This window comes from Actinia tenebrosa, unplaced genomic scaffold (assembly GCF_029948245.1).
Source record: "Actinia tenebrosa isolate PJP-AT-01 unplaced genomic scaffold, QUT_ActTen_1.0 PGA_scaffold11__36_contigs__length_13525064, whole genome shotgun sequence".
In the NCBI taxonomy this organism is placed as follows: domain Eukaryota; kingdom Metazoa; phylum Cnidaria; class Anthozoa; order Actiniaria; family Actiniidae; genus Actinia; species Actinia tenebrosa.
In genome coordinates this window covers 4,572,957-4,717,135 of record NW_028292571.1, presented here as the reverse complement: position 1 = coordinate 4,717,135, position 144,179 = coordinate 4,572,957, and the positions used below count along the sequence as shown (strand labels likewise).

The 144,179-nt window shown below is 38.1% G+C and overlaps 6 protein-coding genes across 7 annotated transcripts in view; 3 read left to right on the top strand and 3 right to left on the bottom strand.

The window, feature by feature from the left end:
* LOC116292932 (uncharacterized) overlaps positions 1–28,340 on the top strand; it is a 29,168-nt gene extending 828 nt beyond the window's left edge. Inside the window, exons 3-30 of the mRNA XM_089027268.1 lie at positions 566–922; positions 2,201–2,297; positions 3,641–3,789; positions 4,376–4,747; positions 5,647–5,808; positions 7,239–7,486; positions 8,538–8,634; positions 8,959–9,057; positions 9,596–9,958; positions 10,135–10,455; positions 11,257–11,375; positions 11,808–11,875; positions 12,252–12,394; positions 12,805–13,104; positions 13,471–13,773; positions 14,097–14,387; positions 15,040–15,336; positions 15,802–16,122; positions 17,244–17,546; positions 19,823–20,119; positions 20,493–20,795; positions 21,864–22,336; positions 22,998–23,092; positions 23,408–23,573; positions 24,131–24,197; positions 25,897–26,168; positions 27,230–27,386; positions 27,691–28,340. Of these exons, the coding sequence (XP_088883394.1) occupies positions 566–922; positions 2,201–2,297; positions 3,641–3,789; positions 4,376–4,747; positions 5,647–5,808; positions 7,239–7,486; positions 8,538–8,634; positions 8,959–9,057; positions 9,596–9,958; positions 10,135–10,455; positions 11,257–11,375; positions 11,808–11,875; positions 12,252–12,394; positions 12,805–13,104; positions 13,471–13,773; positions 14,097–14,387; positions 15,040–15,336; positions 15,802–16,122; positions 17,244–17,546; positions 19,823–20,119; positions 20,493–20,795; positions 21,864–22,336; positions 22,998–23,092; positions 23,408–23,573; positions 24,131–24,197; positions 25,897–26,168; positions 27,230–27,386; positions 27,691–27,851 (6,401 nt within the window). The 3' untranslated portion in view covers positions 27,852–28,340. The remainder of the gene's footprint in view (positions 1–565; positions 923–2,200; positions 2,298–3,640; positions 3,790–4,375; positions 4,748–5,646; positions 5,809–7,238; positions 7,487–8,537; positions 8,635–8,958; positions 9,058–9,595; positions 9,959–10,134; positions 10,456–11,256; positions 11,376–11,807; positions 11,876–12,251; positions 12,395–12,804; positions 13,105–13,470; positions 13,774–14,096; positions 14,388–15,039; positions 15,337–15,801; positions 16,123–17,243; positions 17,547–19,822; positions 20,120–20,492; positions 20,796–21,863; positions 22,337–22,997; positions 23,093–23,407; positions 23,574–24,130; positions 24,198–25,896; positions 26,169–27,229; positions 27,387–27,690) is intronic.
* Positions 28,341–45,844: 17,504 nt separating this feature from the next.
* On the bottom strand, positions 45,845–64,030 carry LOC116292929 (gamma-aminobutyric acid receptor subunit beta-4). Of its 2 annotated transcripts, XM_031700276.2 has the most exons (10): positions 63,606–64,030; positions 54,921–55,036; positions 52,197–52,279; positions 51,864–51,931; positions 50,937–51,154; positions 50,327–50,409; positions 49,956–50,102; positions 49,116–49,330; positions 48,415–48,612; positions 45,845–47,870 (listed from the first exon to the last, which is right to left on the bottom strand). In XM_031700276.2, exons 2-10 carry the CDS (start codon positions 54,974–54,976, stop codon positions 47,580–47,582), a joined length of 1,359 nt encoding a protein of 452 aa, XP_031556136.1. In that variant the 5' UTR covers positions 54,977–55,036; positions 63,606–64,030; the 3' UTR covers positions 45,845–47,579. The 2 variants fall into 2 exon arrangements, with proteins under 2 accessions (XP_031556136.1, XP_031556137.1); XM_031700277.2 differs by lacking the exon at positions 49,956–50,102.
* A 148-nt stretch (positions 64,031–64,178) lies between these two features.
* Positions 64,179–76,089, bottom strand: LOC116292930 (tRNA (adenine(58)-N(1))-methyltransferase catalytic subunit TRMT61A). The gene is made up of 10 exons (XM_031700278.2): positions 75,952–76,089; positions 75,675–75,782; positions 75,106–75,268; positions 73,670–73,772; positions 72,869–72,966; positions 72,240–72,298; positions 71,594–71,681; positions 70,696–70,784; positions 70,139–70,210; positions 64,179–66,827 (listed from the first exon to the last, which is right to left on the bottom strand). The coding sequence occupies exons 1-10, from the start codon at positions 76,009–76,011 to the stop codon at positions 66,657–66,659; spliced, it is 1,011 nt and encodes a 336-aa protein (XP_031556138.2). The 5' UTR covers positions 76,012–76,089; the 3' UTR covers positions 64,179–66,656.
* Positions 76,090–77,726: 1,637 nt separating this feature from the next.
* Positions 77,727–126,829, top strand: LOC116292924 (dynein heavy chain domain-containing protein 1). Its single transcript, XM_031700267.2, has 64 exons — positions 77,727–80,296; positions 81,119–81,293; positions 81,790–82,008; positions 82,285–82,407; positions 82,491–82,547; positions 83,070–83,174; positions 83,800–83,901; positions 84,266–84,463; positions 84,544–84,714; positions 85,469–85,777; positions 86,788–86,880; positions 87,392–87,526; positions 88,044–88,139; positions 88,517–88,648; positions 89,053–89,284; positions 89,500–89,718; positions 90,946–91,105; positions 91,588–91,736; positions 92,531–92,662; positions 92,826–93,046; positions 93,638–93,889; positions 94,086–94,175; positions 94,445–94,759; positions 95,024–95,161; positions 95,842–95,977; positions 96,787–97,046; positions 97,675–97,938; positions 98,518–98,800; positions 99,010–99,175; positions 100,016–100,381; positions 101,303–101,492; positions 101,820–101,918; positions 102,307–102,583; positions 103,037–103,302; positions 103,701–103,990; positions 105,512–105,759; positions 106,222–106,587; positions 106,938–107,071; positions 107,862–108,185; positions 108,503–108,595; positions 108,788–108,953; positions 109,410–109,939; positions 110,274–110,540; positions 110,963–111,108; positions 111,393–111,663; positions 112,334–112,456; positions 112,739–113,327; positions 113,675–113,878; positions 114,487–114,617; positions 115,040–115,139; positions 115,365–115,768; positions 115,998–116,123; positions 116,478–116,751; positions 117,132–117,295; positions 117,815–117,913; positions 118,322–118,417; positions 119,157–119,328; positions 121,676–121,875; positions 122,485–122,799; positions 122,892–122,995; positions 123,835–124,054; positions 124,554–124,681; positions 125,058–125,589; positions 126,082–126,829. Exons 1-64 carry the CDS (start codon positions 77,916–77,918, stop codon positions 126,436–126,438), a joined length of 15,684 nt encoding a protein of 5,227 aa, XP_031556127.2. The 5' UTR covers positions 77,727–77,915; the 3' UTR covers positions 126,439–126,829.
* A 1,633-nt stretch (positions 126,830–128,462) lies between these two features.
* On the top strand, positions 128,463–132,236 carry LOC116292934 (uncharacterized). The gene is made up of 2 exons (XM_031700282.2): positions 128,463–128,902; positions 129,800–132,236. Exons 1-2 carry the CDS (start codon positions 128,629–128,631, stop codon positions 130,231–130,233), a joined length of 708 nt encoding a protein of 235 aa, XP_031556142.2. The 5' UTR covers positions 128,463–128,628; the 3' UTR covers positions 130,234–132,236.
* Positions 132,237–141,891: 9,655 nt separating this feature from the next.
* On the bottom strand, positions 141,892–143,869 carry LOC116292935 (homeobox protein Dlx1a). Its single transcript, XM_031700283.2, has 2 exons — positions 143,471–143,869; positions 141,892–143,085 (listed from the first exon to the last, which is right to left on the bottom strand). Exons 1-2 carry the CDS (start codon positions 143,775–143,777, stop codon positions 142,616–142,618), a joined length of 777 nt encoding a protein of 258 aa, XP_031556143.1. The 5' UTR covers positions 143,778–143,869; the 3' UTR covers positions 141,892–142,615.
* Between the last annotated feature and the right edge of the window lie 310 nt (positions 143,870–144,179).

The window sequence follows — 144,179 nt, the reverse complement described above, 5'->3', positions numbered from 1 at the left end:
TTAGATTGGAGAAATATAGAAAATGCGCGCGTAAAGATTGGTTAAGAAGTAATATTTCAAAGACGAGAATGAGGACTGGACGGGATTTCAAGTCCAAGTAATTAGTTCGCCAGTCTGAGGCGCAGCTTTAAAAATCTTTTACTTGCGACAAGTGCTACCGTAGATACCTAATTTAGCCATAGACCAATAAGAAGGGAATTCAAAAACCGTTCTCACTAGCCGTGATATGCTGTATACATGTATACATGAGCATTTTTGTGCTTGCACAGGCGACAGGACGTTTGAAAATTTGTCGCGTCGCGATTGCGACGAAAAAATTACGCTCGCGACCTTTTTCAGCTATCGTGTCGAATGTGCAGGGGTGGTACGTTTGATTTTAAAAAAATCGCGGCGCCTGGACAAGCAAAAAATCGCTCGTATCGCAGCGGCTATATTCTAGGGTAAGATCTCTGATTGACTAAAACTGAGACGGTAAAAAAGTTTTGGTTTCCACATTAGCAAGCTTCGCAGTATAAGATTGAATGTCTTTATGAGTAACTTCTAACTATTCTCTTGTTGGATATAGCTGTCACTTCCACAACGATCTGCGCAGGGCTCTTGGGATATGGTGTCACGGAAAATGGCATTTACGGCAATTATTATTGTGACCAAGAAAATGATGGCGGAGGTTGGATTGTTATCCAAAGAAGAAAGGACGCATTGGCAGACTTCAACCGCACGTTTTTGGAATACGAAAACGGATTTGGAAATAAAATGGAAAACTTTTGGCTGGGTAACAAAATTATTAGTTCGTTAGCAGGTAGCAAGATGAGCCTGTTAGTTAATCTTGTTTTGACCAATGGTTCAAAATATTATGCATTTTACGAAACATTTTCTGTCGTTAAAAGTGCTGGTTATCGCCTTCAAGTATCAGGCTACAAAGGTGAGTAAAAATATTTCACACGATGTGTGAATGTGGTTTAAAATAAACCTTCGAAGTAACTGACACCAATGTTGAATGTGGTTCAACATATATAATACGTTACGCCACGTCACGTCACACAACAGGCCATTTTTGAGTTCCAAATTACCACTGTGTTCCTTGATTAGAGTCTCATTTACTCAGGGTTAGCCTAGAGTGAAGTCATTAAACCCGTGAAATAGATACTAGATTAATACACTTTAGTAGACCCTAATTCCATTGTTTTCTTTTGTGTCTGTTTGACTATTAAATGTTAACATTTTGTATTTCACGGGTTAAATGCCTTCACTCTAATATCAGTGTCTGAATATTCACAAATACCAATGGTAAAATAATAAATGCACAACTTCAACAATGCAAACACTTTGAACCTCCACGGAATACATATAATGATGATAATGACTTTATTTCAAGAGGATAATTACGTAGCAATGATGGTTGCTCTTCGAAATATCTCTTCCACATCATTTTTTAAATTTTAAATTTTTTAAGTTGCTTGTTTTTAAGATCAGCCGATAAACTATTCCATAATTGGATAGAAATAACTTGACTGAAATAACTTTCCACCTTCCAATACTCTATACAGGCTTTACACCATCTTTTGATGGCAGCCATGACAGAAGGCACAACAATAGCATAGTCGTTCTCCCCAGGGAAACTGAATTCTTTCTTATTTAAATCAGATTAGACGAGATTCAATTGTTCCTGCCTCCTGTCATGGCTGCCATCACATGATGGTGCAAAGCCTCTATTGTTGTACCTCCTGTTATGGCTGCCATCACATGATGGTGCAAAGCCTCTATTGTTATACCTCCTGTCATGGCTGCCATCACATGATGGTGCAAAGCCTCTATTGTTGTACCTCCTGTTATGGCTGCCATCACATGATGGTGCAAAGCCTCTATTGTTGTACCTCCTGTTATGGCTGCCATCACATGATGGTGCAAAGCCTCTATTGTTGTACCTCCTGTTATGGCTGCCATCACATGATGGTGCAAAGCCTCTATTGTTATACCTCCTGTCATGGCTGCCATCACATGATGGTCCAAAGCCTCTATTGTACTTAGGAATTATGAAATTAAGATAACTAAACCTAGTAATTCTCCCATTAACAGAAATATTTAACTTACAATTGTTCGGCACCATTCGATGAGGCTAACCCGGAGTAAAAGAGAACTCGATACTGGAGTATAATATATATAGATAACTGCATTTCATTCTATTACATCTGCCTTTCAGGAACAGCTGGAGATTATCTAAGCTACAACAAGAATATGAGATTCAGTGCATACGATAAAGATAAAGACGGATCATTAACTGACAACTGCGCAAACAAGTAAGCCATGAGTAAATTTCGTATGACTACGAAACGTCACGGCACGTACCATATAGTAACAGTACGTAATTTGAGACACTCGCTCAGCCAATCGCAGCGCTCGACATCACTGTTAATCCAATCAGAGAAATGCTAAGACACATCACAACGACACGTCGATACTATTATTTTTCAGTCATACGAAATAAACTACTTTAAAGAAGTGCGTGCGTGCGTGGTGCCTTGGTAGTACTTCAGTCTTTAAATACGTTTCGAAGCATTTAACGTAAAGCATAGCGTTTAGTAGGGTTTTCAAATAACGTAGAGAGATCTTCACAACAATTAAGTGCACCTAACCCCTGATACAATACTTTCAATATTGATTCTACATAAAGAAAATAGTTGAATGGTGAAATATTTCTTCCTTTGAATGAAGTTTTATACTTCCATTATGTTACTGACTGTGAAATCATCCCAGACTTTAATAAATATACAAATTTTGACTGGTGCCCACAAATAGTTTTTATAAAGCATCATCATTATACTCAAGGATTCCACAAATGTTGATTGTAAATTTGATGTCTCATTATGGCTAGCATGACCAGTATGCTAATTGCTGTGATTGCGATTGGAGCCACTTGATTCCCATACCCCATTACCCCAAAAACTATCGTGTTGTGATTGTTTTTACTCTAATGGGTTGGGACCATTAATGGCTAGCGTTTAGTATCAAAATTCAAAACCAAAACACTCAAAAGCCTGGGGTGACGTAACAGTCAGTAACTAAACGGAAGTATAAACCTTCATAACTTAAAGACGCAGCATTCAAATGAAGAAATATTACACTTTTTTCACCCCTAAAGCAGCCACGAAACGAGTACGCGCGGAATGTTATCATGGCTTTCTGGGTGTGATTCCTAGGTGAGAAGCCCCCGGGTCGGCAGCGAAAAAATCCAAGGTTTCGACCTCATTTGCTCAGGTTTGCTGTACCAGTCAGTGCTAGACGGATTTTTGACCCCACCCACCTCCCCTTCGGCGACGTTTCTCCATTATAACAGTTCAGTTCGTTAGCTTAATCTCAGCCTCGGTAAATCTCGTGTTCCCAAAATTTGACCGCGTGTATGAGGTGAATGGCTGCTTTGGCGGTAAAAATGATATACTATTCAACTATTCACTTTATGTAGAATCAACACTGAAAGTATTGTATTTTTAGTGCACAAAAATGTTTGGTCCCACCTCATTTCCACCAGCCCCCCTCCCTGTAAATAATGACCGGTCCCTTATGCAACCCCCCACCCCACCCCCCTCAATTATTTTTAATAGTCCATTCCTAAGATCTGTTGGAATGGATGTTGTTTTATTAGGTATGGCAGCGGCTGGTGGTTTCATAACTGTAGCCTTGCGAATCTTAATGCAGAATACGGCCCAGATATAGGGGATGCACTCCACATCCACTGGGGACCTCTAAGGTCTATCGCGTACGTCGAGATGAAAATCAAGTCATTTGCGTCAAGTGAGTATGATACGTAGTCTGGGGATGAGGAACATTACGCTCAAACTAAAAGATTCTATAAGCCGTGAAATACACTTTAGCTTGTTATTTAGTACTACTTCACTCAATTCTTTTTAATTAGTGCACTTTGTTTCACGTGTTTATGAAAAGCACTCTAACAAAGGAAAATAATAGAAAAATATTTAGATGAATTCCACCAACATGGTTGTTATTATGTGACGTGCCTTGAACCGAAAAGTATTTGTTAACATTTCGATTTCAGTGCACAGTGCGGCGCAAGGGACTACTTCAAAGATACGGCAGGCATCTTGCCAAGAAGACGGAAAATATATAGAACTTCGTGTGTTGTTCTTTCTCTTATGGGTAAAGGTGACTAATTTGGCGCCTTACTGAATTAATCTTTCGTTGTATTCTCTTATGGAAGCTTTATTTGCCCCCCGGACGTCTCATAATGCCTTGTGATCCAAGATGGCCGCCGTATCGTCGAAGTTCTACATTGCAAGGAATTTTTAATTTTTTTATATTTGACAATATGATGTAGTATACTGCAAGAAAAATTATCAATCTGTTACTGTCTCTGTTACAGTTTCAAAGACATTCTTGAAAACCGAAGACTCAAATCAAAAAGGTTTCTCCATTGTTGATTTTGGTAATGCAAAAAAAGTCGTTGTCAAGACGACTGATAAGAACTGGGAACTTATATTCACTCCGCCACCAAGAACATGGGTGCATGTATGCATCACGTGGAGTCCTGCAAATGGTTTGCGATATTACGAGAACGGAAGGCTGACTGCTTCCAATGATAAGTACAAACACGCAGCCAATACTTTGGTCGGTACGTCTTTGCACTTAGGCTACATTACAGGAGATTCTCAAAATATTGACGACCGAATAAAAAGGCTTGGGCTTTGGTTCAGTGAACTACAGCCATACGCCATCCAAGATGTTTATAACTACGGTAAGGCAATCGTAGAATTGTACTATGGAATTTTATCGAACCCTGAAACAACCTCTGGGCGCCTGCATGATCTAAGACAGGGCACGGCTAACTCACAGATTGAACCCTGAAACAACCTAAGGGCTGATCAAAGTCAGGGCACGGCTAACTCACAGATCGAACCCTGAAATAACGTCTATGTCACAAACAGAATCAGAATTTAGCGTGTCTTAGGGAGGGAGAAAAACTGGACAAAAACCCTTGAGTCATGGAAGAGACCAATCAAACAAATTAAATACTATCATGAATTACTGAGTCCAGGAATCCAGTAGAACCATATTCTCTTAAATTCCAGTACTCTTTAAGAGCCTGTCAATTTTTGATTTCTTTCCGATGATCTTCCGAACCATGATTTCCATATCATTTTTTAGTACAGAAACTTTCGGCTTACACTCTGATAGTGTACGTCTCTGGAGTGATAGTAACATGGCTACATCAGATAACTAGAGAATCACTATCTTAATCAGCGTGCCAAAGGCTTCCCTGGTTATTCTCTCAAGTGTCTTCTCGGCATCCCAAATGTTTAGATTAGAGTATCTATAAAAAGTTAACTATTTTATATCTGGCTTTTACTAATAATAAGTGCACACGCTTACGAAAGTATGAAAGGGTATTCAATAAGCCTTTTCATAGTTTAAGAATCGATTCCACTGCGCATGCGATTTTATCCCGAATTTCTCACCTTCTTTTGTTTAATTAAGGACAAAAGAAGTTTTAGACAAAAGAAGGCGCAGTGGAATCGATTCTTAAACTATGAAAAGGCTTATTGAGAGCATCATTCTTAGATATTCTAATCTAAACTAGTATTCGGCCAATCAGAGTGCGCGTTATAACTCGATTTAAAAAATTATATTCGATAGATAATTTCACCTTTGACGATGATATTCAATGTTGGAGCAAGCCGACAGATCGACACGTGAAAAGCGTACCGGATCCTTATTATAGTTGGAAACGCAAGTCCGGATGCACGCCTAGCGTTGGTACCGGACCCTGTGCTGACCACACATCAATGAATCCTCTGGGTAAGTCACAGGCGTTTTTTATCACGTGAACCTTAAAGTGCAAATGAAACCTTTGACAATACTTTCAGTACTGGTTCTGCATAAAGTAAATAGTTGATTGGTAAAATATTTCTTGGTTTGAGAGATACGTCTCTAAGTCATGAAGGTTTATACTTCCAATATGTTAATGATGATGACGTCAAGTAAGGTATTTGAGTGTTTTTGTTGTAACTATTGATACTAAATGCTGGCCATTTTGAAAATAAAAATTTTAAATAGCTTTCATGTAAACCATGAGTATGAAATAATGATGCTTTTTAAATACTTTTTCTATGAACCAGTTCGATTTTGTATATTTAATTAAGCCTTAATAGACTATTGTATTTGACTATTTTCACGACATCAAATCAGAAAAAAAGAGCTCAAAACAACCTCCAGGATTCTACAATCCATCAAAAAAGAGCTATTACCGGAAATGACGTCTATTGATAGCAAACTATTGTCGAAGGGTTCAATAGCGCAGCGCAGCCGTGACGTCATAAAAACGAAGACAAAGGCGAAATTCGGACAAACAAACTTACAAGTTTACTTTCAGCAGATAATTTTCACAGCCGATCGCAGTTGATCTTAGTTTACATGGGTTATTATTGTAACTTTAAGTAAAAATAATAAAATCGGTTCGAATAATCCTCGTAGCGGTTAAACAGAATGCAATGTTTGTACGAATCTTTAAGCTATTTTTAGAATGAGCGCGCTGCGCTATTCATTTGCACTTTAAAACTACATGGTACCAGGTTTATTCCTAAGAGAATAAAAACCTTTGTTAAAACTCGCGTGACCACATTTTGAAGCTCTTGTATGCGGGGAAAAAATCTATTGTTTCAGGCAACATGGCTACCGCGCGAGAAAGGTCCATACTCCAGTTTCGAGTTCTCAATTGCTCATGTATAGCTTGGATTTTGTGTAAAATATCATGCGTTTTTGATTCAGCCGTTAATCTATATTCGAGAATGAAATGTTTATTGTTGTTGTTCTTTTTATTTTTTTATTGCTCTTACTTATTATAATAACATAAATAAAAAAATCACTCAATTCTGAATGGCTTAGAGCAGTGCAAATTAATCCCGAATTGAACTCGAAACCGGGTTATTACCTGTACTTATTATCATCATCATCATCATCATCATTATTATTATTAGTATTATAATTATTGTTATTAATGTTATTAATGTTATTATCATCATCATTATTATTATTATCATCATCATAAACGTCATCATCATCATTATTATTATTATTATCATTATTTCTTTTCTTTTCTTTTCTTTTTGTCATTTGTCACATTTTGTATTCGATTCAAGTAGCAAATTGTAAATTACCTATACGTAGCGAGATTTACGATTGTATTTCGGGGAAAAACTCAATAAAGTTTTCATTATTATTACCTGCAGGTTCATACATCTACATGGAAGCATCGTCACCACACAGCAGTGGCAGATATAGTGTCATCAAATCGCCACATATTCTTTCAGTGTATAGATGTTTGCGTTTTATGTATCACATGCGTGGGACTGGCAAAGGTCTATTATATGTGTCTAAAGCATCAAATACCCCTAGAGCAGCGAAATATTGGTCTGCGAAACAAAATAACAGAAATGATTGGCAAAAAGCACAAGTTTCCCTTGGCAGTCCTTCATCCGTAAGTGTTTGAATGTTGAAAAGTTGGCCTGCGGAAGTGTTGGTTGCGCATGCGTGGATAGACAGTGTTTTAGAACTTCCTGCATACTGAATAATATGTATATAGCAGCAGAAATACTCTGACATAGATGAGTAGAGATAGACATGCACACACGCGGTACAATATCAAGAAACTAGCATGATTTAGAGTGTATATCAAGGAAAAACTATTTTCAAAATCACTTTTGGTATGGTTGCAGTATTTTTGTATGTGGTCTTCTCTTTTCGGATATATAAACATTTGAAACATCAATATGCAAATGAGATGACGTAAATTCAATAATGCGTTACATTTTGCAGTGTAATTTACGACAAGTGTTCTGAAGGGAAATAACTTAAAAGTGTACAAAACCATTCTCGACTTTCACATCCCCATAATCCTTTGCGTCTTTGGGGGTAACCAGAGGGTAAAAACCCACTTATTTTGCTGAAGACTGATCAGACAATGTTGACAATACCTTGTTTGGTATCCTAATATAAAATGAAGAAGTAAAAAACAGAAAAAGATAGAAGCTTGAAGACGTTTAAGGTAAATTGTAAAAACTTTTTCGTAAGTCAATACATTTTCTGTAAGACCAAAACTCTTCATGATCTGTACACCCAAAAATAACTTGGAATAAACTGATAATCAGTATTGTACAGATAAAAGCAGGTAAAGTATAAATTCAATTAAGAAACCTTTCAATTTGGGACAGTTTTTTGATTGGTTACTCCCCCCCCCCCCCCCCCCAAACGCAAGGCATTATGGGGATGTGAAAGTCGAGAATATATTTAATTTATAAGGATGATTTACAAATGAAAAAACAGCAGTACTTTATTTTCCACAACCGCATTTGTTTATATAAAAATACTGCAACCATACTACTATGCTGTTCACTTATAAGTGATTTTGAAAATAATTTTTCCCCTTCATATACACTTTAAAGTACAAAACAGTAAAATAATATTACTAGTATAGTTCATGAATCTCCTTTAACCATTTAACTATACATTTTTCTTTGATTTTGTTCTAGTACGTTACCTTCTTCGGTATGGTTAATAAGAACTTTGAGAGTGACTTCGCCATTGACGACATCAGCTTCGACACAAAGCCATGCACAACGATTAACGGTAATACACGACAAACCCACAAGTTATAAATAGACCCTTTGAAAGCACTAGGAAATCTAGAACAGAGACATCAGACCGGAAGTAAAAAAAAAATTTTTGATGAGGAGTTGGGTTTGCTAACGAGTGTTACATCTCAGCGTTCTCGACGCGAAACACGCAACTGATATTCTACCCGTACTATACTCTTAAATGTCCAAAGCTAAGTTTATTTAACGCTTGAGCACGAAAAGTGACATGAGTATGGATACAAGTCAAACAAAAAGTATTATCTCAAGAGAATAAGAATGAGATCTATAACTCACCGTAATCTTTCTTGTTCTGCAGACTGTATTCCATCTTGTATGAAAGGCACATCTTGTAACGTGGCCACCAGAACTTGTGATTGTGGGAAACGGAAACATGTTGATGAAAGCTGTAGAAACAGTAAGTAAACAACTCGTTACAATATTTATAGGCATTTTCATCGTGATATTTATAAAAGTAGTGATGAATGAGGGGTCCCAAGTTAAAGCCTTGAGGAACACCTGACCGAATACTTTAGATCATTAAGTATAGATCTTTCAGAAACAGTAAGCAACTCGTTATGTTTATAGACACTGTCATTGTGATGTTAACAAAATTAATGATGAATGAGGGGTCCAAAGTTAAAGCCTGAGGAACACCTGACCGAATACTTTAGATCATTAGGTGTATATCTTTCAGAAACAGTAAGCACCTCGTTATAATCTTTATAGACATTGTCATTGTGATGTTAATAAAATTAATGATGAATGAGGGGTCCCAAGTCAAAGCCTTGAGGAACATCTGGCCGAACACTTCAGAACATTAGGTGTAGATCTTTTACACATTCTCTTAATATTCCAACCATTTTAACAATATGAAAATGTTTTTTTCTCTGATAACTTAAAATTTCTTTTCTAAACTAAACTGAACTGAACTAAAACTTTCATTGCCTCCGTAGTATTGCACAAGACAGTGTTTGTGGATGCCGTACATTATTGGGCCTTTGAAGACCACACTTTCATTGAAGACTCACGCGGAAACAAAAGCGGCATAGTTAATGGAAGTGTTGATAGTATCGCCCAAGGAGGTCATAACTATGCTGTGCAAATAACTGGACAACCTAGCTGGATCAGCTTTGGAGACTTCAGTCAAGAATGTTTGGGCGACTTCAGCTCTTGTCAAAATGGACTAACTTTATCGTTTTGGTTGAAGCATTTTGTCAAAGTTGGAAAAGCTTTGAAACAAAATTTTTTGACTTTAGGAAACGTCGCAGAAGGTGAAAGAGGATTTGAGTTTGGATTCGATCCGGCCGTTCAAGAAGGTATGGTGGCGTGAATGATGTGTTGTGTCAACGTGGAATGAAAAATAAATATGAACGAACGAAAGAAAGGAGGGGAGGGGGAGCGGAGGAGAAGATTGATTGTTGAATTATGCCAAAGAAGCCAAATGTTACGGATCTCTATTGATAATTCTTCTTTTTTACTCTTCTCAATGAAGGTGAATTTCCACTAATATCAGTCCGTGTCAACCTTCCTGAAAAACACTGTCAGTACCAGATACCCGTGCAGAGCTCGGTGTGGTGCCACATCGGATTCTCCTTTGAAGATACGACTGCACTGAGCGTATATCGCAATGGAAAATTGGTTGACACAGGCGGAACTCCATCCTGCATCAATTACACCAGTAAAAAACCTCTCAGTAATGAACTCAAAGCTGGTTTACCAACACAGGCAGCAACCTTCCAATTAGACGAACTTGTGATTTGGAATAAATGGCTGGAAGAGAGAGATTACATCTATAGATATCGATATGTTACCGGTAAGAGTAAAGATAAAACAGTCCCTATCACAGTTCCTTGAGAGGTAGCCGTGCACTGCATCGAAGCGAGACGAACGGTGAGCTTTCAATGATAGAGGCCCTATTTAACACCTTGGACAATTATTCACGTCTCTATTATTGCGAGCTCACTCGCTTTGATGCAAAGGCACGGTTACCTTTTAAGATGGCGCAGGAAACTGTGAAAGGGACTATTCCTTTGTAGGAGAGGCTATTGTTTAGATGAGATGTCGTTAGAAATCGGAAACTTTTCGAATCTACCGCGGTTGGCTAGTTCTATTTAAAGTTAATCAACCCATTTACTTAGAATGAGGTCTTCATTTTCAAAGTGTGTTCCTGATTCTTTCATTCGATATTGGTAATTTGTGATTGCCGGTGTTCTCTAAATCATAGTGGCACTTTAAACACTAAGTAAAAGGTTTTCTTCCAATCGATACATAGATGGCAGAGTGGTTTGAAAAGTGGGGATGGGGTATCAGATCACGATATTCTTGAATCCACCTGAAATCATTCTCGTTTCCTTTAGTGTATTTATTAAATTCCCATTAAAAGGTGCTAAGAAATCCCCAGCCCCACCACCTAGGCAGTATAATCCAGTTTTCCTGCAATTTTCCCCACAAAAAAATATGCAAATTATTAGCTTAGAAAGAAACTTTTCGCATATATCATTTGTATCAGATGTTTCAAAAATAGCTATGATACCGATACCTATGAACACAACAAACGCTGGTTTTTCCATTCAATAATGAATACGACTGAAACACTGTTTCCCTTGCTCTTCAGATGGTTTGGAACAGAACATTAATCTATTACTGAAGCTAAAAAATGAAGTCTGGGATGACCAACTTAGTAATCTCGAAAGTAAGAAGGCTGTGAATCTTGCAGAAAAGATAATAGAAAGTGTAAGTTGATGCTGACCTATAACAACCTTTAGGGGGCATCATCCAACATGACTGCCACTGTTATTTCCTTAGGAATGATTACAAACGACCTATAGTGAACATCATCCAACATGGCTGCCACTTTTATTTCCTTAGGAATGATTACAAACCACCTATAGTGAACATCATCCAACATGGCTGCCACTTTTATTTCCTTAGGAATGATTACAAACCACCTATAGTGAACATCATCCAACATGGCTGTCACTGTTATTCCCTTAGGAATGATTACAAACCACCTATAGTGAACATCATCCAACATAGCGGCCACTTTTATTTCCTTAGGAATGATTACAAACCACCTATAGTGAACATCATCCAACATGGCTGCCATTTATTCCCTTAGGGTCAGCATGCAAGATTAAAAACAGCGTTTGTTTTTTTACTTCTCAGTTTCAAGCTATGTTTGGCAACAGTTCTTACAATGGGAAACCAGTCAAGGTCATCATTCACGGATTTAGGTAAACGTAGTGATATGTGGTTTTGTCAGCCTTCATATTTCAGTAACACACTAAAATAACTTTTGGACTGATGAAAGTTAGCAGAGCAGGAGACTCAGATCGAATTGGAGTTTAACTTGTTAGGTTTAGCGGAGGGATGAAAACTGGTCGGAGAACCGGTCGGAGAACCCTCGAATCCAGAGAGAGACCCTAAACTCCATTCATATGAAATTCCGAGTCCAGGAATCAAACTGACCTAAGACCTGGGAGGTAAAGGGGCAAGTGCATTACTGCTACGCGCTACTCTTGATTCCCAGGACAACTTCCAATACTGAATGCGCTAATCATCCTATATTATCATATTAGCTTACCTAACATTTGTTTTATTGATCTCTAGTCCTGGAAGCGTCAACGTCAACACAACACTACTGTTTGAATCGCTAACCTACAATGATACACTGTTGTTAGAAAGGTGGTTATTCGAACAAAACGCTCTAAACACTATTCCTGTCAATGTGTTGGGGATCTCATCAAACACTGGTACGTTACAAAATATTCAGGATATTCTTTTCTCGATGTCAAAATTATATTTTAAATGTTGTGATGTTTTTAAAGCTGCGTCTGGCAAAAAACTATTTGGTGGTGTTGGTAATGAAGATGAGGGTGTTTTTGATGATAATAATGACGAGGATGAGGATGTTGCTCGTGTTGATAATGACGATGGTGATAGCCTACTAGTAGCTCATCCAATCAAAACCGCTAGTTGGATTTCACTAATTGCTAATTAGTATAACCTAATTTCATTATTTTGATTTGTTTCTATTTGACTATTACACTTCCATTGACTAGTATTTTTTTTATTTCACGGGTTAAATGCCTTCATTCTAACTACTGAAGAATCTTTTCAAGAGTTTTATCAAGTAAAATAAACCAAATAATAAATGTTTCAGTTCCAGACATATATCCAAAGATAACAACCATCGGCAAGAATACCTCAGCGGTATACGTCAATTGGACCATTGGTGACTACACCAGTACATACCAGTTATTTCAAGGATGCCGTATCCTTTACAGGCTAACAGATGAACCGAACGCTACTTTCATGGTCCATAACGCCATTGGTGTAGATAACTACACAGTGGTGCCCAACATGAAATTCACTGTCAATTACACTATGAGACTCCTGTTGTTCACGTTGTCGGGCGATGGGCTGATTTCTCCTATTTTTTATGCTACGACTTTGGAAGATTGTAAGCATTTCAATTGATGTTATCTCTGATTGCGTGCATATGACGTTATAGCCTAGCCGCCATGTTTATTGACTCGAACAAAAAAATTGATCTTGACGGCCACGTCTTTTTCTTGGGAAGCACGGGTGGCGGAGCGGTAAGACCCCTCGCCTCTCGACCCTCCAATGCGACCCGTGTTCGAGTCGTACCCAGCTTTTCCTTGGCAAGCACCTTACGTATGGTCACCGAGTAGGAAATAACAGATCCTTATGAAGAAAATCATCTGTCTTAGTGGTACATACTCCCATGGCATTATTATTAGACTCTTCCTCAAGTTTGAACTGGACAACTATACTGTACTTAAAACTTTTTTTTTCTGTTTCATAGTGCCGAATGAGATTCCTGGCAACACCTCTGCAATGAACACAAGTTCATCATCGCTCAACTTTACATGGTCGCACATTCCTACTAAAAGTTGGCGAGGTAAACCACTGGGTTACCGGGTCAGGTACTGGCTTCCAGAGGTTCCCACGGACGGTGTGCTGAATATAACGGTAGCACCGGAAAAAAACATCACTGAAATGAAATCCCTGAGGAAGTATATGGTCTATTGCCTGACAGTTGCGGGCTTTAATTCTGCTGGTGATGGTAATTACTCCTCTCCTGTGTGTATAAGGACTGATGAAAGTGGTGAGTATATCTATATACCCAACATATAAAGCGTGCCCTGATTGGTTCTATGTCTTGTTTTGTACGTTGTACTGGAAAAAATACCCAAGATGTAACACGTGTTCTGATTGGCTCCATGTCATGTTTAGTACATTGTACAAAGAAAAAAACCAAGTAGCAAGTTTTCTTATTGGCTCCATATCAAGTTTAGTACATTCTACTGAGAAGAATGTCAAAACTTTAAAAAGAATTGCAACTCAATTCAATGATTCTTGTTGCTTTTTATATGAACAGGACAAATTAACTGGGAGTTTAATGATGTATAATATTTCCTATTGCTTTAGTTCCCGACGCACCCCTTGACGACATTCAACTCAAAAACATATCAGGCTTTGAAATTCAAATAACGTCCAATGGCGTCCCATTTCTAAATCGCAATGGCATAATTACCAAGTACGTACTTTACTGGACCTCGAGTGATTCAAAAGGCACAGTGCTTTGTTTCAACGCTACCCTCATAACTTGTGAACTCAAAGGACTAAAGCCTTACACTGCTTATAACATATCGGTGACTTCGTACACACGGATCGGTGTTGGTGTGATCAGTAACTTCTCGGTATTCAGCGATGAACACGGTAAGGTTAATTTTTTCGGTTTTACTGAGCTAATTTAAACGGGTATATGAGCGATGGTCTGTTATCAATGCGACTAGGATTGGGTTTACTGCTATAGAGGACTGGCTCCATCACATGCTTATCCCATATTACTGCTTGGGCTTCCTGTGGTTAGATGGCAGAACAATTAAATCTTTTCTCTCGGGAATTGAATTCGTTCTCATCTAAAATGACTGTATTGTTCCTGCCATCTAACATAGCTCTCGTCACGTGGTGGTGCAAAACCTCTATTGACTTTAGATTTTCTCTCTTAGAATAAGGAAGCCAAGACCGAAATTGTACATGGAAAGTACGCATAAGAATTAGATATATCTAGTGATAGAACTCCTTGAATGTTCATATATTGTTCACTGACAGAATGCATGCTTTTAACACACGTTTTAACTGACGGTGCATTTCAAATTAATTGTCATTTCCCAGAATAAATTTCGGTTTCAGCTTTTAAAAGTTCTTTATTTACCCAACAATTATTTTGCAATTAAGGGTATTAATCAATGTTTTACTTTTGTATTTTTTTAAATAAATAAGTTTTTTCATAATCTCTGGTGCTAACAAACCTGATCCTCGATCCATGCTCGACTTGGCATTAATTTTCTTGGTATTACTATTACAGTACCATCCTTGCCACCACGGATCTTGTCTGCTTACAACACTAGCTCTAGCAGTATACACATCTCATGGACAGCGATACCAAGGGCGAACCATCATGGTGTTCTTAGAGGGTATTACATCGAATATGCCATCAAGGGATCCAATCTTTGGGAAGGAAGTTTCGTCTGTCACAGCCAGCTGTCTGCCAATCTTACCAACTTGACTGCATATAGAGAATACGAGATTAGGATTGCTGGGTTTACGTACAAAGGAAATGGGAATATGAGTGACAGTGCGTTTATTTGGACGGAGCAAGACAGTAAGTGATCACCACCCGATGGATGAATGGGTGGAAAGATGGGTGAATGAATGAATGGGTGGATAGATTGGCGAATTAATGGTGGATAGATTGGTGAATGAATGGATGGATAGATGGGTGTATGAATGGATGGATTAATGGATGGATGAAAAAATGGTTAAATAGAAGGGCGGGAATAAATGAATATATGCACGTATAAAGAAGTGAGTGGATGGATGGAAGGGTGGAAGGAAGGAAAGAAAGAAGAAGGGAAAGAAGAAAGACGCTGATAAAGGAAAGAAGAAAATAAGGAAAGGAGAAAGCAGGGACGTAAGAAAGGAGAAAAAGAACAACAGCAGAAGCGGAGTTGGTTTTTAAATTGGATCTCTCCTGTTTCTTTTAAAGCATCTGCACATACGGTTGAGGTATCCAGGAAATATAGCATGATTTTTTAAAAAACCTAATTGGTTCTGTTATTCTTTCTAGCTCCCTTTTCGCCACCTGTGAACATCACTGGGAAAAACCTCAGCTCAACGAGTCTTCAACTGCAATGGAAACCCGTTCCTTACGAATACGCGCGCGGCATCATTTTATATTACAAGATTATTGTACTCGGATACCGTTTGGCGTACAGGAACATTTCCAATGACACTTCGTGGAATGTCACAATAAATGATGAAAATATATTGCAGCACCAGTTTAAGTCATTAGAAAAGTACACCGATTACACCTTTCAAATGCTGGCCTCTACTATCAAGGGCGAGGGTAATATCTCTGAACCGTTGACAGTGCGGACTGATGAAGACTGTGAGTATATATATTTGCTATAGATAGAAAAATGAATGAAAACTGAATAGGAACACTGACGAGACCCTTTTCTATCCCCTCATGTTACACGAGTACTTTTTCTCCTATGAATTTGTGAAAGAGTATTTTCTAAATCCTTAATAAAAGTATCAATAGATCAATAGATAAGGAAGTTAAGGAAGCAAAATTGGAGGAAGACAGGTAGGAGTGATGGAAAGGGTAGAAAGGATGAAAGGAAGGAAGCCGAAGGAAGGAACACACGGATGCCAAGAAAACATATAACGAATACATTAATATTAGCAATACTCCCGTTTCGAGTTCTCTTTGCTCAGTAAATTAATATTCAGCTATTCGACCAAAACCCGTGACATTTTAACTCAATTTTCTCGAATAGTTCCGCAGTACATACATTTCTTATTATACAATGGAAGAAAAGAATGAAAGAAAAGAACACATTTCTACGCAAAACGAGGCTAAAACTGAGCAAAGGCGAACTCGAAATGGGAGTATTGCTAGGTTTCAATCGGCTGATAAAAGTCTTTGAATCTCATTATCTGCTTCAAGTGATGGTCAAACACTGACCACCATGTGCTGTCAACTAGAAAAAATTATATTGAAAACCAGTGATTCAGCTGACGAACAATCCGCACGAGACAGGAAATTACGTCACGTGAAACCCAGCAATTTCGAGGCTGAAGAAAAAAAAATGGGTGGAGTTGACATTGCAGTGTATAAGCCTTTTCATAGTTTAAGAATCGATTCCACTGCGCATGCGATTTTATCCCGAATTTCTCACCTTCCTTTTTCTAAACCTTCTTTTGTTCTTAATTAAACAAAAGAAGGTGAGAAATTTGGGATAAAATCGCATGCGCAGTGGAATAGATTCTTAAACTATGAAAAGGCTTATTGTGGGACTGTTTGAGAAAATATTTTCAACATAGTGGTTATTTTATTTCGTCTCCTAAAACAGTCCCACATTAAACTGTAATGTCAACTCCACCCACATTTTCTTTACCTCGGAGTGCACGGCTTATAGAAATGGACGGGTAAAAGAACAAGTGCATCAGATTGCTTGAACAAATGAATGTATATGAAAAGTAGCCATATTGTTTGTTCTGCAGCACCTTTTAAAGCACCAACAAACGTGACTCTAAAAAGTGACGTCTGGCATTCCATCCAAATCGACTGGACACTAGTGCCGCCCGAAGAGATACCTGGAATATGCAGGGGATACAAAGTTTACTATATTCGCAAAGAAGGATCAGTCGACGTGCTGAAGAATATGATAATACCACCTACCGCTGTAACCGTTACAATTCCTTACCTGTCTGGTTTTATAATATACGGCATATGGGTCTCTGCTTTCACGTATCCGGCTAAGATCGGCCCAAGTGCTAACCTAACCATCAAGACAGAAGATTGGTGTAAGTAATCATTTTATACATTCTTACAGTAAATGTTGTAAACCGAATCGAACAAGACGCTCTAAGAGCGTATACTGGGTCATAAAAATTAACGGCTGTAATCTCCGTGCATGTATAAGCGATGTCGTCCGTCCATCCTCCTTTTTCATTTCATTTTTTGAAAATACTTCGTAATACCTAATTTTATAGAGGAAATATTTTTAAAATCTGACTATGTGATCAAATCGAAACAAGACAAAATTGACTCAGAACCTAGCTTGTCACGACCCGACAATATGAAATTGCCCAAACTTGTCCGCGGTAAATGAACCCGATGGAAGAAGTTATGTCAGTATTTCACTCATAAAACATTCATTTGCTCACTTAAATAAGCCAGCTTTTTCTCCGAATTTCCTTAGAAATATCAATCAGCTTGTCTTTATTCGGGTTTGTAAGTCACTGTTTTTTTAGAGCAAATCTTCGAGTCGTTGACCGAGACGGCCTCGATCAAAGCAGCCTCAAAGCCTAGTTAAGAGTTCATTGAGAAACACTTGATTTATATGGTAAGTTAGGCTGATTTTTCCTCAAGATTCCATATCGGAATTGGTATTCTTTTTGTTCTTTAGTATTTTTTCAAGTTCTTCTTTTGTCGTTTATTATTTTAGTGAAGAAATCATTGCGTAAAGTTGACTATTATCAAAAGTGTTTGCCGTGGCATTGAAGCTTGTTGATTGCCCTTACAAAATTATTTTAGTCTTCGTTCAAAGCAAAATTAAAACACGAACAAACCTTTTTATGCTTTCTATATTCGTTTATAGCATTTAATCTCACTGAATCAGTGTACACAAATGAGAATAAATGACTTACTAGTAAAACTCCGCGATGAACTTCTACCGCGTGAAATTGAAGGTCGCCAACTTTATTTAAAGATGGACTTCGCTCATGTCCCGATAAAAAGCTAAAGATATAAATTTTTGGCCACATATATCCTCAAAGAACATGCAAGATTCGATTCAATAATAGCCTGTATGTGAACTCGCACATGAAGTTATCGACACGTCATCCAATTCATATATGGGTAATATTGCGCAACTTTAAAAAAAAAACCAGAAGTATTTTAAGACTGGTTTGCCACAGGCAACCCAGTAGTTTCACCATTTTTCATACATCGGCTCACTGGTCAAATGCAAAGCATTCATTAAGTACCTTGGCGCCTCGCTTGAGCATTTTGTGTTTGATCATGACCAGTAAACCAATGTTTGGAAAATGGTGAATATGGCGACCAATTCGAATAAATATTGTTCTGGGACAGACTAGCCTCCTGTTCACGTGAATACACAAAAGCGTTTTTACATGTATGCAGAGAGAATAGTCAGTCCGACCAGAACAATAGTTATTCAAATCTGTGTATACATTTTGCAAGGCGTGGTTCATACATACATACGTGTATACATTTTGCAAGACGTATTTTAAGACTGGTTTGCCACCGGCAACCCAGTAATATCACCATTTTTCATACATCGGTCTACTGGTCAAACGCAAAGCATTCATTCGAGGTTGCAAGGTTTAAATTCAAGTACCTTGGCGCCTCGCTTGAGCACTTTGTGACCAGTAAACCAATGTATGGAAAATGGTGAATATGGCGACCAATTCGAATAAATATTGTTCTGGGACAGACTAGCCTCCTGTTCACGTGGATACACAAAAGCGCTTTTACATGTAAAGAGAATAGTCAGTTCAACCAGAACAATAGTTATTCAAATCGGTGTATACATTTTGCAAGGCGTGGTTCAGTAAAAGTCCTTGCTTAGTCCTTGTACCTAGAAATCCTCCAGTGTTCCAGTCTCGTCCTCAGGGATGGATGTCAAGTGAAAAGGGGGTTAACACATCTACCCTTCCCTGCTAACAGAGTCTTCTTTTTGTTTTCTTTTGCTGGATCGGCATTCACAAGGAAAAGGAGACTCTTCCCCCAACCGTCACCTTTTCTGTTACGCATGTGTGAGCGTAAACAAAAGAGCCAGCAGGGAACATCTATCCTAGAAACCAGTGAATACGCCCCTGAAGAAGGCTTACGAGTTGCAACGGATGGCTCAGCAAGTCTTTGCTTATTTATTAGTACCTAGCAATCCTCCTCATGATTTTTCCAGTGTTCCAGTCTTGTCCTCAGGGTTGGTTGGTTATCAATGAGATACGGGGTTTTCACATCTACCATAGAAATCATTAGATACGCCCTAAGTTAGGAAAAATGTACAAGGTTGCAACGTCTGGATCAGTAACATTTCTTGATATTCAATTAGTACCTAGGATTCCTCCTCCCCACTTCACTGGTGTCCCAGTCTCTTCTACAAGTCTTGGTCTGACCTGGAAGCAACTCCCACTTGAACTAACCAATGGCGTAATGGTTGGCTATGTTGTCGAGTACACTAACACCAACAAGTCAATCGCGCAAAACGCTACTTTTCCAACAGAGCAAACGAATACTTTGTTAACCGGCCTGAGAAAGTTTAATTACTACAAGATAAGAATTATTGCACAGAACGTCAACGGCTTCGGTAACTGGAGTGACTACATAACTCTGAGGACCGATGAGGATAGTAAGTGACTCAGTTTCATTTTAACCGTGAATTTGTTACAGCGCTTCTCAATCACCTGTCATCCACTCCGCTATCTACGACTGCTGCAGGGAGTGTCCTCATTCAACTGGGAGGATCAGAGTTAACTACACACATGACGGATAAGGCAACCCAGCTAACAAGCCCTGGGATATCCTCAGTTTAACCGTGAATTAGTTACAGCGCTTCTCAATCACACGCGTGAAATCGTATAATTCCCTGTTGCGACAAAATAGAATTTTGATAGACGTCAATCAAAGGGTTTTCATAACATTGTCGGAAAACACGAAGCCTAGAGGGCACGTGTGATTGAGAAAGGCTGTTTAGATTAATATTCTCACTATCTTTGATCCAGCTCCAGAGAAGCCACCGACAAACGCCACAGGATCTACAGCCAGCCCAACCTCCCTGATTGTCAAATGGAACCCAGTCCCCTGGGACTATCGGCACGGTTTCATATTGGGCTACACAATTTATTATCGACCTATTTCCGAAGCTGAAGAACCTTTGCCTTATTCTACGCCCAAGCAAATCAATGTTGCACCAGATGTCTTGGAGTTGAGTATTGATGGTCTGTCATCTTTTACTGAGTACTCAATTGAAGTTGTAGCGCAGACAGTGAAAGGAGAAGGAATAAAAGCCTCTTCCATTATTGCAAGTACGAATAGAGCATGTGCATGCTACGTCACAGACGCCATGTTGGTTGACGAGAACAAAGCATTCATCATTAGCTTCTCTTGTTAGGTCAAACAACATGGTGGCTGTTTCATTGTTATTCATATCTCAAGGGATTTTGAGTCACATGGTTGCACACACTGTATAGTTTTAACACTTGATTCGAAATAGAGGGATGTCGGGCAATAGGCTTTCGTCTACGAGGAACGAGGAAACCGTAAGAAGGTACATGGGGAATTACTTTAACGATATACTTTCGATTGGCAGTATATTTTCTATTGATTTCAATGTTGAGTCTGTGGTCTCGATCAGCGCGTAGCCATGAACACAGCCCTAAAGAATTATGGCTAAGACTAGAATAACATAATTCAAAAGAGTAAACGGTTTGAACCCAGGTGTTGAAATTTGTTGTGAAGTGCAATGGTGAGTGTAGTCTTGAGTCGGAAAGACTGTTGTTGGTGTCGAAACGTCAGTCACCACCACCAACAGTCTTTCTCAAGACTACACTCACCCGGACTATCACATTTCACCACTAACATTATCCAGCTGCTTATCACCCCTTGTTTGTCAGGTGTACAGCAAATCTGCATATATTTTACACCCAATAAAAGTGACAGAACGAATCAGGCTAATCCTTTAAAAGGTTTCAGATACGGAGGCGTTAAACCACTTGTCTCTCTCTCCCGCCCTTTTCTTTTAATTCCTCTCCTGATGACATAATTTCCTGACAAATTTACCGAGTATAAATAAATTTTTCTTATTCTCTTCTCTCCCCCTTCTAGTCCCACCCTACCGCTGACCCCATGCTCAGGAAGGTCGGCGGCTATGGCTAACTACATGACTGGAGACATATTTTTTTGCTCAAAAGACGATGTTGATGGTTTTCACGGCGGCCATGTTGGAGGAACTTAACAAAAGAATTGTAAATGAATTCTTTTGTTATATCCTCCAACATGGCCGCCGTGTCTTTTGTTATTCAATTCTCTTGGAAATGGTTGAAAACCATCAATAGAAACATACACATTAATGTTTTCTTGAAATTTTGTACCAGGTACTTGTCGATGCTTCGAGGAGATTTTGACAAACTGGAGGGACTTACCTCCATATGTTAGGTCCAACTTAACAGACGAACCACTAGGAATGATGCCTTACGTCATCCACACCGCTATCTACGAATGCTGTAGGGAGTGTCCTTCTCATTCAACTGGGAGGATCAGAGTTAACTACACACACGACGGATACGGCAACCCAGCCAACAAGTCCTCGGATATCCTCGTTAAGAGCTACATTGATGACCAAACCGATGTCCATTTTCCAATATTTGGGTTCCAAGATCAGACTCATTTCTCGAAGTATTATGCCTATATACCTATCGTGCCTTCAGCTGGGGTAGCCTTTTTTGTTAACAAGGAAGGAGGTGCAGCTAGTCCGCAGAATGTTGCCGGAGCAGTCTTCAGTTGTTGGCCTTTGATCATGTTTAATTTGATAATGGCATTCCTTGTTGGCCTAATCGTTTGGTTGTTGGTAAGTGCTTTAAGTAGGACAGTTACTTTCTCTTGTTGGAAGTTTGAGGAAAACTAATGAGGCCAAGATGGCGCACTCATATGGGAATGAATTTAGAGTTAAGATCAGAATGATCCGCCATGACACGTACTTAGGTTCATCCCCTCAAATTTATGAACCAGAACGTCTCGAGTTCATCTTGCCTTGGAAGGAGCTGCACGTTGATGAGCAGCGTGATGAAAGCGGGAAAGACGGTTATATCTCTGTGTACAGGACACAATAGAAGATAGAAGTAATTCGATACCTATTGGATTCTTTGTTAGCTTCGTTCTATTTTATAACTTGGAGTCCTAGACTGCGTTCATAATGTATGGCTAGAGCTAGGGAGGAGGGAGGGGGGGGGGGGGGGGTGGGCAGGTGAAAATTTGAAATGTCCAGAATAATTCTTAACACCCCCCTTAAAGTCATGCAAAAAAAATACGTTCCCTCCTAAGCAAGACTTGTAGCTTCTTCCAAAAATTGTGAATTACGTAGACTGTGTCATCTGCATGAAGTAAGAACCATAGCTCAAGAAACATAGCTACCTTCTAAGTTGATGCAGCGATCACCACAACAAAGGTGACAGGATATCAGATAAGTTCTTCCGCTAACAAAAAGTTCGATTGCTCTTTTCTTTTCCTAGGATTCCAAAGATAATCCAGATCACTTCCATGGGTCATTTATACGAGGAGTTGCGAGTGGGTTTTGGTTTGCTTTTATTACATACACTACTGTTGGGTAAGATAATAAGTTTGGAATATATATACAAGTAACAAACGACAAGACATGACACTACAATATAGAATACAGCTACTTCAAAAAAGGTTGAAGGGACGAACGGCGATAGGTTATAAGCGATAGGAGATAGGTCATTCCAAGATCTAGAATAAATGGTGTTTATTTATTAATATTCTTGTCAATAACACCGATGATATTGTTGAGATATTTAGTGTAGTTTGTAGTCAACGAAACCATTTAAGAAAGCTCGTATATTCGAGTTTAGAACATTGAACAGTCCCTTATTCACTTACTTTCCACTTTTTCTGTCTGTAGCTATGGTGATAAAACCGTGGTGAGTATTCCAGCTCGCATCTTCACGGTGTTCTGGACGTTGTTTGGTCTTGTGTCGTTTGGAATCATGATGGGTGCCTTCAGCGCAGCTCTTGAGACGATGACGTACGAAGAGACCCAATCACCAATGATGCTGTATGGAACAAAGGTATTACGTAGTCTTAACTCTTCCTTTATTCACATGAATTTAGAGCTTGCGGTAAACAAAAAAAATCAGTTCCTTAATGCTGAGACACATGATGCGACGTTAATTTGGGTCTGTCGGGTTTAGGGGTGATGTCACACTTTGCAAATTTCCTTGCGACATCACATAAAATTTGTCACCATCGACGTCACAAAAGTAGAACTCGTTTTTACTTCTTCAACGTCCCCACCGACGTCGCGCGCACAGATGGACACACGGTGCGATTTTCCGTTGCAGGAAACTTCGCATCGTGTGTCTGAACCTTTACCGTTTTTTAAGGCGAAAACCTCGATTTATTTTTGTAAATTTTCTTTCCTTTTTTTCCCGCCGAAACGTCAAATTTTTGATACTTTTAAAATGAGATTGAGCGTGTCGGGATTTGCAGAGGCGCAAAAACTGGATAACTCGAAGAAAGATTCTCAAGAGCACTAATCGCAAGGATTTAAATTATTTCGTAGTCATGTAGTTATAGGTCTACATGATTATGTTGATTGTGTTTGTATGAACGTTATAATTCTTAGGTGGCTGTAATTGACAATTCATCGGAGCATAGACTAGGGCTACAGAAGAATTCCAAGGTTAACACAGGTAACCCACTGCTACTAAAGAACGAATATCATGTGAAAACCTCGTGGTATGGATGTAAAGTGCTCGGATTCAAACAATAGAAGTTTTGCATTATCACGTGCCCATGCTCATAATACAGCTTGGGCTACATGGGGTTAGATGGCAGAAGAATAAAATTCCTTTGCTCTCGGGATTTGAATTCATTCTCATGTAAGACGATCGTATTTTCCTGCCATCTAACATGGCTGCCGTCACGTGATGGCGCAAAACCTCTATACTCCAGTTTCTAGTTCTGTTGCTCAGGATCATCCTCGGTTTCGTGCAGAATATTCATATGTTCCAGTGAAGCTTCGTGGAGGTTCAAAGAGTTTGTATTATTGAAGTTGTGCATTCTTTACTTTCCCGTTACGTTGTTATTTGTGAATATTTAGACACTGATTCAAGGCTAAGGCTGAGTAAATAAGTCTGTAAACAAGTAACGCAGCGGTATTTTGGAACTCAAAAATGGTCTATCTGAAATGATACCATTTTATCTCGCGCGTTCTGCTTAGACCTTTTTCTTTAACACTTTTATTTTTGAAGTTCGTGCAAGCTAAAACAATAGATGACAACAAAGATTATACGGAATGTGAATTCAACATTCAACATTATTCTTTAGTCAAGCAATCATACCGTGTTTCATTTGAACCTACTCTGGCTTGCGTTAGGTCCGCTGGGATGCTTTGATTATATTAGAAAACAAAAGAATTTCACGCAACATTTCTCTATAGTGTAACTTATGCATCAATGCTTGCGACAAAATCTGTAAAACTGCCAGTGTCACTTTTTCTTTTGAAATCATGGACTTCATCCCAGGCTACCAAATTTTTTAAAAAAATGTTCCTTAAAAGTCCTTGAAAGTAACACAATTATCAAAGAGTTACAGCTATTTCAAAAAAGATTGAATACTGAATACTGCATACTGAATAGTGCATTCCAAGACCGAAGTGCATTGTGGGTCACCTACATTGCCTAATGTAGGATTAATAATATAATAATCTATTCTATCTTTAGTGTATTCCATCTTAAACAATATACTAACTACATGTAGAGAGTTAATTGCTGTATATTTACTTTTTATGTCAAATTAACAAGACCCACAATGCCCTGAATGCACTATTCAGTATACACTATTCAGTATACACTATTCAGTATACACTATTCAGTATACACTATTCAGTATGCAGTATTCAGTATACACTATTCAGTATGCAGTATTCAGTATGCAGTATGCAGTATTCAGTATGCAGTATGCAGTATGCAGTATGCAGTATGCAGTATGCAGTATGCAGTATGCAGTATGCAGTATGCAGTATGCAGTATGCAGTATGCAGTATGCAGTATTCAGTATGCACTATTCAGTATGCAGTATTCAGTATTCAGTATGCAGTATTCAGTATGCAGTATGCAGTATTCAGTATGCAGTATTCAGGTATGCACTATTCAGTATGCACTATTCAGTATGCACTATTCAGTATTAAACTTTGTTTGAAATAGCTGTGTATGATATTTATTTCAATGGCGCACATAAATTTATTTTGCGCCGGTCAATTTTGACGGGCTTCATGATACCTCAGTTCTTTAGTGCCATCATTTCTACGTTTCTACATCAGCTTGTAGCGCTCGCATTCTTATTCAATGCTTATTCAAAGGATATGAATACTTATTTCACTATTTACAGAACAACGATACGAAACACTGGAGGATTTAAAATCTGCCATGTTGCGATCTGAAGTAAAAGGAGCCCTTATAGATGCCTATATTGCAAGTTACCGTAAAGAGTTATTTGATCACCCTTCGCTACGTTTAAACAAAATATATGACTCTAACAAAGCATACGGTGTGGTACTGGCTGGAACAACCAAGAAAATTCAAAAGTGCGTGGTCCACTATTTAAGCGAGAACCGTGCCTGGGTGTACGAACACGTCAAGGCTAATTCGAGACCATATAAGGTAAGAATAGCATTGTTCACATTTATTAGAAATATATATCGCTAAGTTTTTTGCGATCGAAATGAGGACAAATAAAGGCTTCGAATACACGGGGGGGGGGGGGGGGGGGGGAAGAAAAATTTCAGTTGAAAAGCCATCGAGAGAGATATCCAGTATTATAAAATAACTGTTATGAATGTCGCGTTCTGATTGGTTTGGAGCTCGTGATTTATGAGAGCACATTGCACATTGCGCGAGCACTTTCCATTGCATCATTCCTATCTAAAATAAAGGTTGTATTTTGTAAAAGAAATAAAAAACTTGCTTGCTGTGCTGTGTGCAGTCATAAAGCACTTGGGGATTAACAGAACACTCGAGAAGTGTCGAGAAGCACTCCGCTCCGCTCCGCGCGCGTTTTCTATTTCTTCAGTGTTGTTCGTAGTTGACAAAAGCATTTAAAGCACCTTGGTTATCCGTGTTTAGATGTGTGTCCATAATTCCTGTCTGTCTTGGAATGACCTATCGCCTATCACTATCTACTTTTTACATACAGCAATTTCAAAAAAGGTTGAATACTGAATACTATTTTCAGTGTATTCCATCTGAAAAAAAAAAACTAAAATCGGATGAAACACTTTTTCATGCGTTTGATATATTACTTGAAATAGGTGTATATGATAATGAAATGTTTTAAGCTGTCCGATATAGGCTAATCCTTGTTTGAAGTGTTCCTCAATAAGTATAAATTAAAACTCATCCTACAAAAAACAAAAACAACAAAAACAACGAACGAAAGAACGAACGAAAGAACAAACAAACAAACGAAAGAACGAACGAACAAGCAAACAAACAAACAAGACCATATATAACTCATCATACCTTATTGTGTGGTGTAAATCATGAATGATTCTTACGAATCTCATTGCCAGCCTTGACTGAGGACCAAGCTCTGCCCCATGGGCAATTATCCATATTCATTCCAGTGGGAAAATTGCCATTCAGTTGGTAAAAAATCCACACGAGACCGAAAATGAAGTCTATTGATAACATGTTCATGCAAGGCCGTTTGTTGTTGTTTTTAGAGCTCAAAAATATCCCCAGCGATGCAAGTGGCAGATGATATGATTGACGAATCATCCAACGTTTTCTTGGAATCACTGAATACTATGATTGTTATGCTCGTTATTGCTATAGTATGCGGACTTGTATATGAAGCCTACCGAAGGAAGAAAACCAAAGGTAAGGTTGACAAATGAATAAACACGAATGAATGTATGAGATAAAATGAAAGGATGCATGGGAAGAAAGAAGGGGAAGGGGAAGGAATCAAAATAAAGGTTGAAATGAATGAACGAATAGATGAATGGATGGATGGATGAATAGAGTGTGAGTGGGAGGCTTTGTGATTGGACGAAGGATGGACGGACGGACGGACGGACAGACGGACGGACGGACGGACGGACGGACGGACGGACGGACGGATGGATGGATGGATGGATGGATGGATGGATGGATGGATGCAAATTATTGTTTTTCATTTCAGTCTCAAAAGATCCCGACAAATACAAAGTACAGCCTGTCATCGATGATGAGTTTCGAGCAGAACTCAACAAACTTCTATTGGACCTGAAAGAGAATTTAGCAAGAGAAAAGAAAAAAATGCTCAAAATTTTAAAAGAGAAAGACTTGCATGAAAAAATCTAGTAACCTTTATTTCCTGCGCAACAACACAAATGTATTTACATACACTGAGCATGAGGTTCCAAGCTGTTTGATCATTCATAGCTAGACATGACTACGTACGTCTATATGAACTCGACTAAAGCAATTCTAAATCAGTTTGTACTAATAGCTTCTTTGCTTGAGTATAGGGGTATTTTTTCATTTCTTTTTGTTTTTCCAATGACACAACGTGTATCTAGACGACTGCATAAAGGTGCAGTAATACGAGCAAAATATCGTGTATCTTGTCGCGCAATATCGTTGCGCTGCAAGCTGCAGAGTGAATTTGACTCGTATTACCACCACGCGAACAACAAATTAACTTGTTCCAGAAAGTTGGGAGAGCTTCTACTTTTGCAGAAGTCGCACAACACGTGGTTTGAAATGGCAAAGCATTACGCCCGAGCTAATGAGGTCGAACGTGCTGGATCAAGCTTTTAATGGGCCGTTCGCTATTTATGGAGGGGGGGGGGGGGGTATGACTGGAGAGAAATTGGCTGAGCGGAGGAGTAGGGGAGAACCACAATTTTTTTCCTTTTTATTTCAAGCGGACCTGAATAAACTCAATTTGTCTTGGTACACTGTTTATCCATTTCAAACCACGTATCATTCCCTAGAGAATAAAGTTCTTTTTGGAATTGTATTAGAGCCTAATAGTAACGCATGTGCATGCTCATATATATATCTGATAAACGCAAAGTCTGCTTGGTAACAGATAAAAGCTAAAGGCTTTTGGAAGGACTAAATTAGAAGTTAAACGTAAAGAAAGTGCAAGACTGAAATTATTTGAATTATTTACTATATATAATGATCTTAGGACTTTTCTTTTTTATATCTATCAGCAGTACCATTCATTCGTTGGCATCCAGTGCTAGGTTCTTGAATCTAACTACGAGAGAACTAACACTGGAAGCAGTACTCAGCACCATTAAGGCATGGCTCTTTTGAGGAAGTGATGGAAAATCAGTTATTTATTCATATCTTTGACAGTTTACTATGAATCTTTCCCCAATTTGGCTCGTAGTAGTAATTCTTCAAGGCAAGCAATTACCGCATATCTGTTACCATGGAAACCAGGTCACGTGACCACAAGGCCGCCATCTTGGATTTTTTAAACAAATCGTTTGTAGTCGTATTGAAACTACTTCAAAAGTCCTGAAAATCCATATTCTTTTTTATATTTGCAATACCTATATGGATCTAATTGGATATCTTGGAAATTATATTAAGTTTAATTTTTAGAATATTTTTAATTTTTTGGAAAATACAGAAAATATTCTAAAAATTAAACTTAATATAATTTCCAAGATATCCAATTAGATCCATATAGGTATTGCAAATATAAAAAGGAATATGGATTTTCAGGACTTTTGAAGTAGTTTCAATACGACTACGAACGATTTGTTTAAAAATCCAAGATGGCGGCCTTGTGGTCACGTGACTTAGTTTCCATGGTAACCAAGGCTCTAAGGTTCCTTCTTTTCACAAAAGACATTAACTTGCCAAGTTTGGGGAAGATTCGTAGAAAACTGGCTATGATATAGCCAAACAGTTTTTCATCTGAGAGCCATGCCTTAATGATGCTGAGTATCTCGAAGGAGTCGCTTTAGAAAAGGAACTACAAAGCAGGGGCGGATCCAGGAATTTTAGAAGGGGAGGGGGGGGGGGAAATATTACAAAGATCCCTCCAGGAACTCGAGAAAAAGGGGGTGACTGTTAATAACGATATACTGAGACTGCTCACCCTTGGATCCGCCCCTGACAAATACTCGAAGGAGTTGCTTTAGAAAAGAAACTACAAAGCAGGGGCGGATCCAGGAATTTTAGAAGGGGGGGGGGGGGGGGTGACTATTACAAAGGTTTTTCCAGGAACTCGAGAAAAGGGGGTGACTGTTGATAACGATATACTGAGACTGCTCACCCTTGGATCCGCCCCTGACAAAGATCGATTACCCCTGGATGCCAGAAAGAAATGGTATCTTTAAATTTGCTACAACCTTCTGAGACTTAAGATGTTACTAATATTTATTAAAATAACATTAAAGTTCTTATATAAAGACAAATAAAATGTATAAATAATGATAAGAGGAAAGATATTAGAAATTCATAATAATCACAATAAGGTTAGGATACGATTGAAATCCACGTTATATGATGACATCATTGACCGTAAAGTATACTGTGGTGTTCGGGCAAAAATAGTGACATCTGCAGTACTCAGTCTGGACGTCGTAAGCTTAGTTTTCAAGGCATTATTGCGGTCAGACTGAAAGTAAAATGGTATTTTAGCACTGAAAATCTATAGACCCTTAGTATAAGTCTTACTGGTTAATCAAGAAATAACTCGTTCACCATTTTCCATACATCGGTTAAGTTCACTGGTCAAATACAAATGATTCCTTCGACGATGCGGCAGCCATCTTGAATCACAAGGCATTATGGGTCTTCCAGGGGCAAATATAAAAAGCTTTGTTACAATAATAGCGTAGATTGACATTTACGGTTCACGACAAGACAATTTGACAAAAGATGAATTAAAATAAATAAACAATTCCAAAACTGAGGAAATTTCTCAAATATCGTGTGGTCGTCTTTTCAACATCTTTGTTTTGTTTTGCCCCCTAGGCGACCCATAATGCCTTACGATTCAAGATGGCCGCCGCATCGTGGAAGTAGTCCATTGAGACTCCAAGGTTAAGAATTGAATATTCTTTTGAAACTACCTTGAAAGAAGTCTCAGCTGAATGGGTCTTTTCTTATTTCGGATATGTTGCATTGTGTCCTAGATTCGGTACAAACAACGGCTCATAAACCCCTTGCCGAAAGCATGCACGCCGTTTTTTTCCAATTCTCATAGGATTGAAATTCTCTGGTTTTGTCCTCTAAATTGAGCTGCTTTGACGTCACATGCAAGGGGTCTAATTCCATATCTGGGGGCTAAAACAATTAAGTTCTCGAATTCTTTTCTTGAGATTTTGAAAACATTTCTCATGTAAATTGTTTTATTGTTTTGTCCCCCAGATTGACGTCATACGCAAGGAGTCGTGGTGAATAAAAGGTGTTTGAACTCAAACTAGACCACATTGCACCATGTTCGCTATCTCAGAAAAGTCCTATGCTTTGTGTTTGAACGTGAAAAGACAGTAAATGGCGAATTCCTCTTACACTGGGGTCATCATACTTATCTTACACATATTTTATTTTAACATAGCTGCATCTTTTGAACTTGACTGGAGAATTTGAATTTTATCAATGGAAACATGAATATATTTACCAAATAAGAGACCACATTCCTGTTATAACCACACCAAAAGAACCTGGCTTTGACCCTTAAAGAAAGAACAAAAACAACAAGAATCATTCAGATGGTAATACTCCAGTTTCGAGTTCTCTGTTGTACAGTATTAGCCTCGATTTCGCATGGAATTACTTTGAATATTCAGGTTTCCAGTCAATGTCAGTGGAATTTCAAAGTGTTTTTATTGCTGAAGTTGTGCATTCTATACATTACTCGGCGTTTGATGTTTCTGAATACTGACCCCCCCCCCCCCCCCCCATGTGTAATTCGAAAATGGTCTATAGACCCCTTGCATGTGACGTCAAAAAAGCTCAATTTGGAGGACAAACCAAAATAATTTCAATTTCCTGAGAACTGGAAACCTTTGTTATGTCCTCCAAAATTAGTTGCATTCCGATGCGCTGCAAGGGGGCTATAAGTCCTTCCCAACTGAGATACAGTGGAAGGCAAACGTGCTATTCAGTTCCTCGGTTTGGATACATAGCATCATGTACCGAGTCTAAAAGATTGCTCCGAGTGAAGGGTGGACAAATGTATGAACATGATCAAGTCCAAACTTCAACTTGGAGACAATTATTTTTTGGTCACTAAAGCGAAGGGAAAGGCCATGGTCTTTCTATTCTCACGAAGAAATACAAATTCAAATAAGAAAGAAGCACCAAAAGCATTCTCTGGTATAGTGGTTTTAAAGAATGGCATATTGCGAAGGGATTATTCCTAACCCTTTATCGTGCAATAATGAAGCAATAGAAACGCTCGCGCGTGCTGTGTGCAGTCATAATGCACGCGGGGGTTGGCAGAGCACAAGAGAAGTGTTAGGAGAAGCACGACGCGTAGCGGATTGCTTCTCGACACTTCTCGAGTGTTCTGTTAATCCCCAAGTGCTTTATAACGGTACACAGCACAGCAAGCAAGTTTTTTATTTCTTTTATTTAATACGAATTACAATAACCTTTATTTTAAATAGGAATAACGCAATGGAAAGTGCGCGCGCAATATGCAATGTGCTCTCATAAAGGACGAGGTCCAAACCAATCAGAACGCGAAATTCATAACAGTTATTTCATAATAAAATTTATCATAAACTTACCCGAACTACACGACGGGCAAGCAAACTCACACGTGACCTGCCTGGATGTTCTCCCATAATGACTACAAGGGTGCGAAGAGGATACGTCGAGTGTGATAACAGTGCAACTCCTTATCTGAGTCACCAGACCTCCTATACCGCAACAAACCAGCTCACAGTGACCCAGGTTATGCCATGATCCCCAGTGTACTACTTCTAAAAATAAACACACAAATCTTGACAAAGCCTAAGTAAATTCTCTTTACGTGCCATCTTATTCAAACTGACCAATGGGCGCGCGCGATAGACATCTCTTTTAAGATATTTTTTCTTGCTGTTTGTTGATTGACGGCCATTGAATTATTATAGTATGATATATGCTATCGTAGAACAAAGACTACTAGCTGAATGAATTTTCATATTGGAATTTGAATTTGAATAGAATCCCCCAGAACAATTCCTGTACACCATGACACTACCCAGTTCTTAGATCGACTCTTCGTATTACGACGCTATTAAGGCACAATCACGATTGCATTTGCACTACAATAGCTTAGGTTGTCTATGTGTATTGCTTTATTGTAATCTATTGCTTGAAGGGAAAAGGTTCTTGACTTACCATGGTGTTGACTTGCCATGCTATATGAAACGGGATCATGAATTGAACTGGTGCTACTAACGATGTGGTGTGTCCTCTGTGAACTATCAGTCAAGTGCATTTTAGACGTATGATGGGCTTGGGGATACAAGTTCCTCTCCATCACCATCAGACTGACAGTGTGCGTGGGCTGTGCGTGATGACTCTGAGTATAGTGCTGCATCATGAAATCATGTAATGTGTCATGGCTGAAGGTGTGCAATGTTGTCAAACTAACTCCATGCATTGTATGTGATACTGAATGATCCAACATGTGTGAGTTATCTTCACTGTGATGGACTGATGATGATGTAGGTGTGTGATGCTGAGACAGCGGATAAGAATGGTATACGGTATGTGATGCTGAATGATCCATCATGTGTGAGTTATCTTCACTGTGATGGACTGATGATGATGATGTAGGTGTGTGATACTGAGACAGCGGATAAGAATGGTATACGGTATGTGATGCTGAATGATCCATCATGTGTGAGCTATCTTCACTGTGATGGACTGGTGATGATGATGAAGGTGTGTGATGCTGAGACAGCGGATAAGAATGGTATGCGGTATGTGATGCTGAATGATCCATCATGTGTGAGCTATCTTCACTGTGATGGACTGATGATGATGTAGGTGTGTGATGCTGAGACAGCGGATAAGAATGGTATACGGTATGTGATGCTGAATGATCCATCATGTGTGAGCTATCTTCACTGTGATGGACTGATGATGATGTAGGTGTGTGATGCCTAGACAGTGGATAAGAATGGTATACGGTATGTGATGCTGAATGATCCATCATGTGTGAGCTATCTTCACTGTGATGGACTGATGATGATGTAGGTGTGTGATACTGAGACAGCGGATAAGAATGGTATACGGTATGTGATGCTGAATGATCCATCATGTGTGAGCTATCTTCACTGTGATGGACCGATTATGATGAAGGTGTGTGATGCCTAGACAGCGAATGCGAATGGTATACGGTATGGAATGGTGAATGATCCATCATGTGTGGGTTGTCTTCACTGTGATGGACTGATGATGATGATGAAAGTGTGTGATGCTGAAACAGCGGATAAGAATGGTATACGGTATGTGATGCTGAATGATCCATCATGTGTGAGCTATCTTCACTGTGATGGACTGATGATGATGTAGGTGTGTGATACTGAGACAGCGGATAAGAATGGTATACGGTATGTGATGCTGAATGATCCATCATGTGTGAGCTATCTTCACTGTGATGGACTGGTGATGATGATGAAGGTGTGTGATACTGAGACAGCGGATAAGAATGGTATGCGGTATGTGATGCTGAATGATCCATCATGTGTGAGCTATCTTCACTGTGATGGACTGATGATGATGTAGGTGTGTGATGCAGAGACAGCGGATAAGAATGGTATACGGTATGTGATGCTGAATGATCCATCATGTGTGAGCTATCTTCACTGTGATGGACTGATGATGATGTAGGTGTGTGATGCCTAGACAGCGAATGCGAATGGTATACGGTATGGAATGGTGAATGATCCATCATGTGTGGGTTGTCTTCACTGTGATGGACTGATGATGATGTAGAAGGTGTGTGATGCTGAAACAACGGATAAGAATGGTATACGGTATGTGATGCTGAATGATCCATCATGTGTGAGCTATCTTCACTGTGATGGACCGATGATGATGAAGGTGTGTGATGCCTAGACAGTGGATAAGAATGGTATACGGTATGTGATGCTGAATGATCCATCATGTGTGAGCTATCTTCACTGTGATGGACCGATGATGATGAAGGTGTGTGATGCCTAGACAGCGGATAAGAATGGTATACGGTATGTGATGGTGAAGTGTGCAATTGTTGGACAGCAGGAGATGGAGGCGTTTGAGGGGACATCGAAGGAGAATGTTCAAGTAAATGTGATGGCGACTGATTAACTTGTGATGATGACACTGATTCATGATGCGATGGTGACATCATCTGGCTAACGTGAAAAGACATATGGGACGACACTGCCGAATGAATCGAAGATTGCTGTATGCTGTTGATTGGCATGCTCCAGGACGATTCTATTGACTCTAATGAAGACTGGCCCATCGTCCACTGAGAAGATGCAAGCAAATGATATTCATATGTTGAAGTAGACAAGGATGGATGAGGAAGATGGTCGCTGTCCGAGAGGCTACTTGGATACCAGTGCATGTTAGACGCATGGGACATGGTCATTGAGTGTGACCAATTCACAGCCAATGAGCTATAATGAGTCGTCATCTCCACAGCGCTGCCCATCGAGTTCGATTGACTTACAATGAGTGTATCGGAGGTATAACTAACAGTATAAATACTCATGTGGCCAACCATTTGAGAAGCGGTTGATGGCATCTTGGTCGTGGTCATATCATGGTTGCTCGAAAACATGGACGAGGTAAACGGAGTGATAATGTCTCCGTTAAGTGTATATACTTGCATCAACAGCAACACCAAGGCGATCGACTTGACGAAGGGTAATGAGGCACTCATAATATTCTGTCAAATTATTAGATACATAAATTTTCCGAAGGTAGTCAAAGAAGTGGTTATGGTATCAACATCAGATATAATGCAACTCGATTAAAAAAAAAAAAAAAAAATGGTCCATATTATTTCTATCGAAGTTAGAAGAAAGATTTATCACCTTGCTGAATTTATAGTTGTGATTTTTTCATTTTGTCATTTTCGAGGGACGATATATTTAATTTTGTCACGATCTTATTTTTTTGAGTGGCATTAAAGCATTTTGAAAGAGCATATGTAGTGATTTTGAATGTTCAATAAAGAATAGAAGAAATACTTACAAATCTGACTCCTCCCAACGGTATGCAAACCAAACAACAGATTTAATTTCAATGATCGTGAAAATTCTGTCGAAATTTCAAAAGAGCAATGCTAACAGCATAAATGTACTTTTTGTTCAAAGACAAAATGCCGACTATTCGGCCGGTATACCGTTGCCATGACAATGAATGACGTCCGACGTCACGTGTTTAGTGGTTGAAGGAAGCTTTCTAGGAATATTTGTAATACATACTTCTGGTATAGGAATATATATAATATATATCTTTTACATATATATTTATAGCAACTTCGAATAAAACTAAAATCATTAAATATGAAATAAATAATAATAAATTAGATTAAAATTAGTGTTAAAATTAGTATGTTACATATATTTTTTATTTAATTATTTATTTTTTGTATATCAATTTTATGACTTATCTTCAATAAAATTAGTAATATTTATGATTTCATGTTTCTTCCAGAAGGACGAAGATCCCAAGATTAACAAAGTTGAAAAGATCGTTCCCGAAAGATCGAATCAGGACTTTTAAAAAAGTTTTCTTCTCAAAGGAGAGAAACAAATAGACAGTTTGATTATTTTTTACCTCAGGTTATTGACCATTCATTAACTATTAGACAGGGCATGGCTATCTCACAAATCAAATTTGAATTTAGCGTGTCTTAATGCTGAATAATAACAAATAAAGACGATCGGATTAAAGCCTTTGACCCCAAACCACTAATGTATACAGCCGGATGCTTTTAAAATTAATTGGCGCCCAAAAACAATGGGCCAAGCAAGTTATCTTCCTAATACGAATTGGCTTAATGGAACGAATAAGGTCGCATCAGAACTTCATTCTTGTCCAACATATCTTTACCACAAAAAAACATCCCAAAATAGCCTCCATGAGTAAACAGGAAGAGTAGAAGCTCAATTGAACTGCGCATGCGCAAGATATTTACATGCTATCAAATATTTTACTCACTGTCTCAACATTTACTGTAACGATACATTCTTTATTTGTAAATTTTTGGCACTCTCCAAAGCTTGTAAATCTAGTTCTTTTCAAGACATTTGCCTGACTTACTAATCTTGATATACTTCATCTCAAATAAACAATCATTTCTTTTGCTAATTAGATAAAAAAATCAAAATTTGTCTCCTCTTTCTTGTTTCTCAAGTGGCTAATACAGTTTCAGCGCACATCTCTTTCTCTTCCAAGTCCAAAAAATAATAATCACGACAACGGATTTATTTATAGTTTACTGGGTTGGCACTAATACGATTCTGATGTCAGGTAGCTATTTTAAGTAGTAGGACTTGGCAAAGACACGAGTACGTGAAGTACCAACTTCTAGCGCGGGAAAAATATCTAAAAAGTTATTTTTAGACATTTGTATCAAAGATATTTTTGATATTAAGGAACTATTTCATCTACTGAATGCCTTTCCTGCTAATTTTTTTTCACATACACGATATCTTAATTTTAAATATCACAGTCGTAGGCGCAAAAAATCACCTAAAAATAGAGCTCCTGTAAATTCCTTGAATTTCCAGACATCTCAATCTAAATATAACGTACAATGGCAAGGATTTTCTCCGGAAAAGCTGGTTCGACAAACAAACAAATTTTGCAGTTAAATAATACAAAAAGCTTAAAAAGCCATGTACTTAAGGCTTTTAATACTATTGATATTATCATTAGATTATTTGGTGTTATTTTTTGGACAAGGAAAAAGGTCAGCTTGTAAATCAGTTAAGAACACTGTTTGCTTCATATATTGTTAATATGAATATCGGGGGAAATTCATCGAGGATTCGATGTCGATGCCAGGGTTGTAGTTCGGTTCCAGGTAGCGATGCTTGAACGAATCTTACTGCAACTTGGAACAACTAAACTTATTCCCCAGACCCATTGCATCTGTTTAGATATAGCAAACGTATAAAAGGAAAATTTCTCACCAAAGGGGCATAAAACGTTGGCAGCCTCCAACACAGAACATCTCTTGACTATACACTGCATTTCGAGACCTTGGTGGTCTTTCGTCTAACAACTACTGAGTGCTAAGGTAAGCACGTGTTGAGTGAACATGAATATATACATATAGTAGTGATCTTGACTTGTTTAAGCAGGGGCGGCGGAACCAGGGGGACCCCACAAAATATTGGTTCGCGTGAAATACAAATGCATAGATTCGAGAGTTTTACGGTGCATGCGTCTGCAATCAAACAAAACGGCGGTCATTATCACAGAGCATTAAATATAATATTTCAGTGCCCCCCCCAAAGATTTTCAGCTTCCGCCGCCTCTGGTAAGGCTTCATGACCAAGATCGTCATGCACTAATATAGCATGTGGTTCGTTGACGTGGCTGTTACGTCATTAATTGTAAAAAACCGTGTTGAAGAGATTGAAACTGGGTTTCGGCAAATGAATTTCTGCATGAAAGATCAAGATTACTTACATATGTTCGGTCATAACTATCATTATTTATATAGAAATAATTTATTTGTCACTAGCTGAAAGGAATTCAGAAAAAATCATATCTCCTGATAGATCGAACCCATGACCTTCCGGATACCTGTCGGATGTTCTAACAACTGAATTACGGGAAAGACTGAAATGAGGGATCATATCCGGAACACTGAGTTCCTTCTAGCATCAATATCATTATCGTCCTCGTTGCCATCATCTCCTACAAGCATTATTATCAACAACACAACAGCATCATCATCTTCACCAACACATGAGAATCATCTTCACCAACACATGAGAATCATCTTCACCAACACTGACGTCAGCATCTTCTTCGCCAACACATCAGCGTCAAAAACACACACACAAACATCCTCATTTTTTTATCTCTATCATAATCGGCCACAACAACACGGTTTATAATCATTATTATTTACCACCATTATACATTATCATCAGCACGTACCACCATCACTGATCGCCTCCTTCTTCATGCTGTCCACCAGCAAAACACTTTACTACCATCACAATCATCAATACTTCATTAGTTTTTTAAATCTTTCATGTGTTTGCAGGTCGTCATGTTTACTATGCGTGCATTCATCATTATCCTCTACCTCGTCAATGTCGTTGCTAAACCCTTAGAGAATCATGAATTACTGAAGACACCAGTTATTGGTAGGAACCACTCTTTTGCCCTCCCAGAGAATGTCACGACGCGGGGTCTCCTGAGTGCGCGCCACCGTATAAGGCGGGAGGTAATAATAGATGGAAGGCAACAGGTATTCATAGATGGTAAAAAATACCACAGACTCAAGGAACTGAATGGATTATGCAGTGTATCGAGAAGGACATATAAACCATACATAAACCTGAACCAGTGCACCAATGCAGTTTACACTTGTGCTGGCACCACCGAAATGGACTGTTCTCTTTCTTCCTTCGGCAAGTACAACCAGTGCCAGCCGGTTTATGCAACATTTCCTGTCACTACAGGAGGTGTTCAACGATGCGTCGTGCGGACAGTTGATTGTAAAGATGCTCCAGCGCCAACTTTGGATAAAATCTTTTGCAATTGAGAAAAGATTGAGTAAGATGCCTGTGTAGCTATCGTTTTAGAATGTTTCACCTTAGGCGCGAAATCCTTCTATTTTTCCTCTTTTTTTTTTTTCCATTTAATCTCCTTTCATTCGCAAACTACATTTTGCAGTGCAGCATTTCCCAACAAAAATATCTTTAAACGTATAATAATTATTTATATAAACTTTCTTCCATTATTTATCCTTGAATGTCAAAATAATCTGGATAAATAAATCAACAATTTAAAAAAAATATGACTACTATAATATCTTTAGACTAAAATGCTATATTTATACGTATTGCTGCCCGATTATATGATAAAATATATTCAGTTACATTTTGTTATCATTAATGGTTTTTTGTTAACATTATTTGCTTATGAAAGTGTACCAATAAACGACCGTCGTTTATGACAAATGAACAAACTGACGCGTGTGAGGTCTTTTCGTTTTTAAAACTATACAGTCAATTCAAAAAACGTTGTCGTCGACCGGCTCAAGCCTACGCGACTGGACCGAAAGGAATATGGGTAAAAATCACTGAAGCGGTTTAAATATTCGTTCTGAATAAATTGTTCCCGCTAGTAATAAGATAATAATGGCGAGAAACAATCCATCAAATGTATGTCTTTGGGTTTAAGGAAACAAAAACAAAGTACTTATTATTCAGTCCACAATTTCGAATATATGAAGGCATTTAAAAAACGTCTCCTTCAACACTTCCCGCTCGCCTACGAAGGTTCGTGCTGTAAACCAGGCATAACTAGTCAGATAAAATTATGGAGTCAAGTCGGCTTCAATGATTACTACCCATAGTTCCTTTCGGTCCAGTCGCGTAGGCTTGAGTTGGTCGACGACAACATTTTTTGAATTGACTGTATACGCAATGCCAACATGGAGTATAGACACTGAAAAACCAAACCCTATTATTTTGATGAATATACTGACAAAATTATAAAATTAATCATATCCAGGCATTTACTCGAATTGTGAACACTTCCAGTTTTTTTTAGGATATTATTCCTGATATTTCTGCTGTTTCGAACAATCTAAAATGAATTCGAAACACTGAGTTCAAATACACCGAGTGATCAAGTTAAATCTTATTTCAAATGGCATATAATTAGCTCATGATCAAATGATCATTTACAGTATTCTTCGTTTGCACGTTACGTCATCGCGGCAATGTTGGTACCATTTAACAAAAGATTTCTCATTAGCATCCATTGTTAACGGTACCACGATGGCCGCCATGTTTTTGTCTTTTAACTTTGTTGGGAATTTGTGCAACCCATCAACACAATTTAAGATGCATCACAAAAGAAACCATGCTATCTAGTATTAATGGGCATTCGTAGGATACGGGTGACTACAGCGTAATGTTTATCACGCAAAGAATGGTTTGAAATGGTTTTTTTGAACAACCAAATACGACTTCACCTTCGTCACCTGTGGATCAACTTTCAAGTTCCGGGTATAATGTGCTAGTACTAATCCCTCCCCCCCGGGGGGTACTAATGAACATTAGTATGTAGTCAGTTGAAAATGTGTGTAAGATGAATAAAGAGTATCTCCGTAAAACTAAAATGTTTGAAGTTCGAGCTCTGATGGTAATGTATTTACAGGAAACTGGATACTCGGAAATAAAATATTCATAGTCGAGTAAAAATATAGAGCCATCAGTTTGTGACTAGTCTCCCTCGCATCCGTTTTTAGTGTCGGTCGGGGAGGGAGCGTTGCGTGACGACCGACACTAAAAACGGATGCGAGGGAGACTAGTTTGTGACCCATTAACCTGTAAACCAGAGGAGGATACACTAGTATCCCAAGTTACTTTGCGAGTTTCGTTTTCCAATATGGCGTCGCTTTCTACTCGTGTGTAGCGGTGTGCGACTTGCACTTTCCGTAGCAGCTGTTACGTGACCTGTACGAGGCAAAAGCTCATGAACTTGTATTGTTTATTAATAATACTCTTAATCTACATACATATTTGTTTGGATTTGCGACAATTGTAAGAGTTATATCGCTCGAGTTCACTTTGTCACGCGGTGTCATACCTGATGTCATATTGGATTTTATATGGTACTTCAAGTAAATGCTGCTTTTCACATATTTGAGTATTTTAAGTTTAAGCAACAAATATGTGTAATTCAGATATTTAGGAAAAGCAAAACCTTGAAATGACCAAAAGTGACCCATGATTTACAGTCTTTTGGACAGTCACAATTGAGGTATATTTACGAGAATTTATCGCAAACGCGACTCGTAAAAGGTGTGATATTTTTTGTTCATACAAAACGAAAATATTTCATAAACCTTACTTACTCCTATACTAAATGTTAAAGTAAGGCGAATAAGAGCTGGGCTACGGACGTTATTGAACAAGTAATCCATCGAAGAGTTGTCACTCGTTGTTGTTGGAACAAGAGCGACACGTCTCTCTCTCAATTTCTCCAAAAAACTGACGTGAACGAGTCTAAAAACGACTTGTACTCCTTCAAGGCCGGGTATACAACAGAAAAATCATCTTTTGAAACACAATGAACATACAATAATGAAATATCTTGAAAAGCATTTGCCGAGTCTGAACACCGCCATCTTGTTGTGCACTCTAAGCCGGTCAAACCAAAGTGATGACGTCACGAAAAAGTGATAATATAGTATCAAACACAATGCATTCTGGGATACTAGTGGAACCTCCTCTGCCTGTAAACGCTAGGGATCAGGCCCAGAAACAGTCCCGCAAACACGGAGAAGCACTGACATCAATGGAATTCAATATAGTGACTCTTCCAGCAACAACTTTGTTATGACGCCTTGCTATAGTATAAATGATGAAAATTTGAAGGAAAAAGCCTGACGTCAAACCGCAGTTTGGCGTTAGCGGTACGGGCAAGAACATCGTGCTAAAGGTCTCTATTAGGACTTTTAGAATATTTAGCTCAAGTCGACAGAAAAACCCTGTTTAGTTAGAGAAATCAAAGTGAACAGAAAAGTGTTTAACGGTATGTTTTTTTTTTTTGTAAGTGTTCCGGAATTTTATAATGTTTTGTATTGTTGAAGTTGATGTGCATTTTCTACTTGACCGTTGGTTTTTGTGAATATTTTGAAGCTAAAATGAGGCGAAACCCGAGCAAATAAGTCTGTAATCAGTGAAAAAACACGAACGCATTTTAAGAATTTATAATTATGTTACTCACAACGATCGTTTACTCTATTTTTCAAATGTGAACAAAAGACTCACGTTTTGTTGAGTTTGACGTATCAAGTTTCTGTATGACTGTAGGCGTCGCTTTCTTGATTGATAGATAGTGCGCTTCTCCAAGCCAGCCTTGTCCTTGAATTGAGCTATTACTTTGATTTCTTGGTTGGCTCAGCTTCTGAAATCAAAATACATCCACGGTATATAATTAGATTGGAATGACAGACACTGACTAACGGATGGAGACAGACGGACAGACAAAAAGACTGACTAACAGATGTAGGCAGACGCAAGAACGTACAGACGCTAAGACAGCAAAATGGATATAACAACATTTTTTATTCGATGTTTCTAGCTTCACTTTGATTAGGTGTAAACTCTGCATATCGTTTAGTCAGTTGCGCTTTCTAGGGTGTAGGACGTGTAGCATTGTAAACCAAGGCAGTACAAGACAGTTAACGGTGAATTGGGACTTTCAACTGAACTTTCAAGGTCTATGATTCTGTTAAGGCACTCCAGTGGTGAGAGGAATTTACAATTCCGGATAGACTACTGATTGATGAGCAATTACCTTGAACCTCTTAACGCAACTCTCTGACTTGAGTTTCATTCATCCTCTGACACGGAATTTCCATCTTATCCAGCATAAAATCGTCCTTAAGTTATATGCACATGGTTTTTCTATTGAGAGATGATAAACCTCATGAGTCGTCCAGGGATTCCAGCAACCCTTTGTGCAAATAAACTAGGATATGACCTGACTGAGAAACGTGAGTTTCCTATATCAACTGCCAGCAGACCTGAACGAGCTTCGATGGCTAGCAGACAAATGATTATAGAGAGGATTAGATTGGTTTCTAGCAGTGCCAGAACCATCTCAAGAGTACTGCAAAAAAAGCACAAATATTTATTAATTAAAATAAGTGGAGAGAAGAGAGGAGGGAAGAGGAGAGGAAAGAAGAGAAGATGGGAGAGAAGATGCTATTGAGATGGGATGTGACTCACACGATGGGATGAACTTGGCTGGCTTAGTCAGGGACAGGACAGGAAAGGAATGCGAACAATTGATGAGAACATAAAAGAAAATAGAAGAGAACAGATGAAAGAGAATAATTTGAAATGAATGAAATAAAAGAAGATAAGATAAAGCAATGGAACGGAGAGGGGTGGAGTGGTTATTCAATGAAACAGCATACTAGCCTTTTCAAAGTCATTTGTAACAAAAAGAAATGCAGTGGAAATAGGAATAAAGTGGAGTGGAGGTTGATTTAAAGGGGACAACTGATACCCATAAATCCAGTATTTACCTTACCCTTCATTCTGGGTTTTAAAGCTACATATAGGATATTACTGTTCATCTGCACTTCTTGGATGCACCCTTGTTATATCACATTGAGATGCATTAGAACATCTAGGGGATCCTGGGTTGCCTGCGACACCCTAATAGAAAGGACCCTTGCATGTGACATCAAAGCAGCTCAATTTGAAGGACAATAACAAAAGAAGTTGTCTTCTTGGCCTAGCAAAAAGGACGTTTGCATGATGGTATCATTGACCTCTACTACCACACTCCCTTACACACTTTCTTTTGCTCAGTGGGAATTACTGTGACACTGTTTCTGGTATAAAAAAATATCATGGTATTCTGGTCTATGTTTGTACAGCTATTGAAAATGAAAGGCACAGCAAAGAGGGTGGCAAAAAGGAGTATCAGCAAAGAGGGAGTGTCATTGGAAGAGTACCAGAGTTGGAGAGGAAAGCACAAACGTTTTGGTGCAAAACGTTCCACCAAATCCACAGGTAGCCCAACAAAATAGGAAATATCAGTCAAACTTGGGGGCAGTCTTTCCTAATCCCTGGGAAAAGAGGCTTTAGGTGGGGCTGTACCTGTTTTATTGGTAATAATATTCACTATATTCCAAAGTATAGCCCTACTTCCACTTTTTTCCTCTTGTATATTTAGTCAATATTCAGGAATCTAAGAAAAGCGAGAGAAGCCAACCACAGGAAACCCACTTTACATAAAGATACTAAAAAGCCTAGGAAAATCAAAATGAATTATCTTCTTTAACTAAATTTTTGCATTTTGTGGCTAATAAAGTCTTGTAAATAAAAGGAATGAAGGGAAAAATAAAGTAAAAATAAAAACATACCGCAAATAAAAGGTCTTTGAAGACCTTTAAAAATGTTTAAAATTTTTATCAAAAGTTTAAAGATTAAACTACCTTTTAAATTATAATTTTCTTTAAATTCTGCTACAGGAATGAAATCTTTCATCTTGTATAAAGTTTTGCATCCTGTCCTCATAAGGTTTAAAGTTAGATTAAAATTTTTACAGCATTTTAAATAGGTGAAGTACAGAAATATTTGGATAGAGCTACAAATGCTAACGAGTTGATTGTGCTTGCTTTTCGCTCTTCAAAACGCATAAAGAAAGCTTTAAAACAGCTCTAAATATTCCCTTTAGGTAAAACAATATCTTCAAGACATGGAAAACACTATTTATTGGTTACCTACCTGGTTGCATGAAGCAGAAGGGTTAAAAACTTCCAAGAATGAGTAACATTTTAAAAACTATGACTTACAAAACCGAGGCACAAACACTCTAAGCATGTACCTCATGGTTTTACAAAATATAGCCTCATTATAGAGTGCAAACACTATAACCGTGAAACTTTAGTAATACTAAATAGCACAATTTCATGCATATTCCATTGTTTTCTATTGTTTAATTAGCACTATTTTGTACTATTTAGTAATTAGTGTTTCACGGATTAATTGTTTGCACTTTAACGATATCATTATCTGCGTTCGACCATCATTCGCTTTGCCTAACACTAGCACTAATTACTCAGCAGCTATAAGCGTCAATATATCTATCATTATAAGTTATTCAGATGCACTTGCAATAACTCTCCTAACAAATCTATAAGCTGTAATCTCTTTTATTGACACTCTGTTCTATATTTTCTTTCCTTCAAGTTGCTGTCCTTCAATATTCTCCTACATCATTCGGCGTCTTTCCTGTACAACGTGAATGCAAATGAATTGAATAACTCCAATTAAGATTTATGTGCTAAAAACATCGAGGATAAATCTAGAATTTTTGCGCTGTTCGAAATGTTGCAGCGCGTGGGAAAAATTTACAAAGTTTTACTACGGCTGGCCTTATAATGACGCCATTGCGCATGTAAATTTTAATTTACATTTTTTCTTGCATAGCCCTTTCTTGAGCGCGATAATCCGGATGCATTGTGGTCTAGGTTGGGTACAAGCAGCACCATATAAGGCATGATGTAAAATATGTTCTATACTCAAACTAGACCACAATGCACTAAGAAGCTATCCCAGAAACGGTTTATGAGCATGCGTCAGCGATGAGACACACAATTTAAGAAATTTGATTTTATTCAAACTAAACCTATAAGATTTTTCTTAAAAATTAAGCATATTAATGAAATGCTTAAGCATGACGTTCAACATACTAGCGATGCTGTAATATAAATATTGAAGTACAATAATTAATTTTAATTATAATAATAGTTAATAATTATTAACATTTTGTGTCAATTGATGGTTTTCACGTCGGCCATGTTGGAGGACTTTATCAAAAGAATTGTCATTGAATTCTTTTGTTATATCTTCCAACATGGCCGCCGTGTCTTTTGTTATTTAATTCTCTTGGGAATGGTTAAAACCATCAATATTGCGGAATAAATAATTCATCAACCAAAACTTGCTGGAATGATATTGTGCGTTCAGTTACTAATAATAAAAATACGTGTCATAAAGTGCACGCCATATATCCGTGCCAAATATCCGTGAAACAAAACCAAAATTGCAACTATTTTGCTGCTATTTCGTACGAAATAGTGGAAATTAGTGGAGCAGAACATTGGGTTCAAGTCTGTGTAAATCTTAGCAATTTTGCAACTAATATTTCTTTTAATTAAGCGTGACATGGCTAGTAATTGTTTCACGTATTTATGGTGCGTCCACTCCATCATGTGTTTTACAGTCATGTCCGAGTTTTGGTCTTTCTTGCTCTGACATAAATCCGACTGCCCATCCAACCGCGGCGAAACGAATCATGGTGCATCCTTTTTTCAAGGTCCAAAGAATTTACTGAGTTCTGCGATGGCCGTAGTAATGTAAACTAACGCCATATTGCAATAAATAAATAAGCACTTAAAGTAGGTAAGGGAATTGAGTTTTCTGACCCGTAAACTTTGTTTATTGCCTTCCCTGTGTCCACAACGCTCTTGCATATTTTATATGAGGATTGGAATTAAAAATGGCGGGAAATATCTTTCTCGACTACCGACACCCTTGCATTTTTTATAACAGAATTGAAAAATGGCAGGAAATATCAAGAAACTTGATGGTACGAGCAACTTCTATGACGTTGTCAATAGTCTCTTCTGGGTCCCCTTGCATTCTCTATGAGAGAATCAAAAAATGGCTGGAAATAATCGCGTAAGTTGATGATGCGTTTCGCGATACAGACCATAACATATTTGAGCTACGTATTACTCCAATATTTGTTACTGTGTATATATGTGTAGACAATGTCTCCCAGTGTTTTCATAACTACGGTTGAAATGCTTTGGTTTCAACTAGTGTTGGAACCTTTCTAAAACGTTATCACATGAGTGACGCAGTCTGTGTCAATGTCCATTTTTTGATGATTTCTTTTCAATTTTTCGATAAAATTAGGTTTAATATTAATGTAATATTCATATTTCGCGTTTCTTATCCTTACAAAGGCACCTCTTTGTATCGTTTCATTTATGTATTCATTTGTCCTCATGAACCATTCTTGTGGTTTGCAGTTCAGATAACATCTTTGATTTGAAGTGGAATAGCCATATTTTTCTCTCTTGATTTCTCAAAGTTCAAAGGGCGGATCCAAATGGACACACCCCATTTGCTGAATTTCTCAGTAATGTCCTTAGTAAATCTCCTTACATTCCTTGTAAAGCCTTTAATTTGTAATAGTCATCCCCCTTATGAGATAGCAACAGACGTATTACAAGTCTCGTGTTGATAAGAAAATGAAACACGAAAAGTGACCGCAAGGGAGATATGACGTCTTTTGGTTGGTAAATTTCGAAACAATTTTTGTTCATAGTCCAAAAATATCGGAAAACGAAAGAAAAGAAATCCAGTAAACTGCATTAAAAGTTATAAAACCAAAGGGGAAAAAAACAAGAGCGTATCCATCTATTGCCAACACAAATGTCTCACTGTACAAGAATTCTTTGATTTTGTTACAAGGAAAAGGTGCTGTTAACAATAGTGTAGATGTTCTCGTTCTGGTTTTGGCTGGTGAATCAAATCTTCTGCCAAGAAGTGCTTCATTCTGTTCTTGTTCCATGACAACAAGCTGAGAGCTACATAATTTACCATTGTTCATCTTGTAATAAAGAAAATTACAAAAAAGAGGTGAGATATAATCAATAGTTATGACAATTAATACTAACGTAAGAACAGCCCGAGTCACATTCAACCTTTTAAATTTTATCAGCCCTGGAAGGGCCTCTCGGCCAATCAAAGTTAAGTAATGGCTGACTCACATATTGAACCCTGAAACAACCTCTGGGCTGATCGATATAAGTCAGGGAGCGGTTCACGCACAGATCTAAGAATGTTAGGTTTTGCGGGAGGTAAACCAGAGAACCCGGAGAAAAATCCTCGAATTGAGGAGATACCAAACAAACTCTACTCACATGCTATTGATGGGTTACAAGCATTCCCAAGAGAGTTAAAAGACAAACACATGGCGGCCATTGTGGTACCATTAACAATGGATGCTAATGAAAAATCTTTTGTTAAATGGTACCAACATGGCTGCGATGACGTAACGTGCGAAGAATACCGGGTCCAGGAATCAAATCCAAAACCCTAGGCTGATGCGAGAGTACTACCGTCATGGACACTGACCAATTTCATATGCATACCTTTTGCTTGCAATTGATTTTCTCTTGTTCTTCTTTATCTGTATACAAATTGTATTTTTTTGTCCACTCTTCTTTTTCCTGTTTGTATTTCTTTGAGCGCTTGGAAAACCACAAAACCAAAGAATACTCTAATAGTGTTGCGAAAACGAACAGAAAACACCCAATCAAGTATTTGTCAATTGTCTTGACGTAGTTGACCTACAGAGTAAAATATAGGTGGGTGTAAGATGACAAAAAATTATTGGTTGATCGTCTTTTAAATATTGCCATTCAAAAAACTATCTAGTTGAGTTGACCTTCAGAACAAACTCAATGTCAACTAATCAGAATTGAGCTTTCGACATATTTGTGCGTTCTCATAGACCGTTCTCAAAAATGGCCGGCAAACGCGGTTGGGACATTAGTAAACAAAGTCTACTCAGTACGATCTTTTTTGTCAAAGTCATTCGTCTCACCAATGGACCTTTCCCGAATTCGCTTGACTGGTCACGAAACAATGGTTTCAAGTCGAGGTTGAACTTGACGAATAAAAGAATCAAGTTCAGTCTCGACTTCAAACCATTGTTTCGTGGTCAGTCAAGCGAATTCGCGATAGGTCTATTCGAGTTCTTTTAAGCGTCTCTTGAAGTAAGGGTGAATGACTTTGAGGGCTTGCTGAGGCACTGCATGCGATGACCGTGAAACAACAAAACAAACCATACCTTTGGCATCGTATTATTGAGCATGTTTAGCACAGTGACCACTGTCAGGACTGAAGTAACTCCTAGAGTAATTCTCGCCGGTGCTTGTTCACGTGGAAGTAGAAATGACACCCAAGAAATGATGACTATTAGAGAACATGGTCCATATACATGAATTATAAAATAGCTGTAGAGTCGTTCAAATGTAAAGGTAGCTTTGATTCCTGACCAGTTACCTTGAGACAAACCAAAGAAAGAAAGGTTAGATAATGAAGCGTTTTTAATACGGATGTTTTAATGGAGGTTCCCAGTAATAGAGACCTTTATAGCTTGGGCATCATGTTACCATTTCATACGTGTCATTCCCTAGAGCATTATTTCTTTGTTTAATGATTGCGCATAAGAAGACACATGAATATGGATACAAATCAACCAAATAATCTTATTCTCGAGAAAATGTCACGTAGTCTGCAATGCTGGAAAACATTACAAGCTAGAGGTCTGAAGGCCCTGAAAAACAGTCCCAACAATTGACCCAACATTTTGACCTACCCAACCCATGACAAACAGCTGTACCGCATTTTAACCAAATAGAACTAATCCACTGTTTTCCCGTTTCAGACCACGTGTCATTCCCTGGAGTTATATTTATTTTTTAACGGTTGCACATGAGAAGACACCTGAATGTTATTTAAATCAAACAAAGAATCTTATTCTCAAGGGAATGACGTGTGGTCTGAAATGTGGAAAAACATTACGCACAAGTATATTTGGTTCGATAAGTGTTGGCTATAAACATGGTGGTTAAAATAAAATGTTGGGACCACTTGTCAGGGCCTTAAGGATCTCTTTGTTATATACCAACGACATATTTGTTGTGTAAAGTGGTCAATTCTAATCGAGATAGCTTGTATTGCGGTAACATTTTCAGATTATCAGGTACAAAACCCATGCCATCATTGGATGATATCTCCCATTCAAACACAATGTGTTCAGTGCTGTAACCATCTAGGAGAGAATAAAAGAAACACAACAACAGCTTTATTATTCCTGTTAGGGCAAAAAGAACATCATAATCGATGTTGAGCTCCCAATTCCGAAAATTGACCCAATGGATTCCTGAGATTTCACATTTGTTTTGCATTCTGGATCATTCAAATATCAGGTTCCCTATTTCATGGTATATTCCCACAAAAAACATTTTTGCTACCTTCATAACGACAGTAACTTACAGCTTTCTATAGTCAGAGGGCAGCTTTGTGTATCCATTGGGAAAGCTCGTAGATCCATGGGACAAGATAGGCGAATAGTTACTCTAAAAGACAAAACAAAACAAAACAAAACAAAAAAAACCAGTCATATAAAAAAAGAATCAAAAAGTATGCCACCTAGTGTATAGGCTAAAAATGATATCCTAGTGCAAGATATAAATAAAGAGCAATAATGAAAGAATAGACTGCAGGTAGTATACTATTTAACAATTATTCGCCGAAGGCGAAGTGAATATATATATGTTATTTACCTGCCAGGAGGTCCGGATATGGAAAAACTGTGCCCGAGGTCTTGAATATACGGACCAAGGGCACTGTTTTTCCCTATCCGGACCGACTATAGTACGGTAAATAACTTATTTATTTTTTCCCCGTATTTTTTTTTTTTTACTTGTTTTTGTAATCGTTTTGTGTTGTTGTTTAGCGGCAAAGGATACCGGACCGCGCGCGCGGACAGATACTAACAAAATACCGCTCGCTCAAACAGCCAATCAGAACGCACGATTTTTTAGAATACCGGACTGGAAAAAAAAAAAAAAAAATGCTTATTTGTGAAATGATTTGCACGTACCTTGCATTATACTGCACCAGCCCTACTGGATCAATCATAATCATCATGTTATCTTTAGTGACTTTGTGGAAAGCTCCATGTTTTGCATTAACGAAATACGAGTCAGGCATCCAGATTCGGTCCATTACTGTGTTACTTAGAAACATTGTTTTATTGAGCTCGTGTGCCATGCGTTCGTCCTTCCACGACTGCCGCAAAAATATATCCAAAGAGTAATCCTACCAAAGGAATAAAAATGTTAAAAATAAATACGATAGACCTCTTTACCCTGGGCGTAACGTTTTCCAATAGTCCCCTTCACAGTTCCCTGCGCCATCTTGAAAGGTAGCCATGCCTTTGCATCGAAGCGAGACGAATGGCAATCTTGCCATGATAGAGACCTTTTTAACACCTTAGACAATTATTCGCATGTCTCTATCATTGCAAGCTCACCGTTCGTCTCGCTTCGATGCAAAGGCACGGCTACCTTTCAAAATGGCGCAGGGAACTGTGAAGGGAAATATTGCAGACCAGATGTAATTTCCAAAAGTTTTTTTTTTAAATGTTTGAGCATTAGGAGACACACGATATGGATACATATTATGACATTTGTTTTTTTTGTAACACCCCTGCACGCAATTTGTGTATGTGTTTGCTCGATATAGTCTTTACTGAAAGGAGAGGTTGCGCGATATTTTTCACTTTTAGGTCAAGTGCGTGCTCGATATTTTCTTCAATTACGTAATGGTCCCTCCATTAAGCGAAGTCTGCCAGGGCCCGATTGTACGAAGGGTGGATAGCATTATCCGACGAATAAAACTTCTAGTGGATAAATTTATTGGATAACAGCATCGACTTATCCACTGGATCGGATTTTTCCACTGAATAGCGCTATCCACCCTTCGTACAACCGGGCCCAGCACTACTGACAAATCTTTTGGGACTTACCATGTCTACGACATTGATCGAATCGATTGAGAGAACCCAAAAACCAACTTTAACAATGACAGGTCCGTCTGGTAATAAGGAGAAAATAAAATCATTATCAAATCAGGAAAATCATGAAAACAACATTGGCTGGAATGGAAATGATAGAAAGAGGAGAAATAGGAGATTTTTCCTCTCTTCTCAGTCCTCTTTCTCGATCTCTCCTCTTTCTCGTTTGAATTTCAAGTCTATTTTCTAGACGGTAATAATGATGATAATAACAACAACAACAACAACAATAATAATAATAATGATAATAATAATAATAATAATAATAATAATGATATCTTTTACCTTCATAGTTGGGTCTGAGTCGTTTGTCGTACTTCTCGTGTATCAAGATTCGGTCCAGGATAGAAGACACATGGTTCTTTTTACTTTAAATGAAACAAAGCAACGCGATTACTACACGAGTAAAAATGGAAGTAAGATCGACAATGAAAGGGAATGATGTTGGTTAGTGTCCTCTGTAGAAACTCCAAGAATACCAGGGACGGCGGAACAGTTTTTAAAGTGGGGGTAGGGGGAGGGGGGGTTGCACTCCTCCCCACCTCTGCCCATCCCACAAACCCAAAAATTTGACAAAATAAAAATGTGATTCTCGCAAAAATTGGCAAACACTCGACACTATTTTGAACTGACATCCTGCCTAGAAATTACTGCCTGCAGTGCAAATCGAGCCAATAAGAGATTTCATAAAACGAAACCCTGTTGGGATGTTTTAACGACCGGTGATTCACCGTTGAACGAGTTTTTATATCATTCAGCATTATCGATTGTTGATTCTGGCATTTTATCAAATCAAAGTCACTTTTCCAAGTTAGAACAAACTTCTCAACATCAAATAAGGACGAAAACATTCTGTTTTTTCCCGATAAAAATGTTAGATGAAACATTTGTTCATGATAAGTTTTTTCTCCTAATATATATTTTTAGCGATATCGATGATTTTAGTTTCCATATCCACATCTATTCATTTTTTCCAGAGCCAAACTCTTTGGTATCGTATTCAATGGAAGAAAGTACTTTATTTGGAGACCTCGAACTCTGTTACTACTACAACGGCAATTAAATCCAAAGATAAAAATTACAAAAAAAAGATGTTTCTGAATTCAGGATTATTTTTCTCTACCTTAAGACGTTTCCAAGGAGTTTACATTATCAACTTTAATTAATATTCACACCTTTCTTAAAGTTTTCAATATTCTCCAATATCTCTATTGTAATTCTTCGCACGTCTAATTAGTACTTGAAAAATACGAATTGTAAAGTAAAATCAGTGGCGGATCCAGGGGGGTCGAAGGGGTCCACGGAACCCCCCTTGAAGGTTTGATCTTTTAGGAAATAGAAATATGTCTTATATAAATTTTAATGAAAAAATATTAGTAGTTTTGCGTTGGGTCGTGTCATTATAGCTATATTAAATTAGAGCCAATTTTTGTGTCAAACATCTACTAAACAAAAGAGAATTATACACAGTTTAAGAAACGGAACCCCTCTTTGAAAAATCCTGGATCCGCCACTGAAAATTGCTTATTTTACAGCATGGTTATGATACATTAGTGTTGCAAAACTTTTTAGACAATCTGTAAAGACGAAACCGTTGCTCCCAAAAAGATACTTATCACTGCAGAAATTTAATAGAGTGCAAACAATATAATAGATCCGTGAAATATTAGTAATACTAACTTACACTATTTTATGCTAATTCTATTATTTTCTTTTGTTTAACTAGCACTATTTTGAACAATTTAGTAATTAGTATATCACGGATATATTGTTTGCACTCTAAAATAAATTTAAATAATAATAGGCATGAACCTTTACTAAATATTTTTTTCAGAGCCGTAGCAACCAATACGGTTGGTCTCGTTTCACGCACACCACTTTTTACCGACCAGAACCACTTTTTCCTATCTTAACAAATATTTAATATACAAATAAATGAAAAAAACCCGGGCCACTGTCCACCAGGCACTGCTTTTGGAATCGAATAAGAAAATATGAAGGATTTATGAGTTTTAATTACGATTTTTTATAAAGAGTGTTTTTCTTCCTTGGCGGTTTTTGTTCTCACTTGTTTATTCTTATTCTTTATTTTCGCAGAATTTTTAGATGAAGTGTTCAGAGTTAGAAAGAGCCGGAATTATCAAAAAATGCTAAAATAATAGCAAGAAATCATTCAGTAAATAATCGACTTGAACAACTTCTAGTTTCGAGTTTTACTTTAGTTTCCATTTCGTATGAATATGAGAAGTAGGGTTTACAAATTAAAAATTCTTAGAATGGACCGCCTCGGGTTTACAGTTCCGTTCAGTGACCAGGGGAATATTAGTTTCATGCTGAGGTTGGAGTTTCGTCGCATAACAAAACCATACTTTTAGTTTAGTTTAGTTAAGTTTATTTGTCACAATATAAACATATGCATTTTATAAAACTTGAGACATACAAATTTTGTGACTGGCGAAGAAAACAGAAATTTTGTCCCAATTGATGTTCCCTCTCCATACAATTTACATACAGTACAAACATGATTAACATTAAAATTGACGAGGAAAAAACAATAATGAAAAGAAAAATAGGATCCTAGGATGATCAAAATAGGTTGATAGTTCACGAGAGGCAACTCCAACCTCGGCTTGGAACTATTCTTCATGGTCATTGAACGGAAATGCAAAATGGAGTATTAGCACTAATTCCCAACCATCTTGGGGTAATATCAAAAAAACAAAAAAAAAAAAACAAAAAAAAAATTCCCTTCTCAGTAGGATTGAAGTCATTTAAAATGTTAATTTTTCCATTGTCTTGATCCACAGGTAATGATTTAGGGAATAGTCTTCGATTTTTTTGAATGATGACACTGTGTGAGATAAGTTATCTCAGAAAGTGCAAATATGGTTCCCCAAGATTGTCACATTGATAGTGTTACACTTGCTTATCGTTTCATGGCCATCCAAAAAAAAAGCTATGAAAATAGCTATTAAAGTTCGAAGAAAATCAAATTATTAAGTCACGTACCTCTGTGTACTTGAGCTGGCAACAGCAAGCAAGCTCAAGATGAAAAGAGAAATCATTTCCTCTCGAGGTTCAGTTTTGTCCACGAAGTACTACAGTGAATGTTGAGACTCTTGTATCTGCAAATGCAAACGCTATTAGTATATTCACACAGCTTTTTGAACTCTCTTAAATCAGGCAGGTTCTTCCTCTGGAAGTGGTGCTGAGGTTTGTGGTTAAAAATTTATAACGGGCTGACGTCCAATTGGATTCCAGTTCATTGTTTACAGGTTTTAAGGTGTGTTTTTAAGATGACACGTCTGTAAAGCTATTTTTATCGCAGTTCAAGAAAAACTGAGAAACACTGGAAAAGTAATGAAATTTTATTGAATGAAGACTGGCCTTCAAAACATTTTCTTGTTGAACAGTTTTTTGATCAGTCGTACTTAATAAATCGATGTTTTGATTTAAGATAAGAGGACAAGTGGAGCAAGATTTTAAGATTAGTGCCATGATTTGTTAATGTGTGTGTGTGTGCGATAATTCATCTTCGAGCCAATAACGTAACTAAGGAATTGTTTACTTTTGGGATGTTTACTTTTGAACACAGGGTAAAAACTAAGCTTTTTCTCTCTGTTTCTTTATTCCTAATTTTGATATATACTTTACTGATTTTGATTATGACTCGTTAAGAAAATGCTACGCAAAACAATCGGTAACGAAGACGTTAGTTCCCGCCCTCGCGTCATAATAATAATCTTTTTCACATTGGGTTTGTTTTTAGGCGCTTCTCCAATACTGTAATCGGTTGGCAGACACTTTAACCGCTAAAGCTTGGGAAAAACACCTATAAAAGAAACCGTATCAAAACCCATAATCTGATTTGGGAAACACTTTAAGGTTCTATCCATTCAAAAGTAAATGAAAAACGCAAAGAGATCGATTGTAACGATAAAACCGTACATGATTTGAAACTAGATAGCTTATACAAGAAGTTCTGTTCACGATTCTTAGGTGTCGAATAAAACTAAGATTGTGAAGTCGTTCAAACCTTTATCAACTTTGTTAAAACTCAACAATCATGAACAGGGTTTCAAATATTCACATTTCAAAGTGACCGAATTTGATTACAGACCGAATCTTAAATATTATGACTACAAGTTTCGAGTCAATAAGCCGATATGCAGCAGCAAAATATTGGAATAATCTTCCTGATAACATTAAAAATATCACAGACCTAAAGAATTCCAAGTCTGCAATTAAAATCTTTGAATTTTGAATAGTTTATATTAGTCATATGTAAACAATATTATAATAGATAACTATTTTTACATATTTAAATCGTTAGTTTGCTATTTTCTAATTTTATTCAGTCATTATCCCGTTCAAGACTCAGAACTTTTTCGTTCGTGCTTTACACAAACAACTCGTGAATATAATCCCGTACGTCGCACTTTCTATGAAGTAATCTCTATATATTTCATATATATTCTCATACTCAGTCATTATTGTTTTCTATCTATGTATATTATTTTCTTTTCTCTTTTATATTTCGAAGAGATTAGTTATTAGGGTTACCCTGTATACACTTATTTCAATAAAGTTAGTCACCTGAAAAGCTACAAAGCTGAGACCGGCAAGGATTATGGGTAGATACATTTTACATGTTTTAACCACTTGATAACTGTTGATGGAATTGAGATTTTCTACCAGTTACGAGTTCACCTCCTCTGAGCATCCTCAACTGCTGCAGTTTGTATCAAAAGCTTTACTTGTTGAATATGAAATATTTCCCATGATTCACAGCTTTCTAGGTTTTTGGTGACTAACTTTATTGAAATGAGTATATTCGAGTATGAATAAAGTTTATGTGTGTATATATGTATTATGACTACGTTGAGCGAATCAAAGTACACCTGAAGCCTGAGACAATACTTTTAATATTAATTTTACATGAATTAATGAAATGTTGAAATATTTGTATATGATTTGAGTGTGTTAGTATGTTAGTATGGTTGAATTTAATAACTTTGATTATGCTACGTGTTTTTTGTAAACTATACGGCGCTTTTTAAGGCCTACACAGTGATCATCATTGAACAAAATAATAAAGTAAAGCCAGGAAGCGTTTTAGCGGCACCGCACGGTGCGAAAGTGAGGTGGAGCCGACTTGAGGTAAGATATGACCAGTCACTGGACAAAATAATATAAGCTTAATCCAGAAGAAAGGTTTAGCGACACGGCACGACACGTAACAGCTAAGCTAAGTAGAAGAGGTGAGACCACGTTGTGGTAAAATGCTTAGAGCACCTTTCTAAGGCTTAGTTAGTGACCACCATCCAACAAAATAATAAACTAAATCCAGAAGGGTTTTGCGGCACGGCACGGTGCGGCAGCGAGTTGAGACCGACTTGAGGTAAAATGTGACCACTGATCATTGGACAAAATAAAAGCTAAATCAAGCAGAAGGGTATAGCGGCACGGCACGGTGCGGCAGTGAGGTGAGGCCGACTTGAGGTAAAATGTGACCAATTGTGGCACGGAACGGCACGTAACCTATTGACAAGTAAAAGACGCGAAGCTGAGACTGCGTTGCGGTGAAAATGTTTTCCGAGGCCCCCTTTCAAGGCTTAGTTAGTGATCATCACCTAAAAAAATGAACTAAATCCAGGAAGGATTTGCGGCACGCCAAGGCACGCCAGTGATAAGATGACGAGATGAGATCGCCCTGAGCTAAAGTTTGACCAATCACTGAATACAATAATAGAATTAAAATAAATTAATGAACATAAATCCTGAAGGGTTTTTGCGGCACGGTAAGGCAAGACAGCGATATCTTGTATGTCTTGTCGTCTCACGACCGTGTTCGTGCAGTGAGCTTTTTGCAGTCATACGAAAATTGCTATAAATAGACCAGGCGAGACCGCATTGGATTAAATTTTTAAAGTGATATCTGAGGTCTAAAATTATTCACCTAAAGAAATAAAAATAACAAAAGAAATGGACACTCTGATTGAAATAGAAACTAAGAGATGACGGCTTTGACGAAAACATAACAATGAAAATAACTGATCAGCTCACGTGACTTGCCTTCAAAAAATGAATCCCTGCGCGCGTTTGGACCTGCATGGTAACTAAACTAAAACCACATTGGGCCCAAAATTTGATTTCATAAATGGTTAAAAAATAGAAGAAATATATGTATATATAAAATTTTCTAAAAGACTTCCAGCATTTGATTTCATAAATGGTTAAAAAAATAGAAGAAATATATATTTAAAAAATATTTTCTAAAAATTTTCTAAAATTTTTCAAAATTTGATTTCATAAATCAAATCAAGAAATATATATGAAAAGATATTTTCTAAACTCTTGAAGAGTACTATGTAAAACCCTCTTGAGAGTGTAGATAAAGAAAGGGTTTATATTTCTTAGTTTATCTATCTCACAAGGCGGCAGAAATTCAGTGCAGGCAACACAACACCATGCAGCAGTCTGGGTCTTTAAACCGAAGTATAAATCCGCGAAATTTTTTTTCAAATTTATTCTTCCTCTGACGGTTTTTTTTTTCTTCAATTCGAGCTTTTCATCGATATTTCGTTGCAGGATAATTTTTCATCAACTTATCCACCTAGGCTTACTTTTTCAAGAACCTAATTTAATGATGCTCAGTGGTTAAAAAAACAAATTGATTAAATTCCTACTTCTTAAAGAAAGAGGGAGTTTTCTCTTCAGCGCAACTTTGCCTTCCAACGTCTCTCTTTTATGGCGCTGTTCCCTCCACGCCAAAATTGATGGTTTGCATTTGCAGTTCATCACTTGAATTTTGCATTCGAGTGCTTGAAATTTTTTTGTTACCATCTTGTATTTCATATCGGCTTCATCAAGGGTTTAACATACGTATTTTCTATTTGTCGTTCAAGTCTAACATTCTTACATTCTTTCGTATTCAAAAAAAAAAAAAAAGGTAAAAAAAATTCATTTTCACATCCACGTCTAGCTCCAATTATAACGTGAAAATGACAATTATTTAAAACTAATATGATTAGTCTGTTATCATTCTTTTTTATTCTTTTTTAATTATCAGGACAAATATTGACAATTATAATGGATCGACGGATCGAAATCACAAATATCACCCAATAAACTTGTAAATGAACTTTTTAACAGTTAGTTTTCCTTATTTTCCTCACACCTCAAATGGTTATGGAAAAGGCCAATAAGCAAAACTTCATGAATAAATGATCTTATTTACGCTTTTGCGCTTTCTTATTAGGTCAGTGTTACGGCTCAGGTCATAACTTAAAAAAATACGTTGCTAAAAATAAGGAAAAAAAACATAAAAATTTATGTCATAAAATATTTACTTAATTCAAAAATATTACATGTAATTTAAGTGTATTTTATTTTTATTTTAGATGGAAGCAATTTAATTTTTTATTGTGGTTTTAAATTGTAAAAAGCGTTGGAAACATTCTTCTTAATTAAGTTTAATTATAACGATCCTCGAAATTGGACCAAATTGATAATGGAAAAATCAACACGCTTTAATATATGCATTTAGTGGAATTTATGGCTCAGAATAAAGGTAGAAAGCTACAGGAGCTCACTAGGAGCTCACAGGAACCGAAAAAGAAGTTGGGATAGCTATGAGAAAATAATTCATATGGATACAGTCCCGCTTTTTATCTGTATTTTATCCATTTATTTCTTCTTTGTGTTCAAATATTCACCACCAAATAAATAGGACAATCTTATCTACAGACGATTAGATATAAGGTTAGGTAAAATCATTACCACCAAAATGATAAAACAGAGAATAGCCTACCATGTCAAGCTGTTTTATGCGTCGTTCTCCTTGTGGTCAAGATCAAGACATTGACTCTTATTTCAAAGCATGTATTTTCTTTTCTTGAAAAGACTGAAAATTTCACTTATCAAGCCTCGATAGATAATCAAAATCTTCCAAATTCGTTCCTACGCCTTTCGGTGACAATGCACCAGAACGCATACTTGATATAAATGCACTAATATGGGTAAATTACATGAGTGATAAGAACCCGACGAATATATTGCCCCATTTAAAGTAATTTATCGATAAGGCATCACGTTGCAGATGATTGACTCGTGGCAAATAAAAGTATACTATTCACATCGGTCTCACTGTACTCCAAGTGCACGAGTAAGAAAGCATGTCATTCTGCTACCCAGAACCTTCCAAGCCATTTTTCGTTGAAAAGCTGAGAAGGGTTTGGGTACTTAAATGCAAAACACTACATCACTGAAGACTATGAGGGGAAAAATCATGTGCCAAAATCCTTATGTAAAAACAAAATACAGAAAAATTTCTTTTGAGAACTGTCGCTATAAAACAAAACTTCAATTGCACGAATAACGAAGCAAACAAAAAATCCGTAACTCCAATCTCGTACCCAAAGCCCTTATTTCTTACTGCGCATGCTCGAAGAAATAATCGAGTATGCGCAGCAAGAAATAAAGACTATGAGGGGGAAAATTGCTTTTGGAAATTGCCTCTATACAAAAATACTGTGAATATACGTAACGCAAGTGGGGATAAAGTGAAAACACTAACACATGAAATAAACACTTTATTGATTGCGATTTTGAGCCTCCGATACGGGTTCATATTGGTGGATAGTTAATACAGTCCGTATTGGCCTTCGTCGCTTCCATACTAAGGCAAATACGGTATATATTTTCTTTCAACGCCGCCAATATACACTACCCGTACTCGGAGGCTCAAAATCGCAATACGTTTTGTATTGCGATTCTCCTATTTTTCAATTCAAAAAGAAAGGAAAGGTCAAGGAAATTGATCGTCTTCCTCGCAACGGTTTCTGGAAAAATTAAAAAAATGGACGCAAAAAAAAAATATAAATAAATAAATAAATAAACAAACAAACAAACAAACAAACAAATAAATAAATAAATAAAAAATATATGTATATAAAAAGAGAAAAACTGATTCTACATTTCTTTGTCATTCAAACAATTTATAAATCAAATTTTCTTCGAAGCGTAGCTTGAAAGAAAACAATTGTCACGCACGATATTTTTGACTCACCTATGCAGAAAGTGTAGATATAAGCTTATAATTTCCCTTATCCTTGTACCTCATCGTCAGGAAATAATTTGTGTCATAAAAGTGTTAAAAGAGAAGAAAATGAAATTTTCTGTCAGATCGAGATGTTGACATTCCATACCAATGTCGACCGTTGCTTTCAGAAGACAGACGTCGATAACAAAAATAAGGGCAGTTTTTACCGTCAATCAAATGCTATGAGCCAATGACGTGCATCAACATGTCGGGGCCTACAATACGGTTTAATACTGCCGGCTCTATTCTCAACAAAAGATTTCTTCAAGGGCGGATCCAGAAAAAATTTAGGGGGGTGGGCTAATTCAGTTTGGTGGGGGGGCTAATTGAGTTTCTTCCGTCAACACAACGGAAAACAATATAAAAAAGCATCGTTTTTTTCTGCTTTCCCCCTTTGCCCCCCTGGATCCGCCCTTGTTCTTATTAGCATCCATTGTTAACGGCACCACAATGGCCGCCATGCTTCTGTCTTTTATCTTTGTTGGGAATGTTTGCAACCCATCAATACACAATTCAAAATGCATCGCAAAAGAAACCATGCTATGAAGTAAAACGTCTATCATATAAGTACAGACAAGTAAATTGATAAATAACGACAATTAAAAACGTCTTGTGTATTTGATGTCACCTGTGCACTGACTGTTCCAGTTGAGTGATAGTGACCAATATTCACCAATAGTCACGAAATGAAGAAATATTAAAGCAGGCTAGTGGTCATTTAGCAGGAACATGTTCTCGAGGCACAGCATAGTTAATTAACTATGGGCACAGGCAGCCCAAACAAGGTTCCTGAGTATATGGTTTTATCGTCTCGGCGAATGTTAGAAAGGGCTTTCTCATTTCCTTTTCACATTTTCTCGCCAATTTTCAGTTTAGTTTGTAAATGTGTGACACAACGTTTGTCTTGCTTCTATGCTAATTATGATAATCTATTCCATATGGCAGAAAAACCATGAAGGGGGCTATAGACCGATTTCTCAAGGTTGCTTGCGCATCCAAATATAAGTTACTTGACGGGCCACGAAACCAGAACACGAGCTTTATGATGAGATTTATCGTACATTTTTTTTTCGATAAGAATTTATAAAATTGATTATTTTCCTCTGTAAATATAAAATTGGCTTCTCAATTTTACTGGATTTACGTTTTTCAATTATGTGGCCCGTCACTGACTCGTTCCCAGTCGTCTCTCTCTTACGTGCGCAAAAAGGGTCAAGATCTTTTACCCCCTTCCCTTGACCCTTTGCGCGCGCTCTTAAAATAAGAGACGACTGGGGACGAGTCAGGGCCCGTCAAGTTAGATGCGCACGCAACTTTGAGGAAACGGTCTATTGAGAAGACACTTGAAATAGGCTAGACGGTTCTAATTTTGAAAAAACATAGTCCTTTATATCCTATAGCATTATGAAGTCTGTATTTCAGTTCTTGATACTGTATCTTTATAAACAATTCATAAAAAACAAACGTGAGAAAGACATCTGAAAGAAGCTATAACAAGCCATTTCGAGGTTGAGGAAAAAACTGGGTCAACTTGGTATCGCATTGCATTGTGGGGCTGTTTTATGGGACGAAGTAGCCGCCATTTTGGAAATATGTCCCCTAAAACAGTCCCACAATGCATTGTAAATTATGTCTTAAAACTTATGTCTTGTAACTTAAAACCCAAATTACCGAATAATTCACGTTGAGATTGCTAAAAAACATAATTCAACATCTTACTTACGACATTCGTAACACAAGATGATAATCGTAGGTTTAATATTATTTAGATCATATATACCTAGTCTTGATAAGTAGTTGCTTGGAGATATATATACGTAGGAGTCTATATTGAGGACATTATATAACCAGTGGTTTGATTTGGTAAAAAAAGAATACTGCTGAGCAACAATGAAGATAAAAATACAAACCAAGGTTGTTAAACGAAACCTCAGAGATACTAACCGCCAAAAAATGTGTACGGAAACCTCAAAGACACTGTATAACCGTACTCGTGTAGATAAGAAACAAACTTGGGTTGTTAGCCTCTAAGATAAAAATCAGAAAAGAAAAGAGAGAGAGAGAGAGAGTAAAAAAAAAAAATTCACAAAAACCTAAATGAACCTTAAAGATGAGTCAGGACACCGGTTGTAGACTTTAATGCGAATTATCTGTATGATTGAAAACTCTTTTCTGCCTCTTCTTAATCAAAAAAAAAAGTCTTTTTTAAGGTTTAAAAACCTCCTAAAACATTTCGAGTACATATATGAATCTTAGTATATATTTATATATAAGAAAAGTCATTTATTTTCTTTGCTAGTTGCAAATACAACACAATTGATTTAATCATTACGCATTTATCAGCGATTTTTTTGCTCGAGTATGAAACGTGTTTTTACGGATTTGCAGAAAAAGCCTAAACTTTGCTAGGACATAACAAGCTAAACTAAACGATGTTATGGAAACAATGAATCTAGTCATGGTATTTTGGTAGACAACAAACGCTTAATACAATTATGTAATACAACCAAAATTAGTATTCCGACAATAAAATCATTACAAATTAAATTAGAAACAAATAAATAGGAAAATGTAATGAAATCATGACTTACATTTAACTTTCGACAGCAGAGAAATCCATTAAGAGTCCGTCGTTACTGTAGAGCGATTGTTGAAAATTCTGGGATTCTTTTCTTGAAGAAATAAAAAAATTATGAACTGCTGGTCGGCAGTATCTTGCAAAATAACCGTCCGTTTTAGGTTATCTAAACAGTTTAAGTAATTTGCAACTTACCTCAGAAATGAGATTGCAAAACCACAGCGAAACCCCCATCACAGCGGACGGTCTGTTTTTGAACGACGTAAAATTCTAAATTCTTTTATTAAATAATTCACTTCGTATTGGCTTTGTTTAGAGTTGACGGTGAATTGAGAGTGATTGGCAACGCCATTAGCACTTAACGTTTACTTTTACTTAAATCTTTCACTAAATACCAGGAATTAATTGCAAGAAAAAACTTGATTTTTACTATGAATTTTTTCCCCCTTTCCCTAATTTTGTATTTTCTTGTCGATGCGTACCTAAAAGTTGACATTTAGCGGTTATCTCTGGTGAGATAGGGATAAGTACATTGATTTTCTCAGTTCATTTGACATTTGAATTTATTATAAACAGTCAATGGAAATGGTTTATGCAGGTGTTTTATTGTTATAGAGTACAATGTGTATATAATAATCCAATGTTTTTAGTCATGATTCTAGATTTCCATTCTTGATAACTTTCGATGGTGGCCAGGTGAGATAAGAACATTACAACTAATATCTTTTGTTCGTAATGTTTTCTCATTTAAAACCATTTGGGGCATGTTGAAAGATTAAATAGTTTATTAGTGTTAAAAGTTATCAAGCAGTAAAAACGTTCTGGTACTCAAGGAAAGGAGTAATGGCCCACTTTGGGATGAAAATATTATGTATCAGTTCAGGTCTATCTATATACCCCTTGCATGTGACGTCAAAGCAGCTCCTGGGGGACAAAACAAAAGAATTCCAATCTCCTGAGACAATTGGAACTTATTGTTTTGTTCCCCAGATTGGGCTGCATTCCCGAGAGCAAAGGGATTTTACTGTTCTGGGCCGGGTTGTTCAAAGCTGGATTAGCGCTAATCCAGGATTAACTCTATAGGTCTTATTGAGAGTTAACCCAGGATTAGCAGTAATCGGGCTTTGAACAACTGGGCCCTGCCATCTAACCAAAGGCAGTGCAAGCTGTATTATGGGCGCCGGCACGTGATGGTGCAGAGCAAAGGAAGCTTTCCCTATCAGCGCCGTTCCTTTTCCCGCGTCATTCTCTACACGGACACCTGCCGATAAAACACCATTGTTTACATCTAGGAAAACGTAGTTACACCTAGCTTTTACATGCCACTGCAGAAGAAATGATGAATTTTTTTTACCAGGTTTTATTCAAAACATCTCGAAAAAAGTCGTGATAAAATTTCGAATTCCATCTTAATTCTGGCTATTTGTCTCTTTCTTTCTTTTAATTTTTCTTTTAAGGATTTTCGACACGCTTTTCCATTGTGAATTGAATTTCAATGATGTGGTTTTGTTTGTTTGCTTTAAGAATGTCTTTGGTTCGATTTCGGAAACTTCGGTCAAAATGTTTACAGATATCATGTTGGTTTTGTAAATCCAATATCAGCATGCAGCATCAACTATTTTTACTATCAAAGGCACGTACACAAATTATTTTTATTTACTCTGCATTTACGGTTCTTATATTAAACTCCTGGTGCATCAAGGATAAAAAAACAACACTAATTAATTATCGTCTTTATCTCGGATTGATTAAATTTAATCATTCGACTTTTAATGTATTCTTATTAAAAACATTAAAGAAATATGTGATTTTAACGTTATATATCTCATGTCGATGGAACTGGGAATCAGAATTCGAAGTTTGTATTCATGGCATTCAACGTTCAGATTGTGAATAAGCATTACAAGTATAAAAGCACTGCTACATGTTGAAACTTTAAGCTGAAACTTTATTGCAATGACGTTGTGAGACAAGGGGGATGTTAGGCGGCGCAATTTCGTCCTGACTTGTTCGCGACACAAGTTCCCGTTGCACGAGTAGAGACTCAGTTCTACTAGTCCTATCTAGTTTCTCGCGACGAAAGTTTCTCAAAGCCCAAGGCCCTGGCTAAACGAGGAAACATGTTTCCAGAAATATGTTTTCTTAAATGTTTCCAAAGGTGGCAAAACTGTCAGGAAACATCGGGAAACATGTTTGCTCAACATCGGTTAGCGCATGCGCACTTTCAAAATAGAGCTAGCGTTGCTAAGTAACGAACTTTTAGAATGTTGACTTTCGTGGCTAAACGAGGAAACATTGGGAAACATTGTTTCCATGCGTCTCGGAAGCATGAAATGTTTCTGCCGCACAGCATAAACATTTTTGCGTCTTGGAAGCAAAATTTGTTGCACGTAGCAATGTTTCGCATGTGGCTAAACTTGGGATTATCGGGGAACATGCGCGCGGGAAACATATTCCTGGAAACTTGTTTCCTCGTTTAGGCAGGGCCTTAATTGCGCCGCGTAACACCCTCGTGAAACTTGTCTCGCAACAGCTTTGCACCACATGTCTCAGCTAAAAGTTTCAACGTGTAACAGAACCTTTAAAGTTAAAGAATTGGAATTCTTGAAACAAGGAGAGAAAGAACAAGAAAAGAAACTCACAAAAACAAGAGATACCCTAGAAAGAGAACAAGAGCCATTTTGAAACGCATCTAAAGGTGGGAATACTAATGATGTCATTTATACATTTATATTTAAGTTTCAAATAAATAGAAAGGTGGAGATGAAGAAGAATGAAGTAAGAGAATGAAAGAGATAGAGGGCCGATGGCCAGCCAGACAGACAGACACCGGAGAGGAAAGGGAAGGGAGAGAGAGAGAGAGGAAGAGAAAAAGGAACGTCGATAAGAGACACAACGCGAAACACCCATGCCTACAAAATCTTTGCAACAGATTTCAAAAGCATGTTGACGCCATATAAATGAAAAATCCCCCGTCTCTAATGAGCAAAGAAACATAAAAAAGCAAAAAAAGCAAGGATTATATTTGATAAATATCTAGCTATCTAGTATAGTAATATGATACCTATTTATGAAAGAGTGTAGCGAAGGTAAGGAATCCAGTGTGGCCAGGTACGTCTCGGACAGGTCTGGCAGTCATCAATGTCTTCATTTCTACTTTTGGATGATAATTTTGATGTGTCTTTTTCTCTTCGTCTGTGGGTTCTTTATTACCATTTGAGTCGCTATTCTCACCCTATAAGAAGTTAGTGTGCATGAAAGGAAAATATGTAAGATTACCGGACCATTTCAACAGATACTCCACTATTTATAGTACTTATGGCAAATCCGTTTATTGAGTACAGAAGCTAGATTGAAATTATTAGAATTGATTGATTGATTGATTTAAAAAAAGCCAAAGGCAAGTAATTTACAACAGAACACTAGGTCCCCTACGTGGTATCACTCTACCCATCCCCGTTACATAAGTAACCCATCCCACAGATACACCCCATGCTAGAAAAAGGCTGATTACATCTTATATGAAAATATCAAATTATATCTATGAGAAATTAAAGTAAATAATGATAAATTAATTAGTAGAGAAACAACTTTTAGCCTATGACTAGTATATACTGGATATTTTAAATTGATCTATCACGCGCCAAAGCAGTTCCTCAAGCTGCGACCTGTCAAACCGCGTTAGAAAAATGATGAAACGTTATTGCTACCATCAGACCAAAGTCCTTTGTTTCCATAAACAAAAACCAAACACAAAAAGAAAAAGGGAAAAAATAGGAATAAATCTTGAATATGCAATAAAAACTAACTAAAATACCTTCAAATGGGCTGATCTAAATCCCTGGTGGCAAACTCACAGATCGAACCCTGAAACAACTCATGGGCTGATCAAAGTCACGGCACGGCTAACTCACATATCGAATTGGAATTTAGCATGTTAGTTTTTACCGAGGGAGGGAAACCAGAAAACATGGAGAGAAAGCCTCGAATCAAGTGACAAGCCTAATGTGCAATTCTACTTACATGCGAAGCCGAGTCTAGGAATCAAAACGCGAGACCTTAGAGGTGAGAGGCGGGCGCACCACCTTTACGCCACCCTTGATTCGCACCCGTGAAACCTATCCCCTTAACCTGGGCAGTGTGCGTGATGCACAAAACCACTAGAAAAAGATGAATTTCCAAGTTTCTAAACAAATATGACGCGCAAATCATGACGGCTGGTTTTGACTTTACGAATAATTATCATTGTTTTTGTATTCATTTTATATATTTTCCCAGTTCATAACCCTTGTTATTTCCTTGAGTATCGTTTTTTTGTTGAACTAAAGGCTGCAAATGAGAAGTAACATGAATATTGATATACTTCAAACAAGGAATCTTATTCTCAACAGAATGACACGTGGTCTGAAATTGAAAACAGCATCAAGTTACTGCATCCCAATTACAAAATTTTCTTCCTCATTTTCTTTCTCTAAGTACACCTTTAAGTGAAGAATATCCGTCTGAACACACGCAACAACTATACCGGCACGGCAAGAAATAAAAAATTTGCTCAATTAACAAAACACTTGATGATAGAGTACTACACTCATCCAATCAGATGTAGGGACGCGCCGAAGACTGACAAGGTCGTGATTATGACACGAAATTTAACGCGCACCGACAGCTGCGACAAAAAAAAAACAAAACAAAACAAAACAAACCAGGGCTCTCTTTAAACTAGCTCTGCTAAATGAGACATCCTTGTATAAACATTGTTGAAATAAATAAAATATCAATGCCCTGAATGACATACCGTATAGTGGCTGTACAACAATAGTAAAAGTGCACCTACAAGAAGAAAACTAATAGCTTTCTAAACAAAAACAAGATTGTGTACGAAAATATCACTCAGTAAAAAAACTAATTAAAAAAAGGAAAATCCGCATTGTATCTTATCACATACTTCTGCACAGCTGTTGCGGTTGGCTGAAACTCTTGACGGACAATAAAAGATACGATTTATATCTTCGCGCTGTTTGTAGAAAACCATTCCGTGTATCAAAATAATATTGTTCAGGTGTAAAGTAATTTTAAAACAGTGCTCTAATTTTCCACAAAACAGCAGAAAATCAGAAGACTATCAAGGAGGGATTTTAACGTCCTTGGGTGCATGATATCGTGGTTTGCTCAAGTTTTCGTCGCCGGCCGGCAAAACTAAATACGCTAAATTTCAATTCAATCTGTGAGTTAACCGTGCACCGACTTTGATAAGCCCAGAGGTTGTTTCAGGGTTTTATTCTGTGAGTTAGCCATGCCCTGACTTAGATCAGCCCAGAGGTTGTTTCAGGGTTCAATCTGTGAGTTAGCCGAGCCCTGCCTTTGATAAGACCAGAGGTTGTTTCAGGGTTTTATTATGTGCGTTTGCCGTGCCCTGACTTTGATCAGCCCAGAGGTTGTTTCAGGGTTCAATCCGTGAGTTAGCCATGCCCTGACTTAGATCAGCCCAGAGGTTATTTCAGGGCTCAATCTGTGAGTTAGCCGAGCCCTGGCTTTGATAAGACCAGAGGTTGTTTCAGGGTCCTATCTGTGAGTTAGCCGTGCCCTGACTTAGATCAGCCCAGAGGTTGTTTCAAGGTTTGATCTGTGAGTTAGCCATGCCCTGACTTAGATCAGCCCAGAGGTTGTTTCAAGGTTTGATCTGTGAGTTAGCCATGCCCTGACTTAGATCAGCCCAGAGGTTGTTTCAGGGTTCAATCTGTGAGTTAGCCATGCCCTGACTTCAATCAGCCCAGAGGTTGTTTCAGGGTTCGATAAATATTAAAGGTTTTCTAATGAAACCAAAGTAGACCATATTGGTAGACAATCACACGTTTACCGCAAATCATATTAGTAAAAAACGATACATTTTTTTGCTGAAAAAGACATCTGCTTTATCTATTTTTTGATCTTCCTAGTAACTCAGTCGTGTTATCAATCAATTCCACATATTTTGGTTAATTTGTGGGAAGCAATTGGATAATCAGCAAGGAGAATGAGAAGCGAAAATTGGATCTTTTGATTAGATAATAAGTGATGGGACATTTACCTCACGTATTCAATGAATAAATAAAATTAGCTTGTTTTACGAGGGTAGCACTTAATAACCAGTGGTTAATTACATACCTGTGGTCCTGGTTCTATGGTGCATTTTAATTTATAACAATGAATTGATTTTTGCGGAGGGAGGAAAACCGGAGAACCCACAGAAAAACCCCTCGAAGCACAAGAGAGAACCAACAAACAACTCTATTCACATAAAATAGCGAGATGTAGACAGTTGGTAAAGTAATATTTCAAAGCCTCCAAAAGGAACTGTACTGGACGGGATTTCAAGTCCGTGCGCAATATTAGTTCCGGTCCGAGGCGCAGCCATGCCCTGACTTAGATCAGCCCAGAGGTTGTTTCAGGGTTCAATCTGTGAGTTAGGCATGCCCTGACTTCGATCTGTGAGTTAGCTGTGCCTTGACTTAAATCAGCCCAGAGGTTGTTTCAGGGTTCGCGGATAAAGACTAAATGTATTCTTACCTCTGGAACTGTGTCTTCTGTATCTTCTAATTTCCGTTTTTTATTGTGCGAATTATTCCCTTTTTCTGAGACCTTTGAAACGCAAACATACAAATTATGGGTCAACGAAGTGAACTGGTTTATTTCCTTTCTACTAATTAGCCGTTCCGAGGTTAAGTTAAAGACTTGGTCCAGTTGGTACTGCATTGCATTGTGGGTCTGTTTTAGGTGACGAAATAGACGCAATTTTGGAAACATGCGATTTGGCTTTTAAGTTAAAAGGTTTGAGAAATTATTTCTAGTGCATTGTGGAACTGTCTTAGGGGACATTTTCAAGATGGCGTGTTTCGTCCCCTAAAACAGTCCCATGATGCACTGCAAATACAACTCGACCCAGTCTTTCACACAAACCTCGGAATGGTAATGAGATGCTCTTTCAATTTCTGCCTCGTTTAAGGGAAGGGTGTCACGTGAATCGTTAATGCAAATGGCCTACATACGTAAGTACGTACGCAAGAGAGTGTGGTAATTCAGTGTAGTATGTGACGCTTTTACTAATTTTGTTTAAAGCCCGTTACCTGTGGTACGGTAGGACCAAAGTCTGCTTCTTGTATCGTTACTGGTTTGACGTCATATGATCTTAACAGACACTCCATGACTTGTATATCTGATTCAAAAAATATAACATCGGGTAAAAAAATAAGTTACATCATGATGCCTTCCTCCAATGTTGTTCTTTAGGAGGGGAGGGGTAGGGAGCGTCCCTTGTGTATGTGTCCCCCTCTCCCTATTTACGTGCTTAAAGTGTTTACCGCATTTATTTTTACATTTTATTTATATCAAAATAGAAGTCATTCTAAGAAACACGTCGAAAGAATTCTTTGATTCTGACGCTCCGGCTTCTTATTTTTTCTCTCTCGCTAGCCGTTAAAAGTTCAATTTCCAAAACATGACCGAGCAACAAGGGAGACTGGGCTTGTGACGTCAAAGGAGGAACGCGTTCTTCTTAATATCTAAAGAAATGTATGTGATTCAGAAACTCTTCCTTCGTATCTCGAGTTTTTTTAAGTGGTTTTTGCGCTTTATATTCTTTTTTTCAAGTTGATAGTATATGCAAGTTTGTTGTCTAAGGATTAACGTGTGGTGTTTCGCGTACTGCGTACCCATATCAAAGGTCCTTGAAAGCGCACTGTGCTCGTCTCTTACTAAGGCTCAGCGTCTTATGTGTATGTTGGTAGTTGGTTCTCTCCTGTGCTTCGAGGGTTTTCCTCCAGGCTCTCCGGTTTTCCTCCCTCAGCAAAAATCAAGTTCTTAATTCCAATAGGAATTTCAGCGAATGAAGAGCCGCCACTCTGTTTTAAATCTCGGAAAACAAAGCCATTTTTTCACCCCCATCAAGTTTAATCAGGAGTCTGGACATTTAGAAATAAATAAAAATAAATAAAAAAAGAGCAGTGGCGGGAACCACATGCTTACCTTTAAAACCCTCCTTTGTCAGCACTTCACAGGTTCTCTGAACTTGCTCAATGCAGGGAGAAAATGAACACAAGCGTCCACCACTCTTCTGCAGGATAAAACAAATACTTTTCAACCACGACTCTTGGTGCGTCAGCGTGTTAAAGACCAAGGGCCATAACAAAATTAACAATTTTACAGTAACTTACGAATTTCTCGCGCGCTGATTGTTTATTTTTTTATCATCAATAAGAGGACAGACAGATAAAGCTATCCAAACAGCGCGCAGATAATTTGTAAGTTATAACAAAATGCATGGTCGTTGGAACCATGCGCGCACTTCAGTAGGCTTTACTTGTTCACATAGCCTTTTTCCAAGATTTTTTTGATCAAAAAAGAAATCAAGAAAATCATTTGGGAATCTGAAAGCAGGTTCCTAATGATAAAGTCTTATGACGGATACAGAGTTGTTGCCAAGTCTCCCTAGCCAGAAGCTAATGTTTAAGTAAACGACAAACTCCACACTCACGGTATTGAGTAATTTTGTTGTTTGTTATAAACAAAGAAATGATACTCAAGAAAATGACATGTGGTATAAAATTATGGAAAAAGATAATACCCAAGCTGAAATGGACTGTTTTGATACCTTAGAAGCTTGTTTTGGTACCTTAAAAGCTTGTTTTGAAGTAGGAATAGCATCCCAGGGACAAGGAAGATCCAGGAAGACTAAAGAAACATATAAAAAAAAAACAACACTTTTTCAGAATATAATTCAATAGACCCTTGCACTTATAGCCCCGTTCACAGTTCCAGGCTGGCCATCTTGAATTTAACAAAATAATTAACATCAGTTTTTTATGTTGGTCTTCGTTTTGACAATAGATTGCATCATCACATTGTCAAAGTAGTGTGGATCCACCAGGAGTTGCCAATTGATAATGTGATGACGAAATTAATCGTCAATGAGAGGACAGACACATTAAAAGCTGATCTCCATTTGTTTCTTACAATTATAACAAAAACAAAAACAATTTCTTGTTTTTAGTGATCAAAACAATCAAAGGAAAGAATGCACACTTGTTGACATCAGCTTTTTTGTCAGTCCTCTTATTGATGATAAAAGAATAACCAATGAGTGTGCAAAAAATTTGTAAGTCATTGTAAGATAATTAATGAACACGGAAATGAGATGAACAGTTAGTTGTTTCTTGTTCTGTCGAATATAAGCCATGATGGTTTTTATTTTTTAAATAGTTAACAAGCGTAATTATTTAGTTTCTGTACAGTCCATATTACCTGCGTCAGCTATGTTGTCCAATTGAAACCCATCCTTAAGAACATCTCTGTGCTCGATAGTTACAAGGTGGTCAACCTTGTGTTCTTGGAATTCTTTTCTACATGAAGCATGAAAAATATGAAGGTCATTTCTGAAAACAGTGATTACAAGCAACTTGTAATCGGAGTGGCGAGGTAAATACTCTACGATATTCACTGAGGCTGAGGCAAATGATTGTTTTAGTAAAAATACACAGGTGATTCTTTCAAAAAGAAAAAGAAAAAAAAGAAGATAGAAGACATTTTTTCTGGTAACAAGAACAAAGCGGCTGGCCACCATTCTGGATTATCGTTGGAGGTGATTATCGTGTGATAGTGTGAGTTTCTCCACCAATCAGCGCGCGAGATTTTCAATAATCACCTGTGTATTTTTACTAAAATTACATAATGATATAATTTACTCTGACAAAGAACTAACTTCTGAAACATCAGTATTGTAATTATACATGTATTACATTTTTACACACACATATTAAAAAAAAAAAATGTACCTCTAGTGTTGACTGTTTATTAGGTGTGATAATCCATGAAAGGATCAACCAGCAACATATATGGTAAGGCATCAGTAAGTATAATATAGTCAGCCAACCACTTACCAACACCTTACCATGACAGTATTGACCACTTACTAACATCTTATAGTTACGTTATTACTGATGGAAACAGCAACCACTGACAGACAGTGTTGTTGAAGGAATAATATACCATGTATGTGTATATTAAATTGAATTTTTAAGCCCTGCTTCTGTTTATATCACTTACCTGGCTTTCTCACATCTTTCTTGATGAAATTCAAAAGTGTGCACATGTCCTGAAGGTGCTACAGTTCTTATCAGTGCATGTGTCATGGAAGCACTTCCAGTACCTTTAGTTAACAAAAAACGTGATTCAATACAATTCATCAAGTTATTACTAACACTGGAAGATTATGACTGAAATGAATAATAATACTTAATAATTATTCATTACATTAGTGCAACATTAACATAAATTATGTACATGTACATGTCTTGTTCAAATGTGCAATATATGGTTAATCATATATAAATCATATTTCTTACTTCTGAGCCATTTTGTATGAACAATTATTTAGTCCTAAATAAACAATAAACTGGTAGAAACTTTAAAGTTTGCAATCTTCACCACCCAATTACCCCTAAAAGAGACATTTGATAAAGCAAGTATAATTACATTATATGCTTATTATTGTAGAAGTCTGACTAATAACTACATTTCAGATCCTTTCCACCCCTTTGATTTCTCAAACCCTTAAAAAACATGTAACAGCCAGTAATCAGACATGTGGCCAGAATTGGAACTTGTCCGGTCAAATCTTTGCTGCATTGGTAGATCATTTTGACCAGTAACATTATGCCAGAAACAAGGTATGACCAAGCTAAAACTAATTTGGCTGGTCATCATGACTGGTGACTGACCGTCTGAACTTATTTTGAGCCCTGCCCATTTTATTATGAGGAATCATTTTATATTGTTATACACCAAATGTCAAAGTCCAGTTTTTTTTGTACTCTGATTGGGGGAAAGGATATCACGTGAATGTAAACAAGTTTTGATGTACGCTTCTCCTGCAATGAATCTCAGCAGGCAACAATAATACTGTATGTTGTTGACCGGTAATGACTGTATTGGAAGTGATTTTCACGGAAATCAAATAATCAAATATTGACATTTGGTATATAACAAAGCACTTATTGACGGGAACCTTGGGAAAGCAGTGTGTTTTGTGGTCCCTTGACAGCGATTTTCACTCGGCTTCGCCTCATGAAACATCACCGTCTCGCGACCACAAAACAAATGGTTTCCCTCAGTCCCAGTCAATAAGTGTTAATTGTTGAACTACACATATTATCCAGTTTGTTTTATTTTATGTTCTCCAACTCATTAATAATTCATTGGGGGGGGGGGGGGGGGGGGAACTAAGAAAATCACTAGCATGAACAGAGGTTTGGAACTACTGTGATCTGCTAACTGTGATTGGCATAAAATTTGGGCAACTTATGCTTTGAACTTCCCCAATAATCATTAATATTTGAAAAGCAATTTTTAGCACTGAAAAAATATTACATCCTCTATCCAAACACTTTGAAGTTGGTTAAAAAAATTGACCTGAGTTTTTCAACTCACTTCTCAGTGTTTGGTAATTGGATGAAACATTCTTTGAAGTGTTTGCACCATACCAGATTCTACAACGACAGACCCTGGCTTAATATCAAGCTGCATGACTGCCATACTGATATCTGTGTGATAGAGAATCTGTGTTCTGTGTGGTAGATTTATGGTCCAAAGTTCTGGCGTTGGGTGGAGAAGATAGACCCATCCTTTGTTGTTCATTGTATGCATCTGACATTAAAAAACAGCACTTGGTAAAGATTAACAAGTTACTTGGTTTGATCTCCAAATAAATTAAACAAACAAAACAAAACAAAGGTTAAGTGACAGGTTGGGGGGAGGGGGTGGCAATAGGAGGGAGGGTAGGGGAAAGAGGAGTCAAGCTATTCTTGGGAACATGACAATTGGTAATAATAAGCTAATAGACCCTTTCAGCTTGGGCACAATGTTTTCCATTTTCAGACCTTGTGTCATTCCCTTGAGAATAAGTTTCTTTGTAAATTTTAATCTTGAGAAGTAATATAAAAATGTCAATTCTACTCATCATATCATTTATTAAATAAATAGATAAAATAACAATGATAAAGTACCGTATAACACACAATTCGAGGTTGGAAAACCACATTAACAATCTTACCTTTGAACCAAAACGTTTTCCAATCATGTCCGCATGAGGAAGAGCGCCATATTTCGTTTGATGAACTTTCTTAGACGAAACTATCACACTTTGCATTGAATTAAATCCCTTAAAAATGTTAAATAACAAAGATGAGATCGTATTTTTTTACCAAAATGAGAGGTAAGACTTGTAAGAGCTTTGCGGTCCTTTCTTTGTGGCTAAATTGTATTTGTTCTATAATTACAAAATTATAAAACTTGAAAACATAACATAAAATATAGTAAATAAGATTTACCAGAAAGACGATAACTGTATCCCCTTCAGATATTCGATCTTTGTACTCCGAAAAACTCATTTTAGTGAAAAAATCTGCACCACGATTCGAAGGAAGCTATTTTCCGGCCAACTGTTGGTCAATACTTCATGTTCCACAAATCGTTTAGTTTTTTTCAATCTTTCTTTGATATGAAGACAGTCTTGAAGATTCCATAGCGTATATATCTAACTTTGGGAGCAGCCCGCTGGTCAAAAATTTTAGGGAGCAAAATGTACTACCTGGGGGTGGGAAGGGAAATTTTCTTTTGATTTGTTTTTCATTTTTTAGGATTTAAAAATCCCTTTTCGAGTAAAGTTTTACCATTGATTTTATTGCTACGCGCCCGAAAGAGAAGAGAGCGGTGTTGGGATTCCCTTCCGTCAAAGATGCTGTACTGATACTACAAAGTGAGTCATTTGTATTTTGTGCCGAGGAAAGACAAACACGTCAAAATGAAATCTATCCAGCAGAGGAAAATTGTTTGAAGTACTCGTTTTAGTTGAGAAATTGTCGAATTTTTAAAAACTGCCGGGTATTTAATCCGTGGGCCTCCTGTGGCATCTAATTGCGTTGCATGCCGGGGGAAATAACAGTTGCCAATGAACTACATCACGGGCAGAGATGGAGCTCTGACTTGGAGTGGAAGGCTGGTAACGATAAACACACCAAAACTTCCGTGTTAGCGTGTGTTATCTTGGATCGATTTCCGTGGTTTTAGTACAATTGAAACGAGACGGCATATTATTGCAGGAAGACATACGTAAATGAAACCTATCTGAATGCGCGATAATTTTACTAGTAAAACGCTAATCCAATCAGAATACTCGAAGTGACGTCACCATCACGGACGTGTATTTTTCACAAAACCGTTACTTTGAAATTTACGTTCAATTTGAAAGTGCTACTAGTTTTCTTAGCGTCGGGGGACTCAAGTAGTGTCAGGGTTAGTGCTAGGGTTTCTAACCCGAACTTGGTTAGGTATGGTGTTATGGTTATAACCCCAAGTTGGTTAGGTTTGGTGCTAGGGTTTCTAACCCCAACTTGGTGCATCAAATCTAACCAAGTTGGGGTTAGAAACCCTAGCACCAAACTAATGAAGTTAGGGTTAGAAACCCTAGCACCTGAACATACCCAAGTTGGGATTAGAACTCAAGCACCAAACTAACGAGGTAGCAACAAATCTCTTGCCCTAACATAAAATGAATATCAACGAAGAAATAAGTGAAGGAAAGAAGAAAGGAAAGAAGAAAAGGGAGGGAGGAAAAAGAAAGGGAGGAAGGAGGAATGAAGGAAAGGAGGGCGGGAGGGAAGGAGGCAGGGAGGGAGCGATCGATAGATGGATGGATTATGAATAAGTATGAATGAAAAATGACACGCTTTCTCACGTGTAACATTCTCTAGTGCCCATCATCCTGACCAGCTGATTTTTAAAACAATACAACAGGGAAAAATTACTGGAAAATAGCTACGGGCAGTACGGAAATTGGCTGACGTAATTATTTGAAAAATCCTGAACGATATATTTTGGAGCTTGGCGTTATTTTCATTTCGTAAAGGAAGAACGACTTATTACACTTCTAAATTTAATATAATTTTTCTTAGGTAAAAATTTTTTTTTAAAAAAAAAGGAAGAACGAAAGAAAAAACGGAAAAACGCGACAGCTGTGGCTGTCGTGAATAGCAGTCACGCTCTCAGTCACGCCATACGTACCCAGGTCTTTTTCCGCCCGTGATGTAGTCTGAACCGTTGCTATCCAAATGACCAATAAAAACAATATGGCGGACTACTTGAAGTCGTTCATAAAACAATGTGGAAAAATTACAGCAAAAAGAGGAAAACACGTCTAGTACAGTACATAATTGTATTGGAATCTTACCTTTCTTACAATGATCAGTAGAAATATAGTTAAATACCTTGGACAAATGTACGTTTTCTGGTGAAAATGTCAAGCCCTACGGAGTTCGTCTTTACGCAGTCTTCGTCACCAAAACTTCCAGCCATCGGAGAAAATAGAAATTTGGTCTCACAGCCTTTGACTAAAGATTCAAGGGAGTCAATAACTGCCATAGAAAAGGAGAAACCAAATATTTCGCCAGAAAAAAATGGAGAAGATGTGGAAGCCAGTGAAGAAAGGACTAAACTGATAACGTTGATTTGTCGTGCATTCATCACTGCTTTACAACGGAATAATGAAATAAAATTTTGGAATCATTTGTGCGAAGTCCTGGAACTTTCCAAGCCTTATTCATCTATTCTGAAAACTAAGCAGGTTTGCCATTATGCAGAAAGGGCTTATAGTGAGATCCAAGGGCGAGACGAGCTGCAGTTTGTTTCCCTGTGTTTGGAAAACTTTTTTCCAGATTTCGTTACGAGTTTACAAATAACTGGAAAAGCTCTTGAAAAAAAGCAAAAATTTCCATCTGGGCCTACTGAAGACCTTCCCTTAACTCCAAGGATTAGAACTTTGGTACAAAAAGGCATTCGTATTCCCAGAGGAGAGCAAAACTCTTCTTGTAGTTCAATGTATATGTTTGATAAGCAACTAGATGTAGACCCAACGAAGACTTTACAACCCAAAGAGCTAACGCTTAAAGACCTTAAAATGTCACTTGCCGATGTTGTGAGAGAAATATCTGCAAGAGATTCAGTTTTGGGTGTTCCCCTAGGAATGGCGATATTGGCCATGGATGTCGATCTTCCCCAGACACTGGTCCCAACTCCCCCTCAAACTCCCAAAAGATCATCAAGTGCCACTTCCATACATGTCACAATTGACGATGGCCAAAAGAATGCACAAGCTGATCAGAAAACTAAGAGAGAAAAGGTCTTTGTGCCAAGAACTGGAAGGGAAATAGTTGAAAGTTTCATTAAGGGAAATTTTCTTGGCGAATTGAAGTTTGCCTACGTGAACTTGGCCCCATCGCTGCATTATGATCCATATAACCTGATTGAAGTTCCAAAAGACAAGGTTAATCCAGAGCACTTTATCATCTCTTCACATAGTATACTCCATGTGTCTGATATAGGACCATCCGAGTCACGGACCTTATCAGAATGGTACACTGAAGCATCTATTTTTCAGGCAATTCTGAATCTGTCCTTCTTCAAGAATTTTTTGCTAAGAAAGATGTTCCTAAAATGGAAGGAACTCAAGAAGCACACATTTTTTGTCAAATTGAAATCAGAAGTTGAGCTGTCGTTGCTTCACAATGTGCCGACATTTGGTTCTGCTCTGATAAGAATTTCAGCACTTTTGAATGATTTGGCCAAAATCACTTTCCTTCCCTTCGAAGCAAATTACTGCTACTCCCTGGAAGAGTTTGAAGAGGCGACATTCAAGGCAAGCGATACCGGCCAGATGTACTTGAACAAGTTTTTTAACTATTGCCAAATGGTTGTCGACAAGACTGAAGAAAACTGCTTTGAGTATTTGAGATACTGTGAAGCCCTGGTCAGAAACCACCGTCATAATTACAAAGAATCTCTAGCTATTGCCAAAGAGAAACACAACATTAGACAGCAAAACCTCCGGCTTGCCCGAGAAGAAGTTACGAAGCTTGGCAACTTTGTGACCTTGGTTGATCATATTATATTTCAAAACCTTCTCACTGTTGCACAGACCAACATCTGTAAGTTTGTTGACGTAACTCTTCCTGGACCAAGACCAGAAAGGGATGGACTCTTCAGAGCTTTTGTTGTGTTTGATGAGAATCACAAACTAGTTCTTGCCCCTTCTACAAAGCAGTTGTCACATTCACTGTCATCTGCCATGGACATTGTCCTAGTTTCTGTGTGCAACCTGTCACATGGAATGGACCTTGGTGAAGAAACCAAATCCTTCATCATTAATGCTAGCAAGACCAATTTATCCATGACCACTCCAGTGAAAGATGATGGTGCTGATAATGCACGCGAAGAGAAGGAAGCAAGGAAAAAAGTTCCTGATCACTCTCCACTCCCAGAAAGTAACCCTGAAATGAGCGAAAGCAAAAATGAAAGTGAGATTGGTCTGGATTTCCTTGTTTCTCCAGAAAATTTAAATGTGAGAAAAGGGATGCCAAAGACACAGGTCTTTGTGAAGTTTCCACCCAGCACTTCCCAAGATGTAAGAACTGAGGCAGAAATAGAAGAAGATATTGAAGATTTTGACACTAGTCTGACAAGTGCAAGAGAATTACGTGTACGACAGACATTTGCAGAGCCACTTTGTTCCAAGAGGAAACAGGAGAGTATTCTAGTGATTGAAGGACAAAAATGTGACCAGCATGGAACAAGTTTGAGTCCTTTGACCAGGGAAAAACTGGAGCCAACCCTGTATAATGAGTAAGTACACTGTACAGTATGCAGTAGTGCAGTTTTCACATGACTGTGAAAAGCTCAGTGCCGTAAGCGTGAGGTGCCGTGACCGTGATGCTTTCTAGAATTTTAATTGGCTGATTTTTTTCACACACAATGTGATTGGTCTGGCATTGCCGTGACCTTGGCGTGACCGTGTCCATGCCATGTTTATGCCGTGTTCCAGCTATTTGATTGGATGGAGAGTAAATTCTCGTGCAATGTGATTGGTCTGGCGTATTCTTTGCTGTGTCACGACCGTGTTCGTGCCGTGAATTTTTCACAGTCATACGAAAACTGCACTATAGTACTGCATGTATGTGCATGTAATAATATATGAGTGAGTGGTTAACCTTTTTGTTTAATATGTTCTTTTTTTTTATTAAGGTAACAGAATAAGCATATTAAATAGAATTTGAATTTGTAATAATTTGAAGAACTCAAAATTAATCGGCTTGTTTATTTTATTTAATAATACAGCTGTACATGTTATCTTTCTTTTTTTGAGTTAACTGAATGAGCATATTAAATAGAACTGTTATGAGCTGTGTGTGTGTGTATAATGTGTGTCCTTAGTTAGCACATTAAAACACTCTGAAAAGTGTGTTTAGATACGTAGGTGTGAAGAGGTTGTAATATTGCATTAGGCTATTAACTCTGTTGGTGGTAATGTGGTGGTTGGGGGGAAGGGGTGGGTTTGAAATGGAAGGTGGCTCTAGCCTCCCACCTAATCCCCAGCCTCTTCCTTTCTGTGGCCACCTGTCTGAGTCTCAGTATCAGTGTTAAATTTTTGTTTTCAAATTGATGCAGTGAGAAAATCAGAGATGCCTTGAAATATCATGAAGAGTTTGTTGCTGAATCAATGGAAGAGGTACAAGAGTTCTGCAACAACCATGACTGGCTTGCCAACATTCATCGATTTGTTTCAGCTTGGGACGTTTCTCAGGTGGAATATTGGAAAGGTCAACCTACATCCAATATTGAAGTAAGTTAGTTGGCCAGAACACACCTAGTTTTTTCAGTTTTTATGAAATATTTGATATTAATTATGCACAATTATTAAACACACATCAATGAAATAACTTAGTTTGTTAAATTCCAAGTTGACCTGTTAGTTAGCCATGCCATAAATTTGATCAGCCCAGAGGTTGTTTCAGGGTTCGATCTGTGAGTTGAGCCGTACCCAGACTTAGATCAGCCCAGAGGTTGTTTCAGGGTTTGATCTGTGAGTTAGCCATGCCCTGACTTAGATCAGCTCAGAGGTTGTTTCAGTGTTCTGTGAGTTCAACATGCCATAAATTTGATCATGAGCCCCGAAGTTGTTTCAGGGTATCAATAAAATTTGAACTACATGTATGCATTCATAAGATTAATATTATGAGTGATTTTCATATTTTTCATCGTCAAGAAATTTTTTTCCAGAATGTAATTTTGTCATTTAGTTTTGTTGTAATTTCGTCCCATTTCCTCCCATTCAACAGCAACAACTCCATCAAATTCAAACCTGGATAGAACAAGTTTCCCATGTCATCAAAACCTTTTCCACTGCCAACGGACTGCTCTACGTAGATTGTCATGTGATACAAAACATAATGGTCCCCCAACTCAACGGCATATTCAAGCAGATGGTCAAAATGGTTGCCTCTCAGGTCTTGTTGTTGTCACAGGAAGTTATATCTGACATGGAAAGGCTGTCTGAGGTATCTAGATGGGTTGGATTAGAATCTAGAATGGACTTCTTTAGTTCCGGTGTAATGTTTTTCCATTTCAGACCATATGTCATTCATTTGTTGAAAATAAGATTCTTTGTTTGAGTCGCATTCATGTTAAAAATTTTCCTGTTCGATGCAATAAATTCCTGACTGGAGCTCTTTTTCTTTTTCTGAGAAAAATTTGCTTGTTGTAACACAATTCACGTCTGCAATAAATCTTGTTTATTTGTGAATAATAAATGTCTACTCCTTTTTTATTCGCAGAGCCTCAAGGATCAAAGAGTTGAAATCAAAGGCTTTGCTGAATTCATTTTACAGCTTGAAAAAGTCAAGTCCAAAATGCCAGCTCTGAAGGAGAAAGTTGAACACATCAAAAACCTCTTTGAAGTAAGAGAATCGTGAGATGGAAACCAGGGACGCTGAGGAAAAACAAACTTGAAATACTAATAAACATCTTACCTTTTAATTAGGTTATTCGAAGCTGCTACCGGCAACTGTCTGCAGAGGAAGAAATAACTGAGGAGAAGGTAGGGCACAATATGAAATCATAATTGCAGGTTGATTTTTTTCATGTCTTTATTAATTCATCCATCCATCCGTCCATCCGTCCGTCCATCCATTCATCCAACCGTCCATCCATCCATCCATCTATCCGTCCGTCCATCCATCCATCCATCCATTCATCCGACCGTCCATCCATCCATCCATCCTTCCTTCCGTTCATCCATTCATCCAGCCAGCCAGCCAGCCATCAACCCATTCCTTTTTATTTAACTTCCAACAAAAGAAATGATTAAAATTGAATATTCTTCCAATGTTACTTCAATGTGAAGGATACAATCCCCCCTTTCTGAAGTCAATAGCAATGGTTTCTGATTTTTTGATATAATTAAATACACTTCCAAACCACCGTCACAGTAGTGATTTGCTTTGTTTTCTCCTCATTAAATATTCATGAGTTTGAGAAAGAACTATCACTAACATTAAACTTTCCAACTGGCATAAATTTAATAACACTAACTCATTCCTTCTTTGGTATTTCATTTTAGGTTTGGGCACTCTGGGAATTCTTTCTTTTTGGTCTTCAGGAAGCATCTGATTTTGTCCAGCTACAAAGACCACTGATAGTTGAAAAAATAGCTGAAGTCATATCGGTAATACTGAACAAAAAGAGAGATTTATGAGATAAATACTGTACCTATTAATTAGTACCAATAGTCCCCTTCACAGTTCCCTGCACCATCTTGAAAGGCAGCCATGCCTTTGCATCAAAGCAAAACGAACGGTGAGCTGGCAATGATAGTGACCTTTTTAACACCTTGGACAATTATTCACAAGTCCCTATCATTGCAAGCTCACCATTAGTCTTGCTTCTATGCAAAGGCACATCTACCTTTCAAGATGGCGCAGGGAACTGTGAAAGGGACTATAGGACATTTGCATGAGGGCATCATTAACCTCTACTACCATATTGCCGATTTCTTTTTATCAGTTAAATAAGAAAGAATATTCTGGAAGCATTATGGTAATGGGAGTCAAATGACGTCACCATGCAAACGTCCTATTGAACCAAGAGTGGGATGGCATTAGTGCAAGTGCACTGGTGCTTGCCTCACCCCAGTGACGTTGGATTCTATACCTGGACTTATGAATCTCTCCCTTAATTTGAGGGTTTTTCTCCGGATTCTCTGGTTTTCCTACCTCTGCAAACCCCAACAAATATATAAAATCTGAAGTCCTGTTTAAACGAATAGCTTTTTTCTTATATTTTTGAATCAGAGTTTAGAGGAGGAAGCGCTTGATATCGGTAGGAACGCAACAACTGGTCGATTCTTGGACTCTAAACAGAACCCAACAAGTGTATTGATGGCTATGAGAAAGGTATTAGTTATAGTTGTGAGTTGCTGACTGGGTGACTGACTGACCAACAGCCATACCAGGGACTGACACAATCACTGAATGAGAAATGAACTAGATGAATTACCAAATGGGATACTGACTGACTGACTGGTTAACTGATCATGACTGCCTGACCAACCGACCGACTGAATAATGAAGGAAAGAAGGAAGGAAAGGAGGATGGGAGGGAGGGAAGGAAGGAGGGAGGGAATGAGGGAGGGAGGGAGGGAGGGATTGATGAATAAATGAGCTAATAAATGAAGAGATGCATAAACGAATGGATGAATGAATGAAGGGGTTAAGGAATGGACGATTATTTATATCTATTATTTTTGTTATTCCCTAGCTACGTGAACGATACCTGAAGATTCGCAGCAGACTCAAAGACATAAAAAAATGGAAAGAAATCATCACGGGGACTTCGTACGACCTGTCACGTGTGCTGGCCATCTATGACTCTATCGACAAGAGACATGAACTGTGGCGCTATTGTGAAGTATCCGCCAATACCATCAAAGACTTTTTAAACAGCCCATTTAAGAAGGTAAGACAACAGGAAGTATCAATCACTTCACACTATGATCGAAAAAAGGCACAGACTCATAACATTCTACCATACTGTAGGTGAACGTTAAGAGAGCTATTGATAGAGTCAACGAGTGGATATCCGCTGGCAAGAACCTGCAGGCTCATATCAGTGCTACTGATGAAGTTCTGGCTTCATGGATGGCCCTGCTTGAAGAATTTATCCAGGACTTACCACAACTCCAGCAGCTGTCTAGTGATGCTCTGAAGGTCAGTATGAACTACACATGCACAGTTATGCATTCCATAAAAGCGCTTTTCCTGAAGGAGTAATGATAAAAGGGTAAATTTTACACCGTGAAAAGATGATTACTGACGTTTCGGACGCTAGTAATCTTTTTTGTAATATTTCCACGGTGTAAAATTTACCCTTTTATCATTACGGTTTCATTAGAAACACCGACGCAGCTCACTCTAGTTTTTAGCTAGTTACATGTATCTTTTCTTGTAGGAGCTACTTAACACCATCATCAACCTAAGATGTTTATACTAGCGCCTCGACACAGTTCCTATTTGGAAGATATTTTCTAGGCTTGTGTGAGAAAGTCATTTCTATTTTTCGTGTCCTGATAAGGACGCCAATCTTGAAAAAAACGCCACGCGCGTAAACGCGAATAAAACGTGGCGGCGCACTTGGCTGTGGCTGTGAATTTCATATAATAATTTCTACTGCTCATGACTTCCGTTCAGAACCAATAAACGAGTTTGAAAAAGTATATGGTTACTCGGAAAAGAAATAGAGAAAGAGTACAAAGAAAGAAACAAAAGGGAAAAGGTTTAGATAAATGATTAAGCTTGCGCAGTAGAATGCAAAATGTACCCCGGCTATCCTACACCAAATCTGGAGAGGTAGCATGTTACGTAAACGTACTATTTACGTAACGACTTTAAGCTGCGTGGCGCAAAATGCAAACTGTAAACTCGCGATCATAATCACAAATTTATTCCCTTATATATTTTTTAGCCTCGACATTGGAAAGCACTTTTCATAGGCATAGGACAAGACTTTGATTCCTCCATGCTCTTCACCACGTCAACCCTTCTCTCCTTCAACCTCAGCCGTTACAAAGATCTTATATCAGCGATATGTGCCGGAGCTAACAAGGAACATACACTAGAGCTACAGGTCAATCATCTGTCCAAGGCCTGGAAGGAGAGAGAGTTCAAGTTGGCCAAGCATATCCCACTTATGAGGGCGAGGTTTGGAGCTGGGAAGGCAAACCATAAGGATGGACAAAAGAAAAAGAAGCGTACAAAGATACCACTAGATCAGGTAAGAAAAGTTATATACCGCTCTTTGTATTTGTATACTTAACCAGGCTCTATTTTTGTTAATAATCTTTAGAGGGGGTTATTAATAAGATGTAGAAACTTAGCGTGTTCAGTTACCGTTCTATCAAGGGCACTAGGACACCGAACGTGGTTGAATTTCTATAGTTTTTTTTCCTTTCGATTATTTGAAATAAATTAACGTTATTCTTGTTTACTTATCTTGTGTCCGTGTTCCTTCACTGTTATAATGCAGCCGTTTTCTTCCAAAGGTCAAACGGTTGGAATAGCCGATGAGCGTTACTTCTTTAACGGCCGTTCCGTACTTGACTCTGTTTGTACCAACAACAACGCGACCGCGCTATGCTCCTCACGTCAGTGATATTCAACCGTCCTAGAGTTAATATGGTTATGGTTAGCTCTATAAGAAGATAAGCAATTAATTTAATTCGAACAATCGAACGGGAAAAAAACAACTATAGAAATCCAACCACGTTCGGTGTCCTAGTGCCCTTGGTTCTATCGATACGATCACAATTTTAAAGTGTGTTGATTATGGGACATCGTTGATCAAAAGACCGCATTTTTGTGAATGTGCTTTTACTTGAATAAGGAAAAAGAACATGTGCATATTTGCTGACTAACTAGCTCTCTCTTGAACTAAAAGAAACGAAACTATCTAATGTTTTAAGAAATGTTTTTGTGGATCAAATTACTGCGTTTTTCTTGACTTGCATAATAACTTATGCGGTGGCGGTATAGTGACATATAGCGGTGAACTGTATAGCGGTTGCCAGAGGCACCTTCACATGCTTTCAGTTCGACCCTATAAGCTGCGCCACTGCTGTCCTTACGGTGGTGATTAGCGATGACAAGTCTTGTCTTTTTTGTCTTTTTTCTTGTATTTGATTGCTAAAGTTTGACAAAAAATTGTTTTGTCAACAGTAACAGTTCAACATCACTTTATAGCCACATTCTCTTGGAGTTAATAACAACCTAACCTTTTTGTTTTAGGCGGCCAAGATCATAAACAAACCAAGAACCCCAGCTTTTGTACCCGACTCATTCACATTGATTGGGATTGGTGAACTGAAATGCATACTCGAGGTAAGGATAATATGAATTAGTCCCTAAATAATTCTTGATGAAGAAACTATGAACATTTTTAGTAGAGCCAAGATGAACTGCAAACCTCTAAATGCGCACATGCATTAGTATTCTTGTTTTTCTACGCACTGAATACTTTTATTATCTCCTAACTTGGGTCTTGAGAAAAACTGTGCGCACAATGGTTTTATTACCTATCAACTCGCGTTTTGAAAAATTGCACACCTCTAAATGCGCGCAGCATTAATTTTTTAACAATTCTAATCGTGCGTAATCGACTGTTTTTTCCCAACTTGCCTTTTAATTTGAGCCCCCAGAACAGCAGCAGCAACTACACCAACAACAAACGATTTGTTCTTCATTTCTTGGTGAAAAATAAAAACAGTACTTGGACGATAATCTTCCAAAGTTTAATTCCTCAGAAACTTCACTGACATTTAATTTAAGAATGAGACGATTTTTGTCCAAGTAGCACTTTATACCATATACATTGTTTTATTTCTTTTCTCAGGACAATCTGATCACCCTGAAGTCGATGCTTGTGTCACCCTACGTGGCTGACCTGAAGCCATCCGTGGAGTATTGGATAAAATGTCTGAATGAAATAGAGGGTATTGTAGACATCTGGAGTGACTGCCAAAGAAAGGTAAGATCTTAAACACTATTCAAGTTTGTCTTTTACACGGGTCACTCCATATTTTTAGAGAGACCTTTAGCATCAGTTTTACGCTAGGGATCAGGCCCTGAAACACGCCCGCAAACACGGAGAAACACTGGCATAAATGAAATTCAACATGGCAGCTCTTCCAGCAACAACTTCGTTTTGACGCCTTGCTAGATGTCAAAAGTTTGACGGAAAACGCCTGATATCGAAATGCAGTTTGAAGTTTACGGTACCTAATAAGAACGTCGTGTTAAAGGTCTCTATTCTTTATAAAGTAACTGGGATTCCTGTGTCAAGGGATATACCTGCGCATGCGTAGGACGCAATACTCAAGTAAAAAAAAATTCCCCGTTCCTGATGTAAAATCTAAAGTGAATTTTGTGTGACTATAAAAAGGCACTGTCACGATATGGATGACGAAATCACATGTCTGTACCGTGTGTTTCTCAAAGTCGTATGAAAATGCTTTTAATTATTAAATAATGCCATCTTTTTTCAGTGGCTGTATTTGAGTAACGTTTTTTCTGAGCCAAACATCCTCAACGAATTTCCTGACCACCTGAACGACTTTACCCTTATAGATACCAAGTATAGGGTAAGGAAATAGCTTATTTTTACATTCCTGGGTTTTTCCTTTCCTTTTTCCTTTTTTTTATTAAGGATCATTGTAGCCTCTCATCCTTCTCTGTTTGCTTGTTCCTTATTTCATTTGTTCTTTCGTTTGTTTGTTTTTTCTTTTGTTCGTTCTTTGTTTTGTTCGTCCCTGGGTCTTTTTCGTTCGTTCGTTCTTTCGTTCGTTCTTTCATTCGTTTTTTTCGTTCTTTTGTTCGTTCGTATTTAGTTCTATTTTTTCTTTGTTTGTTCATGTTTCCTGCTCACTTATCCCATTTTCCTTGTCCCATATTTCTACATTTACTTTCTTTCACTTGGGTCTTAATTGCAACCATTTTTTTTCTCTATCCCTGTCTATAGGAGTTTATACAAGTCATCTCTAGAGACACTAAAGTGGTTTCTGTCATTCAAAAAAATCGAGGCGAACAGGGATGGCGGGAACTTCAAGGAGAAGCTATGAAAGTCTATCTACTGGAACTGATTCAAGAGGAAGTAGGCTATTTTACTTATACTACATGTTAAGAATCCATTGAATAGACCCTATTACTTTCGGCGTAATGTTTTCCCATTTCAGACCATGTGTGTTAATCTCTTGAGAATATTTATTCATATTTTCTTCTCATGCCCTACTGTTAAACAAAGAAATGATACGCTAGGGAGTATCATTTCTTTTTCTGAGTTGTATCCCTATTCATTTGTCTTGTCATGCGCAACCGTTAAACGAAAAAATGATCCCCTTATAACCATGTAACCCTCAGTTAAGCAAAATCCTGGATGGGTTACTAGATTGGAAGCAATGCTTCACTGTTTCACTATTCCTGGGTAAGAAAGCGCCTGGTTTTTCAGCTATATTTCATCACTGTTGCTTTTTTAATTGCGTCTCTTTATGCTTCTAGGAGGAGCTAATCAAGGTCGTTGACGTATACATGCAGCAAGCCCGTAGCGCATTCCCAAGACTTTATTTCTTGAGTGACAATGCGTTACTTAGTCTCTTGGCTTGGTCACGCAATCCCAAGGATTTGTTACCGTTTGTCAAGATGTGTTACCCTGGGATTAAGTCACTGCAGTTTGCGTTACCTCGGGATTCTACTCTTCAGTTAACTACAGCTCTTGATGCTGCACTGAATGGTTAGTAGCATTGAATATTCTTGGAGTGAAACCACATCACTCAAATGAATTTAGCCTTTTAAGTTTTATGAGGGAGGGAGGGAGGAAAGGAGGGAGGGAGGGAAGGAGGAAGGGAGGGAGGGAGGGAGGGAGGGAGGGAGGGAGGGAGAAAACCTTCGAATCCAATGTAAAGACCTAGAACTAGATCTAACTTAGATAACGTGGTTTACTTTCAGCGCATTTAATGGAGGTGACAGGAATAGAGGGTCTTCACGGTGAACACGTCAGACTAATCAGACCAATACCCGCCTCTCCAAGACCCCAGAGGTGGCTGGCTAACCTTGAACAGAATATGCGAGATACCCTTATAAAGGAACTAGGAGATTGCGTTAAGAATCTACTGCAAAATGGCTTGACAGATGTAACAGGAATCGTGGAACACATAACCAAACAAGGTATGACTAAAACACCATATATATATATTAGGGCTTAAGATAATAGACGGTAAGTCGCCGGTCATGATAAACGGCCAAATTAGTTTGATATCAGTCATACCTCGTTAATTCTAGCTTAACGTTACTGGTCAAAATGTGCGGCAAGGCAAAGTTTGACCGCACAAGTTCCAATTCTGGGCGGATATTGTCCGATATGCAGGTTTTGTTTTATGTTGCATTCTGCATCTTGCATGTTGCTTACTCAGGTTAAAATGTATTATATTCATATTCATATTTCATTTCATTTCATAGAAATCATGCCGGGAAAAACGTGCATACAAAGTTTAGGGAAATTCCATATCGTTGTGACCTTTCGTTGATAGCATAAACATCGCCCATAATGCAATTCGGGCTTTGTACGAAAAATGCAACATTCAACAAAACATTCACCAACCTTTTTCTTTTAAATAGCTGTACATCGACAAGGGTGAATCCAGGGGGGGGGGGCAAAGGGGGGCTGAAGTTCCCCGGAAGAAACTCAATTAGCCTCCCCTAAACTCAATTAGCCCCCCCCCCCTAAAATTTTGGCTGGATCCGCCCTTGATCGAGGTAGGATATGTTAGTAATGGAGAGCTAAGTGTGTGTCTCTTTTTATGCACTAGGGGAAGGGATGAGGTGCCATGAAGGGGAGGGTTTGGAGGGCTATACCCCACTTACCTTTCGTTTTTTTCTGAGGGAATAATTGCTTTTGCATTGTCAGCTTTAATTTCTCCATTTAAATAAACGTTTCATTTTACATGTATGACCATCCTGGAATAACGCGCAAACACGTTTACACGCTATACCCCAACTACCCCACGTTTTTCTAAGATAATTATACAGCTTCTCATTAATCCCATATAGGTAGCTGTCCAATTATTTTCTTAATTGGACAGGTCTTGTTGATATGGGATTAATTAGGCAGCTATATAATTAATAGGTAATGGGATTTCATGCTCCCCAATCAAGAAATAATTAGACTCGAAAAATTCCTCTGACTGCCAAATTGGACTCGGCCTACGGCCTCATCCAATTTTGTCAGTCCTCGGAATTTTCCTCGTCCAATTATTTCTTAATTGGACAGCATGGAGTCCTATTACATATACTAATTGTTGCTTTGTATTTTCAACTACAATTCCTCTCTTGAAATAAATGTTTTTTTAAATATGTAACATCATCCTGAAATGACACTTAAACACGTTTTTTAAGGACATGGCAGCAAAAATGTCGTATCTTCTGAGGACTCGCATTGCCATTGGTTGGTTCGTTCCCCTGCGCAGTGTATCTTAACAGCTCATGCAGCTACGTGGGTACAACAAGTCAATCTAACGTTGGCCAGTGGTCGGTTATTGGGGCTATCAAACATTAGGTAATAATATGAAAATTTTTTTATTCCACCTCAAGACATATTCCAGGAATTTTGATCAGGGGCGCTTACCATTAAAATCAATCCATCCAGTTGGAAATTAGTTTTGCTAATGGTAAAGAAAGAGCGGGAAACTTTGACTTTCGACAAATGGTACACTCGTCACGGTACACTGAAAAGAGCGGGAAAAGTAGGAATACCCCAAAAGAAAACAAAGTTTTCCGGAACTGTCTGAGCGGAATATCACATACAATTTGATTTTCCAACCGAAATTTCCGATTTTTCCGGGTAAATTATAAGCAACGCTGATCTCTTCAAGATTGCATGGAAAATTGCTTTTAAAATCTTGGTACTTTGTTAGTTTTTTGACTCTGTTTTCAGGAGCAAGGGTCGTGGCTAGGTTGTAATTAGTGCGCGGGTTTTACTTTTCATTTTTTTACTTTATTTTTCGGTACTCAGTTTTTCATTGCTAATCTATGTTACAGATCTGAGTTGTTATCTTCCATCGATGACTTGACATCAGCCATCAGAAAGAACACAGAATGGCACACTGACAGCCCATTACACAAGAGACTTGAACTGCTTCTTGCCTCCCTCCTTACCCAAGCTGTCAATCATCGAGATGTGGTTAATGGTATGTTCAGATATAATACAAGATATGATTGCCTATAGACATTGTTGTGTAATGTTTTCCCATTTCAAACTACCTGTCATTCTCTTTCTCTGTTTGAGTTGTATCTATGCTCATTCGCCTTCTCATGTGCAACCGTTAAGCAAAGAAATGATACTCTAGGGAATGACAAGCATTTTGAATTGGGAAAAAATAACGCCCAAGGTAAAAGGTTTAATCCTATTTAACAGACAGAATACTTATTTGAAACACAACATACGGCACGAACCCTCTTGACACGCGGCACGAACCCTGTGCGCAACTTAGAAACAAAAGTCTGCTCCCAGATGTTTTGCTCATACATTCATTCATTCGACTTGCAAAATCTTTTTTTTTAACAGATGTCTTTATCTTTTTGGTTATCCATTCAGAATCGTAGGCCATGTCATAGTCGTGGTTACCGTCACGGCACGGTCATGCAATTTGCAACATTTTTCAAACAAACTTTCGCTTGTCTGATCAAATTCTGCGACATGACATAGTTATGATCACGGCAAGGTCACGGTATCCAACTATAGTCAACTCTCGTTACAGTGAACAGCCTCGGGACCTTCACTTATTGTCCGTAATAGCGAGCGTCCGCAATAGGGAGAGTTTTTTGAGAGAGAATTTTGGTCATTTCTTTGTCAGTACTATTGGCCGGGGATTTTTCTCCTATCCGTAATAGCAAGGTGTGCGTAATATCGGGGTGTCCGCAAGGGGAGAGTTGACTATACTAAAAACGTTTTTCAATTAGTAACGTTTTGGTTTGGTTTTAGGCTTGATTGATGATCGAGTTTTCAGCCTGCACAGTTTTGAATGGCAGAGTGAACTAAGACCAGAAGTAGAGGTCACCGAAGTAATAACTTCTTCCTACGGTGGCCAGCAAGCAAATGACAAAGGAATTCCAGGTTTGAGTCGTATTTATGAGACCCATAACCCAGGGAGAGACCCATCTTTTGAGTCAAAAGTAAACGGAATAGGAAGAAGGGAAGGAGATAGGGTTAAAGAAGGATGGGTTTGTACCTAATTGGTGACTCTTCTTAATTTCTTATATTGTATTTTTTTTTTCAGTTAAAAGAAGTCACAGAGTTGGTCGTTGTATGATAGAGCAACTCGGTAGCAGCTCTTCCTATGGTTACGAGTATCTTGGGCCTTCATCGAGACTGGTCAGGACTCCATTAACAAAGCGATGCTTCCTGACGCTTAACATGGCGCTACAAGCTTTCAAGTGTGGCACACCTCATGGTCCTGATGGGACGGGCAAAACTGAAACTGTTAGGGAGCTGTCAAAGGTATAATGCACCTACAGTACGAACATAGGTCAATACAGATGTGTTTGCTGTGTTTTTTCATTTGCATTGCTCCGTACCAAAGAGTGATGAATAGAAATTTCATCGAGGGCATGGCTAACTCACAGATCAAACCCTGAAACAACCTCTGGGCTTATCAAAGTCAGGGCATGGCTAACTCACAGATCAAACCCTGAAACAACCTCTGGGCTGATCTAAGTCAGGGCATGGCTAACTCTCAGATCAAACCCTGAAACAACCTCTGGGCTGATCTAAGTCAGGGCATGGCTAACTCACAGATCAAACCCTGAAACAACCTCTGGGCTGATCAAAGTCAGGACACGGCTAACTCACAGATCAAACCCTGAAACAACCTCTGGGCTGATCTAAGTCAGGACACGGCTAACTCACAGATTGCACCCTGAAACAACGTCTGGGCTGACTCCTAACTCACAGATCAAAAAGGAATTTACGATGTTGGGTAAATTCCAAAAAATAAATTTCAGGAATGAAACCAGACTAGACCTCAGACGTGAGAGGCGTGCACCACCGTCACAACAGCCTTGATTAAAACTGTTATTTAATCTGTTTTAGATTCTTGGGCGACACCTGGTCATGTTCGACTGTTCACAAAGCCTAGCTAGCCCTATGCTAGTTCGTTACCTATCTGGCATGGTTACTGCCGGTTCGTGGGTCTGCTTTGAAAACATTGATTCAGTTAACACAGGTGTATTGTCTGTGTTTGGACAACACTTAGAGAAGATCAAAGGATCCATGAAAGCTCTTAAGAGGGACTTCTATAGTCAGTATACTGTGAGACGATGTTCAACTAAGGATCAAAAAACTGTAAGTAGTTTACTTATGCTTCCTTGCTTCCTTGCTTCCTTGCTTCCTTTTTTATTCACTTAGTTGTTTGTTTATTTTTCATTCATTCTTCTTTTCCTTCCCTTACTTTCTCCCTTTCATTTCCACCCTTTTCCGTTTCTCTTTCTTCTCCATTTTGGATATTTTCTATTTTAATGGGCCTCTTTTTTTCTCGCAGGCTGATTCAAGTAAACGTAGATCAAGTGTAACAAGTCTTACTCCTCTACACGGAGAAAAATCTCTCCGGCAAAAACCAGACATTGAGCAGGTATGCTAATCTGTTTCAATTGTGTCAGCATTTTCCCCCCGGAATATGTTCTCTATGAGAGGCGTCGCCATTAGTGTGCCTTGCTGAGCAATTCTGATTGGTTAAGTATTCATATCACACGCTATTATTGGTACAATGTATGGCGTCTTTCCATTCTTGCACGTGCCAAGTGCATGATTTTTTTGTGACATGACCGTCATGTTGATTGACTTTTCTTCGCATTGCAAAGGTGCACGCCTTATTTATAATATATTTTTTTCTTCCTCTAGGAATTAAAACATCAAAGACGTCGTCTATCCATTACTGAAACAGACAACATCCTTGAATCATCTTACTATCAAACCTCCAATAAACCAGCCAAGAAGACCACCTCTTCCTATGATGACCAAATACTCGACGTGACATTCCTGGACATCAAGGGTGCTGCCCGCTATAAGGATACCACACCCGATAGCTTCACCATGCCCTTATTGGGGAATATTGTGTTTAACAGTCAACTGATGGCTGCAAGTGAGATGTATGGGTGTTTCATGACTATGTCTTCCTATTACAACAGCAGTGCATATATCCCTGAGAATTTGAAGGTAAAAAAGGTCTTTGTAGATCTCATACACTAGATAGGGATCTTGCATAGGATCTTATATCCTATAGTGCATCTCCCTCCCACCTACCTGAGTGAATGTAGTGGTAGTGTGTCTGAAGCAAACTTTACGAAAGAGCCTATCGCAGGAAGTAATACTTGTGAAATTTACAGCTGTAATTTTCTTTTAAAAAAAGCCCGAATAATGCATTATGGGCGTTTTATTAAGGTGAGACAACTTATACTTTCTGATTCCTTATTATTTGAGGCTTTACTAAGACCAGTGGCAATGATCGTTCCTGATGCTCTGCCAGTTTTGGAAATATCCATGAGGTGCTGTGGGTTTACGGAAGCCAAACCTCTAGCCAACAAAATCCTTACTTTCTTCAAGATGATCAGTGACCAGGTAATTATTTCCACGCCCTTTACATCTACTCTCATAATAGAACTCTTTAGCTTGGGCGTAATGTTTTCCTATTTCTGACAGACCATGTGATAAACAACACAACTGATAAACAATGAAAGGATACTCTAGGCAATAACATGTGGTCTGAAGTGGGAAAACATTTTGTCCAACCAAAAAGGTTCTATTGATATAATAGTGTTTTAGCCATCGACTGCCTGATATCCACATTCATGTTTCTTCTCATACCCAACCATTAAACAAAGAAATGATACTCTAGGGAATGACACGCGGTCTGAAATGGGAAAACATTTTGTCCAACCAAAAAGGTTCTATTGATATAATAGTGTTTTAGCCATCGACTGCCTGATATCCACATTCATGTTTCTTCTCATACCCAACCATTAAACAAAGAAATGATACTCTAGGGAATGACACGCGGTCTGAAATGGGAAAACATTACGACCAAGCTAAAAAGGTCTATTACTTGAGCAAAACAGCCCAAGAGATCTGGGATTTTGGCTCCAGTTTATCAAAAAAACTAATTCAGACCGTTGGAAAATTGACGGAAACCAAAAACCAAGACGTCTTGAATTATAGATAGATTACCCGTGCGAACTGCACTAGACACTATCATGAATGTGTTAAATATCCCTGCGAATTATTCTTTGTTTATGTGACAGGTGTCGTGTCAAGCACAGTACGACTTTTCTCTCCGTTCCATGCGCTCTGTGATCACTCTCGCTAGTAAACAGTTAAGACAAGACTTGAAGAAAAAGGCCAGCGAAAAAGAGTCTGAAGGAGAAGATAATAAAGAAGGTTTGTAAAGCTATTTTAAAAAAAGGTTGTGAAAGTATTGTTGCATGTTGCGTGTTACATACCAGGCCCGAACTGCACTACGGGGTGACGCGAACGCAATCAGCGAAAGGCCACAATATATGAAATTTTCTCCAACTTTGTCTTGCTGCATGTTGCGTGTCACATACCAGGCCCGAACTGCACTATCGGGTGATGTGAATAGTTTTCTCCGACTTTGTCTGCCCATTTTTTCGTCGTAATTTCTTCTGTGCTGACATCATTTACGAATGAATATAATATAATTCAACATCCAGCATGCAACATGTAGCAAAACCTTCACCAACGTATTATGAAATAGGCCGTATATAGATATTCACTTTGTAGTATAGGATATATGAGAAAAGTATTAAATAAATTCCAATTTACTGCCGCTTGCTCCACACAAAAATCTTCAATGATTACAAGCCAATAGTCCCCATCACAGTTCCCTGCGCCATCTTGAAAGGTAGCCGTGCGGTGAGCTTGCAATGATAGAGTCTCGTGAATAATTACCCAAGGGGTTAAAAAAAGGTCTCGCTTTCATTCAAAGGCACGGCTACCTTTCAAGATGGCGCAGGGACCTGTGAAGGGGACTTTGATTGTAGCCCAAGGGTCGTTTCAGGGCATTGACAAAATTTGAAAGGTAGTCAATATTTTGCAGCGTAATGACTTATAATGTTAACTTTAATATTTATACCGCGTATATTGTTTCATATGCTCACATGCACGCAGGTAATGATAACATTTGAATGCATAAATAACGTTTTATCGTTAACGTTTATTATCGTTAGCACCAACCCGAAGTCCATTCTTGGAGAGTTTTGAACGTCGTCAAACCGAAGAAAACTCTGTCGTACATGGCATCTTCAACTTCTTTGGAAACAAGCTCGAGTCATCAGACAGAGAGGTTTTCTCTGCGACGCTTGATTCAGTGTTTGTCCACAGTGTGTTGATGTCTATGTCTACTGAAGGAGATCCTGTACTCCAAGATGAGCTAAAAGAGTACTTCCAAGCCAATGGTTTACAAATAAGACCGGAAATGATCTCCAAAGTAAGTTCGTGATTCGAGGATTTTTTTCGGGGTTCTCTGGTTTCCCTTCGCCTCTGCAAAACCAAACATACTAAATTCCAATAGAGGTTTTGCACCATCACGTGCCCATCCCATAATACTGCTTGGGCTTCCTGTGGTTAGATGGCAAAACAATATAATGCCTTTGCTCTCGGAAATTGAATTCTTTCTCATGTAAAACGATTGTATTGTTCCTGCCATCTAACATGGCTGCCGTCACGTGATGGTGCAAAACCTCTATTCGGTTTCTGTGAGTCAGCCTTGTCGCCTTGATAATTCTAGTGGTTGTTTCTGAATGCGCGACTTGCAATTGGCTGGCCATGTCTTTGTTGATATCAAATTGCTTAGATTCATAGAGATCCTTGTTAATATTTGCACGTGCGGATTCAAACTTGACTGCCACATTTTCAAAGTGAGGAGGGGTAATTTGGGTAGGATCGCTTGGAGATTCTCGAAAAACTATGAATTTTTTACTGAGATAAAGGGGGAAGGCTACAATCGTTTTAAAAGAGTTTACCACGAATCCCCCAGCCCTCCCCTCTTAAACAAAAATTGTACCTTCCCTTATTGCACTCTAAGTACTAAATGCAGCTTTTATTTATGTTTACAGGCTCTACAGTTATATCAGAGTATTCAAAGCAATGGTAAAATCATAGTCCTCGGCTCTGCAGGATCCGGTAAAACCACCCTACATCAGGCCTTAACTGGAGCTGTGAACAACCTGAACACTAGACTTTCAGTCAACTTACCTCCGCGCAAAACACCAAAAACTACCAGTGTCCATTCTGAGATGACAGTCGATGTGGAGAGCAGTAAGCTATGGCCCAAAATAGACGTTATGGTTGTATACCCTAAATCTATGACCAACGATGAGGTGAGCTACCATGGATATTGATTGCATGGGGATCGGAGGGTGGTCAACAGCATGAAGATTAACTGATCCCCCACCCCTAACCTGAGTATCAGTCCTCCCCCTCCCCTGGCGTCTGATACTCAGGTTACCCACCCCAAAGAGACACTATATTTCTTTATTAACTCTTACTTATTAGTGGTTACTACTGAGTGATCTTCCCTTTGGTTCCTGTCAATATTCACTTGATCCTCCCTCCAGTTGTCAAAAAAAATGTGATCCCCCTAATCCTAATACCCCAGGCAATAACTTATGACCACTCCCTTAGAGACTTCCTCCTCCCCTCCAGACCCCGTCGGCTACCTCACATAGAAGGCTGCTTACGCAGGCTACCTAATCGTAGATGAAGTAAAACAAGCAGGGCACAGGCAGCATTAGGCAAACTATATTAAATAGGCTAACTTCGATATCTTAAAATACTGCCATGATAGTACTTCATTTATTCTACTAAAATGTGATTATCATCAAAAAATTTTGTGATGAATAAAACATTGCATCATACATGACGTTTCTATCCTGCTTTTTTTGCCTATATAATTTTAGCTATTCGGGCGAATGGACAGTTCAGCAAATCTCTGGCGTGACGGACTCATCAGCAAATACTTGCGTGACACAAACACATCAGCGCATACGAAAAATGAACTACAGTCACTTTCATTAGAAGAGAAGCAGCGTGTCTTCCGAGGGATGGCAGATCTGTCTCGTGTGGAAAAGTGGCTTGTGTTTGATGGTCCTCTGGATGACTTTTGGATGGGGCCATTGAATACCGTACTGGATAATACCCGGGCGCTGTCTTTGGGCAATGGGGGCTCCATTACTGTACCAGGTAAAGTAAATATAAATGTGTATTTGAAACATTATTGAAACTAAACCAAAGTATCGGATAATACCCGGGCGCTGTCTTTGGGCAAGGGTAGCCCCCTCATCGTACCATATAATTCAAACGTAAATCCACTGAATCGAGAAACAAAGAAAAGATTGGACCCCTCTAATGACTTGAATGATCACATTAATCGGTTTTTACCTTTTTTTCAGATACCGTCAATATATTGTTTGAAACGACTGACCTGAGCCTGGCTTCGCCTTCACTGGTAACCCGCTGCTCTGTCGTGCATTGTCCTGATACTCTGATTGGATGGAAATCTTTTTTGAGGTCATGGATCAAGACAGCTCACTCCAAGTGGGAAATTTCGAGTCGAGGGTAAGTGCAAATTAGCATCTCATTGACTCTTTTTGCTCTTTGGGCTTCCTGTGGCGAGGACAAAAGATTTAATATAGGGATCCCAACAGAGAATATAGAATATATGGAGTAGCCTGCGGATTAGGCTAAGTGCAAATAAGTTAAAAGAGATACTTGCTTTGGCTTACTTCTTTTCTTTGATAAGAGGGTTAGTTATTGGTGTTGCCCAGCATTCACCCTCCATACCTAAAATTTAACGTCAATTTTTATGGTAAAAATTTCTAATGACGTTGTACATATATTTTCTGTGGGCGCATTTTCGATCCAGTTTCAATGCCCTTGAAAAAGATTCCTAACCTGTTCAACCAGTTTCATTTCTCTTTAGGAAAAAAAAAAACGATTTTTAGGCTTTGTAGCTTCACTTCACGAATAATTAATTCAACTCTTTTTTTTTTTTCGAGAAGAAATCCATTCACGTAGTTAGAGCTTTCGATTTTTCGATTAGAATCGATTTTTCGTAAAGCCCCGTTTACACTGGCGATTTTTGCGGCGATTTTGCGGCGATTTTTGTGGCAATTTTCGGGAATATGAAATCTTTTGTCTCATCCTTCAAAAGAGACATTCGTCTAGGAAAACCTTGGTATCCTGAAAAAAACTTTACAAGTAAATCCTTTACCATTATTTATTATGGAAAAAATCGCAAAAAAAACCGCAGCAAAAATCGCTAGTGTAAACGGGGCTTAGGAAAACTGAGAAGGCCCTAGGTACGAGATGGCATAAATCTTGAAAATCAGATTTTCATATTTTAGATTTTTTACGTTAATAAATGTTATTAATAAACTATTTTTATTATTCCAAAAGGCTTGGTATCATCTCAAATCTAATGGATCATGTAGTTGAATCAACACTGGAATTTCTTCAGAAGAACTGTAGCCCCATCCTTAACACCGACTGCGGCACCAAAACAGCCCCAGCCTCCCCCTCTAGGGGTACTTATGAAGTACAGACGCTTCTTCGATATCTGTCAGCCCTGTTTGATTCTCACATCTTGCGCGAGACTGAAGATCATCATCATCTTCAGGGCTTGCATCACAAGGGAAGTATATCAGTGGCAGGGCCGACTGGTAGCCGTCATAATTCTGGGATTTCTTCCAGTGACTCAGGAAAAGTGATTTCAGCTTTTGCTTTTGCCTTCGTGTGGTCGTTTGGAGGTCATATCCACCACAGGTATTCCATAAGTTTCATTTAGACATTTATTTGCTTAGCTGTTGGGCAGAACAAGAAGCATGAATATGCAGATACAACTCTAGCAAAGAGTATTATGCTAAAAAAGGTTGACTCCCAAGCTAAAGAAGACTATAGGGCGTTTTCACTCAGTCCCTAGAGAGTTAACTGAAATATTGCAAAATATTAAACTAACGGCAAAGTTATTGTCAAAGGTATACTAATAGTGCAGTTTTCGTATGACTGTGAAAAGCTCAGTGCCGTGCCGTGACCGTGATGTTTTCTAGAACTTTAATTGGCTGATTTTTTTCTCGCGCAATGTGATTGGTCTGAAAGTGCCGTGACTTTGGCGTGACCGTGTTTAAGCCGTGTTCTTGGCATTTGATTGGATGGAGAGTGAATTCTCGAGCAATGTGATTGGTCTGGCGTATTCCTAGGCGTGTCAAGAACGTGTTCGTGACGTGAGCTTTTCACAGTCATGCGAAAACTGTTCTATGGCGGCTATAATTACTGATCTTATCAAAATCCATTGTTTTCAGTCTGCATTATCCTAACGAATGCATAGAGGAAAATCAGACATATTTAGTTCATTCATTATTGGCTTTGTTTCTATGATAAACAAGCTAGAAAGAAAACAATTGGATTTTGATAAGAACAATAACTATACTAGATAATGACTGAGGCACGCAGCATTCGTAGGTATAATGCAGGCAGCTTCGGGCTACGCCCTCAGCTGCCTGCATTATACCTACGAATGCTGCGTGCCTCAGTCATTATCTATTAAGTAACGTCATGTGAAAACGCTCTGTAGACTCTAACAATTAAGACTCTAATTCCCATGTTCCACGCACTTTTCTACAAAATGTTCCTACTGCCCTGTTTGTCCTGATAAACAAAAATAATTCCTTTGCACTTCCTTTACAGATACAAAGATGCATTCGACGAGCATGCGCGCAAGATACTCTCCTCAGGTCCCTATCCAGCCACAATACCAGAGGATGGCCTGGTGTACGATTACTATTTGGACTTCTTTAAAGGAACGTTGGTCAAATGGGAAGAAAGACCTGGTGCTCAGTTTAAGACCTTGGCATCGTCCTTCACTGTCGTTCCTGAGGTAATGACCAAAGAATGTAGACTCCTCACGACAAATTCCTACCTAGGGAAGGGGGATCACTAAATTAAAAGTTGCAATCCTCAACATAGATTTTTTTTTTCAACTGACTTTTTTAAAATTATATACCAATTTCTCACATGTAGCTATTCGTATATCCAAAGAGGAAATCATTACTACCTACGCAACGCTTTTACATTATTTATCTAGCAAACAATTCGTGACTTCAAACCTACCTAGACATTCTTGGAATTATCTTATAGGCAAATCGTGACGGATCAGACACGTAGATCATCGCTTCATTTCGTATTCCTTATTTGTTTTTCCCAGCTTGATCGTTACTTCTTTTTAATGGATCTGATGATTTCTGCACATCAACCAGTTCTCTTAGTTGGGAACACAGGTTCGGGAAAATCTGCCTTAATCCAGGTGAATACCAGAAAAGGGTTTAGTCACCCATCCATTTAACGTATTTCATCCCAACAATTAATCCCATTTATCCATCTTTCCAATGAACCATCTAACCACCCATTCATTTGTCTACACATCCATCTATACCATCCTGTCCAACCATCTATTTTAGCTATCATTCCATTCATCCCTAACTCATCAATCCAACCATCCAATCCCACTACCTGATTCTCATCCATCTATCCCTCCTCCCATCAATCCACTTCCTCTCCCCATCCCTCCCTCGCTCCCTCCCTCGCTCCCTCCCTCCCTCCCCTTTTCCCATCCAACCATCTACATCTTAAATGCACTAATTCATTGTGCTTGTTAAAAAATCTTTTCTAATACTACATACCGTTATATTAAGAACCTCATTAGTCCGCGCCATTCGTACCAACGAATCTTCATGTCTCCTGGATTCTCGTGTAAACTACTGCAAGAAAACATCGAATCCAAAGTTAATCAAGTAAAACAACGTGATCTAAGACAAGTTGTTAGCCACCACAACATATCTGAGGGTGAGCTGGCATCCAGCACTAAATCCAAGTCCCAGCTCTTGTTTTTAGATGATCTTAGCTATTCTGGTGCAGATGAAAGTGGTGCTCAACCACCCCTCGAGTTACTGAGACAAATACTTGCTGAAGGTAGGGCAGATTCATGATAGCAATTTTACAGAAATACATTATCACAATGTTCTATTTGTCCTTTTGTTTCCCACGCCTTCACCCATTTCTTCTTTTCTTAATTTCCCATTTCTCTCACTTCCTCTCTAATCCCTCAGTTTTTTTTTCTCCCTTTTTTTCTTTCTTTCTTTCTTCCTTCCTTGCTTCTTTCCTTGCTTCCTTGTATCCTTGCTTTCTTCCTTCTTTGCTTTCGCGTCCGTCCATCCTTTTAATTACTAATAACTTCTTTACTCTCCCTCCCTCCCTCTCTCCCTCCCTCCGTTCTCATTTTCTCCTTACCTCCTCCTTTCTTTTTTTTTTCTTTGCCTCACTTTTCGTCTTTCCTTTTTTTATACCAAATTATCCCATCCAAGCAATATTTGTGTCATTTCCATATATTCCTTCATTCCTCTTATAACCATCTCTTTCCTTCAGGTTATTTATACGACAAAGAGACGAATCAATGTAACCCAGTTCAAAACATTCAGTTCCTAGCTACAGCAGTACCTCCCAGTTCCACCAGTGTGGGTAGTGGAGTCGCCAGTCACGTGCTGAGCCCTCGATTGACTCGTCTCATGACCGTACTGTCATTCTTTCCTGTCAGCTCGGAGACGCTGACGGTCATCTACTCGGGCGTCTTTCATGCCTGGCTACAGGAGTTCCCTGCCTACTCTCTGACACACCACTCACTTATTGCGAAGGTAGGAAGACTCATAACAATGCGCAGCACTAAAGAGGGCTTGTTAGTGAATAAAAATGCAAACCTACAGACAAAAACACCTTTTGACCCAAAAGGTTTATTCGCAGACGTGTGTCGGCGTGGAGCAGTGGACGTGGAGCTCTCTAATATAGTATAGCGGCACGTCATAATAATCACAAATTCCAACGGTGAATTAAAGAATACATGCACAACTTCAGTCAACAATACAAACACTTTAATGTAACATGACCTTAAATGTAACACGTGAATTTTCTACTCAAAATCATTGCTAACCCTGAGCAACACAGAACTGGAAACTGGAGTTTGTGTAATATTTTGAGTGTTGAGTAAACATCCTTTTCAATCAAAGCGTTTTCTTTTGTTTTCTTTTGCCTGCAGGCTATGGCAAGTGCAGCTGTCAATTTATTTGACAAGATTCGTGAAGAACTTCGTCCAACTCCTTTGAACCCTCACTTTATTTTCACCCAGCACGATCTTGCACGAGTTGCACAAAGTATGTCTTTATTCTCAACGACTTCCCGCTCTCGACCACGGCCTCGGATCAGGAGACGTGGTACAGAAAGAGGAACGTCCATATACTCGAGCAGAACAGATATTCTGGGTGAATTGAATGGAAATGATTATGATCTGGTTGGAAAGGATAGCAAGAAAATCGGGCAGGATAGTAGGTAAGTTGCCAGGTGCTGCATGGAAAACAAAACAACAACAAGACAAAAGAGCTGAATATAGAATAAAACAGTAAATGGAACGATGGAACAAAGTTGGAAAGATGTATGAAGGAGCAAGGGGAGACAACAACAGCTGGAACGTCAACTACAACAACAGCAGCAGCAGCAGTAGCGTCACTAGCAACTATGCCACATCAACAACTACAAAAGTAGCAGCTACACTACCATCAGTAGTGCAGTTTTCGTATGACTGTGAAAAGCTCAGTGCCGTAAGCGAGACGTGCCGTGACCGTGATGCTTTCTAGAATTTTAATTGGCTGATTTTTTTCACGCACAATATGATTGGTCGATTTTTGCCTTCACCTTGGCGTGACCGTGTCCGCTCCGTGTTTATGCCATGTTCCGGGTATTTGATTGGATGGAGAGTAAATTATCGTGCAATGTAATTGGCCTGGCGTATCCCTTGCCGTGTTATGGCCATGTTCGTGCCGTGAACTTTACACGGTCATACGAAGACTGCACTAAAACAGCTGCAACTGCTATTACTACTACTGCCACTGTTGTAGCTGCTGCTGCCACCACCGCCGCCGCTATGACAGCAGGAACCCCACCAACAACAATAATAACAACCACACCATGACCACAAAAATACTAAAATAACGATAGCAACACTACCACCATGAGCAGTAGTAGCAAAAACACTGGAAACAACTTTATTTGGCACAAAACTCAATTTATCATTTTATTTGTGACGGGCAACAACATCTAACCATCCTATTGATTTGTACCTTAGCACCATAAATCTAACCAAACCTATTGATTTGTACCTTAGCACCATAAATCTAACCATCCTATTGATTTGTACTTTAGCACCATAATTCTAACCATCCTATTGATTTGTACCTTAGCACCATAAATCTAACCAAACCTATTGATTTGTACCTTAGCACCATAAATCTAACCATCCTATTGATTTGTACCTTAGCACCATAAATCTAACCATCCTATTGATTTGTACCTTAGCACCATAAATCTAACCATCCTATTGATTTGTACCTTAGCACCATAAATCTAACCATCCTATTGATTTGTACCTTACTACCATAAATCTAACCAAATCTATTGATTTGTACCTTACCACCATAAATCTAACCAAACCTATTGATTTGTACCTTAGCACCATAAATCTAACCATCCTATTGATTTGTACCTTAGCACCATAAATCTAACCAAATCTATTGATTTGTACCTTACCACCATAAATCTAACCATCCTATTGATTTGTACCTTAGCACCATAAATCTAACCATCCTATTGATTTGTACCTTAGCACCATAAATCTAACCATCCTATTGATTTGTACCTTACCACCATAAATCTAACCATCCTATTGATTTGTACCTTAGCACCATAAATCTAACCATCCTATTGATTTGTACTTTAGCACCATAAATCTAACCATCCTATTGATTTGTACCTTACCACCATAAATCTAACCAAACCTATTGATTTGTACCTTAGCACCATAGATATCGAAGCTAAAAAGTCCATAATCAAGACACCAGCAGTTTTGTCACCCCTCATTCGTCCATTGTTCAGACTTTGGTGTCACGAAAACACACGTACATATTGTGATCGCCTCCTGGATGAAGACCAGCGATTCTGGTTTGCGTCAGTACTGAATGAACAGGTCGAGGAACACTTCTGCAAGGGGGAAGGTTCGCTGGAACTGATGTTTGAAGAGTATGCTTCTCAGAAGATCCTAGAAGGTAGGATGACAAATTAGCCTGTGACCGACTTAGTTCAATACTCCAAACAGTATATAGTACATATAGCACTGTTAGGGAAAAGTCTTTTGCATTCTAATCTTTTGCAGGGTGACAAGTTAGATAGCTTTAATATGGTGTGACCGACTTAGTTCATGTCTATATCGTATGCACCTACAATTGTTAGACCTCTGCTTAGAAAGGGGTAGGCTTAACCAAGAGTTTGATATTATTTTCAGAGAGGCGACTGTCAATTTTTTAATAAACTCTAAAATCTAATGGCGATATATATTTTTCCGTGTTTGTCAAAGTTCTCTAGTTCTTTTAAGGTAGTGACAATGCGAAACTCCCTACCCTGGAACATTAAGTAATTACCTCAACAAATAGAATTCCTTGATGACTAATTCCCAAGGGGAACTGCCAAAGCCTTATTAATATTTTCATGTGCTTTCATTTGGCTTGTAGATGAACCTGAAGATCTTTTTGGTGTAGCTCCAGGTAGTAATGCACCACCACCTTCTGCTAAAGGAAAAACAGTTTCCAGCGAATCCCTTGGTGAACATCAGGAGAATGTTGTTAGTGATTCTAAAAAGGCTGCGGAGCCAGATAAAGAAGTAGATGATGATGTTGTTGATGATGTTGACGATGATGATGATGACGGTGACGATGATGACGATGACGATGATGAAGCGGAAATTGATGAAGATGCACAGGAGGAAGAAGAAGAAGAGGAAGAAGAAGGAGAAGAAGAAGAAGATAATGGTAATAGCACACAGTCCGAAGAAGACAAGGAACAGCAGGAAGAAGAATCAGACAACGAAGACAGTGAGGGTAGGTCGCATTATTGCCAAGATTGCTTATGCACTAAGATTATTCATATTGCTTATCTGTTTGATCATTCGCTCATACGTTTCTTCGATCAATTTTTCCTGCGTCCATGCATGCATCCTTCCTTTCTTCCATCCAACCATCCTTCCTTCCTTCCTTCCTTCCTTCCTTTTCTCCCTTATTTCCTGATTTCCTTCCTTGCTTCCTTGCTTCTTTGCTTCCTTCCGTCCATCTATCCATATATTCATTGTCATATGATTAAATATTCATAAGGATCATCTTGCTATACTAGGGCTAATATAATCTTTTTAATATTCGTAGTGTAATCAGTAAACCCCTATTTATATCTTTAGAAAAACTTGAGGGTCAAGAAGAAGAAGAGGACGGTCAATCTGAACGTAGCTCCAGTAGTACTGCAACGAGTAATGCCGAGTCACAAGCTGAGAAAATAGAATGCACTTTTAGCTCCACTGGTCCTCGTACTAAGGTAAAACAATAATACTGAACATTAGTGTACTTTTTGTGCTTTTGCGACCCCGTTAACTCCAGACAAGCACACTTGATGGTTCCGTCCATCAAACGGCTTGAAACTGGTTATTTTTTGGTTGACGAAAGAGAGATACCAAGGTGTCAAGGTAGGGTCGCAGAAACATGTTTAATATATTTGTATGTAAATTTCGTGGTTGAATAACTTCGTCTGGATGGGATATTGGATTTTTGCTGCTATTCATTACTGTGAGTCACTATGCGTCATTACAAACCTTCAAGCCTTCAACCTTTATTGATAACCTGAAACAATCTCTGGGCTGATCAAAGTCGGGGCTCGCCTAACTCACAGATCAAACCCTGAAACAATCTCTGGGCTGATCTAAGTCAGGGCATGGCTAACTCACAGATCAAACCCTGAAACAACCTCTGGGCTTATCAAAGTCATGGCATGGCTAACTCACAGATCAAACCCTGAAACAACCTCAGGTCTGATCAAAGTGAGGACACGGCAAACTAATGGATTGAATTGGAATTTAGCGAAAGGTTTTGGAAAATCCGGCTGAGGAAAATCCGGCTGAGGAAAATCCGGCTGAGGAAAATCCGGCTGAGGAAAATCCGGCCGAAAAACCTGGAGAAAAACCCTCGAATCGTAAATGGAGATCAGGATCTTTTCTTGATGTTTACGTCTAGTTTTAGCATAATACGACAACTTAGATCGCTAGGGTTCGAGCCCCTCTAAGGAACCCTAGTAACTCAAGTCTTGGTGATATTAAATGGTTATTTCCTAGGTAACCTTTGGAGACATCAAAGAACTAGACGACAAGGAATACAAAGGTCCTCTGATAACCTTTGACCAGCTAACCAAACCAGGAGAAGACTTGACAGACATCATATTCAATAAGCATTTCAGTGCCTCTGTGCCGCCGATTGGTAATATTCCAGATGCTGCACGGGGCTATGTAGAGTGTACCAAAGATGTCCTTGAAAGTGGTGTCAATAACTGTGTGTCCTCTTATAACTCCCGCTTTTCTGAGACGAACTCTTTTAGCAAGATAAATATGGTGACTTTCAGACAGGCTCTTCACCATGCTTCACGGATAAGTCGTGCGCTGGTAAGTTTTAAACTTTTCCGTCGATACGTGCTTGATTTTGTTTTAGTCTTGCGTTAGCCAGTGAGGTTTTGCCACATCAATAGCAACACCTTCTTGAAACAAAAAAATATCCCAATATTTTGAATAGACGTTGCAATATTTCTTGGCAGTATGAACTAAAATGGAATGGCAAAAATTAGCGTGTACCCCATTCATGCGTCCATTTTTTAATTTATGAAAATTTATCAAGAAGATTAGTCAGTTACAAACAGGAGTTTTTCTTATATTGGCTTGTCAATAAAAGGTTGGGCATCTGAATCTTGTCCTTGTACTTCTAGGCAGCACAAGGTGGCCATGCATTACTATTATCGTGCCTTGGATACGGAAGAAGGACTCTCGTGCGTCTCGCTTCCTTTGCTGCAGGATTCAAAGTAGGTTTGATTATTTTATTAAATATATATGCCCCTTGCTGTTATTCAGCAACACCTTTCCCATTAGTGTATCGTTCTGAACTTTATTAAAGGTAGATTTAAGACACATTCTTCATTCAGGTGTCAGCTACCCCCCACCCACCCCCTCCCCCCCTCTTTGATTTAGTAATAATGTTCTTTTTTTAACATCAGTTGGTGGAGCTACAGGCTGCTCTTTTCCAAAGCAAGCAAGAACAGCGACAGCAAATCAAGGCGGCAAGCTACGTGGCGGGTGTACAGGGTAAACCAGTCGTGCTGTTCGTCTCAGAGAATCAGCCAGATGACACGTTACAGGATATTTGCGCTCTCATGGTTGAAGGTATGCGTGTCTATTCATGTATAGAACTTGGCAGGAACGAGACGGGGTTCGGATAGTTAGCATACTACACTCACCCGGACGATCACATTCCACACCAAAAATACTTAACATTTTGGCTAGGCCGTTCACTTGGCAATATTTTTGGGTAGACAGTAGCCATATTGCATATATACAGAAAACATCGCCATATTTGACCATATTTATGGGAAAACTAATGCTGAGAAATTGAAGTGGAGTATCCCGGCAATGATCAATTCGAAAACAAAAATGTGCTAAAAAATCTTAACTTCATACGCTGGGATTTTAACCCACGGAAGCTGAGAAATTCAAAAAAATTGATTCCATTGCGACATAGCCCCGAGACATCCTCAGACCTGAGGCGTCGTATGGACTTTAGACCTAACCATAAAATTAGTTCTAATTGTAATGTTTTGTGCTGTGGTTGGTTATCACTAGGTACATGTCCAGGATTGTATACCAGCAACGAAATCAGCATGATATCCAGTCAACTTCTTCCTGGCGGGCAACGTGGGGCCAGACGTACCGAACACCAAGACATCGCGCAAGAACGCTTCTTCCGTCGCGTCAAATCTAACCTACACGTGGTGGTCTGCCTAAAATACGAACCTCTTTCCTCAAAAAATCCTCCATCGACTTCACAGCTGTATAAATTTCCTCTTCTGCTTACTCGCTGCTGTTGTGTAGATACTTACCTCCCCTGGTCACACGAAGCACTGACGAGCATCGCCAATAAACTCATAAGTGAAGAGGATCCTGTATTCGACTATGTACCTTGGAGCAAACGGGAACGAGAAGCGCAAGTGGCGTCTATATGTTCTATTATGGCACATGTACATTTATCAGCCAGGTCTATGGTTCAGAAATTTTACGGAACGAAAGGCCTTAAGGTGTATTCACCTGATGATTACCTGGACTTTGTGGAACTCTTTAAGAAGTTTTGTGTTCGACTTTGTCTCAAAGAAAAGGTGTGGATTGTATTCTTCATATTACTTGCTCGCTTGCTTTTCCGTCCCTTTTTTTCTGTTCCTTCCTTCTTTCCTTTCTTCGTTAGTTCGTTCGTTGGTTCGTTCTTTCGTTCGTTCTTTCGTTCGTTCGTTCGTGTGTGCATGCGTGCGTGCGGTTCGTGCGTGCGTTCGTTCGTTCGTTCTTTTGTAGATTTATTTGCTTCAGTCTCGCTTTTTCAAACTTGTTCTTTTTTCACTTTTCAGTCTTACTTTCTCGTTTCTTTTCTTTTTTATGCCTTCCTTGTTTCTTTACTTTTAAAACGTTGACTTTCCTCTTAATCTTGAATGCCAATAGACCACAGTATCTCGTCTAAAGCACGGCCTCAAGCGCATGGAAGAAGCAAACACTAGCATAGAAAAGATGAACGACGAGTTATCAGAGCTCACTCCGCAGTGCAACGAGGGCCACGATGAGGTTAAAGAATCTCAGCAGGACATAGAGGCAACTCAAAAAGAATACCAAGAACAAAAAGAGGCTTGCAAGAAGCAAGAACTAGAAGTCGAGAAAATCAAGGCACCTGTTGATAAACTAAAGAAAGAATCTAAAGATGAATTTGGAAAGGTTGGTGTCCAATTTCTTCTCTCCTTTTTCTCACCTATCATTACAGCTATTTCAAAAAGGTTGGTGAAGGTTTTGTTGCGTATCGCATACCAAGCCCCCATGCACTATGTACGATGTGAATGTATTCAAGGAAGGGTCACAACAATATGGAATTTTACCAAACTTATATCTGAACGTCTACGGCATATTTTGTTCTGTGCTGACATTATTTACATATGAATATAATACATCTCAAGCTTAGTAAGCAGCATGCAACATGTAACAAAACCTTTACCAACCTTTTTGAAATAGCTGTATCGATTGATTCGATTTATTAAGCAGCATGCAACGTGCAGCAAAACCTTTACCAACCTTTTTGAAATAGCTGTATTGATTGATTCGATTTATAATCTGATGTACTGTATAAAAATGGCTTTTCGCAGGTCAGTCCTTTGTTCGATGCAGCGTTAAAGGCGATTCAATCACTCGATGTTCACGACGTGGAAGAAATCAGAAGTTATCGTGTACCTCCGTTTCTTGTTGAACTTGTGGCCAATTCAATCTGCTTACTGTTCAAAAGGAATCAAACGTAAGATTATCATATCCTATTCCACTCCCTACTTCTTCTGCCCTTTTTTTTTGTCCTCTTCTGCCCTTTTCTGCCCATTTCCCCCTCTTTTCCCCTCTTCCCCTCTTTTCCCCTTTTCTCCTATTTTCTCCACTTTTCTCCCCTCTTCTCCCTTTTCTCCCTTTTCTCGATTTGACCTGTCCATCTTCCAATAAACTTCCGATAAAATTTCCAATAAACTTCCAATAAACTATAAAACAATGATCAAGTAATAATTAACAAATCCTAATTGTCTTTCCTTATAGTTGGGAGCAAAGCAAGATTCTCTTCAATCGTGATAACTTTTTCAAAGACCTTGAGTTTTACAACATCAAAGGAATGACCGACGGCATGTTCAAGAGACTTAAGGTGTTCTGCGACCATGCGTTGTTCAAACCAGAGACTGTCAAGGATGGTAGTGCTGCTGCTGCCTCGTTGTGCATGTGGGTACGAGCTGTCTACGACTATGCGGTTGTATACCGAGCTTTAAAACCCAAGCGGAAGAAGATTAAAGAGGCTGAGAAAGAACTAGAACAGGTTAGTGATATAGGGCAGTCTTCTTAGTGTATTCCGTGGTTTTAAATGCCTGCTTCCGAGATATGCTCCGCTTGTCACGCAGCCCTTGTGCGTGAAAGGCGAAGCCTTGTCATCTTTGAAGTGGACTATTAGCGTCAGTTCTTGTATCGTGCGGAATGTTCATCAGTCAAATCACGCTTTTCAATAACAAATAATAGAGTAGATAATGCGATTCAAATTCCTGTGATTAATGCGAATGGTATTAAGCAATAGACCCCTTGCAGCACTTCGGGAATGCAGCTCAATGTGGAGGACAACAGTAAGTTTCCAATTCTCAGGAGATTAAAATTCTTTTGTTTTGTCTTCCAAATTGAGCTGTTTCGATGTCACATGCAAGGGGTCTAGTGCGCATTTATTCCATAATTTCCATCTCATGATATCTTATTACATACCATTACATTCCATCCCATCTCATTTATGCATATCACATCCTTTCTTAACCTCTCATACTACAGTGGTATAACACGGATTAATCTTGTTCTTTCATATCCCGTCCATTTAAATCCCATTCATTTCAATCCCATCACATTCTATCCAAGTTCTTTTACCGAGACAGGGATTTGCTGCATCGTATCCTATTCCTTTCTATTCCATGAATCCCATCCCATGCTATTCTCTTCTTGTTCTCTAGGCAAAGACCACGTTAGGTGAGATGAAAGTCCAATGTAACACCATCAAACAAGAATTAGAAGAAAAGATAGAATCTTACAAAGAAAGTGTCAAACAGACGAAGAATATCGAGAAAAAGATCCAGGTAAGAAATGCTAATGATTCTATCAGAAAACTCTCTTGTTCTGTATTTTGCATTTGTCATGAACTTTTCGGGAGGAAAAAGACTGTATTTCATTCGCATTCGTTAATGGAATTCATATTATCAGCATGGCCGCCATGTTGGCGACACTTAACAAAAGATTTGACATTAACTTTTGTTATTTATACCACCATCATGGTCGCCACGTCTTTGTCTTCTTACTCTATTGGAAAGGATTTCAAATCATCGATTTATTACTTTCTAAAACTATATTTTTTCATGTAGGCTATCGAGTCTCGCAAATCCCGTGCCACCAACCTCGTCAACAGCCTGAAGGATTACCACGAGTCCTGGAAAACGACATTAGACGTTGCCAAGCAACACTTAACAACCTCTCCTGGTGACGCACTGATAGCGGCTGCATGTGTTTGTTACTTTGGTCCTCTGAATAAAAAGGCACGTGAAGAGCTCTTTCTTGATTGGCTGAAAGTATGCGATGGAACCACGCGGGAGATTTCAAACCAAACCAGCAGCCTTGCACTGATGATGCTCCGGAATCCAGATTTCCCGCCAAAAGACACCAACACCGAGAAGGAATCTGAAGAGGAGAACCAAGATGTTAAACCAATAAGATCAAACATCTCACTTACAAATGTCAATAATAAAGTTGCCCTTCGTGAAGGTATTTCATTGGCGTCCATCTTGACCGAAAAAGATGAGCTAACCGAGTGGATTAAGGAAGGTCTACCCAATGATGAGCAAGCAGTGCAAAACGCTCTGATAATGCGCAGTTGTAGTAATGATCGGTTTTGTTGGCCGCTGTTTATTGACCCACATGGACAGGCAGAGAAGTGGGTACGAGCTTTAATGGAAGGTTAGTCTCGGGATTACAGAATTCAAAATTGATTATTCTCTTATGCATATTTTCCTTCTTAATAAAGCTTTAAGGCTTATTCGCAATGCTTATGCGCAAAGTATCATTTCACAGTTGCACATAAAGAGACACATGAATATGCAAACAACTCAAACAAATAATCTTATTCTTAAGAGAATGGTCTGAAATTAGAAAATATTTTGCGCAAGCGAATAATTTCTATTAACTAGATGTGTTTTAAGATTCATACTTTCGATTTGCTATCCATTTCTGCACTATTTATCCTCCTGTTTCCATTCAGATAGTTATCGTTTTATTAATTTCTTTACTCTCGTTTATCCTTTTAGTCAATCCCAAGACCAAGACAGAAACTTTAGACCGTCCATCCTCAGAGACGTCAAGGCGGCGCAGCTCACCTACCCGTGTGTCTAGTACTCTGGACTATCAAGACCTCAGTAATCAAGATGATGATGATGATCGCATTTCCAATATAGGAAACAGTAATGATGATGGTGATGATGTCTTGTTGTCTGAACTAAAAGATAGCAATGGTAAGATGATGACTTTCTATGGAGCAAATTAAGTATGAATGTGATAACTAACGTTGCGAATCGCCCAAGATGCCGTCCCGTGATCGTGGAGTTAAACGCTAACAGTAGAGCAGTTTCTGACTGTCAAAATATCGGCGTCGTATGCGTGCCTTGCCGCGACCGTGATGTTTTCTAGAAATTTTATTGGTGGATTTTTTTTCTTGCGCAATATATGATTGGTTTGGCAGTTCTGTAACATTGGTGTGATTGTGTCCACGCCGTGTTTCGAGCATTTGATTGGATGGAAAGTATATTCTTGTGTAATGTGATTGGGCTGACATATTTCTTGCCGTGTCACGACCGTGTTCGTGCCTTGAGCTTTTCCATGCACATTCATACAAAAACTGCATAACGTTAGGGTGTCCTCGCATTGTGATTAAATGAAACCCCTCAATTCCTTTTTTTCATTTTCATATGCAGAGAGTTTTGGGCAATTGTTATAGGTATTAAACATTATTATCAGAATGTAGTCTGTCTGTCTGTTTGTCTGTCTGTCTGTCTGTCTGTCTGTCTGTCTGTCTGTCTGTCTGTCTATCTCTTATCGGATAACTTTTTTGTGTTATTTATAGATGACGAGACGACTGTTCGTGATTCTGATTCACCCATGACTGCGATCACAGATCAAACAGCAGGAAGTACTTTTACTACCACGACAGATAAAACGTTTAAGGAAAGGTTAGCCCGTGAAATGGGACTACAGGTATGTACTGTATAATCTGTTTAAGTTTTATTTAGATATGTGGAATAGACCTTGGTCGTGGTGCAATGTTTTCCCATTACAGACCACGTGTCATTTCCTTGAGTATCAATACACGGAGTTACACGACGCAATTTTGTCCTGAAACTTCATCGCGGCATAAGTTTTGGTTGCACGAATAGAAAGCAGGAATACTTTCCGTGAAACTTTCTGCAACAAAAGTTTCTCAAAGCCTAAATTGCGCCGTGTAAGACCCCCGTGAAACTTGTCTCGCAACACCGTTTCACACATGTCTCAGCTAAAAGTTTCAACGCGTAACAGGGCCCTTATTTCATTGTGGGAACAGCACTCACTTTTCTTGTGCTCTTTTTAAAACATGCTAAATCATGCTCTATTATTTGCTTGTTTCTGTCCTACTTCGGCAGGTTGATTCGCCAGACATGTCGACGGAGTACGCTCCCACGCCTAACCTTGATATCGACGAGGGTCAAATAATGGTCATACCGGCAGATGATCCACAACTACGTAAGAATTTTTAAAAACATAATTTCACAATAGACCCCTTGCAGCACGTCGGAATGCAGCTCTATTTGGAGAACAAAAGGTTTCCAATACTCATGAGATTGAAATTCTTTGCTTTTGTTCTTCAAATTGAGCTCCTTTGAGGTCACATGTAAGGGGTCTATAGCTACCTGGGTTTTCTCGTATACTCGTTGACTTGTGATCATTTCATTTTTGATCCGAACACAGGGAGTAAAATCCGTGCAGCTGCAATAGCAGGAGTAGTGGTCCTCGTCACACACGTGGAACGAAGACGTTGGAACAAGAAGCTCTGGCTTCTCTTGTCGAGGCAAATATTAGTCGACAATAGCACTAATACCAAAAAGATTGTTATAGGAAAATCAGCCGTAGAGTTTCGTCCGTCGTTCCGGCTGTTTCTCAGTAGTTCCGTACCACTGTACATGATGGGTGAAGGTCTAGTGCCGTTGCCTCTGTCCAAGACTGGTGTGATCGATATGTCATTGAGCCAGGAAGGCATTGCCAATTGTTTATTAACGGAGACTTTGACTCTGGAACGACCGGAGTATGATGGACAGAAAAGATCCTTGGAGAGGGACTTGACTCTTCATGAGCAACAAATGAAAAATGCGCAGGTAATTTCCATACACTCCATATACTATATATTATAAAATATATGAGATGTAACGCGCGCGCTGATTGGCTGGCTACCGTGCTTATATCAGAGGACAGAGATACGCTCGCGCAAAATCATAAAACAGCTGCTTTTGTCTCTGCTGACTGCTTGGGATCAGACCCAGAAACGCGCCCGCAAACACAGAGAAACACTCAGCATCAATGACCTAACGATCTCTTATGTTCCAGGAATTTGTGCTTGATAAAGTTCTGGAGTTAAAACAACCTTTACTCAAAGACACGACTATGTTAGCCAACGTGAACAAGAGCGTGGATGTCCTCAGTACTGCTGGAGAGCGCTACCAAGAATCATTGGTAAGAATCTCCATAGTAGCCGACTAGTTTACCATTTACAAGATTAAATTGAGATATTGTCGTTGTTTGATAAGCTGGATAGTTGCTCAGACGATTTGCTACTGTCGGTTGACTAACAAATAGATTGATGGGTGATCGGCGGTCGGTTGATTCGGTCATTCATTCTTTCTGTCATTTATTTGGATGGCTTGTGACAAGTTCAAATTTGACGTTCAAAATGTTAGTTAACTCATTTGCAGTTGCTTCATTTATATTTGTTTGGTAGTATGTCAGCCTATGTTGAATTTCCTCATACCGGTCTTCACTTGAGTAAGCTCTTTCACCATACCTTACTTTTTTTCGATGTATTTATAGGCCATGCGCAAACAGATGCAAGCCAAGCGCGATGACTTCTTACCAGTTGCACGTCACGGTGCAATGCTATATACGATCATCTGTCAGATGCACAAAATCCGTCCTGCATATTACCACATGCCATTCGATACCTACCTCAAGCTGTTCCGAGAAACTATTGCTGAAAGGAAGAGAAATAAGAAAAACTTGGGCTCGCCTGCAGCACGTGCGGCCGAGCTGGTATCTGCACTATCTAGAATGATATATACTCGTATGTCCTGGGGATTGTTTCTTGGTGAGTGATGTAATCATCATCATTATCATCACCATCATCATCATCAACATCATATATAACCATCATCATCATCATCATCATTATCATCATCATCATCATCATCATCATCATCATCACCATCATCATCATCATCATCACTATCAACATCATCAACATCATATAGAACCATCATCATCATTATCATCAATTTTAAAATCATCGTCAACATCGACTACAGAAACTATTTTTAGTTTGTTTTTCGATAGACAACTCCTTTCGTTTCCTTTTTTGTCTCTCCCCTACTTTCTTTAGTAGTTTTGCTTCTTGTTTTTTACTTTGTTGCTTGTCGTTCATCCTGTCCATCAATTAAATTAAGTAACATGTCTTCATTTGTTTCCTAGGTGACAATCTGGTTTTCCCATTCCTCATGTCAGTAGAGAAGCTGTTATCAGAGAATGAAATAACAGAAGAAGAATGGCAGCTATTTATCTATCGCCAACCCTTGCCAGAACACCTACTTCCTCCGGTTGAGGACGAAGACAAACCAGACTGGGTCACTCCGCAGGCAAGACTTGATTTTGTAACAAAAGCACGCGGGCTTGCTGTCAGCAGTTATAAGCACGTGGAGATTAGTAGAACGCGAGGAAAGTGTTAAGAGAAGCACTAGTACTCCTTTAAAAAAAACTAGAAAATGCGCACCGTGCATACCGTGCGCAGTTATAAAGCATTCGAAGGTTGAGCACATGAGAAAAGCGTTAAGATACAAATAAGAATAGCCGTGCTTTTGCATGCGAATGAAGTAACAGAAAACGCTCCCGCGTGTTAGTGTGCACTTATAAAGCACGCGGAGCTTGGCATAAGACGAGAGAAGTGTTAAGAGAAACACGACTCGAAGCGTTCTCTTATATCTTGATAAGACACAAATAGACGTTTTTCTTACATGCGAATAGTAGAGAAACAGAAAACGCGTGTGCGTGCTCCGTGATCCATAAAGCACGTATCACGGCCAATCAGAAAATAAGTTATTTAAAAGTCATCTTTTAATACTAAACATATAATATGTGATCATTACTTCTTTTGCTAGGCTTGGCGTTCTCTCACTCAAATAGAAACTTTGCCACCATTTAAAAACCTGAGGAAGTCATTAATCGAATTTCCCGAAGAATGGAGAGAGTACTTTTTAGTAAGTGCATTAAGTGACACCTTGTGCAGGCTATTTTTGTATAATGTTTATATTTTAGTTTTTCATTTTTTCATCTAATAATTCATTTATCCATTCATTCATTCATTCATTTATTATTCATTCATTACAAAGTCAGTAATTCAAATAGAACGCGCTCTCTGATAGTTCAAAAATCCGCGTTTGATCAGAGTATCAAACAAGCTCACGTCCTTTTTTTCTGCTCGAACGCTCTAACTTTGAACTTTCTTAGGAAAATTAAAGCAGTATTTATTCATCCAAATAACTGAATCTTTTTTTTTTTTTTTCAATTTCGTACCTATTTTTGTTATTTCAATGGTACTGAAAAAAAAACCAAAAAAATATTGACTGCTTGGTAAATAACAACCCTTTACCATGATTTTTCCCCAGCTTCCTCCGGTTCTGTTAGCCAACACACCAGGAGAGTTTCCGTTCTTGACGGTTTTCCAGAAAGCCTTGCTATGGAGAGCATTCCGAGAAGATCAGGTAATTTGTAACTATTGTAAAACATGACCCATAAATTGAACAGTCAATAGAGTTTTTGCACCATCACGTGACGGCAGCCATGTTAGATGGCAGGAACAATGCAATCGTTTTACATGAGAAAGAATTCAATTCCCGGGTCAAAGGGATTCTTTTTTTCTGCCATCTAACAAGCTGTATTATGGGCGGCAGCACGTGATGCTGCACGTGATAGCAGATTTTATGGATGCAAGCAAATGAGATGCAAATAAGACAACAAGCATTGTATCGACCCGATAGATTCACTTTAAAATTTCTCATTGTGGGCTAGACTCTAATATCAGGTATTGGTAATTTGGATTCAGTATGGGAGCTAATAAAGACTAAAGCTCGGCAGCCATGTTGGTGGTATTAATAAAATATCACCAAGATGACCACAGTGACGTAATGCTTATTGGCTTGAGGATCATAATGTTGAATTGAGTTGGCATTGCGGTGTATTTTTGGACTGCTTTAGGGGACAAATTAGACGCCATTTGGGAAATGTATTCTCTAATAAAATCGCACAATGCACTGCAGTGCCAACTCTACCCATTTTTAATCGACAACCTCGGAATAGCTATAATAGATGTTAGTATTGGATGTTAGTGATAGGTATAGCGTTTGTTCTGTGGCTGATGCGCAAAAAAATCAGGCAACACTTTCGCACATTCTACAAAAATATCAAGTTAACAGTTCGTGATTCTATGTTCTCATCATGTAGATGTTCCAAGTGTGCCAAGACTTTGTACTGTGTGTAATGGGAGCCAATATGGTTCACCCTGTAGAGTACGACATACAGCAAGTTCATTTACATATCAACAATGCCACGCCTGTTGTATTCATGCTACCTCCACTTCAAGCCTTGTCTGAAGGCACTTCTGCTATCATAAGAGGTGAGTAAGCTCAATCCACTATTAAATAATACTAATGCCAGCCATACAACTAGTTCGCGATGGAAACAATGCAAACCAAATGCAATGTTTTATTTTATTTGTTTTGTGGGTGAAGTTTGAGAATGCAGTTCCTTTGGTCCTGTTATTCTTGATAGATGTCTTACGACCATTATCATAATATAAAGATACATAGTCAGCCTCTTTTGAAAGTGTATTAACCAAAATAAGCTTCATTTTTTAAGTTTCTGTGGAAATCTCATGAAGTTAGTTGAAAATGCATGAAGATGAATAAATTATCTCCGTGATTGACGTCTGAAACCACTAAAATGTTTGGAGGCTGAGCTCAGATAAATTTATTTTTTTTACTTTGAAAGAGGGCGTTTTTCTTCAAAACATGTCAAGAATGGCGTTTGTCTTAAGTTGAACGAATTTTTAAGCCTATTTAGAAAGTGTTTTGATCTAAATACGCTTCATTCTTGAAGTTTCTGTGGAAATCTCATGAAGTTGGTTGAAAATGCATCAAGATGAATAAAGTATCTCCGTGATTGACGTCTAAAACCACTAAAATGTTTGGAGACTGAGCTCAGATAAATAATTTTTTTTCACTTTGAAAGAGAGCGTTTTCCTGCAAAACATGTCAAGAATAGTTTTTCTCTTAAGTCGAACGAATTTTTAAGCCTATTTAGAAAGAGTTTTGATCAAAATGAGCTTCAGTTTTGAAGTTTCCGTTCAAATCTCATGAAGTTAGTTGAAAATGCATCAAGATGAATAAATTATCTCTGTGATTGACGTCTGAAACCACTAAAATGTTTGAAGGCTGACCTGAGATAAATAAATTTTTTTCACTTTGAAAGAAGGCGTTTTCTTTGAAAAAATGTCAAGAATAGTTTTTTTCTTAAGTTGAACGAATTTTTAAGCCTATTTAAAAAGTGTTTTGATCAAAATGAGCTTCAGTTTTGACGTTTCTGTTTAAAAATCATAAAGTTTGTTGAAAATGCATCAAAATGAATAAATTATCTCCGTGATTGACGTCTGAAACCACTAAAATATTTGAAGGCTGAGCTGAGATAAATAAATTTTTTTCACTTTGAAAGAAGGCGTTTTGCTTTAAAACATATCAAGCATACTCTTTCTCCTAATTAGAACGAATTTTTAAACCCATTTAGAAAGTGTTTTGATCTAAATAAGCTTTATTTTTGAAGTTTCTGTGGAAATCTCATGAAGTTGGTTGAAAATGCATCAAGATGAATAAATTATCTCCGTGATTGACGTCTTAAACCACTAAAATGTTTGAAGGCTGAGCTGAGATAAATAAAAAAATTTCACTTTGAAGAAGAGCGTTTTGCTTAAAAAAAGGTCAAGCATTTTCTTTATCATAATTTGAACGAACTTTAAAGCCTATTTAGAAAGTGGTTTGTTTTAAATAAGCTTGAGTTTTGACATTTCTGTTTAAATCTCATGAAGTTAGTTGAAAATGCATGAAGATGAAAAAATTATCTCCGTGATTGACGTCTGAAACCACTGAAATGTTTGGAGACTGAGCTGAGATAAATAAAATATTTTCACTTTGAAAGGGGGAGTTTTTCTGCAAAACATATCAAGAATAGTTTTTCTCTTAAGTTGAACGAATTTTTAAGCCTATTTAGAAAGTGTTTTGATCAAAATGAGCTTCAGTTTTGACGTTTCTGTTTAAAAATCATAAAGTTTGTTGAAAATGCATCAAGATGAATAAATTATCTCCGTGATTGACGTCTGAAACCACTAAAATGTTTGAAGGCTGAGCTGAGATAAATAATATTTTTTCACTATGAAACATGTCGTTTTGCTTCAAAACATATCTAGCATAGTCTTTCTCCTAATTAGAACGAATTTTTAAGCCTATTTATAAAGTGTTTTGATCTAAATAAGCTTCATTTTTGAAGTTTCTGTGGAAATCTCATGAAGTTGGTTGAAAATGCATCAAGATGAATAAAGTATCTCCGTGATTGACGTCTGAAACCACTAAAATGTTTGGAGACTGAGCTGAGATAAATAAGAAATTTTCACTTTGAAAGAGAGCGTTTTCCTGCAAAACATGTCAAGAATAGTTTTTCTCTTAAGTCGAACGAATTTTTAAGCCTATTTAGAAAGTGTTTTGATCAAAATGAGCTTCAGTTTTGAAGTTTCCGTTCAAATCTCATGAAGTTAGTTGAAAATGCATCAAGATGAATAAATTATCTCTGTGATTGACGCCTGAAACCACTAAAATGTTTGGAGGTTGAGCTCAGATAAATAATTTTTTTTCACTTTGAAAGAGGGCGTTTTCTTTCAAAACATGCTATATGCCCTTAATTTTTATTTATTTTAGACCCTGACGAAGACATTCTAGATCTAGCAAGAACGCACGGTAAAGCAACGTACGTTGATACGGTGTGTTTGGGTGAGAACTCTGCAATACAACATGCGTTATACGCTGTACAGAGAGGCATGGACTTGGGACACTGGGTGATCATCAAGAATGCTCATCTGACCGATTACTGGCCTCAGGAATTCTTAGAAATCCTTCAGGTACTATATCTCTCTTTAGTCGTCTCACTATACCTTTTCAGCTTTGGTACACTGTTTTGTTATTCACATAACGTGGGATGATTTCTTTGGAAAAATAGATTCCTTGTTCAGGGGCGGCGGAAGCTAAAAATCTTCGGGGGCACTGCAAAAATCTTTGGGGGGGGGGGGGCACTGAAGATTATATTTAACGCTATGTGATAATGACAATGTTTTGTTTTATTGCAAAGGTATGCGCCGTAAAAATCAATGCTCTAGTGGACGATACGTGGTCTGTAACGTCCCCTGAGATTGGTTAGGTTTAGGGGCGGGGTTGTTGGGGAAAGGTCATTGTTTTCTATTATTCTACACATGTGTGCCCTCCAATAGGATCACATTTTGCAAATTCGTGAAGGACGACCCAACGCAAAGGGTGAAAGGCTATGCTTGGATTCAACATGCAAGGTGTATTGTGGTCTAGCATGGGTACAAACACTTTTGGTTCAATATACCTTATATGGTGTTGTTTGTAACAAAGCTAACCTTGAGTTTATGTAACTGAAAAAAGGTCTTTGCAGCCATTATTTGGCAGTTTACTTTCTAAAGGCTTCATCTTTATGATCATTTCGTTAGGTAATAACCAGTACGCCACAAATCATCGAAGAACGTGAAAAGGAAGGAGAATGGTGCGAGGACTATGAGTCCAGAACCACTCAATCCAGAAACCAAACTTTGGTTCACCCCGACTTCCGTCTATTCTTTACTGCGCGTGTCGACTCTGGAAAACTTCTTCCCGCGATTCTCATTCAGCGCGGGCTCAAGCTTGCTTGTGAATCGAAAACTAGCTTCCGATCAACCATAAAACAAGCTCTACAAGTGGAGGCTCGTAGTATTAACAGCTGGTCTTGTCACTGGAAAGAAACTGTTTTCAAGAGCAACAGTTTGAAGGTATTAAAAAATACAGAACACTTACACCATTTAGAAGTTGAAATTTACCAAATAATGTAATATTTTACTCATATTTGATTCTTGTCTTCCAGAGCGACGTGCCCCAATATGCTATGTACGCTCTTGCTTACTGTCATTCATTGTTGCTCTGCCGCCGCCAGTATGGGTCATTTGCTTTCACGTGTCCATATCAATGGTTAGTCTTAAAACCCTGTATTACAGAGGCACAGCCTTACAATTATGCCCATTCTTACATCTTGGTAGAAAGTCACTAACAGAATCCTTTTCGCTGTTACGTTCCTTTAATTACGACTAAAAAGAAATAGAAGCTCTCTTTCCTTTTTGCAACAAAGAAAAATTGTTGCATTGTACTCGTGCAACACGAGCAACATTCGCTCTGCAACATTCGCTCTGCAACATTCGCTCTGCAACATTCGCTCTGCAACATTCGCTCTGCAACATTTGCTCTGCAACATTCGCTCTGCAACATTCGCTCTGCAACATTCGCTCTGCAACATTCGCTCTGCAACATTCGCTCGGCAACATTCGCTCTGCAACATTCGCTCTGCAACATTCGCTCTGCAACATTCGCTCTGCAACATTCGCTCTGCAACATTCGCTCTGCAACATTCGCTCTGCAACATTCGCTCTGCAACATTTGCTCTGCAACATTCGCTCTGCAACATTTGCTCTGCAACATTCGCTCTGCAACATTCGCTCTGCAACATTTGCTCTGCAACATTCGCTCTGCAACATTTTGAGCAGCAAATTGCACGATAATCATTTTGTTGTCTAAACAAACTACCGCAACATTCAGCGATGCCTTTTTTACCACAAACTCGTGAATCGGCTTTACTATTTGTAGCATTGCACCTTGCTACAAGGAAACATACAAATTTTGGAACATAACACCCTTTATTTTATTTTAATAAAGGGTGTTTGTTATTTGAGTTTTTTGTCTCTCGACGCGCTAGTGGAATTGTGATGTCCCGATATATTATGATACATTGTAATATTATAATCTATGTTCGTTAGGTCGTACCCGGATATACGAGGGGCTGCTGACATACTACGTCATCTAACACGTGCCTGTATGGAACCCTTGACAAATACACTTGATCAAGAACACTTACTGCGCGTTTCTTTAGCTGATATCTTAACTAGTGCTACCTATAATGGGCACGTCATTGATAATCATGACTGGGCAGCGGTAAAATCCATCGCGATGTCTGTCTGCAGTAGTGAAACAATGAAGGTAAATATCTGATTCCACACCAGCCTCACCACGTCACGTCACGTTCACGTTAATTTTTAAAGCATTGCGTGACGAGGTGGCATTTTTTCATATAATTTGCTTCTCATTGAAAAGCGTAAAGCTGTGCAGTTTATAAATTTCCCAATATTTGCCCCCCCCCCCCCCCCCCCCCGATGTTTTAATTAAATCAGTAGAATTCAAGATGGCCGCCGTATCTATAAAAAGGTCTTCTCCAATCAACGCCAAACAACGGTCATACAATGCTATGGAATATAATGGCATTCATTCTCGGAGAAAGAGGCTTTCTGTGAATGCTTTGAATTTTTCCCTTCGCATTTAAACCTGCCTTCTGCAAGTGTGTTTTGCAGAAGCTAAAACACCAAATATAAAAGATTTCAGCAGGTTGAGGATTTGAACTTGATTTGAACTTTGCCATAGGGTGACAACCAAGACTTTAAAGTTAAGCATTGTTGGCATTCTTTTTCTCCTTGTTTTCTAGAATATTGATGATTTATCACAAAATATTCCTGTCGAGGAACGCCTAAAAAAGTTTCCTGAGAAACCATCTTTGGGCCACCTAGGTCTGGTGAAAGACTCGGAAACACAGTACAGCATTCAACTTAGCAGGTATATCAATACATTTTCATATTTATTAGCAGAATAATCATCATTGTTATCCATTGCACTCACAATCTCGTTTCTAATTGGCTCATAATTATTTCCCGAAAAAAGCGCCTGCGCTGTCAGAGGATGTAATATCATATCAAATTTTCAAGGTTTTTTCAAGGTCACCTACATATGCAGTAACCATGTCAAGCTCGCGTGGGATAAATTTCTGAAAAGTCCCAACTTCAAGTGAGCGTGACCAAACGATTTTCAATGACAATGGTAAACAATCGAATAATCATCTGATTCAGTCATCATTTTGGGCCAAAAGCACTTTCATTGTTTTCCAGCTAAATCCTATTTTTCAACAATAAATTGATTATACATCTATTATTAGAACTATGGGCGTTGCTTTCGAAACTAGTATGGAGCTTAGTCCACCGCGGTTTAACATGGACAAAGTCATTCAAAAGGTGAATGAAATTTCTGACATCATTGATGAGAGTTTGAAAGTCATCAAAAAACCAGAGCAAGGAAAATTTGATACTGCCTTGTCAGCATTCTTTGTCAAAGAGCTGGAATATTACGAACAGTTTCTACATACGGTATCAAGGGATCTCCAGTTGTTGCTTCAAGCCATTGGAGGAAGTATGGCACACACTCCTCACTTGCATAGCCTTTTGGGAACGCTTTACTATGGAGATGTTCCTCCGTATTGGTATGACAGATGTCCAGGACCCACATCCTTGGGTATGTGGTTAAAGTATTTGTCATCCGGGTTGCGTGCTGTACAGAACTATACTGTATTAGTGCCTTATGTTATTCGACTGAGTGCATTCGTCCATCATCAAGCTTTTTTCTCCTGCATGTTGAGGGACTTTTGCAAGACCAATTCCAAAGCACCACAATCATTAGTGTTCAATATGGAGGTGAGTCGCTTGCCGTTATTTTTTCTCCTTTTTCGCTTTGCTTTGTTTTGGCTTGTTTTGTTTTTCGGGGGGTTGTTTTCGTTTGTTTGTTTGTTGGTTGGTTTGTTGGTTTGTTTGTTCGATTGTTCGTTTGTTTGTTCGTTCGTTCGTTTGTTTATTCGTTCGTTCGTTTGTTCGTTCGTTCGTTTGTTTGTTTGTTTGTTCATTTGTTTGTTTGTTTGGTTTGGTTTGGTTTGGTTTGGTTTGGTTTGGTTTGGTTTGGTTTGGTTTGGTTTGGTTTGGTTTGGTTTGGTTTGGTTTGGTTTGGTTTGGTATGCATCAAATGAAAAACGAGGAGATTATTTAGCTAGGTCAAAGCTAGTCGGCATGTCGAGCGGTGCTTCTCGCTCGATGACACAACCTACGACCAAAGAGCACTAATGCGTAAAATAGCGCTTGGAGCCCATGGATTTTTGCAACATTTCAAAACTTCTTCTTTGAATCCCCCTGTAGGTGATGCAGCCTTCGTTTGAACCAGAGTCACCTGCAGAACATGGTGTCTTCCTATCAGATGTATCCGTCAAGAACGCCTTCTGGGACACTGAAAGGAAATGCCTAATTGACACTGAAAGTCTATCAGCTGTCAGTCATCTGCCAGTCATTCATCTAACGCTTGTAGAAGCTAAACAGCAAATGAAGACTCCAGACAATAAAAAGCTTATTGTCTATCAGTGTCCTCTTGTTACTGAAGGCAAGAACACGAATCACTTACAGAACCTTGTGACAAACCTTACTGTCATGTCAGCTATCAGCCATGATGACCTCGTGAAAAGAAAGGTCTGTCTGTCTATTTCATTCCACAATTCTTGAGCGGTTTTAATCGTAGTTTCTTCCATTCTTGACTTTGTTGTCATATCGACCATCAGCCCCGAAGACCACGTTATAAGCAAAGTCTGTCTTTTTGTTCTGTTTCTGTTTATTCGCCTTCTATAGCTTTACAAAATTGAAAAAGAAATTTTGTTTTTATGAATTTTTATCAACTTTAATTATTTTGCAAACGCTACAACATATTTATATGGGTGTTAAAAGACCCCAAGTGTACAGTTTCTTTATTCCGGTTATAAATGTCCTTTACAAAAATTATGGACTTAACATCTTTAAAATGTATGTATAATGTATCTCCATAGTATGTGTGAGCAAAGCTTATTGAATTGTGTTGTAGCTCTGCTAAGTTATTTTTGTAAATAAAACTGGACTTTACAACAAATTAGCAACTGCTCCTTTGGGAAATTTTTGAGTACTACGATCTTTCCTGGACACGTCAATTTTTCCTATTTTCGCTACTCTTTACCTCCACTCTATCCTTTCTCCTCCCCTCCCACCGAAGAAATGATCAGTTTTGGAATTCCTTATCCCCATCCATCTTTTACATGACTGTCCTTTCCATTCCTGGCTCTTTTTGAACATTAAAAGTTTCCTTTCCTTGCCTCATCTCCTAAGTAACCTGAACCCGTAGTAACTTTCCAGTCCCTTACCCCTTATTTCTATCTCTCCAGCACTCCTCCCCTCCCCCCAGGGTAGTAATGGTGCTAACAGTAATAATTAGCTTAACCAAAATATTTATTTCCCAAGTAACTATAACCAAAATACCTCAGTATTAAACTAAATCTTTATTAATGTTATAATGATTTCGTCTATCAAATATGATATTGTTTGTCGGCATTTTCGTGACAAGGGTATCTTTTCATTTTTTTTTTTTTTTTTCCTTTCTTACGCTTCTTTGTTAAGAGTGTCAACCTTGTCTTCTTCACTTGATCGAGATACAGGTGTGTTTAGACGTGTAAAAGCGAAAACAAGGTCTTCTAGAATTTTCCATACTTATGATCTCGATGTTAAAGCACTCGTTACTCAAAAGACACTCGAATACTCTTAAAACTAATTTCATTCTTTGCCCACATGAGCTAAGAGTGGTTTCGTGGCAATCTCATGTTGCATGTTCGATTTCATATTGTTCGGTGAAATGAACATACTCAGTCTTGTTTACTTGATTGGCTAATCGGCCCTGTTAGTGCCCTACGGTGTTCTATTATGCGCAGTTCATATAATCTTAAACAATACCCTTCGAAATGAATCTCAATAATTAATTACATTTCCGCTTTATTCAAAATATATAGAGCGAAAGATAAAGTCATGGTTTTTATTAGGCATGCCATGTATTTTTCTCAATTTTCATCAGAGATGCTCAAAGGTTTTAGTCGTATGGTAATAAACTATATACGTGACCGTGTCGAACGTCAACTTTCTTCCTTGATTAGGCTGCCTAGATCAAGCAAAAACGTTTGCGCACAGCAAGCAGTCTATTTATTCATAAATTATCCAAGACTCCCAGCTGTGTGCTTATTAGATATTAGAACCCTTTCATTAATGGCGACCGCTTAAGAAGTTCTTAAAGAAAACTTTTATCTCGATATTTTGATTTCAGTGTATTAGTCACTTAACATTGGTCGATTAATCGCTATTAATTCTAAGTGCATGATTTTCCACGTTGTAAAGCACTTGTAAAGCATCCGTGACGAAAATGCGTAATACGTGTTAATAGTTTCATAATGTATTTCCTAATTGTGTGGCTTTAATGAAAATCGATGGCAATATTAGGACAATTAGATTGGCTGTTGTAGGTGTCAGAAAACTATGTGTCTTCTGGGTTTGAATGCCGGGAAATATATATGTTTCACAGAGGTTACTGGTTCACAGAATCCAGTCTGTAAACAGATAGGTTATTCTGTCAAGAAATTGGGTGCACTCTCGTGAACACATACCAACACAAGTGATGTGTATCAAATTAACTGTAGATTTGTTCTATAATTAAAAGTTTAATTTTGTTTGGCTAGCTCGACCAATGAGGTCCCTGTTTTCTTGATAGCGGCTATAAAACACACGCTAAATGTTTAATTGGACGGATAAAGGCATTGCAAACACAAGATATCGGGCTCGTAATCACACAAGTCGTGAACCTTTCCTCCCTTAATTTCTGGGCCTATCAACGAGTCAAGTAACCTTATGGAAAGCGCTGAGCAGCAAACAGTTCAGTCACCCCGTCAAGGCTTTTCCATTGCAGCCCTGCTTGGGACGACTTCGAGACAACAGCCCCATAGACCGAAGCCAGAAAGGGCGATCCATGGGCAGCTGTATTCTCAGGAATATCATCCACATTCTTTGAGCAGGATGAGTAGTTCTTTCGATGTTAGTCCTCCAATGCATCTTCCACGAACCCTCTGGGAATCTTTACCAGAAGCACGAGGAATCGCGCACCAGGGAACATCAACCAACATAGGTGAGTATACTTATGATTATTGATATCAAACTGTGTCTTAAATCTTGTTAAGAGAATGGTCTTAACCTGAGAACTTGATGATAACCCCATTTAAACCTGATCGCAGTTGATGCTCTAGTTTAAACATTAGTGTCACTTCTTTTATTCCAAATTAGTGTATTGCCTTATATATATTATCCTTTGTTGTATACGTACTTCAAGGCACTAAGCTTATAACAAAGATCATCCTCAGTATAATAATATACTTCTCCATGAACTTTACTTCCCTATTAGTTGGTGCATGTCTTAACACGATTATTGTCTTGGTGCTATTGCATTGATGCGACTAATAATGACTTATGTGGAATTAGAAATGATTCAAATTCAGTGTTTATTTAAAAAGTTTAGGCAAATGAATTTGGTCGTCATGCGTTAGTTAATCTGCTGATTGAAATACTTTGAATAACAAAAACATCAAAATGAGCCGACATTGGGGGTGTTCATCGGATGATTAAATCGCAGTCCATTCTTCCTATCGATACTGAGGTAAAAGCAAGAGTGATCGTGCAACTTGACACGCAACATTACTACTTTGATGAACTTGTAGAAAGAAACGTCGCTACCACTCCGTTTGCGACAAACTTTTCTTGCAAAGAGCATCAGCGTAAAGAGAGTACCTACGATAAAAAATTAATGAAAGGGTGTGGATAGTCGTATGATACAAAGAACATTCCCTCTGCATGTGCAGCGGAACATAATATAAAATTCTAATGCGCACGACTCTTGACTTCCGTGTATTTTCTGAATGGGTTAATTAAGTCTATATTTTTTATATAATGACCAAGATCTTTGTATTTACCTATTTGTTTCTTCCTTATATATTGACTCAAATACTAACTCGAATTTTATATTCAACAGTTCAACTAGATCGCACTCGAGAAAGAAGAAAAAGCAAAGATAGTTCAAAGAAAAGAACACGAACTGCTTTTACAAATCACCAAATCAAAGTCCTGGAATCAGAATTCAAATCCAGCAGATATCTTACCATTTCGCGACGAAATGAACTGGCAAAGTTACTCGAACTGAGCGATAACCAGATCAAAATTTGGTTTCAAAATAGGAGAACGAAACTAAAGCGCCAAATTGCAGCTGATATAGCATTTTCTATGTCTCTTCCTGGACATTTTTTCCCGTGTCATCCAACTATGCATACCGACAACCATTGTCCTCGTTGTGTTTTTAAGATGCCGAGTTGGCGGAACCATTCTTCTGGCGCTACTAGTTTTGATGGTCCATTTTGTCATGAAGTTGCTTTTTCCTCTATGAACCCTCAAATGTCACTAACGTTATGATGCAACAGAAGTCGCAGAGTTATGTAAGACTTGATATGACATTTACAGTGCTGGAAATTAAATGCTGCAGCAAAACCTCTGCTTCAGATGACTAGAGCTTTTATACAGCTGCCAGTTTTTAATAAACTGCTTCAGATCCGGTATGCCCTGACCGGAATGTATTCAGAGGGGTCCTAGAGTGGCTGTGACCTCCTCTTTTCTACGTGCATGTGGCTTTAGAGGAAGAGAGGGAGGGAGGGATGATAAGTTTGTGGATTTCGTGTGGAGTACCCCTCCTCATGGTATCCTGGATACGCCTCTACGGCCTTGAGTAGTTACACACTTAATTGGCCTTACTGGAATAGCTGATATGGTGCATTGTGGTCTATCTTGGGTACAGACATCTTTCGTTCATCAAACATTATATGGTGTTTGTATCGACGCTAGACCGCCACAATTTATCTTGTTTGTCAAACAAGCTTATGAATTTCACATTATAAATGGTGTTTGCTAGATAGTTCACCGACTGCTTGCATTAGCGCTTAGAGCTGCCGTGCATTTTACAACAATGAGGAGCGATACGTCAGTATTAATGCCCCTATGGCTTATGTGTCCAAACAGAAGCACTGGAGATGGTAACACCGGATCACCGGATCACACACAAGATCCACCTACACAACATTAGAAAACCATAGAACTTTTCTGATATGCAAACATGATCCATTTACTGAAGTATTTACTATAAAACTTTAAACAAAATTTATAACACCGATAAATAGGATATCAAATAACAAAAAATAACGTCACTTATTAAGCTCGTAATAAATATATTTTTGTAAGAAGCTGTAGTCCAAAATAACCCTTTCTGATTGGTCACATATTCCACTTTTCTTATTGGTTAAAAAACAGCTGTTTACTGGTCCAATCAATATACGTCACAGGGTTCCCATCGATATTGAAGTAACGAACGAAGCTTTAGTCCGCCATATTTGTTTTGTTATTTAAGCTCATAGTTTTTGCAACAATTAAACCATTTTGCTTATATGATTCACTGTAAACATCAAAAGAAACGCTTAGGAAAGGAACATGAGGATTTATGGGGGAAAGCAAGGATGATTTATGTCAAGAATAGCGTGTTGAACAACTTCTCACGATCCAATTTGAAGCCGGACAAAATGCCATCATTAAGTAAATGGTAAGTTTGTCTATTATCTGCCACCAGCTCATAAACAAAATTTAGCTATAGTTTAATATAGAAAATGAATTGGGGTCAGTCAGCTTCAGTTTCAAATTTACTCTAATCTGGGAAACTTTAGATGAACAAGGGAAATTCATAATTTGACTTAAAATAGTACTCCAAAGCCAGACAAGTTTTTAACATAGAGTACAAACACTAAAAGTGTGCAACATAAATATCACTAAATAGTGTTATTTTATGCTAATTCTATTGTTTTCTTTTGTTTAATAGTGCTATTTACTGCTAAATAGTGATAACTATTGCACACATTTAGTGTTTGTACTCTAGTAAAAATGTTCCAAAGTAGACGTTTTATTTTAAAAGCATTTGTCCATAAATTCCTGCATTTTAGCCTGGACAAAATATAGGTTTTACTTGCCTTTAAACAAAATTTTAATATCTAATGTGCTGTTATCAGTCACTGATGTAGACAGAGATAAAGAAGAAATGAAAAACACGTGTTTAGGGGCAATTAGTCCCTTTATATACGTATAAAACCACGCTAAACCTTTTAAAAAGACTGTTAAAACGAACGGCCTTTGAACTGAAAACCAAAAGCTGAATGGAAAAACATGCCTGTAGTTCAATGTCGATTGCATTTTTGCTAGCTGATCCGAAAACTGGCGACTTTTAATACGAAGTACACATCTATTCTGGGGCGGAATCCACGCTCTTTCGTCCCTCTTGAGTGTGAAGTAAGTATTCAAGAGTAACATTGTTAAACTAAGAACGACAGTGAAACATGTGGTTATGAAAGAAGCTCGAAATAAAAGAACAACTAACCAAACCAGCTTCTCAATCCAATATTTATATCCTAAGGGCTTGAATAGTTATCAGTCACATCAAATAACCACACGTTACCTAAATATTTATCAGCTATAATCAAATAAACTAAATAGAATTTCTTCTTAGCACCACATTTGTATTGTCACTAAGTCGTGTTGTTAAGACTTAGTGGAATCTCTGATAAATAGCGTGTTTAACGCGCAGGGTTTTTTATTTTCTGGGTTAGCTGTGGTTTTGCTCTACTTAATCGTCGGTAAAGTGTATTAAAGGGCGTATTGAATCCACGCTTTCAGTGATTGACAGCTCACGTTTGGATCGACTTTGATAATATTATTTATATTATTTATCATTTAGTATATTTTGTTCACAGCTCGGCACGGGTCTTCGCATTAAATAATTGCCTCGAGAGTAAAGAATTAGTCCTGTAACTAATTAATGCTCGTACTTGCTTTTTAAGAGTTGTCGTATCAATTCCCCCTCAAGCAATCAGAAAAGACACTTCACTTGTTTGTCTTAAGCCGAGAAAATGACTCTATATTGGAGTTAGGCACTTTATCTTTGACTGACACTTTTTAAGGGTCTCGCCGTAATCTTCAAGGCTATGAATAAATTCCTTTTTTGTGTGTGACTAAAGAAATGAGTATGAATACTGGTTTCCAATAGGCCACGTTCGAGATACCGAGGCGTTTCGATAAATAGTTAATTGCATTAAGCATTTAACGGGATCAGTAGACATAGTTGCTGTAGATTCGATTATAAAGTTGTTGAGTAGTGAAACGACTAGCATTTGTACCAAAATTTTCTTATAATTGCCAAAAGATAGGAACGTCGTGCATACATTTTTTATTTCTACAAATAAATGTATTGGGTGATCCAAATGATCGTATCATACATAAAGGATTACTATGATAAGCCTTTCAATCAAGTCTGAATTTTAAGATATCTAACGTGGTCTATTTGGACCACTTTCCGGCACTCGCACACAATTGCACTACATTCAATATTCTATGCGCGCAACTCTCACTGAATTAACATATTGATATCAGTTTTGTGGATGGAGAAAACCGGGATGAACTGATAGTTCCGATGACGGGCTAAAAATTGAAACGTACACTTATTTCAATAAAGTTAGTCACCTGAATAGCTACCAATTTGAGACCGACAAGGATTATGGATAGATACATTTTACATGTTTCAACCGCTTGATGACTGTTGATGGACTTGAGATCTTCTACCAGTTACAAGTTAACCTCCTCTGAGCATCCTCAACTGCTGCAGTTTGTGTCAAAAGCTTTACTTGTTGGATATAAAACATTTCCCCATGATTCTCAGCGATCACAGCTTTCTAGGTTTTTGGTGACTAACTTTATTGAAATAAGTATATAGCCCAAGAAAATAGACGTCCTTGAAATCGTTCCGGACGCGACGACTTCGCGCCTCCGTTCCCAGTATGTATTTGCGGGGTATGCAGTAGGGATTTACCTTATTAGTAGCAGCCATGATAAAGGGCTGTGTCTTACTTCAATACAAGCTACATTCAATTAATTTAGTGAACAAGTTGTTACTCTTGTATAAACTTTGAATCATTCGTTTTCGGGCATATTTTATTATAAGATATCTGGAGCAAGCCTGCCATTTGAGAAAGTTTCTTTAATCTTTAACCGACTGATACAGGAAGCCCAACGTCATGTTATATACTCTGATACTCGTATGAAACTAAAATTTTGCAAAGTCCGCCGCCCTCTGTGTATCTCTACTGGCTCGCGACCTCTCGCGACTTCTTCGCTCGAATAAAATATTCTCGTGGGAGACAAGAGAGGTTGACTTAGAGCGAGTCTGAAGCTGATGAAACTTGACGTGGCTGAAAGTCCTAAAGAGGCGGGTTTTTAGAGATTACGCCGCAAGCAAAATTAATAACAATTTTCCTTGTCAATTAAAACTGTTTTTCGGAAAATTACGTCGTTCTGTATTCTCGGTATTTTTACTTTTTTATTACTTTTTATCATTAAGCATAACATTTCGTATTTTAAAACTGGCCAAGTTTTACCGATATGTATCCTCTGCATAAGTACGCGATTCGGTTGAGACCCGTCGTTTTACGAACATAACCAAGGTTATGTAAACAATCGGGGATCTCTCGAAAAACACGGAAAGAATAAGAATGAGAATAAGTGGTAAAACAGGTGGTGAAGATGACGACCAGTAGTTACTAGTTTAGACTGCGTTATCTGTCGCGTTGAGAGATGCTTGTTGAATACAACAAGTGAATGAAAAATATAGTTAAACACTGTATAAAACTTTTCCAACAATGCTTACGTTTCGGACGTTTGGCCTTCGTCGGAGTAAAAGAGCAAGATTGTGTTTGTTTGCGTAAAGGTGGCGTAAACCAGTGCACCAGTACATGCGTCAAGTACGTGCGGGACAATATGGCCGTTGGCAATATAGTTGTTCAAAATGGCTATGGTAACATATACACCAAAACAACAGCAAACCCGGACGCCTATTAAAAAGAATAATTAAAAATTTCCTAATGAATAATTATTATTGAAAAGGGCGTATAATGATGGTCAATCTTACCACGAATGAAAAATACCTTGGCAATATGGACCCTTGTTCAGAACATGTTAATTAAAACGTTCGTATTTTTGAAATGAAAATAAAGCCCGCTACTACTCCTAACTTTCAAATATGTTCCCGATCGAAAAACTATTGCCTCCTTCCTTTATTTTTTACTTCATTTGTTTGTTCGTTAAGTTCTTCTCAGTTTTTCTTTTTTATCTTTTTTTTTCCTTTTTTCCTCCCTATCTCCCTTCCTTCCTTCCTTTTTATTGGAGCCGTCGTTTCAGTAGAATGAATCTTGTTATTCGGACCTGCAACGCGGATACCGCGCGCGTTATCAAAAAAAAGTCTAAAATCGGCTAAGCGTGAAACTGTATCTGACACCAAATTTCGACTTTTTTTCTCAAGAACAAATCCACGCTATTATGAAATTAATCAATTAATATAATTAAATGTAATTTTAATCTTGAAAAATATTGAATTAAACTCTTCAAATTAATGATAGATGACTAACATGTCAACAGTTCAAGTAAATATACAACACTTTATATCAGGACTTAAGTGACACTCTCGATAACAAGGTCTGGAACACAGATAAACGTAAGCAAACAAACCAACTGAAGATATAAGTAATGTTCTTTTTATTTTAATCTCCTTGTATAGTCTAAACTGTTTTAGGAGCACCTTCATTAAAGATTAAAGATAAAATTGAACCTTCTTCAAATAACTAACATCGTTTCTGCCTCCTATTTCTTTGGAATGGAATTTTCTAGTCAGTTCCAGAGTTGTAATCCTCATCGTACTTGAATGTTATGTCTGCACTCTTGTTCTACTTGATATGTGCCTACTCGTAATGTTTTAATGGTCAGGTCTCAACGGAAGAGTAAACTGCAACTATGAGTGTGTTCTCGTGTAATAATGAAATGAAGCATGACTGTCGATAATAGTTTAATATGTTTTTGCGTATTGATGGCGTGCATCCGTTCCCATGAAATAGAAGGACAAAAGGCGTTGCCGTCGTGTTGGTTGAAAAATGAATGAATATTTGGTTCAAAAGAATTAGTCCTCTGAATTTGAGATACAACATGATATGAGAAAGGACACCAAGACCACATCTTTTCAGTTCAAAGTCACTAACAACCACAATGGCAGCTATAACGCCACAGGCAGCCCAAGAATTACGAAACATTGACTTTGCAAAATATTTGTTATCCTAATTCAACTTGGAGAATCAAATAATGATATAATAATAATAAGTCTCACTCGAATCATTATTTATAATTAATCATAATCATTATGATTATGATGAAGATAACGTTACGCAACTGACTTGCATTGCGCAACTCAGTCCCTGATCAGTGTTCAAATGCGCAAGAGATAAAACACAAGTGGAATTAAGTATAGTTCTTTCCGATATTAGTGCAAACACGTTCATAGGTATGTTGAATGTTTCCAAACATCGCTATGGAAAACTAAAGCTTGCATGCCGTTATACCTTGCGTGGCAAAAACATGTCTTATTTACAGTTATTCCATGGTCTGGTTAGTCGTTAAAGCTACTCAAACTTTCCGGTTGTGTCTACTTCAATTGTTCGTATTGAATTTATTTTTTTCTTTGGAGATTCAAAATTTGAAAGAAAAAAAATCCACTTCTTCGCAAGTAAAACTTTGGTCAGAGGAGACCCTTCTTTGATGGTAACATATCATCTTAATTGCGTTGAACAAAGCAAGAAAAAATATATCCCAACGTCATTCCTTTTAGCCCACTTCTTTCTAATTTCACATAGGTTTAGTTCTAATGAGTCTAGAGTGTTTGTTTTGACGGTCAGCCCGGTGGTACCGGAAAACAGCAGGATCCTTTTGCCGACACCCCCGAAGTGGCCACGATATTGATTTTGTATTTCGTTTCACTAGCTATCAAAGCTAACCGATCAGCTATTTGATAGCCTGCGTGCAGCCGACCTAACTTAGAGAAAAGTCTGGCTGCACGCAGGCTACTATTTGATAATCCAGAAACATCCACTGAACCATGTTTATAATCAAAGGGTTGATTCTAACAGCTGCCTTTTTGCCTATTGAACAAGTTATCTCTGGCGCCTCGGGCCATAAATTTGAATATGTAGACATCATTCTGAAAATGATACTAGATCTTACGCACTCTTTGGAAGGAGTCATGTTATAAAGATCATCTCATTGTTAAGCATTTATACATCATTTCAACTCAAGTTTTTTTTAAACACAAAAAAATGCGGATGATGTTCTTTATTAAGAGAGTTACAATAAATCCCCGCCCCCTTCCCCCTCCAAAAAATAATATTTCAATTTAATCCCCTTGAATACCTAATCGGAAGCTGTAATGAGATTAATGTTAGGAAAAGGAACTAGACTGTGTACATGTTAATGTATTTAGCCGTATTTAGGCTATTTTCCTTCTAATGATTGGTCTTAAAAATCTGATTGTAGTGTGCATAGAACATCGAACGTAGCAGTGTGTGTGAAAAAGTGTCTCCAGTTAATTGAGTGCGAAAGCGCTAGAACGACTAGACACTTAATAAAGTATTTTTAGACAAACATTTTTTAAATATTCTACGTATATAAGGCACATATTTATTACATGAATATAGCACTGATCTCTAAGTTCAATGCTCAAAGATGTTTGACTCTATAGTACTTCCCCTATCTCGATTATACTTATCCTTGACACATGTGAATTTATTGTCACAGTACCATTGTTATTTAACAAGCGAATTCTTTCACAAAACTTCGATTCAGTTATCTAACGTCCCCCCTCTTTATAATTTACATGACAAAACGTTTCGGTCAATGCGTTAATACGAAAGACCCACACCCAAAAAACCCCTTACAATGACCACTCAGCTACCACGTTCGTTCAAGAAATCACTCGTCTATAAAACAATAATTGGAATTGCTATAATGACTTATAATGACGATAAAGCGATTATCGTTGTCGACAATTACAAACAGTTATCGCTGTTATAACTGACGCGTACTGACGAGGGATGGCGTTCATTAATATTTACAAGCAGCATAGTAGACGCATTCTTATACTCATATTTAAGACCGGTTTGATAATAGAAGTAAGGGGTCAAAAGAGGGAGATTCGGCCTCCCGCTAACAGGGTGTTTCAGTGATCATGAAGCATTGTTTGTAGAGCAGTTGACAATTGCAAGTACCACGGGTTCGGCATGCCGACCTTCTACTTATAAATTATACCAATTACACCGGGATTTCTATAAAGTGGCTTGTTAGAAGTTAACTGCTTTAAAGACCTGTAATTACGATATCTTCGCTATTAAAGAGACGTTCATGCATTACCCTCATCGAGGCGCTATACAAAGACATCAGTCTCTGGTTATTGCAGTTAGAGTTATTTTTCGAAATGGATATGTTTACACTAGGATTTCAGATTTCTTGTTCAACAAAAGAGGTGCTTTACTGGTACAAACAACACAAAACCCTGCGCCCTTTTGTTTGCCGAGCATCCATATACCCCATTAAGGTATATAATGAGTTGATGAACCGTAACGAGACTTAATATCACTATATCCATTAGCGAGATGAACAATAGAAATATCTTTAGAAAACCAGCGTGTTTTTACAGTTTTAGCCGGATTTCGCAACACCTTTTCACGCAGAAATCACGTAATTGCATCGAGACACCATTAATTTCTCAAAACATATCTGAAAGGTGGTTTTTAAGTTAATATGTGTGAGTTCGGAAGTATGTAAAATAAACATCCAAAGTGGTTGTCATACTTCATAGTTAGGTGTTTGAGGTCAAGCTAGGCTGAGTATCCGTAATCCTCTCAAAGGTAATTATATGCGATTTCTTACTTAGGGGCCATTTACCAATTAAGAATAAGATGTGTGAAAAATCAAGACAATAGTTAGGAGTTATCATTATTGTGGTGAGTTAGGCACAAGATTTATGTCTCATTCCTAAGCACTGCTGTGGTCGCGGCACATTTCTAGTAGAACTTGAGAAGTAAAGTCTCTTCTCTCTCATTAGGAAATCAAGATTTGTAAGAAAAATAAAAGATACAAGAAGAAAAAAAGGAACTCTTCTGGAAGTGCTAATTGGGACTTAATAGAGCCATTACATTATTATCATTAATCATCCACGTTCATAATGAATAGGATGCTACTTACGACACTCATTAAGAGCAAAGTAAACCAGCCGTGTTTACTTATCACGTACATCAATCCAATTATTTAATGAGGTAATAGAACTAAATATTTGGATCGTCTTAAGTACAATAAAGCTGGGTTGAAGGACAATTTACTGGAATGAAGACAAAAAGCATGCAGCACATTTTTGTTTAAGAGAAACCGCAGCGGAAACTAATGGCCTCTACTGTTAGATCAATAATCCTGATATTGTTAGCACTATTGTTTGTGAAATATTTACTATAGACTGGTAATCTTAAAAAAGTTCTAATGAGCTGAGAATGTTTTTGAAGGCATCAGATCCAAGTTTATGAAAACACACTGAAATTTCAAATGATCTCTTGTAATTCTTGCATGATGTACGGATCTTTGACTCCGTTTTGTTACGTTATTTCGTTTCGTTTTCTTTTTTATAATTTTAGGGGAAAAAACCCGTTTAAATCTAAAGAATAAAGATCAAATAAAGTGACGAAATCTTAGGCAATTTTCCACAATTATTAAGCAAGTAGAGCATTTCGTGTCATTCGTATCATCACTTGGATAATGTTGAATTATTTTTTGTTTTAAAAACAAACTTCAGCATTTCTCGTAATAATTAGCTGTAACCACTTGTCCTTGATCATTAGCACATACAGATAACTATCTAAATAAGAAAAAATATATACAGAGCGATTTATCACCAAAATAGCTAAACAATAGTGAGTCCCTTTACGGGCTGAAAAAACGATGTTCAAGTTGGAATCCTTTTTTAAATTTTAGTTCCAGTCTACATTGCCTTAATTTCTGCTTTTTTGTATCACAGTATTGAAATTCCCTCTTCTACGAGACAAGTTTTTCTGAATGTGTCTTAGAAATATAAAAGTGACTTAGCCAATTGTAAACAGATGGCATAAAGGTAAAATGGTGATATAAACATGGATATTTGGGATTTTTTAACCTTCAAACAGTACATTTTTCGATCAAAATTCAGTACTGTTTTATCAAGAAGTCAGTGTTTTTTGTCGAGGTCGTTTAATTTTATTTAACGCGCCGTTGTATGGGATGTAGAAAGGAAGGAAGGAAGGAAGGAAGAAAGGTAGGAAGGAAGGAAGGAAGGAAGGAAGGAAGGAAGGAAGGAAGGAAGGAAGGAAGGAAGGAAGGAAGGAAGGAAGGAAGGGAGCAAGGAATTTCTAAATGAAAATAGAAAACAAAGGAATAGGGAAAGAAGATGCAAAAATGGAATATGGTGATAAAATAAAGAAAAGCGAAAGGACCGACACAAGTAGGCGAACGAATGAATAAATAGACCCATTCCCCAAATTAAAGTCAATTTTGCTGCAGATGGAAAAACTAATCATCTTCATAAACAATTTTATACGTTTATATTAACCACAACCCCGTCAACATGATCTATTATGGCTCAAGGTTAATATATTTTGCTAAGTCTTTGGGTGGTAAGTTGAGTAAATTAGACCGTTTATGAGACAGATGACTTGGCCCAAAGGTAATTATTGCAAATATGTTTCAATTGGCGTCACAATCTTTTTCTGTTTTCTTTTTCTAAAGTAGAAAATTTTAAAGAAAGCAAAAATAGGATAAACTGTTAGGGCAGAAAGCAACACCTTTTTCGTGGAATCGTCTATCGCCTTTTAATTTTAATTCTATTTTTATCAAATTTCATATGTTTAGTAAAAAAGACTAAGCAAGCTCAGAAATAAAACAGGATAAAAATTGCAGTATTAGTAAAGTTATAATTCCCTTCTTTAAAATACAAAAGATTGAAAAATAATTTCATTTAATTTTTGGAAAATCTTCCTGTAGTATAAAGTCACCTAATTCACCTCAATTGTGAAAATAGCACCGAACTACTATTATGAACAAGTTTAAAGGGAAGAAAATTATGAAATCGAAGTGCAGATTTTTCATCTCAATTTTTTCCTGTAACAATGCAGAAGAGCGAGAATTATGAGCACTGTGCCTAGTTTATAGTAAAGCTCTTGGTGAACGTAACTCAAAATAGTTGTGAGTGGAAAAAAATCGAAAATATTAAGTTAGTTAAATATAGCGAATTTTATTTCTAACAAAAAATTTAAATTTAAATGAAAAAACAGGTTGGTTTTTGCTTGTTTAACTTTGTTTTATTGTCTTTTTTTTATTCATGCCTTAAACGACTTTACTGGTTAGGCAAATTCTAAAGATGAATGTCCAAGAACTAACGATTATGTAAAGAGGTTAAAGATGTCACACTTCGCACTGAAACTCGACAAAGAAAAGAATAGAACAGAGAAAAATAAAGATCACTAGAGGCAATCTTACGAGCAGATGTCAATGTCTCGCTCGATTGATTTACCAACTCAAACCCAAGACAGAATTCTGAAAAAGAGTCATGATTCATTCTCAAGCAACTTTGACCAATTGTGCGTGATGCCTTCGTCTTTGTTGAGATCCATTCTTGTAAATCTTAGACACATAGAAGCTACGAAACTAACCCTTTGAAAAGACAATTGAAGGAAGCGAGGATTTGGCTTGAGTTAGCTACCCTTTGACAGTGAAGTGATTCCAATTGGACACTCTACTCTAGGCACCGATGAGTCTCCAACATTTGACCCGTGTTCTTCCCTAAGGCTTTGCTAAGATTCGCTCCATATAACAGCCACTTTGAATTCAGCACCGCAATATAATATTCTTAAATGATCATATCATTAAAGAAACGACTAAAAACCTGCCATCAATCCTCGTGAAATTTCCTTAACATTATTTCCCACAGTGGGAAATGTGCATCACTGAAGCAAAAGTCAAAATGAATGCAAAAAAGTGAATCAGTTGTCGTAGACTGACGGACTAAAACGAGATCAAAATTCACCAAAGACCCTAAATCTCCACCAAAAAACACTGCAAACATTTAAACGAATTTTACAACATAAAACACAATTATAACTTTCAATTGAAGCTTTATTAAGTATTTATATACATTTTCTTTTCTCAACAAGAGAAATAAAGTTGTTCCAAGCGGTAAAAGTAGGCTAATTTCCAGTTGTTCACTAATATATTTATGCAATGCGTTATCTTCCGAGAACGAGAGCAAAATTCGGTTGCATAGAGTTAAATAATAATTCAGTATATACAGGAATTTTTTTTCCTAAGTCCATTTTAACTAATTTTCGGCATTTAAGAACATGTTGGTTTAATTCTCGTATAACTTACAGGAAATGCTCATTAAAATCGGAATGATGATATAAAGAATGATGATCTCTATACAGTTTTTAAATATTTGATTTGATTTCATACTTTGTCAACTCGATTTTCATACTCGTATTGTTGACTGAGTTTAGTTTTGATACGGTTAGATTTTGACGACGAAGACCTACTATATGCAGTCAGCTGGGTTAACTCAGTCGGCTGAAAAAACTTACTCTGTATCCGACTGCCCTTAACAATGCTTTGATTTTCTGATCTTAGAAATCTTGAAAGTAATCTCCTTATGGCTGTACTGTCTGTCGAGAATACAAGATTCCAATACCTTTTTGTTCTAATAATCTAGCAATATATAATGTGTGTGTATTTGATATATTCTTGAGATTGCATACCTTACAGTCTCTATATCATTCTTAAACACGTCTAAGTAATTAAAGTTTGTCTCTCTAAATAATCTTCCTTAATTCATCATCGAAGGATGTGATAAAGCATTTGAGGTATAACCTTTTATGCCGGATGAAGGTATGCTCCAGGGATCGACTGTTTGAGGAGTATGTTGCTGAAGTGGTTTGTTGTTAACCATCGTTATGACACTTGGATCTTTTGTTGCGTTGCTGACTGACCAAGTTGGAGAAGACGATGGCTGTCCATCTGACGTGTTTTCTTCTTTGATGCCATTGGTCTGGTTGTCTTGTACCACTTTTAGGGTCTTCTTGAATTTGGATCTCCGATTCTGGAACCAGATTTTGACTTGAGTTTGAGTAAGTCCAAGATATGCAGCAAGGTCTGCTCTATCGGGCAAAGCCAAATACTGTGTCTTTTGAAACCTCTTGTTCAGTTCCCTCAGTTGAAAGCTGGAATAAATAGTGCGAGGCTTGCGAACCTTTTTGCCTTTGCCATTCAGTCTAGGCTCGTCACATTGGTCTTTATCTGTAATATGAAAAAAAATTGGTTGAAGATGATGAGATGTTGTTTTTATTATCAAAACAAAATTGTATCAATGATATTCACTTCACAAGCATTTGAACAAACCGGAAAGTACTGTAATATGCATCTAAGTGATGCTAAGTCGTGCAAAACAACTAAATCACTAGATTTTACCTGTCCGCACACGACTTGATTAATGTTCTATTAAGTGTTATATGAGATGCATTAACTGCTAAAGGAGATGGTTTCACCATTACAAAATCCTCGCCCAAGGATCACCAGAAGTCCCGCGATTTCCCTTTTTTTTTTTTTTTTTTTTTACAAATACCTCGTCATAATGACAAAAATTAGCAGATCATAAGAGAATTTAGAACCACTTGTGTTGTACCTTCATGAATGAGATCGTGGCTTCCTGGATATGGCTGCAGAGGTGCTGCTGATAAGTAAGGGTGATGAGATAGTGGATGGTGGTTCAACATTTGCATTGGAAAACTGTTTCTTGTATTACACGGTAGTCCATACTCGGGAGCAGCTGGTCCATGGTAGTACCGAACAGAGTACGGATTGTAGTTTGCAGAAACAGGATTGTAGGAATTATATCCATGAGACACGGGTGTACTCGAGAGCTCCATAAACGCTGACTTATAGGCTGGGTTGACAGTGTCGAAGCGGTCCTGAGAACAGTTTTGGTTCATGTGTCAGAAGGCGATCGCAGAAGCTCTATTTGTAGACAAACCCCTCACAGATGTCAACGTCAATCTGAGGGCTTTGACCAAGCAAGCTTGAGTGACTCGCAACAGCGGATCAATACCTCTGATCAACAAACATGAGCCACGCGTGGACTTCTGAATATGTATGTCACTAAAGTGGTCGCCTTGGACAATGGCATATGCTAATCTAATTGGCTGTTATGATAATAAGCTACTAATTACATTGTGTTTTATCTTCTAATGACTTTCACACATAACAAAGCGGCTGTCAGAGTCAATGCCTTTATCAACTTTGTATAATTTCGTCTTTGTTTGAAAGTTCGGTAAACAGTACATAGACATATGAGTGAAAGTTGATTTTGTTTGTTTTACTGGGCAGGTTTTGGC

Coding starts and splice junctions, on each gene's coding strand:
- LOC116292929 (XM_031700276.2), bottom strand. CDS start 54,976: ATGATTTCTCTTTTCATCTTGAGCTTGCTTGCTGTTGCCAGCTCAAGT. Junction 51,155..51,863: donor CGATCAATGTCGTAGACATG/GTAAGTCCCAAA, acceptor TTCCTTTGGTAG/GATTACTCTTTGGATATATT. Junction 49,331..49,955: donor ACACAACAAATATGTCGTTG/GTATATAACAAA, acceptor GTTTGTCTCAAG/GTAACTGGTCAGGAATCAAA.
- LOC116292930 (XM_031700278.2), bottom strand. CDS start 76,011: ATGAGTTTTTCGGAGTACAAAGATCGAATATCTGAAGGGGATACAGTT. Junction 71,682..72,239: donor CTTCAAAACAAGCTTTTAAG/GTACCAAAACAA, acceptor TTTATCCTGCAG/AAGAGTGGTGGACGCTTGTG. Junction 66,828..70,138: donor CAGAAGACACAGTTCCAGAG/GTAAGAATACAT, acceptor AACTTCTTATAG/GGTGAGAATAGCGACTCAAA.
- LOC116292924 (XM_031700267.2), top strand. CDS start 77,916: ATGTCAAGCCCTACGGAGTTCGTCTTTACGCAGTCTTCGTCACCAAAA. Junction 81,294..81,789: donor AACCTACATCCAATATTGAA/GTAAGTTAGTTG, acceptor CCCATTCAACAG/CAACAACTCCATCAAATTCA. Junction 116,124..116,477: donor AGCGCTACCAAGAATCATTG/GTAAGAATCTCC, acceptor ATGTATTTATAG/GCCATGCGCAAACAGATGCA.
- LOC116292934 (XM_031700282.2), top strand. CDS start 128,629: ATGGAAAGCGCTGAGCAGCAAACAGTTCAGTCACCCCGTCAAGGCTTT. Junction 128,903..129,799: donor GGGAACATCAACCAACATAG/GTGAGTATACTT, acceptor TATATTCAACAG/TTCAACTAGATCGCACTCGA.
- LOC116292935 (XM_031700283.2), bottom strand. CDS start 143,777: ATGAACCAAAACTGTTCTCAGGACCGCTTCGACACTGTCAACCCAGCC. Junction 143,086..143,470: donor CCACGATCTCATTCATGAAG/GTACAACACAAG, acceptor TTCATATTACAG/ATAAAGACCAATGTGACGAG.